The following is a 144,179-nucleotide window of genomic DNA, read 5'->3' as shown; positions in this document are numbered from 1 at the left end:
AAGTATGATATGAAGCAGAAGTGTGACATGAAGTAGTTAGGTTAAGAAGCAGAGGTGAGCTATTTGATACAATTCCGATTTTTAAAAGGACTGCTGTTGTATTTGAAAGTTTGGTATGTTTTAGGTACTTTGAATTGGTACACAAATGGATAAGAATATTAGTATTAAACCACTATTGTTTTAATGAATATTTTCCTGCTTTTTAAACAGCGAGAGTAGTGTTGGAAAAATACTAATGGCTGTCATGTCATGTTCTCCTTTAACTCAGTAGCCCATATTATGTTACATTACTGTATTCATATATGGTACACCTATATCTGTTTCTTAGTTATACAATGTTTGGTTTTGAGTATTCTCCAGTTTTATTTTTTAAAGCTTTTTGTTAGCTACTGGTTTTGTTATCCCTGCAGCATTAGTATGCTCAGATCTCAGAATGCTTTTCCTGATGGAGTTTGACTTTCAGCTGAAATGTCACCAAATTAAGGTACAGGACTTAGTTTGTGTGTATGCAATAGTTTAAAATGCCTTTGGAACAACCTGGGTTTATCATGCAGGTAAGATGGCATTTTCCTCTGGTTTCATGCATTTTGAGGTTTTTCCTCAAACCAAAAGTAGTTCAGTTTTGTAAACCTCAGCTTGCTTTTTCTCCTGCTTTGTGGAGCTATCACATGACTGATTAAAGTCTCTAAAAATTATCCAGGCAGAGATGGTTCTGTTCAAAGCACAGTAGGCCAGATGCTGTTTGTGGTGACTTTCTAACTTGTTTTATGTTTGTGTGTGGGGTTGTCCAGATACAGACACACAGAACAGTGAGCTGGCTTTCCCAAGGCTTGAGGAGATTTGTTGTGCTAGTTAGTGACTGTTGTTGGATTGTTAAGTTTTGATTTTTGATTCTTCCACACTCCTTAAATTGTCATCTTACATACATTTCTTCATTTGATCAAAGGCTGAATTTCAGACATCATCAGCAGCAATATCTCTCCTGACTGCTGTTTCCATAGCATTCTGCCACCAGTACTGAGGGTGACAAGTGTTCATTGACTGGAATTGCTTTTACAGTGGTTTCTAAGGTAACTAGCACACCTAGCCATAGAAATTAATTTTGTAGAACAAAAGTAGCGCATAGAAAAAAAAGCTGGCACTACCACAATTCCTTGATTTTCCTGTAAGAGTTAAAAAAGAACAGAAAGCCTACAATGCCACAACTGTGCAACACTGTGGCATGATTACATGGTAATGTTCACTCAAAGGCCCAGCAGCAGTAGTGGCTGGTGTATAGAAGTATTGGACATGAAGTCCTTGTGGTGTGTGATCACTTAAGATTTGAACCTGCTTCTGGGTGCTCAGAATTTCTGACTTCAGAACAGCTTCTTCCATTGGTCTCTGTTAAGATCGTTTTATCCAATTGATAAGGCTCTGAAAATCCTCAGTGTCACAAATGTGAAAAGATAGAGATGTGCAGCCACAAACTTTGAAAATTCCATCTTTGGGGCATGTTTTTTTTCAGGGAGCAACCTGAAGTAGCCTTACTCATGAGAACTACCTGGTCATTTTTAATTTATGTATCTCTAAGTTTTTAATACTGTTTCTCTTGTCATTTTGTTTCTGTTAAATTGTTTATGTTAAATTTGCATCTGAATCTTTATTTAGCTTGTAGTTATAACACCTATATGCCCATTGCAAAGGCAGGAGGCTTAGTGTTTATAGTTAGAGGAGGTGTTTGCTATCTGTTTTGACCTCATGAAGTGATGTGCTTAATGTCATGTGCAGGTATGAGATTATACGTGATAATGCTTGTAGATTTTGAACTTCACATGGTAGGATTACTTTTACTTGCTGACAATTTTATCTTTATTAAGGTTGGTGGGGGAAACCTATGAAATGCTTTTCTTATGCTTTTGAATTAAAGTAGTTGTGTAGTTTATCTTTGTGTGTAGTCCAGGAAAGGACTGAAAAAACCCAGTAGCAAGGTACTAAGCATGAGGTTATTGAGCATAGTGCAGTTGTCCTGTTTGAGGCATTAAGTTTATTATAGGTTCTGCTTCCCTTAGATTAAATGCAGATTTCAAATGTGGTTATAAGCCACCATCTGCTTTGGAACTCTGATCAAATTATGACTAAATATTGAATTTAATCTTGGCTTTTTCCTCCAGTCAGGACAGACATTTCTTTTCCTTTGGGGATAATATGAAAGCCAGACTGCAATGGCTGCTGGAGGTTGTGCACATTGTAAGGAGTGCTCCCTGCAGTAATGAATTTATGCACTGCAAACCTTGTTCTGCAAGAATGATATTTGTTAATGGCAGGGTATAGCGTTGCAGGAGATGGAAGGCAAGTTACTTGTGTACACTGATGAACTGTTTCTATTCCAGCTCTGTCTCTGAAGATCTGGGTTGCAGACGTGGAGAGTTTAGCAGAAAGCATTATGGATCTGTGGAGCTTGTAAGTTTATACAGCTTGTCCTTTGATTTTAGCAGCTTATAATGCAGAGCTCAAATCCTTTTCATTTCCAGGTAAAAAATTGGATCTAGTTCAGAAAAATGTGCTTTCTAAGCTGGACTTGAAAGTTAGAGGGTAATAAAAGGAAGCTTCAGTATAGATATATTGACCTGTGCTAGGAAATCTTTTTACTACCTTGTTCATGAATATTTCATCATAATGGGACAGGAAGCATTATATAAATATTATGCTTACCTCCAGATTGAGCTTTTTTCCTCTTATGAGCTGAAGATGGCAAAATATTAGGCTAGTATTTTATGAAGTACTTGCAATTACATGGGTTAAAAACTGTGTGCATGCTTGTGTGTGTACTTATGTATGTAGGTGATTTTATGTGTATGTGCCTTAGAACAGTGGGAGAAGGTTTAAAATTAAAAGGAAGTAGTCAGAATAAGGATATGGAAAGCTGTTCCCTAGAATCTATATCACTTATTCTGCATTTTCTTCAAATTTAGAGATTAAGTTGGCCCTTCATTTTATTAATATCTGAATTTCTCCTCTACTGTGAAAGTATCAGTATATCAGCGGTTAAAATAATGTCACTCTAATGAAGTTAGACAAGGCTCTAATGAAATTACATAAACTTACTGTAGGGAAACAGAATTGGGGAGGGGTAAAGAAGCTAAACTCCAGCTGTCTTACCTGATTAGAGTTATAATTGAGTCATGCCAAATCTGTAGTCAAATTGGTAATAGCAGTGCAGATCCCTTCTGTGGGTAGTCATCTGGTGCTTGGAAGAAGAAGAAACTGTGGTAAGCTTTGACTGCTGATCATATGGCTATTTTTGGAACTAGAACCTCTATCTTAAACTCTCTTATAGCTTATATCTAGCGATGCTGATGGAGCCATTCAAAGAGCTGGACGGTTCCGTGTGGAAAATGGCTCCTCTGGTGAGGTAAGTGGTTAAAGATACTTAGAGAAAGCTGAAAAAATGGTTCAGCTTCAGCATTTGATCTAACATTCTCCCAATTCTATTTCAGAATATAGACTACACTCCTGGCACATGGCACAGAACGGATGTGCATTTGGAAAACCCAGAATATCATACAAGATGGTATTTCAAATATTTTTTAGGGAAAGGTAATTATTTTTTCGTGAATGGATTGAAGTTTTGAGCAATGAAAATGCAATGTAGCTTTGAATTGCTATTACTTAAATATGGGGAAAAAAAGTGTATTATTAAATTGGTATCCATTTTCCATGCTGTACAGAAAACAATTTCTTGTTTCATGTATTTTTAACATGAAGACAGGGGGTTTCTGGAAGTGGCAGAATCCCTGTTACCAAAAAAGGATATTTTGAAACCCTTGGCCTTTAAAGCTGTACATATCTCTTGGGGTTTTTATACATTTCTATATAAATACATAGTTATTTAGGTAGAAGAGTATATATTTTTACATCTGAATACATATATTTACACATCTATGCACGTCTGTGTGTGCGAGCGGGTGCGTGTCTTCTTTATGGTTGATAATGCTTCTTGGTTTTCCCTAACAGTTCATCAAAATTACATAGGTACAGATGCAGAGAAGAACCCTTTCTTTCTGTCTGTTGTACTGTCTGACCAAAATAATCAGCGTGTTCCTCAATACCATGCAATACTTTGGAGAAAAACTGTGAGAAACCAATATTTAACTGTTGCTCTGGCTTTATATTGGTTTGCTTGTTTGTTTTGGATACGTTTATCATGCATTCTCTGCTTTCTTCATAATTTCAGTATTTATTACATATTTTTCATTTATATGAAAAATTCTACCATAGTAGATTAAACTAGTTTTGTAGATAGCATTATACTAAAATTTCTGGCAGAAATCTGTAATGTCAGATATTTTTTAATTGTTCTTACCTTCAACTCTGTTATTTTTAAAAATGTTGCCTAACTTGTTCTTGATTATGTCCTGTGATCAATTTAGTCAATAACTTTCTACTGCTTTTAGGATTTTCTTATGCAATGTTAAGAAAGTAGGCAGGTGTGATACTGGATTCACTAATATTGTTTAATTAAATATGTTTCCATAAGAGCCTTTTATCCAAGCAATTGCAATTGATTTTAAAATTATGCTGTATGCATGCATGGTTCATAGTTTGTAATGTTTTCTAGTTTCAGCAGTCCTTATACTTAGTTTTGACTACCTTGGCATGCGGTAAAAAATAATTTTGCAGTCCATGGCTTTTTACGTCAGTTTGTGGCTTTTTGTTTGCTTGTTTTTCCAAACTAATAAGTAAAATTAGCACAGTTTTGGTGTTTTTTTTTTTTTTTACTTAACTGTTTTATTAATATTCCTACTTAAATATACAGAACAAATCAGTATGTCTTGTAGTAGCTCCTAGTTGTTTTTTTTTCTTTATAGGGTACTCAGAAAATATGCCTCCCTTATAGTCCCACAAAAACATTATCAGTGAAATCTATATTAAGGTATGTATTTACAAATAAGTTACCAGTTAAGATATTTGTCTGTATGCCTTTTCCTGTAATTCAGAGCTTGTGTTGTATGGTTTTCATGACAGATTTATAAAATCAGTAAAAAAACAGGCTTACAAATCTTAGTCATTAAGGCAGCAAAAAGTGGTTTTAAAGCCTGTTTTGGAATAGACAAAGTGACAACTTAGAACAGAAAAATTCTTAGCACTATTTTCAATGGACTGTTTTCAAGTTAACTGGAAATCAGGTATTAAGTGGAACTGCAGTGGTTGTGAGGATATGCCTTTTTAAATTAAATAGGCAATTAACAGACCTAAGGAACCACAGATTTTGACTAGAGAGGTGGTAGTTATGTGACCCTAGCAGGAGGAAGCAAACAGGGAAAAAAAGAATAAATATTTCTTCAGTTGATTTTTCTCCATGTAAGTCTTGCTGTGGGTGTTATACACAGTGAAACCAAGAAAATTCCTTCTTATGGTCAGTGTGTATGGGCATGCTTGTAGTCTGTCCTGCCTCTTTTGTGGCAGAAGAGAATACAAAGTAAGCAAGCCTGACACCAGTACGTAAGAGGCTCTTTGAATAATTCCTTTTGTAACCAGTTCTCACTGCAACCAGTGAGTGGTTTAATCTTGAAATGCATACTTGCCCTTCTCTAAAGCAGTATTTCATTTGCATTTCAGTGCTATGAGTCTTGACAAATTTGAAAAGAGCCCAAGGGAAATCTTTCATCCTGAGATACAAAAGGTAGGAGGTAACTACTTTTTTTTTTGTTGTTGTTGGTTCTTCTTCTTAATTATTTTCTGGAAAAATAAGTCATTAACTATAAATGCTACTGGTTTGTTTCAGTAGCAGGATAAGAATGATAAGTAAGGTTACATGATACTATAAAGTAAACTGTATCATCTGAACTAGTCACTTCAAAACAAAAAAAGTATACAAGGATGTTACTTTTTAATTTGTGTTATCTTTAATACCAATGTGCTAAAGGTTCTGTTTTGTTTACAGGACTTACTGGTTCTTGAAGAGCAAGAGGTAAATGTAAACTTCAACTCGTGGCTCATGACCTATTCAACAAAAACAGCTTTCTATTTAAACTACATGCACTGACATGCTTGTGACAACTTAGAAATCAATTCTTATTGCAGTAAAAAAATATAATATTTCTTTGCAACATAAAAGCAAAAATAATTTTAAGCTCCAACTTAATAGATCATAACTAGAACACCAACTTGGTACATCATAAAATTCATAATCTGTGATCAAAGATAAATTACTTGATTTCTGCTACTTCAGCATGGAGTTAGAATGAATTGTATGTTCACATGTATACAAAGGTATGTATATAAAAGTCCTTAGAGAAAACATGATTTTATATCTTTTGGCTTCCTATTTATCATACAATATTTGGTTTTATTTCTCAGGGATCTGTAAATTTTAAATTTGGAATCCTTTATGCTAAGGATGGGCAGCTTACAGATGATGAAATGTTCAGCAACGGTGAGCTTTCTTCTTTCACTTTTTTAGTAACTGTTCTATTAATCTCAATATTCCTGTATCTTGATTATTTTTTACAGCTGTTCTATTATGATGTGTGCTTTTCTGTTGTAACATTTCTCCCTTCCACATCTAGAAATGGGAAGTGAAAGCTTTCAAAGATTTTTGCATCTCTTGGGTGACACAGTTACTTTGAAAGGCTGGACAGGCTACAGAGGAGGACTGGACACTAAAAGTAAGAACTCATATGAAGCAAAAAGTCAGGGGCGGCTGCAGTATAAATGCTTTTGTTTATTGCATGTACATATTGTATATATTACAGAAATATGTAGATGCTAAATGCTTTGCTTCACCAGGAAAAAGTCAGGTTAGCTTAAATCACTGGTATGGAATGCAGTTGAAGAAAAGTGTTTATACAACCTGTATTTTCAAGGTGAATGGTTTCATTTTATATTGGAATGGGGTGAAGAATACCTGACATGTTACTCGTTCCATGATAGTAGGGCATCATAGGTTAGGTGAAGGACATCATAGGTTTTAAGTGTGTGTGTGAATGTGCAGATCAAGTTGCAGACCTGGGTTTAGACCCCTGTAGAACATGCAGTGTGACCATTTTCTAGAATGGATCAGAAAAAAAGATGACTAAAGAAGGTTTGGTAGAAGGACCTGAAATATCTTTTGATCTTTAGAAAACTTAAAGTTCATATCCCTGCTGAGAATGTTGTTTTCCCTTGCAGATGATACAACAGGAATCTTTTCCATCTATACGGTTTTTCAAGGGCATGAAATCATGTTCCATGTTTCAACCATGCTACCATATTCTAGAGAGAACAAACAGCAGGTATGTGGTTCTCTCTTTATTTATTTTTTCATTTTTAATTTTTTTTTTTTTTTTATCACAAATTCCAGAACTTTAGAAGAAAATAAGGGAATTCTTGCCTATTAATACTTCAGAAATTTAAGCCTTAAGGCTTCTGCTATATTTTTTTCTTCAGTATTATAATAATAATTATAATTCTGAAAATGTAATGATGTTTGTTGGAAGATAATGCATCATATCAACTCTATTAAGATACAAAAGACAGTTGTGAAGAAGGTCAAAATTGACTGTGTGAGAAGTGATTGAGTAATCTGTTATTCAGATGACCTGTAGAGCTTCACTGCTGCAATTATCATTACCTCAAAGAATTCAGGAAGGCTGGAAATTAGAGTTGTGTGTGAGTTGTCAGATTACATAGGTAACACACAACTCATACTCAGGTAGCAGTTCCTGTAGCTTGAAAGAAATTCCACGTGTGGCCATATTAATGGTAAGCTTTGTGCGTTTACTCTAAAGCACTGCTGCTGCTCTTTCATAGGTTGATTAGGTGAGGTTTTGGGTGCTTTTTCAAATGTGCCATTGTCCACTGCTTGAACCTTTCTATGTATTATATGATGGCAAAAAATACTTCATAAGCACATGCATTTACCTCTGCATCACACATCCATAATGATTTACCTAAAATTACTCATAATTAATTGCTTTACTATTTTCTTACTTAAGCTATAGTTATGTATTATAAGAATATAATTAGATTATATAATTATATTGTTGGTTTTTTATTTCCATGCCAGTTTTCTCATGCTTTTGCCTTGGATTGATGACAGATAGGATCACAGCAAAAACCAGAAGCCAATCAGGACATTAATTATTTTTAAACAATAACTCAGCATCAGGGTGTTTTCCTTCTATTTCAAGTGATGGATTTGCTTTTTTGAAGTATGGGGTGTTCCGTGCCCGATTTGTGAATATTAAATATGGAAATTATGGAAAGTATGAGTGCTTTGCTAACTTAATATGCAATAGATGCTGGTTTAGCAGCTGGCACTGCTGTAATTTATATTGGCTTCAGACATAATTTTCATATCACAATTATTGTGTTTGCAGTTTAGGAACATTGTTTTACCATTCTCTCACAGAACTGTTAAGGTATTTAGATATGTTTTAAAATTCATTATGTCTGTTTCTCCTCCCTACCCCCTTTATTTTTTCTTTTTCCTTTTTTTTTCTTTTCCTTTTTTTTTTTTTTTTTTTTTCTCCAGGTAGAAAGGAAGCGACACATTGGGAATGACATTGTCACTATCGTGTTTCAGGAAGGCGAAGACTCTTCTCCAGCATTCAAGCCATCCATGATTCGCTCTCATTTTACACGTATCTTTTTCCTTATGTTTTCTAGTGACTTACTTACTTACTTATTTATTTATGAGATTTGTATTACTTTTAATTCTACCCGAAGTCCCTCCTGCATGCTGCTTATGGAAGTGAAAGCTATTTTAGAAAGACAGTTGTATTCTTGCATTCTTTATTGTCAACTGCTTGACTAGGGGTCTCTGAGTCTGCCTCAGGACTATATGTTATTGTTAGGTAATTTTAAGTAATCCACAGCTGGTCAGTGGAGTCGTGAGTTACCCAGGTAAAGGCATCCAGCACCAATTTAGATATCCCAGCATATCTGACATGCCTGTACATGTCTGGCGGAGATGACACAGGGCCTACAAGAGATCTGTGTCCCTTTTGGAATAGCAACTGAAGACTAGGCAAAATACTCTTAAGCATCCTAAATTGCACTGGATGCTTACATTGAAATAACTGATTCCCCTTATAAGTCTGTTTTATTGTGCAGTTCCTCGTAGTGCTGATCACAGCTGCTGGCAAAGGTCTCTTCATTCTGTCTGGAACAAACCCATACAGCCAGTGAAGTTATTCAGACTTATGTTTTCTTTGACATGGATTATGAGGGCTGATTACTTACAGGCTGTGTTATAATTTTGTATGGGACCTCCTTTATAAACAGTAGAATGTGTATAGTCTAGAATATTTTATATCTTTACATTGATTAATATAATTTACCTTTATTAAATCTGTAATCTGCTGCAGGAAAAATTAGCTGTATTAAAATACATGTGAGTCATTAGTACTGGATTAACTTCCTTAACTGCATGGCAGATATTTTTGCCTTAGTGAGATACAATAAGCAGAATGATAGTTACAGGTAGGTGCTGATTGTAAACCGCAACAGTAACAAATAACTTCACACTGAATTTCTAACGGTTTAGAGATAAAGGAAAAACATTTTGTATTGTCTTTATGCCAAAGGAAGCTAAGTGAACTTAAGAAATTAAAGGGCAATATGGACCTGGATGCAGGTGGCTGTAAACTGGCTCTGAATAGCTGCTTGTTTCCATCAGAAAAATGAAAATCTGAAACGAGCATAAGCTAAGGGTCAAAACAAAACTGCTTTTTAGATGAAACGTAACAAAATGATGGAAGATATGCCTGGAATATTCTGACCTGGTGAGATCAATGACATGGTGAACTATATGTGTGATGTGATAATTAGATAATTAGATGTGATGTGATAGCCATGGACTGCAGATCCTTTTACAGGTCTGGGTTTGGTTGTAGCTAAGCAAACCAGTTAATTTTTAGGATCATCACAGAGTACTAGTACAGTTGGACATCACATACTTAAAACCTACTGGAATTTTGCTGGTAAACAATGTGGTGTTCATCTGTTTTTCAGTTAGCTTTGGGACCCTCACTCTTGGAGGCACATGCTGTCCAGGTCTGATTCTGTTAGGTCTCATCAGAATCTGAAAAGCAAGTATTTCTGCAGCCTTGTGCCTAGGCTTTAATGAGCAAAGTGGCTTTAACCAGATAAGCTCATAGTCAGTAGATGGGCTGTCCATGGTAAACACTTACATTTACATTTTACACTGCTGTTTAGTTGGGAAGAAAAGGAGTAGCAGTAAATAAGATTAATTTACCTTTTTTGCTGTGAATAACTGACTGCTTTTACTAGAGGAGTCCATCTTACTCCTTAGTTGCTTCATTCTGCCAGTCTTGACACATCTTCCCATAGTGCGTACCACGCAAGATCCATGCTGGATTCCTCATGGATCAAAAGAACTCGGCAGGTCCAGCTGGCATGGAAGTCATTCTGACGCTGTTCCTCAGTGAAAATGAATCTGCTATTCCCAAGATACATATTCAGCTGTAGTAAGGCATTATTATTCATAAAGAAACAAATAGTTCATGTACTTGCTGAGTGCACAGGTGAAGTAGAAATCTATTAGGACAACATGTTTTGTAGGTGAAGAACTGTTTTACAGCTTTTTTTGGAAAAGACTAGATTTTGTTAGTGCCATTAAAAGCACTGTTCTATGGGTAGAACTGCAAAGTTCTGCTTTACTTTTTAGTAACAAACTCCATACGAGTTTGTGTAAAGGAAGCAGAATTTTGCTCTACTGAATAATTCCAAGTGAATGGTTTTTGTTAGACCCATGGGAGTTGTTATCTAAGACATATCCAGATGACAGTTTGCAGTTCTTCTATTTTGAACAGTGTCTATAAAAAAAGGTGCATTTTGATTGTGACTTTCAATATAGATAAAGATTTGTTCTTTCAATAGGCTGAAAATATTTTCAGAAGAAAGTGTTCCTCTTTTTGGGCCTCCCCTTCCATCCCCACCTGTGTTTACAAATCACCAGGAATTCAGGGATTTTTTGTTAGTGAAATGTAAGTCAGTTTTTCTTTTGCTAAAAAAAAAAATGTTTTAAATGAATGATGCTTAAAATGTAAATACATTTTCCTTGTATGCTCTTGTTCTGTATACAGTTGTTTTCAAGTCTGTAGCATAGGTGGGATGTCAGTTCCACCAAACAGTTCCAGCCAGATTAACAAAAAAAATTTATTTCTATGCAATTATGCTTCTCGGGCTGCTAGACAGAATCTGACTTTCTCATCTGCAGAATGTGCAGCCATATTAGCTTTGCATTTTCTTAAAGGACTTGTAGATCTGAAGGCATTTGTAATGCTGTTTGATATTTAGGAATAGAAGCTGTTAGGTTGGCAGCCTTGGAAACCTGAAAGTATAAACTTTCCTGAATGCATGCTGCATAGGTGCCTTTCAGCACCTTTGAAAACTTTTCAGTACTGTTACGATTCAGGTCCCATTTTCATTGACCCTGACTTGCCTTGCTAAATCAGTGAGAACGAAATCTTTCGGGATCGTGATGATTACAGTTAATGCTTAGCTGACAAGAACTTGACTAATAACTGATTTCAGAGATTGAAATTGGTTTAGTACTTAAATTGATCAGAAATTTGTCTTTTTTTTTTTTTTCTTTGTTTTTTCTATTATTAGTTAGGTGGTTATTGTAGAATTCTCCTAGTGCTATTTTTCCCTTTTAAACTTAAGGGGTCATTATTCACTAAAAAAAAGGCAACTCTAAATTACTAAGGGTAGAACAGGTATTTTTATGCAAACTAGAGTCAGTGGGAGTTGTCACCCTTCATTTAGGTAATGTATATTCTTTTCCATAATATTTTAGTAATAAACGGGGAAAAAGCCACCTTGGAAACCCCAACATTTTCTCAGAAACGTCAGCGCACTCTGGACATGCTGATCCGCTCTTTATACCAAGACATGATGCCTGATCTACATAAGGTAAATGTAAGTCGTTTCATCCCTCATATGTGCTTTCCTGTTCTCACTAGTAAATGCAATGTTCTGTTGCTTTAAAAGACTGTAATCCTAATGAGCACTGAATTGCATACACTGAACCAAATGCCAGTTGTCATATAACTTGTTTTACAGTTACATGGAAGTTGTCAGGCAGTCATTTCAAGACAGGACTTTTCATGCATTTTTTTATCCAGATGTGAGGAGAAGCATAACAACGTCATACTTTGTGTAAGCTTGCCTGCAGCAGGCAGGAAATTTAGGCTCTGCAAATACAGGCATCAGTCTCATTACCATAAAAACTGCATTTACTCATCCTGTTGTGTGTAAACTTGAATCATTTTTACCCTTGGGTAACAATAAGATAACTTCATTTTAGATGATGAAGACATTATTAAAGTGATTCTTAAATAACTTAAAAGAAGTTTAGTACTTCTAAAATTAGCAAGGTGCTATCTTTTTTTCCCTCACTGTTTATTTCTCCTACCTAAATAGATCTGCTTGAACTTTTTTGTCCATATATTCATGTCCGAGGTCTTTCTTACAATTATATAGAATGTGACAGTGACAAACTATGACAAGTTAGAAAGTAAAGCAGTCAAGGACTGAAAGAATTGCGCTATCTGTTCTCTGAAAAGCTCTACAGCTAGATTCATCATTACAGGAAAATATCCAGAAAAAGAAAATTTAAGTGATACCACACTAACTCAAACTAAAAGATTATGAAAACTTGTGGTTCAGTTAAAAATGTTTTCTGGTTTAGAACATGCTCAACAGAAGATCCTTCAGTGATGTGCTACCAGAATCACCAAAATCAACACGGAAGAAAGAGGAAGCCCGGCAAGCAGAGTTTGTCCGACTTGGTCAGGTAGGATCAGTTTAGGAGGTATGCACCTATGTTTACAAAGGCTGCATCACTGCTTTTGTTAGAATTTGGTTAGCTTGCAGGGTTATGTCAGAATTTAATGCAGTTCTCTGTGGTCAGAAATAGTTTTGTAGTATTGTGTTATTTGTTTAAGCTACATTCAGGTAAATACGAATAGAAGTATTTATCTGTAACACCTGAGGTACACAACATGATTACAAATACTTACAAAATACATAAACTAAAGAAAATTTGAAAAATCGTACCTTAGGATCAAACCTAAAAGGTCTTTCTGTATTTTGTGCAGCAGATACTTTCTGCCTCCAAGCAGCTCTGTCTTTTCTGTGCTTTGGAGAAGGATAATGTTTCATGGATTTCCTCTATGTGTTTTATTAAGGTTGAATTTCTTAGACATTATTTGCTCTACTTCAGCCAGGAAGAAGTTTCAACAGTCTTTTTGCTAAGTCAGAGGTTACCACACAGCTCAGTGAGGAGTAAAACTTCATGATGATTTAGTCTGGTTTAATCTGATGGTTCATTGCAGCAGAAAGAAAGACACTGTCTACTCTCATCAGTTCCCCTGTCCTTTCCCACTTGTCTCTTCTTGATCCTGGACTGATGACGTGATTCTGCTGCTTATCTTAAGAATACTCAGCAGGAGTTAACAGAGCAGGAAACCAAAACAGAATAAATGAAACAAAACAAACAGAAAAACCCCACACCATCACCAAAACACAAGCTTCCTCCTTTCCCTCCCAGTTTTTGTAATCTGAGTTAGTAAGCTAAAGAGTGGAAGAATCTGACAGGTTCCAGATCCGGGTAATGGCGCCACATGGTTGAGAGCTGGTACAAAAGAAATCTCAGTCTGCTCTGTGCTTTGCTCACCCTTTCCCCAACTGGTCACTCTTGGCAGGTGTAGCAAAAAACATTGAGTAATTGTAATGTTCAGATAAAAGTAACCAATAATTTATTCCCCAAGTTTACTAATTACTTCACAGAAGTTAAAGACAAAAAAACCCCCAAACCAAAACCCAACCAATGTGCATTTTGGCTGAGAAGATTATCTAGCAGCCCTCTAGTATTTCATGTAGACTTTGTTCAGGATATACAGAATTCTGTTTCTTCCCCAATTACTTGAAATGTGACAAGAATTTCAAACTGAAGCTACTCTGTGGTCCCAAACTGTCCTTTCTTTATAGTATTTAGCTTGGGTATCGCTGACAGAAACTCAATTTGAATAAAACATCTGTTTGCATTAGGCACTGAAATTGAAAACCACTGTGAAAGGGGATGCTACAGCTAACTTGGCAACCACAAGCTTTTGTAAAAAGGAGGTGAGTGAACCTGTCTGTCTGAAGAGAGTTATGAAAAGATTAAACACTGTCAAGTATGGCACTGCATGTCTGCATCTGTATATTTACTTTTGTAATTAGTGCTGTAGCAGCAAAGATGATATGTGTAGTGTCAAAGTGATTCTGCAGCCAATACCAAATTAATAAAGGATGAGCCTAGAGGCAGAAGCACTTCCCAAGTTAAAGCAAGTGTGGATATTGTTATATGTGAGAATATTTGATGAAAGTACCATTTTCCATATGCAGTCATCTTTTAGTTCAACTTCTGCATCAAGTTTAAAACAAAATTCAGTTGTGTTTTTATTTCCTGTAGTCCCAGATTTTGTTCAAGGGCATTAGGGAGTCAGAAGTGCAAACCACACTCTTCTGCATGCATCCTATATACAGAAGCTTCAGAAGCGCTTCTAGAATCTCAAGAGACTTCAGCTAATATTTAAATTGGGGGAGGAGGGGCTCTGTACTGGGACGTAAGAACAGAGAACATGGTGAAAGAACAGTCTGGCAGAAAATTTTAACTGTACCATGTGCTAGTGACTAAACATCACAAACTGAGCCATAAAATGTAAGCAAATTGCATATGCATGGTGGTACCTACTTTTTAAGTATATAGTTTTTTGCTGAAGTAAAATATATACTGGGTATTTCCAGGGTTGCACTGAGTAACAGCTGCATGTGTTGTAATTCCAGTGTTTCAGGAATGTGTCTTACTAGTCTCCAGACGCGATAAGTACAGAAATTATTTCCTCTGCAAGAAAATTAAGTTTGATATTTCAAATTCAGAAAAACAGACTGTGGTAAATGCTTTTGGCAGGATACATTTCTATGTTACTACTTGCCATTGTCCATCACATTCTATGTCTGTATGATCTGTATCTCCTAGTGTACTTAATATGTATCCCTTGTGTTACTTCATAGCCTTGGGAATCCCAATCTTTCTGCAGTAATTTTCCTCATGAGGTTATCTGTGCAGATTCTTGGGGCCAGTCCTTGCTGGTTTCTACAGATGCTGGCATCTTGTTAATAGATGGTTAGTAAATGATCCAGTGTTTTTGTGTCAATTTTTATGTATCTATCTGACCACTTTCTTGAAAATGTATGTTCATCAGCAGTGTTCAGGTATTGGTAGGTCTTCACCTACGGGGATAGTCCCAGTCCAAGTAAATTTATTGCATTTGAGTAACCTAGTTGCAAAAATTCTCGCTGCACCAGAATCAAACCATATTGAGCAGTTAGTGTTAATGCAGATTGCTGAATGCTTTGTTATTTCAGGTGGTGTTTTCTTGACCATCTGAAAAGACTCATGAAGTCACATCCAAGCTCAAGGAGTATTTAAATGGCTTGTCTAGATTTCTTAGCCCTTGATAATAGTAAGCATGAAACCAAAGGCTTATGTGGCGAAGAAAACCTGCTTTTTCCATAGTGATGATATTTCTAGTTTGACCCCTTGAATTCTGTGTGTCACATAAGGCCAGCAGTACCAAAAGAATTATGTTAGTTCTTGATTTCTCAAGCCTTCCAAAGGAAGGTCCCTTTTGGGCTTCAGGTGCATAATCTGATCCGTATGATGATAAAACTCTCCCATGAGCAAGTGCTGGCTATGATGCTATGGTATATGTAGCAGCTTTTTCATAAAGAAAAAAACCCTGAGGCTTGTATTACAAGAAATAAATAAGTCAGAACCAGTGACTAGCAAATTTTACCAGGTTTTTGAATACATTTTTGTTTCATTTTTAGACAGTCAACCATCAGTGCAAGTATTTGATAAAACTCTCCAAGTAAAGCAGATGCATGTGCTGGAAACTCTGGATCTTTTGGTTGCTCGAACAGACAAAGGTAGGAGAGGTGCCTGTTCTTTGATTCTGTTCTCATTTGAATGTGGCTAGTGCTGGCTATGTATGTCTCATGAGGCAATTGTGTTAGATGCCTCATTTCGAATAGGGGAGCATATACAGCAACTGCTGTTGTTTTCTAACAGGCTGGCAGGGAGAATCCCTGAATGCTCATTCATGCTTCCTTCAAGGCAAACCTGAAACAGGTCATGTGGTCTTTTGGTCTTCCTTCAGTCATTGTTGGAACTCAACACTCTTTGGAAATCTCTTTGACTGAATTATGTTTATTCAGTTGTGCAAACGTGTAGGGGAAATGACTTCATGCTGTTGAAGAAGGCACCAATGCAGCAGGTATCAAAGATGCCACAAATTTGTTAGGGACTTTAGATTGACAAAAACTACCAATTGCTAGTCAGCAACACAGCCATCCATTATAATCTGCACTTTCCAAGAGCTGGCAAAAAGCTGCGAGACTTTCTAAGCAGGTATCTCATAATCCCAAGTAATTGTTATAAAGGTTGACAGGACTAGGACTCAGTTAACAGAAAACTCTCTTGATATTCTCTTATAAACTCTGTTTGGGAGGTGCTGCTTCTCTTTGGAAGTATTAATTTCAAACTACCGTCATGTTTTTTTAACTTGCTGTGTCCTGTCTGTCTTCATCCTTCAGGCAAAGACTCTCGTCTCCTTGTCTTCAGACTCAGTGCTGTCCAAAAGGATATAGAAACAAAGCAAATCATAAGAAGCAAATATGACTGCAGAGAAAATAAACTGGAGAGAACAAAAGGTATTATTTTCTCTTGTGTTAAAAACATCCACTGTGGTATGATGCTTGTAGTTGGCAGGGACTTACTAGCTCCTTTGAGGCAGTTGTAGGTGTTCACCTTTATATTTTTCTCTGGACAGTCAGTTCAAACTTCATTAAGCTTAGATGTGAAAGTAAGTCTGGTGTAGTCCAACACGACATTTTAGAACTGTATGAAAATACCATGGTACTTGGCAATCACTGCTGATGAAAAACTCTAGAGAAAAACAGATACGTTGCTTTCAGGATTGGGGGCTAGGAGAAGAATTGTGAGACTGAATATTTTAAGGTGGAAGAACACTGGCAAATCTCCATTAAATAGTAGCGCTTAGATTACTTGGAAGTCACCTATTGTATTAGTAGACATAGCCATTTCCTAGTCTTCAGAAGCAAGTTGCTTTGGAAACCTGAAGCCTGCAGAATTTGCCTTTTGTCTTTTTCTAGAAGTTAATGTTATCCTCTTGGGAGGTTTTTAATTGTGTTGCTAAGTCATATATCAGAGCCCTGTTGTACTAATCATTATACAGATAAACAGACCCTACCCCAAAGACTTCTGATCTAGCGCTTTATTTCCTCAGGCTGCCATTTGTATGCCATTAATACTCACCATGGCAGTGAACTGAGGATTGTCGTGGCTATTCGGAACAAACTACTTCTCGTCACAAAGAAATACAATCCATGCAACAGTTTAACTAGCAGCTCTCTGCTGTTCTCATCTGAATCTCCAGTAGAGGAGTTCCAGTACATCCGGGTATGTGTGATCTAATCACTAATTACCTTAACAGACTAGGCAGCCCTTGGCGGGAGGGAAGCCAAAGAACACGGGGTTTATCTTCTGAACCTCCAGACAAATAAAAGTGAGAAGCCGACTGATGGGAGTTCCATCACGTGTATGCCAAAGAGATCTTTCACATTTTTTTTAATGAAGTTTCTGCTTCATGTTTCTTTTCTTAGAGCACATCCCTTTAAATTCACGGAGTACTTGCAGCACCAATAGTAGGAGCCTGAAAAAGAGAATAATTCTATTATTTACATTATAGGAAATATGCCTTTCTGACCCTCCAGTGGTTATGACGCTGGTGGATGGGCCTACTGGAGACAGTGACAATATGATCTGTGTAGCGTATCGGCATCAGTTTGATTTAGTTAATGAGAGCACTGGGGAGTCCTATAGACTGCATCATGTTGAAACAAATAAGGTAAGTTTTCAACATTGAGACTATTTTCTTGCAGAACCACACTGAAGGTAATTTCTTGCAGACTCAGTGCATCCTGTGCTGACCTCCTGGAAGGGTAATTTATGGACATCCTCATGTCTCTTCACTTTGTCACCTCTGCTTTAGGGCACTCTGAGATATTTGTTCCTTTTGGAATGCATGATAATAATCACTCCCAAGTGAGGCAGTTAGAGTCTCTCTTTTCATTTTATGGTTCTTGTGAATACATTATTTTCAGTTAGGTTATCTCAGTATCCTCTGCCTGTTCATTAACCTTTCCCATTATCTTTGCAGGTAAATTTTGTTGCAGCTATTGATGTATACGAAGATGGTGAAGCTGGTTTACTGCTGTGTTACAACTGTAAGTATTTAGGGAAGGTTGAAAATGATAATTCCTTCATCTGTATATGTAAATATTTTTTCATTGGGGTCTAGATCTGTCTTTCTAAGTAAGTTCCAGTGTTTCATGGGAAGTTTTTCAAAATACATGCTTTTGAATTTAGATGTGTATTAGAGAGACTAGCAATTGAAGTAGTATTTTATTTCAGGGTATGTTGAATGTAGACATACTAGCTATTAGGTTTTAATTTCAGGTATATGGATGGATATGTATATATTTATGTATGTTACCGCCTCAATAGCAAAAGTCCTATTTCTTCACATCTAGCTCATTTGTTAAGTAGTTCCTAGGGTAGTTCCACTTCCTAGGGTTTTGCCAGACATATACAATTTAGCATTCCACCCCTTTTCTCTCTATGTGCTACCCCATTCTGTCTTTGTGCTTTTCCTTCAGCCTGCCTCTTTGCACTGATGGTATTATTTCATTATAATTCTCTGAATCTCCTTTTATAAAATGGGACACAGAATTTGGCAGTGGCTTAAGTTTGTATTTAGAAAAAGAACTGTAATACATTTCTGGACATAAACTTTGATTTAGTCTAAGAACAGCAGTTACAGGAAAAAAATCCAGTTTTGCCTAAAAATAGAAAAGAGCTGGAAACAGCATGTATTTGAGAGGGTCATAGATGTTTACTTGGAGCCCCCAGTACACTCGTACAATCACAGACTGATTTGAGTTGGAAAGAACCTTAAGATCATCTAGTTCCAACCCCCTGCCATAGGCAGGGACACCTCACGCCAGACTGTGTTGCCCAAGGCTCCATTCAGCCTTGCCTTGAACACTGGCAGGGGTGGAGCATTTACCACTTCTTCGGGTAGCCTGTGCCAGTGCCTCACCACCCTCACAGAATATGAGTAAAGAAGAATGTGACAACTTACTAAAATGTAGGCCTTTCTTTTTGATCTTTCAGATGTTTTGTTCACAAAGAAAGCACACTTCCGTTATTTGTTTAGATAAAGGGACTTCTACATAAATGCTTGATTACGCATATAATGCCTGCACTTACGGAAAATATGCCTATAAGATTGGTGTTTGTCATGTGCAGTGTAAGGTGATGGATGCTCCTTTTCTCTTTTTATGTTACAGATGTTTGCCAGTACAGAAAGGTACATCCTTTCAATGGAGGTTCTCCACTGATCCAGCCATCAGCTTATGACTTCCATTTCAGCTGGAATCAAGTTCCTTATGCTGTTGGTAAGGAAAGATCTCTTTTTACTTGTTGTTTAGATTTGCACTTGGCTTTTAGTGGAATTACAGTATGTGTGCTAAGAATAAGCATGTTGCATTCATGATGCCACTTTAGCTAATTTCCGCATACGGTAATTTTGAAAAGTGGAGTCTTGGTGCCAAGTTCTTTCTTTGCTGAACTTTTTTTCCTTTCTCTTTTTTTCTGTTTTTCATTTTCCACTCAGTCTGCGTTCTGCCAGGCATGGAGAGTGACGTTTTCTTCAGGCTTGATGTAGCTCAATGTCCATCAGTATGTTAGACAACCCTTTTCATAGGAAAGGGAGATGCCCGAAGAGGTCAGATACTCAAGAACAGTTTTGATGGAGCATCCAACAAACATTTCCATTAACCATTTTTCCTTGCCAAATAATTTTTGTTTCATTGCAGTCTGTGCTTTCCCTTATATCCTTGCCTTCACTACTGATTCCATTGAGATCCGATTAGTGGTGAATGGGAACTTAGTCCACACAGCAGTTGTGCCTGAGCTTCAACTTGTAGCATCAAAGGTAAGACACACGAAAATCATGTTTGTCTATTTCTGTGATATGTTGGGATCTAATTCACATGTAAAGTTGCTGCAGCCAAAAACCAACCAACCAAAAACTGTAACATGAGCTACTTGATCTGTGATAACCATTCATCTTCGTGCTCTTAGTTTATATCAAGTACAAAGAGAACCAAAATTGATCGCACTGTCCTTTAATGCTCCCAGTAATGCAGACCTGAGATATCTGACCATTTATGGGGCAAATGCTATCCTCAACATCACAGATGTTTCTCACACTTACAGTGGGGTAATGTTTCATGACCAACCCTAGCTAACTTGGCAGCATTACAGCAATAGAACACAGTGGACAAGCATTTGAGCTCTTACTCAGAAGGTAAAGTCTCGCTGTACTAATGATGAGTTATTTGTCATTTCAGTCAGATATTTATTTTAAAGCTACTGCTGCAGTAAGTGGATCATGTGACAGCAGCTCTAAGGAAATGAGTTCAAGGAGCTCTCCTCAAACACCGACAGCTTATGAAATGCCAGAAAGCCCTCTTTCTTCTCTAGAAGGTAACATGGTTTCTAAGCAGCTTGCGTAACCGTCTCTGATCATTCCAACAGCTATCACATCTGATCTTTAGTAAGATGAAATCAATCAGGTGAAAGATTTTGACTTCCTGGTTGAGAGTCTGGAAGAGAGAGATTTTTCAGTTTCGCCACAGACATAAAAGCACCTGGCTGAGCTTTTGCTCCATAGTATCTCAGTTCGGACTGTGTGGTAGCACTGTTGCTAAACTACCACTGGATGGTTATAGCTCCTCTGAGAACCTAAAGAAAAAAGTTAAGAAGTTCTAGCCTTGAAAGAGTTTACACAGTCAATGTAGTGTAACGTGATCTGTGAACAATCACTCTGTAGGGGAACAATAACAGAGAAACAAGGGCTCATCAAGTAGGTAATGCAAGAAAGATCTTTGTTATTTGGGTTAAAAAGCACCCAGCACAATGAGTGTAGTAACTTTTTGTTTGGAAGTACTAAGAATTGATTCTGTTGTGAAAATATAAAATTCTTTTTTCCTTTCGTGTTGCAGGTGAAGCTCCGTGCAAAAACCTGTACAAAATTCCTCTCAGTAACCTGGTTGGGCGAAGCATTGAACGACCTCTGAAGTCACCTTTGGCTCCCAAGGTCATCACTACTACAACCTCCAGTGGCGCTCCTTCTATGCCAGTTACTCACTCACTGTCCTTATCTCGTATGGAAATTAAAGAAATTGCAAGCAGAACACGTAAAGAATTGCTGGGTAAAGGCTCCTCATTTTTCAGTGCACATAGCAATTGCTAAGTACAGAATTTCTAATCTTTGGGCCATCACAGTCAGATTTGTAACATGCAACCAGTATTTGTAACTAAGTAGTATGAATAAACAAATGAAACTCTGAGAAAACATTATTTGCAAGTAGTCTAGCCAGCATCTGAGCACAGATTATATTCTAAGCCAGGCAGAAACTCTTTAGTTAATAGAAACCAGCAACAGATACTTTAACGTTTTCCTGGATGCTTTCTTTTCTGTTAAGAGTATCTTTTATTCCCTTATGAAGGCCTCCTGGATGAGCCTATACCCAAGACAGAAACTGCACAGAAGCAAAAAAAGGCTCCTCGAAGACAGTCAGACCCCAAGCAGGGAGCAGTAAGATCAACCAGTAGTGACAGGTAAATACCGTCTTTAGAAAAGAACCTAAGTTGGACTGTAAATGCTTTCAGAATTGATTGTTCAGGCTTGCCTTGGTGTGGTGCTGAGACCTTTGTGCACTGATGTGAGTTTCATGCTAATATGTTTGAGAGTATCTGAATACTCTTAAGTATTGAAACAACTCCACTGATTGCTAAAGACATGTTAATGACCAAAGCAGCACTAAATGGGATTTTGCGGGGACCTGCTGCAGTTGAGCCTGTAATGTGATTTTGACTGCTAGATCTGCAATGTGCAGGTCACTTGCTGTCTTCTTTGTATGCTCTTGTGTTGCTATTTCCAGAATGTATTTTCCAAAGAAATACCACAGCATTGGTGGGTCTGGCTCTGCTTACCCAACCCCACTGCCATTCTCTTATTTCCACTGGCTTGTAACCTACATTTGTGTAGAGCAGTGACAAGAATTTAGCCAAGATACAATAAACTGAGATTAATAAAACAAAATCTGCTGCAATGTAAAATCATGTTTGATTGATTGTGCTATTTGGAAATTATTTGGGCAGGCACTTCATTAACAATTGCCTTTTGGTGATATTGAGCAGAGTAAACCAGAGAAACTCAGTTTTAGTGGTCTGCCTCTGTCTTTAAGGTAACTTAAATCTAGAAATAGCCAGTGATCCTACTTGTGCTGATCTGTGTATTTTAGTGACTTCTGTCTTCCTTTCTGCAGGATAATCTCAAGCTCTTTTGAAAGCTGTTCTGAAGGACGTCATCCTTCCACTAGTTCGGATCCAGATACCTTAGCCAACAGGGAGGAGAGCTCACCATCTAGCTGTCCCTTTCAGCCAATTTCTTTATATGATGAAGACATCATTGACTTAAAGTGAAGACAGTCTTAAAACCTTTCCTCCTTACTTCACGTTTTCTTACAACTGTGAGCTCTGTGGGAATGTCACAAACACTGCTTCTAGTGGTAAAATGTGGCTGGAAGTATTGGTATCTTTATAGAACCCATGTTGTTCTGGATAGTTCAGCCTGATTTGGTGATGCTTATATCTTTGACATAGGTATGTTTTGTTTTCTCAGTTAATGAACCATTACTTTTTGTGGAATTCTAACAGTAGGTAATCAATGAGAGATTTAGGCTGAAAATGAATAAGAAGTGTTACTTGTTCTGCGCTTCCTGTAATTTGAAGTACCTGAGTGACAAGAGCTAAGTTAATACTGTTATTACTATCTTGAGTTGTTTTACAACAGTGTGTGTCATAAGGGAAGAGGAATTTTATGACATAAATCACTCCTTTTGGTTTTCAAGCCTTTAAAAAACCAAACAAACCAAACCAAAGGCTTGTGCAGGCAAGGTCTTTCCAACCAGTCTGTCCTCCAAATGATGGAGCTGTGGTATGTTCAGTGAAGAATCAAGGGTGTTCTATAAAGATCAGGTAAGATAAGAAGATGCTGCTTCCTTTGCTGTGGCCTGTCCATGCATATTTTTTAGAGAAACTTGAAAACTGTTTTGGTGTCAAGAATCCTTGAACTGAGTCTTTTTATAGAAAACACAAACTCTCAAAATATTAAGAATTGGAAGTTAAAAAAAAAACAAAACGGCAAAAAAATACCCAACACCAAGCAAAAAAAACCCCAAAGCAAGTGCATTTCTCCATTTCCTGGAACACTGCATTAGCTGTTGTTTGCTCTTGCACCAACAGTGTGAGTCATTATTCCAGATAACTGCATTTTTCTAACTGGATCCAGATGGAAATTGCACTGCTAAGAAGCTAGTTTTCTGTGATGGAACAGTCTTAAAGATTTTGTTATGTTAAAGGACAGGGTTTCATTTTTATAGCTTATTATTTTTCAACCCTTTATGCCAATAATTTTATTTTAAACCATATTTTGAAAGGGTTTGGGTTTGTTTGGGGCGGGTTTTGTTTTGCTTGTTTTGTTTTTCCATGAAAGAGTGATGCTTCCAGGCTTTTAATATACATATAGAAAGATTTTAGCTTTACTAGCAGGTATTTCTTCTTCTATATGTAGAAATACTTCTGTATCCTTGACTTTAATTTATAATACCATTCCTGTGTCATGATTTTGCTTTCTTTCCAAGCATGACCATCTGGAGATGTGTGCCTTTTGCTTCAGTCTGTCTGAATGTAAAACTGTTTTTGCAAAGTATTTTTTTGCCCAGATTATTGTGTATAATGGTTTAATTGCTCCACCTAAGAAAATACACAATGCCTTATCTGAAAGGATCATTTCTTACTCTCAGCTGGAGTGGCTGATAAGGAAAGAAGCAATATTTTAAGCAGTAACTAGTCTAGGAGCAGGAACAGTACTAACCAGTGGCTACTATGATTTTAGTATTTTTGCACCCATAGATGTATGGGGTGAACCTTAATAAGCATCTAAAAGGAAGCGCCAGCTCCAAGTCTTTAGAAGAGCTTGTAACTCTATGAGAATGTTATTTCCAGAGACTGTGCCTCATCAGACGCTCATGAGTTCTGTGCCTCTTGATGTGATGAATTGGCATCCTCTGAACTAGCTTCTAACCATTGTTTCTCTCAAAACAGTCTTAAATACATACCATTGACTGCTAATTCCTATTAAAAAAAAACCTGGTGGTATTGATACATAAGTTCTTGTGCACCATTTATAAAGGGCAAGGTTTTTATGCATCTATGCAACCTCTCCTGCTTCAGACTGGTGTTAGATGACAAGGCTTTCTGGAAGGCTGCTGGTGTGCACAGCTATACTGTTGTTCACTCCAGCCTTAGAGCCATGTTGTTTCCCTTCTGCTTTTCCAGCATGTGCATGCATCTGCTCATTAGAACTTAGGAAATAGTTGTGGGCACAAATTGTAGCCATGTCCACCCTAAGCACAACCCTTCCTACTTTTTCATGTCTGTTAAAGCTGCCTTTAGCCTGCATTCTTGACGCTGGCTGACCAGCTCATGGATGGGAGGACAGATAACCTTTAATTTACAGCTGTGTAAGATGGGTGTTGTTCTAATAGAGAGTAATACTGAAAAATCTTGCTACAGATGGATGGAAGAAATCCTTTCCATAAAGGAAGAATTGTTACCAAGTTGGACACTTGCTGTCAGGCTCATCTGAAGGCCTGTTCTGGACTCTTATAACAGATAAGTTTCTGCAAGAAATGTTTACTATCCCAACATGCTGGATTTGTTGGAGGAGGCAGGGCTCTTAACCTCTTCTGGCTAATGGGATTGTCACCACTTCAGCACTGTGCCTTAGTCTGACTAAACTATAGGAATGTCATTTACTTTGGTGCAAGCATTAGACTGTACAGGCAATTTATAGAGTGTACTCGTGCCTCCTTACCAGCATGGGTAGTGACTCATGGAATCACAGAACAGTTGAGGTTAGAAGGGATCCCTGCAGATCATCTAGTCCAGAACCCACACCTGTGCCCCTAGGCTGAATGGATGAATGGGTACCTTCAGTTTCCCAGTTTGCAAGGAACAAGTAGAGCCTGTTTGGATTACAGATCTTCCCTGCTTTGGGGCTGGGGTTGCTGTTTTCAGTTTGGTTTCTTGGGCTGTTGGGGGATGGCTTTGTTTGATGTTTGGGTTTTACTAGGCCAGTCAACTGAATCAATACTTAAACGGTTCTTAATAGAGCAGGACAGTAGCACCCATGGGAAGTGTAGCACTGCTACGTAACCAGTTGCATAGGGTCCAGGGTGCTGCTCCTGCCCTTTACGTTCTGTTGTTCTGTGTCTCTCTGACCAAGCCACGGATACAAACTCCTGCATGTTCTCCTAAAGGTGTGGGTCTCTAATTTGAGCAGCAGCTTTCCCAGAGCTGTTGGCTTAGTCTGCATTTGAGATACAGTAAAAACCAAATCCAAAGGATTATATATATATACTTGTGTGTATATTTGTAATTTTTACCACAAGTTTTAAGGGATTAAAAGTCCTAAGCATATATAGGAATATAAAGTAATGTGATCTTATCACATCTGCAAGTGATAAGGTATTTGAGAATGATTTTTGTTGCCTTCTGTGTATGAAAATGAGTACCACACTATTGTCATTACTACCAGTTTGATGGCACGGTTCATAACACACAATGCTTGCTAATTCGGTCGAAGCAGTGTTATCTCAGATAGGCTTAGCCTGATTTTGTGGAGGGATAAACTGTACTGACCGTACAGGAAAGCCCACATGACAGAATGTAGCAAACATCTGTACTTGCATGCGGGTTAGAAAGTATTTGTACTAGTTGAGCACAGCAGCTTCACCAGCCTGTACACTGCCTATCCGCTTCACTTGCTGCTGACCTGCAGCTGATTCCTGTTTGCTACTGGAAATCATGACATCAGCACATGAGTTAACGAGCAAATTTAAGAGATTATTTTCTGCATATTGATTTCTAGCTCTATTAGGTAGTCATCTGGTTGAATGGAAAATGTTGTGTCTCTAAAGGTTTATGCAAACAGTGTTAGCAACCTGGAATGTCAGTTTTAACTAAGCCTTTGAATGTCAGCAGACTGCTTTGTAATTTAGTAATTGCCTACTGTTAAGACTGTTGCTACATTTGTGACACAATCTCTTTACCTACCACTTGTCTTAACTGCTGCTGTATTACCATTGGTTTTAATGTCTTGTGACAGCGTGTACAGTTCGTGTTTCCAAATAGAAACAGTCCTATCACAGCTGGAACGGTTTTATGTGCCATTTATCACCTTTATGAAGGAGTAGCAGATTTATTCTTTCATATATAATGAATCATAAATTTGACCTCCCTTTTTTTCACACATGCAGAACTAATGACTATTCTGAATTTGGTTTATCAGACAAGACATTAAACAGGTAGGAGGTAGAACTATTGCAGACACTCTGCATTACTGTTTCCATTTGAGTTCTCTAGAAATTCTTTCAGAGATGCCATTCATTGAAGTGCTTTATCATACCTGTGGGATTGGTGTTTGTGTCTTAAGCATTACCCATCCTTGACAAGAACTGTAATCAAGAACTGGTTTGTGTTTCCAGGCGTCTTTTAGACTTCCAGAGACCTCCTCCAGTTGGAGATCTTTACCCCTTAAATTACAAATTATAAGTTTTACTCCTTTTCTGGCTAAGAGTATATTCTCACTGGCTCCAATATATTGTAAAAGCAGTGCTCACTCTTTAATTCTGTAATACGTTATTCCTAAGAGCTACACTCCTTCTTGTGATTTTGATGAATTCCTGGCCAACTTGACAGCAATATGAAAAAATAAGGTCAGCTTAACACTTAACACTCATGAAATCCAAGTATTTGTCTCCTAGTGGGACCAGGCTTATTCCACGGTCAGGCATCCCAGAAACAGTAGCAGCACCACAAATGTAAAGTACTGCAGTCTGAACTTAACATGAGCCAGGCTATATAATTCATTTCTTCACTGTAAGCTGTGCCATAAGGGAAAGGTAAAGTGCAGCAAGGAAACTAAATCTATTTACTTACAAAATTAGATTTTTAATTTACATCTTAGAATCAAATAAAAAGAACATACAAACACAGAGACTTAGGCAGAGCCTATGCAGAAGTGTATGCACATCCCCAGAGATAGTGTTTAAAAAACCAGAATTCATATTTATCAGAATTCATTAAAATGATTTGCTAGCAAGTTCAGTAACTGAGATGTCTGCCATGTGATGCAGGTACCTTCAACGGAAGCACCATAACTCATGATATAAAGGTTTCGTATCAATATTAAAAGCCTTACACTCAAGATCTTCTGAAGTAGGCCTCAATTTGCTCCAGGGTCTGTCCTTTTGTTTCAGGAACATAAAAGGCTGTAAAAGCTATGTTGAGGCAGCAGAAGGCAGAGAAGAGCCAGAACGTGCCATAGGATCTTAAGAAACCCTGAAGGAGAGAAAACAAAACCCATGTTATTAAGAGCTCGCTGCTGTACAACTGCAGTTCTGTACTGCCAGAAAAGACTGGGTCAAGGCTCTCTCAGGAGCATCTTTAAAGAATGATTTCCAATGCTTACTATTAAATCATTGAATTCTTTGGTTACCAGGAAGGCCATAGCCCAGTTTGTTAACACACAAGCACCACTTGATATGCCTCTAGCTTTAAGTGGGAAGATTTCAGATGTCACCAGCCATGGAATAGGACCCCAGCCAAGGGCAAAACCTGCAATTACAAACAGAAGAGAATTAATGCATATTAAATATCTATTAAAGGCATGACTGAGTGATGCCCAAGTTAGTGAAGCAAGGGGAATGCAATTTTCACTCTAGGTTCTTGGATGATTCCAATAACACAGTACCTCTGCCAAAAGGAAAGAGAGCAGATTATTTTAGGGCAGCATGATAAATCCTAGTGCATTTTACAGCAAATTAATGACAAATATTCTTAACAAGAGAGGCTTCTTGCCATGAAGTCACTGATAAGCTTAAAATCCAACCTTGTTTCTTACTGTTGCTGCTTTGTGCCATCACAGAATTCAGTGTGGCTCAGACACTTAACAAAGTCTGTTTTTCCATTAACAGTAAAGCAATTTAACCTGAGCAATCACTACTCATTGTTAGCACAAGGAGGTATAAATTCCTTTTTCGGGGAACTGGCTTAACTAAGCTCCTAGCTCTTACCACCATGGTTCTGAATGCTCAGCCCAACTTTGCATTATGCCCTGAAAAAGTTCTGTCAAAGACACAACTCATTCCCATTAATCAGCAATGTGACAAAAAGGAACAAAACTCACATTCAGCAGAAAGTTTGGGTTTGGGGTAATGGCTATTTAGATGCCTGTTCCACTTACCAGCAACAAAGCAGCCCAGGCTCACCACTGCAAGCCAGGATATGCTGCTTTCTGTTCCTGGCGATGCTGAATTTAGAGTGGCCCATACATCAGGATCTGATGAGTTGTTTGGATTTGGAAGGATCATTTTAAAGTAAAGCCCAAACAATGCAGTACTGAGAGCCATGATTATCCCTGAAAAGTAAACAATAACCGAGTTGTCACTAGTTACCACTTGGGTATTCTCTGAGAGACAGAACACAGTTCGTCAGCCAAATACAAGATGTGCTGCTCGTCACAAAGTGTTTCTTAAAAGATACAGTTAGCAGAAATAAACACTGGCCTTGACAGCACTGAAAGATGCCAGGCAAGCATTCTAAACACCAGCCACACAATACAGTTGTCATGGTTTAACCCCAGCCAGCAGCTAAGTACCACACAGCCATCCCCCCTCAATGGGATGGGGAAGAGAATCACAAAAAGGTAAAATCCATGGGCTGAGGTAAGAACAGATTAACAATTGACATAAAATATACTACTACTACTGCTACTACTACTAATAATAGTAATGAAAAGGGAAACAAAAGGAGAAGGAATAAATCCCAAGAAACACAAGTGATGCACAACACAGTTGCTCACCACCTGCTGACCGATGCTCAGCCAGTCCCCGAGCAGCGATCAGTCCCTTCTTCCCCCCAGTTTCTACACCGGGCATGTGCTGTGGTATGGGGTATCCTTTTGGTTAGTTCAGGTAAGATGTCCTGTCTCTGTTGCCTCTCAGCTTCTCATGCCCCTCCTCACTGGCACAGCATGAGAGACTGAAAGTCCTTCACTTAGGGAAAACTCTGCTTAGCACCAACTGAAACATCCATGGTAAGAAGACAAAAAGTTGTATGTAATTTCCAGGGGTTCCACCTACAATGTATATATAATATGATAGTTTCCTCGTATGAGTTCAAATCCATTGTTATACCAAGTTATATACAGAAAAGCAAACCACTTAATAATGCATAAATTGCACAACTTAATTCCCCCAACAGTTAAGACATTTTTTGATACTCTACGTAGTAATTTTTCTTGCTGAACAAAATGCAGTAACACGTTTTACCAGATATGTAGAGCAGCACTTTTCGTCCAGTTTTATCTATGATAAGTGCAGCCGCAGCAGTGAAACACACTTGTATGGAACCCACAACAACAGAAGCCAGTCTGCTGTCCTGAAAGAAAGTAAGAGGGAAGGAGAATTTACTCTTTCAGGCTGGCAAGAGGATCACTTATCAAGCATTACAAATGCATTTGTTACTTGAATCTGAAAGAAGACAAACTATGCCAAAGAAGTTAATGGTGGGAGGAGAAAACAGGGAACAGGGGAAAAAAACCTAAACAAAACCCCATCCCCAGTTAATACAACATACAATCCTCTTAATAAAGTTTAAAATAAGCCACAACTTCTTCCTATAGTTTCAATTTCTCTGAAACATCGCATTTGCAACTCCAATTAAAAAAATATGTGTAGGAAGATGACTATAATATGGATTTCCATCAGTACCAAAGTACCAGACTAGCAAAACACAAATACTTCCCTAACCCCCCATCCCTGGCAGCAGGATCATTATCAAGTCATTTGTTGTGTGTTTTAGACTCCTTACAGCACTGACTAAGCTGAAACTATTACAGACATTTGTCAGTTTAGAAGCAGACCCCAATTACCTTGAAGTTTGCATCTTCAAAGATAGTTTCTGCATAAAACATGACTGCATTAATGCCTGTGAGTTGCTGGAAGAACATTAGAGCCACACCAATAAGAAGTGGCCTGTAGATTGAGGGGTTCTTAAATTCAGACACATTCAGCCCCTGTTAGAAAGATAAAGCAATGATTTGGTGAAAAACTTCATCTTTTCAAAGAACAAAAAACCTCCTCATAACATTTCTATCTGTTCAAACTCAGTGTTTTACACCCCCTCTTTAGCAAAACCAAGTGCCTTAGTAGCAAAAACGTTTACATCTGGAGTATGAGAACTCCAGAAAGGCATTTTTACCCCTTTTCTCAGGTTCTAGGGACAGAAATTAATAGTACTTTGCAGAGAAAGTTAACACGAATCCACAGCTTGCAGAAACTGAACTTCAATGCCTATTTAAGCATTCATCTTGCAACAGGGTCAGTGATGCAATCAGAGATGCAAGAGAAAATGCATTCATACAACACAAATAACAAACAGGACGTTAGTGTCAGAGGTGTGCAGCAAGCCTACAAATCGCTAAATAAAGCAAAAAAGTAAATAGCTGTCATACCAAGATCATGAGCCTGACTGCTACTCATGTGCACTGATGGCAGCCAACAGTGACAGCTGAAAGGTAGAGGAAAAAGATTCAAAGAATCTTACTTGCTTCTTGAGTATCATTTGTCTGAGAGAAGAGGTTTGGCCACCGCTTACAGAAAAGCCTATTAACTAAGCTTTGATAACCCCAGGTGTCACACCCATACAGAAAGGTGTTTTCAAGAGTAAATGAGATTCTCGTCACCTCTTCCTGAACACCAGCTTCAATCTGCTCACACTCCCACTCATGGTCCGCATGTGGCCCCCGCAGAAAGCGCAGAGCAGCTACAGCCTCTGAGCGCCTGCTCCGGCTCAGCAGGAACCTTGGTGTTTCAGGCATGAAGGACATGAACAAGAGCATTATGCAGGACGGGAAGGAGCACAGCACTGCCAGCCAGCGCCATGGTAGTGCTATTCCTTGGTCATAAGAAGGAAAGAAAGAGGACTGTGAGCACCAGTGAGTTGTACAAGCAAGTTATTTACTTTCTTCAGTGCAGTGCTTTCATTGCATGCACTAATTCTTGTTTGTAACCTAGAGCCCTAAGCTCCGTACCTGCAATGTAGGCTCCCAGTATCCCGGTCACTACCATCAGCTGCACACAGGAGCCAAGCATACCACGGACTTTAGGATGAGATATTTCGGATATATACACCTAAAGCAGAGAGAAAAACATCAAACAACAACTTGTAGCCAAGTCGGGACCAAGGGCTTGAGAAGTAATTTCTGGAACACCCCTCCCCCCCACAAAGCAAAAACAAACAAACAAAAAAAATCCACCCAAAAAAACCCCACCCCGGGGGGAGGGGCGGGAAGTCTTAAAAAAAAAAAAAAAATCCAAAATAAAACCGGGGGGAAAAAAAGGGGGGGGGGAGGGGCAGGAACACCCCCCACAAAATAACCCCCCCCCCAATCCCGGGGGGGGGGGGGGCGGGGGAAACAGGGGGCGCAAAAACAAAACAAAAAAAAAAACAACGGGGGGGGAAGAGGGGGCGCAAAAAAAAAACAAAAACACAAAAAAAAAACCGAGCGGGGGGGAAAAACTAAAACCCAAAACCCGGGAGAAAGAAAAAGGCGGGGGGGGGAGGGGTGGAGAAAAAACCAGAACCCACCCACCAAAACACAAACCTCCCCAAAACCTCACAGCTGCTTTCCCCTCCCTCTTTAAAAGAAGCCTCAGTAAAAGGGCGCAGGCAGAAAGGTGCCACCTCACTAATGGGTAACAGCTACAGAAAGTGCTGTAAAAAAGGGAGGAACTAAGCCAGGAGCTCCTGATGCAGCGCCGCTTCCAAGAGGTGAATGAACTGGTGTTAGTAAGAGCTGCTTCACATCACGAAGCAGCGCTTAGAGCAATCCCTGCATGAACACGCAGCCCAGCTGCTTGCAGGGAAAGTTTTACATTTATAACTCAGCACTAAGAGTACAAATCATTTCATTCTCTGTGCAGCTCATCTTAGCACAGACCATGAACAGCATCCAACATTTGGGATCAACCTGTACTTTTCAGCTATCGTTTAATGTATTGACCCCAAGTCAACAGCTACAGTTTAGCTGCATGCATAAAAAAAGGAAATTCTTCATATTTTTTATGCATATTTATTTTATACAACTCTTTCTAAAGTCACAGTTCTTACTTCTTCTGGACAGGCAGTAAGTAATCCTTATTGCAAGAATAGAGCTACAAATACTTGGTGTTACAGATGACACTCTGCCCCCTCATCACTGCAGTCACACTGAAGGAAGCTGCAGAGATATTACTACAGTAGAACATAAATAGAAGCAATCAAATAAAGCACTATTAACAGATCACACCACTGTGCCAGGAATGCACAGTACAGAAGCGCCACCAGAAGAAACTAAATTTGTTTTATTTTGGATTTCTTCATGATTAAAACCAAGCAAAATCTGATGCCATAGAAATCAAGTTTCCTCTAAACCCACAACCTCCCTTGGGCACAGTTGCTCAGTTCCTTCACCTAAACCACCTATAATGCTGCTATGGAAAAAGAAACAAAAACCCCACAAACACACACAAAAGCAGCCACAGATGCACAGAGCCCAGCAAAACTTCTTACCGGCACAACAAGTGAGGTAACTCCACTGGCTAAGCCTGTCAGCATTCGCCCAAGATAAAACATCCAAACATTCTGAGCAGATATAATAACTGTAAATCCAAAAACGTATGGCACCGCGCACAGCATTAGACTCAGCTTTCTCCCCACTTTATCCACCAGATAGCCTCCTAGTATTCCTCCAGCAGCAGCTCCTAATGTTACTATTGACTTCAAAAACAAGTGAAAAAGAAATATTGTTATGCATACGTACAAATAAACATAAAAATAACAGTAATTGCTTTTAACATGCTGAAAAGTACCAACAAGCTTCTAAAAACTGTGCAAGAATATGCAGGCGCTTTGGAAATCAAAATTAACTTCCGAATCAAGACCTAGCCAAGCAGCACCTCTCACCACAGTGAACAGCGACTGCATTTCACATCACACACAAAGCTCTTTCAATAAGGAAAAAAACCCAGAAGCAGCAGAAATTGATTCTTAATCTGTCCACAAAGCTGTCCGTTCCCAAACAGGCCTTTCAAACTGATTTAAAGTCCTGAAGAATTCATTATCTTGACTAACCTGAAGTCCGCAAATATTCCCCATGTTAATGGATTGCACTAATTTATTAACAAGTTTATTTCCTGTGGTCTCTTAACAGGAGAAACATGAGAATAGTTAGAGGGCATTCAAGTCCAAATAACAAGGATATTTATTAACAGAATCAACTACATTGGAAAAGACCCTTAAGATCATCAAGTCCAAGTGTTTCCCAGCACTGACAAGGCTATCACTGGGTCACTGAGTACACGGTGTGTGAACACGTACAGGGACGGTGACTGCGGCCCTGCCCTGGGCAGCCTGTTCCAATGCCTGAGCACCCTCTGGGGAAGGAATTGTTCCTAATATCCAATCTAAACCTCCCCTGGTGCAGCTTGAGGCCGTTTCCTCTTCTCCCATTCCTTGTTCCTTCCGAGCAGAGACCAGCCCTCTCCTGGCTCCATTCTCTTTCCAGATAACTATAGAGAGCGATAAAATCCCCCTGAGCCCTCTCTTCTCCAGACCAAACCCCCTAGCTCCCTTAGGCTCCTGTCATCAGTCCTGTGCTCTAACACACATGCTAACAGAGCGTAACTGTTCCTCTGGGAAAATTCCAACCAGTCACCGCGATTAGAAAAAACAAGCTAGATTTCATCACGATCCGCATTTACCCTCACTCTTAAGAGGAGTAAGACCCCACCGTATAAGCAGCATCTTCCTCACCCATGCCTTCAAGTGAACTCCCATCGTCATACAGAGACTTACCCCGAACCACGAGGCCTGATCGCTGTCCAACCTTAACTTAGGATCGTCGATTTTCCTCAGCTCTGGGATAACCGGTGAGCTATAGCCTAGCACGAAGCCAAAACTAAGCGGTCCCAGGGCAGCAGCGAAGGCGGCCAGGTACAGCTTCTTGTTCCGCACTCTGAGGCAGGAGAGGCCCACAAGGATCACGCCGCTCCCACCTCCCGCTTCGGCCCCAGCCCCGGCCCCTCAGGAGGGCCCGGCGCCACTCGCCCCATGGCCGCCAGCGCTGTCCCTCAGCCCGCCCGCGCTCACCTCGGGTCAGGGTCCGGAGCGGGGTGACCCAGCAGGGAGCGGGACTCCTCCGCAGCCATGGCCGGCGCCGGCCGCTGCTGCAGGGGCAGCCGGTACGAGCCAGGGGCCCGGCGCGGCGCTGCAGGCCTCCAGCCCGGCCGGAAACGGATGGAGAGCGGTCAGCGGCGAGCGATGACGACGCCGAGGTGCGCCGGAAGCTGCAGCGCACGGAGCGCCGCGGGTCCCGGGCAGCGCCGTCCGTCAGGTACCGGCCGGTTCCCCCGAAGCGGGCCCGGCCCGTCCCGTCCCGCCCCTCCCGCGGCCGAGGCGCCAGCGCCGTCCGGGAGCGACCCCTCACCCCGCAGCGAGCGGTGCGGGCCCCGTCCGGCTGAGGGAGCGATGGCCGCGGGGAAGCCCCAGCCCATACCGGGCTCGGGGGGGCCGTGGTGGCTGCCGCCTGCTGAAGGACGCCCCGCTCCTGGCCGGTACCTGAGGTGAGCGCCGCGGCCCGCGGGGCTGGGGCGAGCGGCGGGGCAGCTGCCGGCACCCGCCTCGGCCGAGGTTTTTGCGTGCGGAGGTACCTGGGAGCGGGCGGGGGAAGCGGAGCCGGGCACCGAGGAACGAGCCTTGTGCACGGAGCTCAGCCCCGGGGGTCACGGCAGCGCTTGAGCTCAGTATTGCCTTCCCGTGTTGAGCACAGCAGACCCTTAGAGCTCACCTGTGTTTTGTCCGTAGGGAGCCCGACAGAAATTTGTGTGTGTTTTAAAGCGAGCCCATGGCCCTTAGCACAGCCGGTCTGTTCTCTGCCCTATGTGCTGAGCACAGCCGGTAAGTGCTGTCGGCTGTAGGAGCTACTGTAAGAACTTGCGACCTGATGGGAGCGGCTGTTTCAGTGCGTTTGACCCCCAGCACCTTCTTGTGCGTTTACCAGCCGTGCATAGAAAAGGCTGCACTTTCTGTTGTACTGTGCCATGTTAAGAGGTGCACTCTAAGATCTCACTCTGTGAAGGTAAAAAGTCTGTATAGAAATAGACACAACACAGACTCCCATTCAGATTCCTCAGTTCTTTGGGTTTGGGAGCCTCTATGAATTAAATTCAGCCAGTCTAATGAACAGAATTAGATCTCCCAGGGAAAAGAAATAACTATGGCTTTGTAACTTGCCTCATGTTTGTCTTGTCCAAGCTTATTGTAGGAACTCCAATAGTGCAAATGCATACAGATTGTGTAGCTCAGGAGGTGGTATTTCAGACCTTCAATTTCAAAGTTAATTCTTTTCATTAAAAATAACCTGGTAAAATAGGAGAAAAACCCCAACCAAACAGGAATTAAAAGAAATAAAGTGTTTAAGTCAAAGCAGTGCAAACATGTCAAAAGTGATCTTAGACCAGCATAATCTATAGTCCTTACACAAGCCAACTAGAAAGATGGCAAACATATTCTTCAACACAGTCTTTCAGACATCTCTCTGTATCTATTCTGCAACTTCATTTTAAACACAAAGTTACCTGCTTTGTGTTTAAAATAGTTCAGGGCAGAGGTATGAATAAGTTCTGTCAGCAGCTAGTTCATCACTCTGCTTATAATGCTTTGGTTTCTTCCATTTACCAGTATTATCCATCAGGATATCCACTGGATTCTGGATTTGAAAGTGTTAACCTAGAACAAGAAAGCTGTTACCGTTCATAACAAACACCAGCATTCACTAGCTCTATACAGTTCACTTCCAAGTTTGATGTGGGACAAATGATAGTTGAGAGTGCACGCAAATGGTTAGTCCTAGTGTAATGTATATCTTAAAATGTGTTTGGTTACCTCTGCCTGTGTGTTAATATGCCATTTGGAATACTGATGTACCAGTAATAAAGATGTGATGCTTACCTTGTTTTCTGAACAGAACTAATACAGTATTTTGATGTATCACAGGTAAATTTTTCCATAACCTTATGGAGAAAAAGGACTTTGAAGCATGGCTTGATAACATTTCTATTACATTTCTTTCTCTGACGGACTTGCAGAAAAATGAAACTCTGGATCACCTGATTAGCTTGAGTGGAGCAGTCCAGCTCAGGCACCTCTCCAATAATCTAGAGATTCTCCTCAAGAGGGACTTCCTCAAACTTCTTCCATTGGAGCTTAGTTTTTATCTGTTAAAATGGCTTGATCCTCAGACTTTACTCACATGTTGCCTCGTCTCTAAGCAGTGGAACAAGGTTATAAGTGCCTGTACAGAGGTGTGGCAGACTGCATGTAAGAATTTGGGTTGGCAAATAGATGACTCTGTTCAGGATCCTCTACATTGGAAGAAGGTTTACCTAAAGGCTATTTTAAGGATGAAGCAACTGAAGGACCACGAAGCCTTTGAGACATCCTCTTTAATTGGACACAGTGCCAGAGTGTATGCACTTTACTATAAGGATGGACTTCTGTGTACAGGTAGGAAGGACAGAAAACTTGGAGTCTTACATTTGTCACCTCCTCATATGATTAATGACAATTTACTTTTCCTTTACCAGATTATTTCCATAGGGCCAACACAGGTTAAGATGATGCAACGTTACTTCTTTTTTTTTCCTGGTCTCTATAACCCCTGGCACACCAACAGACCTAGTAGTTAACTTTAATAGAAAAAAAAAATGAAACCAATTTCTTTGTTGGCTCAAAAACCAGTAACAGCAGGTTTTGTGCTTCAGATTTGAGAAGTACAGATACGTTAGTTCTCTTAGAGGGTAACTTCCAGTGAAAGGAACCTTGTTTGGGCTATGTGATCGCTGCAGTCTCCTAAGGTGTGGCAGGAAAAGGCTGTTTTCTTCCTTGAAACAAGACAGTTTCTCTGATACAGTCTGTAAGCACTTGCAGTTTTTAACACAAGAGTTTGTATGAAGAAGACCTGTAATATCTAAACTTGCTACTAGACTGACTTGTAATGATAATTTCAGCTTCCACCCTGAAGATTGCAGACTTCAAGATTTCAGTTTGAACTTAAAAATACAGCCAGAACAAATTCAGAACCTTCAGTATGGAAGAACAGTCACTAAGTTATGCTGCCAGAGCATATTCAAAAAAGAAAATAAACTTTGGGGACAGGAAACCCCATGGCACCAGTATGGGGGCCACCCAGCTGCAAAGCAGCTTGGCAGAAAAGGACTGGGGGTCCTGATGGATACGAAGTTGAGCCACCAATGTGCCCTTGCTGCAAAGGCTAACAGTATCCTGGGCTGCTTTAGGAGGAGTGTTGGCAGCAGGTTGAAGTGGGTGCTCCTTCCCCTCCACTCAGGTTAGTAAGGCTACACCTGGAGTACTGTGTCCAGTTCTGGGCTAGAAAAGAGACATGGACACACTGGAGAGTCCAACAAAGAGCCATGAAGGCAAAGAAGGGACTGGAGCATCTTTCATACGAAGAAAGGCTGAGGAAGCTGGGACTTTTTATCCTAAAGAGAGGGCTCAGAGAGGATCTTATCCATGTACATTAATACATGAAGTGAGGGTGCAGAGAAGGAGGAGGCAGGCTCTTTCCAGTCGTGCCCAGTGAGGGGACAAGAAGCAGTGGACACAAACTGAAACACAGGAGGTTCCCTCTAAAACGCTTTTTTTACTCTGATAGTGATTGATCACAGGTTACCCAGAGAGATGGTGGAGCATCCATCCTTAGACATATTCAAAAGCCATCTAGTTATGGTCCTGGGCAACCAGTTTGGGTAGGGGGGTTGGAAGAGTTGACCTCCAGGGGTCCCTTCCAGTCATAACCATTCTGTGATTCCATGAAAATTTGAGACAAATGTAGAAGATGAGTAAGGAATTGGAAATACTGTTTACTCTTTGCTTCCAGTTACCCTGTTCTTTTATATTCTAGGATCAGATGACTTGTCTGCAAAACTGTGGGATGTAAGCACAGGACAGTGCATATATGGTATCCAGACGCACACTTGTGCTGCAGTGAAGTTTGATGAACAAAAGCTTGTAACAGGATCTTTTGATAACACAGTAGCCTGTTGGGAATGGAGCTCTGGGGCAAAGACACAGCATTTTAGAGGACATACTGGCGCAGGTATGTTGAGCTTTCCAAGTTGTAATTTCACCAGTCAAGTAACATACATCATCATCAAACAAATTATAATGTAAGTTAGCTCTTTGCACAATACCTTTTTCTTTTAGGTTCTGTCCCAAGTCTGTTACTTGCATTTCCCTCATAATTAACTTCTCTGTCCTCTACTGCAAATTATCTTCAACTCAGCTGTAGGTCTGTTCCCCTGTGAGTAATGAGGTATATCAAATGTACTAATCCCGCTGGAATTGATTTACTAGAACTCTTAAAATAGGAACTATCTTAAATTATGCTTTGCCATAATCCAACCATAAAGGAACCACTGATGTACACACTCTTAATTTGGACAAAAATCAGTCATTTTGTGATGTAAACTTAGGAATCCAGAGCAACCATTCATGTCTACAGTTCAAGAACAATAGTTAAAGCTGCAGTAGCATATGAATTTAGAGGCTACTAAATTCATATAGAGGCTACTAGTTAATGTCTCACAGAAAACCATGGGCACAGAGACTGGTCTTCCTCATCAGTACCCTCTTTGCTTGTAGTTTTTAGTGTGGATTACAATGATGAACTTGATATTCTGGTCAGTGGCTCTGCAGACTTCACTGTGAAAGTATGGGCCTTATCAACAGGAACGTGCCTGAACACCCTCACTGGACACACAGAATGGGTCACTAAGGTGGGAATAATGATTTTCAATTCATCTTGCAAAACACTTGCAATAAGCTTGTAACATGTTCCAAGTTTCTGTTTCCTAATCCTAACCCTGCACGTAGGTGTAGAATCTCTAGAACTTCAGGACATACTGCAAAATACAGCAGAAAAACCACTGAAAGAAGCTGTAATTAAACCTTTCAGACCATTGAAGATATTTCTAGTCCAAAGCAGGTGGAATAACATTAGGAATCAGTTCTTGGTTCAAAGACTGAATGAGAACAATGGTTCTGAAATAAATCTACTTTAAAAATAATGTAGAAAAACTAAATTATCATGATAACCAAAATCTGAGCATGAAAAGTGTTGTGAAGAAACAGCATTTTAGTTCAGAGTATTTCAGAGCTGGAAGATGGGGGGGTCATTCTAGAGGTGAAGTACATACATTTGCTCATTAATAAAGTTGTCACTAGTAGGAACAAGAAGAGTGTAAACTGTAGGTTCCCTTCAGTAGCTAAAAGTATTATAATTGCCTTTATACAAGAATACAGAATTGTCAATTAAATGAAAAATGCAAATGAAAGTTTGGTTATTTAACAGCATCAACATAAATCATTACATCCTTCAATTACAGGTAGTTTTGCAGAAGTGCAAAGTCAAATCTCTTATGCATAGTCCTGGGGATTATATTCTTCTAAGTGCAGATAAGTATGAAATCAAGGTGTGTACCGTATCTCATACATACATAATTTCAGTACCAAGAGAAATGCTTGAGTGCTTTGCTGAAGTTTACAAATAATATAAAGCTTTATTTTCTCCTACATTCCCTGCTTGTAAAGTTGTGTACAAGACATGCAGCTCTTTGGAAGCTAACTTTTCAATGCTTTCCTTCACATTTAGATTTAAATCATAGCTCTACATGAATGGTAATGCAAAAAAACATGTGCTTTCAGTGCATGCTTAATGTGCTAACTTGACAGCAAAGCACTTAACTGCAAGTACTGTTATGGCTGGGGACTTTTGAGTGGGAGAGTGCTGTAGTTTGTGGCTATGGATGTGCTTCACAACTGAAACACGTTTTTCTCCAATTGGATGGTTGATTTGTTCTTTAAAGTGCCCATTTTCACTGGGGTTTTTTTAGGCTAGAAATATCACATATTGCAACAACACTGTAAGATGAGTCACAGAACTGATGTTCCTCCCTAAAGGAAATAAGTATTTCTGAGGAAACATGCACACATTTACTGATGCTTAAAGAGAGACTGTGAGGTTTGCTCTGTGTAACTGTTTATAACAGGAAAGTTTTATGGCCTTAAACTCTGTTTTAATTGTAGATTTGGCCTATTGGAAGGGAAATAAACTGCAAATGCTTAAAAACACTGTCTGTTTCTGAGGATCGCAGCATCTCCCTACAGCCCAGACTGCACTTCGATGGCAAATACATAGTGTGCAGTTCAGCCCTAGGATTATACCAGTGGGACTTTGCCAGCTATGATATTCTCAGGTAAATCTTTGTTTAAGACTTAGTCGTCTTCAAATAAGTAGAATATATATTTATTTAGTATCTCTAGTTAAATAAATGAGAAGTGGAACATACTACTTTTAATTATTTTAGATATAGGCTGAATCTTGATGAAAATTCTGTAAACATCTTTCTCTACACATATTGCCAGCTTTAATTCTAATTTACCATCTGTTAATATGATGTTGTCTTGTCTTCTAGGGTTATCAAGCCTCCTGACTTCTCAAATGTTTCCTTGCTGGGCTTTGGAGAGATATTTGCTCTACTGTTTGATCACAGATACCTGTATATAATGGACTTGAGGACAGAAAAACTGATAAGCCGCTGGCCTCTACCAGAGTACAGAAAATCTAAGAGAGGCTCAAGTTTTTTGGCTGGTGAAATGTCTTGGTTAAATGGACTTAATGGACAAAATGACATGGGCTTGGTTTTTGCCACCAGTATGCCAGACCATAGTATCCATTTGGTGTTATGGAAAGAACATGGCTGAGACACTCACATGTGCAGCATCTTCAGGAATCTATGGACTGTCAGCAGCGTGTCCATAAAACAAGACTTTGCATGAACCAAAGTTGCACACCTAATGGTATCATCATGCAATGCACAATCATTTACTTTTATTTGGGCATTTGGGAATGGGTTGTTTTGGACATAATGCAATACAGCATGCCAACAGTATTCACCACAAAATTCTGTCTGTACTCATGTTTAAACATACCTATTTGGGCTCTGGAGCATAGCTTGTAACATTTAAACCATTCAAATCCACCATCGAGATTGAAATGAAGTAGTGCTTGACTTCTGATCTATTTTTTGATGTTGAAACAGGAGGTGAAGCTACTATTTTAGAACAATAGGCTTGTGTACATGTAACAGCAAATACTGGTTACAGTGCATGGCTGCTCACTGCAAATGGGAAGACAGCAAACCCTTTCTCTTTCCAACATCCTTCTCTTCAAAATGTTTTTTCCTAATCATAGCTTTAAACACTTAGCCTTTGAAATGAAGGAATCAAGTGAGTCCTTTAACTAGGATCAGATGCTAACTATAATAATTTACATTTGGGAACATGTCAATATGAACTGTCCTCAGTGAGAATGAGCCACCTTTTCATATGTCTTATAAAGCTTGCCATCGCAATTAACCTTAGAGAACCTCTTGAGTGATATTTGCTGATGGTAACTCAGAATGGCTTGACCAGTATTTTATAGGCCAAATTTCCCATAGTGGGAGGTAGAAATCTGATGAATGGGAAGATGATGTTCAATCTCTACAGCATCACTGTCTTACACTAAATGATGTCTAGCAGCCATTCATACGTTCCAGACATTACATTTAAGATAATCCTGCACTTCAAGTAGTTGCTACATCTAGATTTGGAAAATGGGGGCAAATAACAGTGAGAATGCCACATCTCTGGGGGAAAATAAGAAGTAAAAGTCTGAAGAAAAGCACAGAAGTAGGAAAAGGTCTTTTGCTTTGATCATCACATGTACACACCAGTTAACCACTTTGATGTACACACCAGTTAACTTTGAGTAGCAAATGCCTGTCCACATACTTTTGTGGTATTTGACGTGTACTTAAAAGCTGTATCTATGACAACATCTGGTTTAGAAATGCTTTAGGTTGGTTTCCCCTCCTCCCTTACAATAAAATGTCCCCTTAATGTCTTTCTTTGTTTTCACAACTTGAAAACATGAGTTTTCATGAAGATTGGCTCAAATCCTTGAAAAGCTGAAACTGCCTGAACTGCCTGGCATTACTGTTGTGTGAAGTTTTTTTCTTCCCACTATCCAAGGAAACCTAATTCCATACTTAGCACTGAACAAAGGCCAGTGTTCCCAAATGTATACAATATAAATTACACCAATGAAAGGGAAATTCTTACATCCAAGAGTAAGCATTTGGGTGATGTGGTTGGAATTGTATGAAGTCGCAGTGGAGCAGTGTCTCTTGAATACAGTGCTAGTCTCAAGTGACTCTTTTCCACCTTTATTCACATGAACTTACTTTTCAAATGTGTTTGTAGTCAAGGATCTTACCAACTGGAAGCCAAATTCACAGCCTTCACTGACTGGGGCACAAATGAGCTTTTGTTTTCTCAGTCAAAAGTGAAAGCTTACATGAAACAGGTTCAATAACTCTCCTTGAAACTCAGTTCTCAGTGTGGGTGTAACTATACCGTGTATGATGGGTGTTGTAACTCAGTTAACTCTAAAGGAGCCATGTGATGGCGGACCGCCTGTAAAACATTGCAAACCACTTCCTGGAAGTGTTCTTTAGGGGCTAGAACTGATTAATTAATTTAATAGTGACCTTTATGATGCAGTCTTTCAGCAAGTTTCCAAAAATACTGATTTATTTGGAGGGGAAGGGGAAACCATGGGAAGGGCAAGCAATCAATATGCAAGAGAACAGGGAATCCTAATCCTGAGCATCTCAACAAACTGGACAAATAGGCTGACAGACGTCTCATGAAGTTTAGCCAAAGCAACTCCTTCACCCAAGACACAGCCATCCCACACAACAGGCAGGTTGGAGCCAACTAGATGGAAACCAGCTTTACAGGAAAGGACCTGGGAATGCTATTGTGCAACAAATTTAGCAATATGCCCTTGTGACAAAGGTGGCCAACTACAGTGAGCTGTACTAACATGTACACAGCTAGACGCCAAAGAGAAGGCATTCTTCACCTCTGTTCTGTGCTCAAAGCCACATCCAAGTCCAACGTTGAGTTCCGCAGTACAAAACACTGATACACACAAGCAAGTCCCATGAGAGGCACAGCACAAAGCATCTGAGAGCTGAATTCAGCTTTCAGAGAAAATGGTGGGAAGGGAAAGTGGTGGTAGGCATAGGGTGGGGAAGTGTTATCCAGAGAATGCAAGCAGAAAACCATGATGAGAAGCATCTTCTACCCTTTTAGCTTTACAAATGAAGTTGTAGCCTGTTACATAGCAGCTGATGATTGTTAGAAACACAATTAGCAAACAGTTATTTACAGATTGTCTCTTGAAGACTTCCAAGTGAAAGTTCCACTGGACATTTGCAAGCTAATGACACTAACCCACTAATGACAGCTCAAAACAAATGAAAACATGACATTGGTGTAGAAATTAAACCAAGCATAGCTGCTCTCACACCCATTTGTCACATACCAGTATCAGACTACAACTGCCTCAGATGTTTCCTGATAAGGAGGTTCTAATACATCATGCCATCAGTACAATGCACATAGCATTTAAAAAGCAGGAACTGAAACTGTGAAACTACAGTGAACAAATGGGGTTTGTTTGCTTTTCTTTCCTTTTGACCCTTTGGCAGAAGTTAGTAACTACTTGGCACTGTTTTTAGATAGGGGTTGGAAAAGATGCAGCTTCCGTACCCTTATATCTACATAAGGAAGCAATATAATTTAACTTACCCATCACGTGAAGGTCTAAAATCCACCTGGTGTCTAATTTTCATGAAGCAACAGTTTGTTAGGAGGCTTCAAGGCCACAGAAAAAGAAAACAACTGTTATATACCATAAGTAGTTGTTCATCCATCCATCTTTCCACCTGGAAACAGCCACCTTTTCAGTTCCCAGTTTCTTCAACATCAATCTGTAGCCCTTGGCTCTCTTTTAAAGCTTTCCAACACAACTCAGCACATATCACTTAAGCAATTTGCAACAGCTGTGAGTAACAAGAGGGATCACCATGCTTCTTAAAATCACATGTATCAAAGCCCCAGCTGAGCAGCCATTCAGATCAGCAAAACTGCAACAGCTATGCTTAGTGTTACAATGCATCACCACTGGAACAAACACTAGTTTCAAGAATATAAAAGGTTCTTTTTTTACAATTGAAACTGGTAGATTGTGCTCACTTATTTTCACAATTTATTAGTTTGCCTTTTACCCAACTTGGCACATAGAAATTCTGTACCCAAACAGTGACATACAAACTGCAAGAATTAAACAACGTTAATACTAAAGACCATAGCTGTATTTTTTGTACATTGGTTGAAAACTCTGTACAGCCTTTTGCATTATTTGAATCAGTTGAGAAATACTGATTTTTATTTTTTCTTAGTTGAAAATAACCTCATTTTACATTTTCCAGAAGGAATACCATCTGTATTGAGGCTTGGTGTCATTAAATGACTCATGGCTCTGCTATGAATTCTCATTTCCCTTAAGAAGAAATACCTCTAACAAGTGACAGCTCCAGAGCTATAGGTGGTGGGTTTGCTTACCCTGCCTTTCTGATTATAATGGGTTAGAGTGTTAATGCTCTTCATGTGGGAGATGCTGTCCCAAGCCATCTTTTAAAAGGCACCATTAAACACAGCTGTATGTTGTTAACCACCAAGTCCTTCAGAGACAAATAACCAAAACTCAATTAATTCCCTCTTCAGGAAGTCTACAGGTTCATTGTACAAGCTAAAATGTATGAGGATGGGAACAGGAAAAGAGAGAAAGCTGGAAACTGGTAAATTAAATTTCAAATTTCTGCATGGACACTTCCTATGGCTTGAATAATGCCATTTCACAGTTACAGCCATGTAAAAGAGCTATCCTCTCACTATGCCTCATCTCTCACATTTTATAAAGTTGCAGTAGAGACTTTACATGAGGAACTCAATCATTAGTCAGCATTTGATCACTGTGGACTCTTACAAGGTACCATGCCTCAGTACACAAATCAAATGCATTTACTGTTCTACAACACATTAAAAGGCAGTTAGTCTAAATCTCTGTAAGATTTAAAATTCACACGGAAATGATTTCTATTTTATGATCTTAATATCCTCTGCCTCTCCACAACACAGGCAGCTCTTCATGTTCCCTCCTTATGACTGAGGTTTCACTTTTGAGCTTACAGTACAGTTTGATATAGAACCTTGTTAACATTCATAATCAATGATGAGTTGTATCTCCACAGTGTCGTATCCCTGATGAGGGACTCCCTGGGAAGGTTTGCTTGAAGGGGCATCCGACAGTGATAAATGAGGGCAACATCCATGGGAACATTCACACTGTTCCCATAAGCATGTAGGACAGAGTGGACTGAAGTCTGAATCACTTTTCGTGGATCAACTATCATTTTCTTGGGATTTATTACATCTTTCCTGTCAGGCTCCCTGTGAACATGGTTTAATATGTTAACACCGGGCACAGTATTCCAGGATGAGATGTTGAACATGGGAGTGGATACGGATTCTGGGAAGATATGGTTCTCAAAGAGGAAAACAGCAGTCCCTGGGTTCTGTTCCTGCAGGCTGCTCATCATGGTTTTCCAGTCAGGGTGCTTAAGGGGAAGAATTATTTCATCAGCATCAGTAAGAACCACAAACTTGCTCCTCTGCATATTACGGTATATACAGTCATTTAGAGCTGTGATTTGTCCATAGTAGCCAATGTCTTTTCCATCATGCATGAAGTGCCATTTAGAAGAAACCTTGAGGTGTGAGTTTATTGGCCAGGGAATTATCTCTACAGTTCCTTCATCCATATATAACCTCAAGACTTTCTCCATCAGGTGGCTGCAGTTGTTCTTATAGATCACCACTTTCTGTACTCCAAGAATCTTGTACATCTCCATGCTCTGTATAAACTGCAAGACATTGTTGTAGTGGCCAAACATGGCAGAGATGCACACAGTGAAGTCAACAGGGAAGGGCTCAGCCTTGCGGTTTTTGATCTCAAAGCTCGGCAGCTGGTCAATATTTCCAAGTGGAGACTGGTGAATGGATACATGCGTTGGGTCGCAGTTTTCAGGTTCCAAACAAACTATATCTGCTGCACCGTAAGGGAACCCAAATCTATCTGAGTGAACATCGACTGTTGCTTTTGATACATAGATCTTTCCATCGGGCTGACAGCAGAACCAGCAGAACAGTTCTTTTACCTCTTCATGGTGAACAATCCCGATCACACGAGTGACTTTGCCTTCTCTGTTGTCAAAGTATGGGGATATAATAAAAGTTCTGTTATCTATTAATGGTGTTATTGTGCTATTGGTAATTTCCCCTCTACATTTGCTAACTTCATAAATTATTTTTGGGAGGTGAGAAAGTCTCTGTAACCTAAGATAAGAAAGCGTGATCATTGAAGTTAGAGTAACAATGCACACAGTAGCAGCAAAGTAAGATTTTTTCCCACCACACAACATTCTGAATGTATCTAAACGTGGACACACATTTCTTTGTCCTTGCACTTTATGCTGCCGCATCTGTAGAAAAGAAAATAGGTAGTATGAGATCATATGGACTCGTAATCATCAGTCAAGAACTTCACAAACAAGATGTGGGGCAAATCTCTAGCGTTGTCCCCTGACTTCATCAGAGACCTAGCTACTGGGCTTTCATGAAAATCAATCACAGAACACACCTTCAGTGGGTTGCACAACAGTGTACGTAACACTGAATGCCTCTGTATGTCGATGTGTGGAATGGTTTCTGTACGTGGAGGATTCTGTGAAAGAGTATGATTCAGGTCTGTATACAGGAGAACAAGGAGGCATTATTCATTATTTCCTATAATCCACATTTTAGAATATCCAGTTAAACAATTAGGCAGTAATGTTTAAACAGTACAAAAGCTTTTCTCCCTCCCGCTCCCTCCCCATGGTGTAAATGTAAATTATACAGGAAAAAAAACCCTCAACCAGACTTCGCACAGACAAGTTAGGGGCAGACACAAAAATTAAATGTATACAGAATTAGTTGAGTTCCTTAAAGCAACTGGGGATTGCACATGATGGTCCAGATACAATTGCTAATGCATTAATTCCTTAACTTGCAGTTCACCACAGATGAGACAATACATACAGAGAAAGGTCAATTCATACAATTCAGCAGGAGACAGGTGAAACCTATGCAGGTATAAGACTTCTCAGTTATTAGCTCTACTTTACTCCGCACTGTACAAGGCAGGGAAATGTCACCTCATATTGTGCTTGCTAGAAATCTGGGCCTCCTCACACTGCATTAGTGCTGGCTCAGATCCTGGCATGGCTTGAGGGTCAGGTTTTAAACTCTTGCTGTTGCTGCAGGAACAGACATCCCCAAGTACTGGATGTCTCCCAGAAACTGGCCAAAGCCTTTAGGAGCACTCGTGCTAGCAAGCGCTGATGCCTGACAGGGAGCTCATGGCAATTTCAAGCAGTCACTTGTGTAAATGCAGCCCGAATTGAAGTTGCCCCTACAAATTAATCTTTTGGCATCCAGATATGATCCATGAGGTGACAGCAAGTCTCTTCAAAGGCCTGCTTGTACCACAGAGATTCTTGGAAGAAGAATGCCCCAGATTAATCAGATGCATGTTAGATCAGAAAACTAGACTGGTAGAAAAGAGTAGCCCAGACAGCCAGCAAGAAATGTAGGGTAAAATGCCAAGATGCAATAAACTGATTCGACTGCACAAGATGAAGGAAGTGTTTCTAATAGACATATCATTACTGCATAACGTCAGCTCCTGAGAAAAAAAATAAATCATACCATTAAAAGGCCCAGATTTCTAGGTTTATATTTTATAGCTAGAACAGGTAGTAACGTCATAGGTGCAGCAGATATAGGAAGTTTCACGTATTTCTTGTCCTTTCACTTCTCGAGACTTAATAAAATCACTTGCTTAAGTACTTATTAATCTAAGTATCTTCAGGGAGCAGGCACATGATAAATATCTAACAATGTTTTTTCCAAAGCATATTACTCAGTCTATTCTAAAATAATCATCAAATCTGATTCCCCCCCATTTCATACACTGTGTAAAGCTCATTTAAGAGCCTCTGTCTCAATACAGTTTTGTGATGGAACAGGAAACTAGCATTTTCAAAGACAGGTACAAAACTAGAAATAACCTCAATCCATAGTTATGATCCAGATATCATACTTTGCAGCTTCATAACTTCGGAGGTACCTGAATTCCTTGGCAACTTCACTACTTGGGTGGAGAAATTCCCCTGGAGTCTGGTGTTCTGCTTAAACACAGTGTTTTCCAACCAGTAAAACCTTGCTTCTGAAGACAGCAATCTAGCTTCTGAATCTCAACTGAATTTAGGCAAAAAATAACAGTTCATGCCTTCAGAAAAATGTGCAGTATTTTCACAACTGCTCTTCCCTGAAAAAGTAAGAACTATTGTCACAACGTACTTGCTAAAATGCCCCATTTGCCAAAGCTGATGTGATTTATAGCAGCCTTTCCCAGCCACCAAGCTACTGCTTTACACCAGAAATCTCACGACATCACAACAGACACAAAGCAGAACTGCCAGCACTGACTCTTCTAAGTATCCCCCCCAATAAGTCCTTACAATTTAGAGCAGAACTGCAGACACAGGGTAAGAGCCTGACATTGTCACGCAACTTTCTGCTTGAGATTTGTAACTGAGAACAACTTTAATTTTCTAAGTCCTTTCATTAAACATGAACGGTTTCATTAAACAAAATATTTCCCCTGAACATTCTCATTCCCACCATTCTTACAACACAGAGTAGGTCATATTCAACATTTTTATCTCGGTCTTATCTGTTTATGATTTAAAATATTGTTCTGTCTTGTAAACAGTTTTTACTAGAGAATTATCATCCATTATCAACATTAAATAGTACAATTTCATTTATTACCTGTTGTTTCTTCTGCCTTTGCTAGCTATAAGTAATAAGCAATTAAAATTATATCTTTTCAACAGTGCTTTGAGCAGTGAACATCAGAATGGAAAAAGTACCTTTTAAAGCAGATAGACGAGTGAAGCTTTGTTCAGTCCTCCATTTATTTTTTGCTCAGGTATGATCTACAGATTGTTTGTTGTAACCAGGCAAAAACTTCAATGTTTTTAAGAGAAATTGCAAGAGTTATTCAATTCAGAACAACACTGAAGCAAAAACTGCTGGTAAGATACTTTGCCGATACATTTCATTTCCATGCTTGGTGTTCTTTAATATCAGTAACAGCTGCCACACCTACCGGAAAAACAAGTTTTCCTTCTCTTGGGTAAAGCACAGTTGCCTCCCATTAACTTATAAATTACAAATTTGAGTGTGGGGTTGTTGAAGCAAATCAAACCTAAGCACTCGGGGGACTTTCTTTCAGGCTACTTAATTTCCTTCTGGAATTGAATGCTGCGTGTTGACATAGCCACAGTTCACATACATACTCCAACAGAACTAGAAAAATGTACTATATATCAGTGCTTCTTGGGCAATCATTTCTTTAGTAACATACTATAGGCCTAATTAAAATAGGTAGATACAGATGAGTAAGTATGATATCTGAAACAACAGAAGATTCTAGAAGCAGAAAGAGCAAAATACAGAACTCAAGACACACCAGAACACAGAATCTTAAAGAAGTATGTAATTATTTGAGTGAAATTAATGGTTTTCCCAACATGTGACCCATGAATTTTGTCCCTTGAAATCAACAGCACAGATGTGTAGTCAGATATAAAGTCAGATTCATTAGGAACATTACATTTGTGTTTCCTCACTACAGAGAGTACTTGGCAAGTTTTAACTTCAAAAATATGTTTTCAGCATATTTAGAAGGGTTTATTTTATAATGAGAATAAAAACAATAATTCATTCTGGTTTTGTGTCTTTTCATTCCAATTACTATTCAGATAGAACATGATCTAAATTACAGAGCTTTGCTTTAATACTGAATTTAGCTAATGGCATCAATGGCTACCTGGCACCAGTTTGTTCTTTTTCAGTATTCCTTTTAATAGTAAAGAGCCCTTCTTCCTCCCTAGTGCATTTATGGACTGCAGTCAGATCACCTCCTACTTTTCCATTAAACGAGACAGGCAGTTCTAATACCATTTCCTAAGAAACACTCTTTCAACAGCTGCTTCTGCGCTGTTGGCCCAGTTTCAATTAACCTCTATCACAGGAGACCAGAAATCTCTGTTCCTTGTCCATTTGTACGTGACAGCAACAAGCCCTTATCATTGCCAGAAACATTATTTCTCAACACATGGTAGGATTATATTTTTTGCAGATGCATCACACTGCACAGATAGATGTAATCTTGTCATCAGCCAAGGATTAACACATCTAGCCAGTCTTTCAGCCGACTGCAGTTACACAATGTGTTTTCTTCATTGGCAAGGTCATACTAATAAAGATCTCTTGCCCCAGTTAGAATCACAGCATCGCAGAATGGTTCGGGTTGGACAGGACCTTTAAAGATCACCTAGTTCCAGCCCCTGCTGTGGGCAGGGACACCTTTCAGCAGATCAGGTTGCTCAGATTAATCACATTTCTCATTTCTTTTGCCATCGTCCTTCTAAAACCCACTCCAAAACCTTGTGTGTGACCAAGACTGTACTTACAAACTTGCATATATTTAAATCATGGGGTTTTCCCCTCCCTAAACCAAGGAACCACTCATTTCTTTTGCCACATTGTACCATTATGCTCATGAACGTTTATTAAACGCTCATTATAGGTTCTTCAATAGCTTGTCTATCTTAGATTTTTGGAATGGAAATTATTCAGTGTCACCTTCCAATTGAAATATTGCTTTTACCTCTGCTGTACAACTTCTCTTTTCAAACTTTTGTTTCCATCATCTTTCCTTAACCATCCACAATTAGAATTGTCCTTAAGAAAAGGTGGAACAAAGTGCTAATTCAGCTCAAGAGCCACTCCAAGGTCTAATCTCCCTCACATGTTCTCTGCATTGTGGCCTTCCTTTGCCATTTGCTTTCTTTGCACTGACACAGCTGAAGACCTTCTATGCTGCCGATTTCAGTATCTTTGCAATGCCTACATTGAGTTTGATTTTTGGTAACTCTCAGCTTACTACATTATCTCCTGCCTAGGGTGAGGATGGAGGACAACTGAGAGGATGTGACTGCAAAGTTTCAGTCCCTAATATCTAGTATTAGATTCAAGAGTATACAAAGAATAAACATCCGAATCCTTGGTTTATCCAGGGCCTAACTAAAAAGTCACCATTAACAAATAGCCTTATTAATTTCTTATTTTTGGAAACAAGTTATTCTCTATCCTCTGGTTTATGTTTTTTCACCAAAAGTAACAGACTGGTACCTAAATAAGAAATTCCAAACACTAACAATCATTCACCATCTTTATCTAGATTGTCTGTTGCTAATCTTGAAAGCTAATCTTTTTTCAGGAACACTCTTTGGAACACCAGTGTCCTTCCTCTCTCATACAACCCAAAGTCAGATGCTATTAAGCTGAGTGCAGTATTATCCCACTATTCCTAAAATATTGCTCCAGAAAAGTTTAAGCTGCCCCTTTCTAAACACAAGAAGGGAAGCCAGACACTGTTGCCATCTACTTAGTTTGTGCCATTGGAACTCAAAAACCACAGGTTTGCCTGTACAGTCATAAACTTCTCCACTATAATCCGCTGTACATCCCTAAGGCAAGTTTCTGCTATTGTAAACAATCAGACATTGTGTCCTTTGAGGCCGAACTGCTCAAGCATGAGGTTTAAGATTGTTCTTTCAGCTGTGTGTCTTTCACACTGCATTTGTTTTAGCTGGGACACAGTTAATTTTCTTATCAGGTTGTAAGGGGCTGTGTTTTAGATTTGTGACCAAATTTTGAACACACTGATGTTTGAGCTGAGGCTGAACAGTGCTTGCAGTGTCAAGGCCACCTCTGTTTCTCATGCTGCTCCCTCCTCCCTTTCCCAGGCATAAGGCAGCAAAAGTCTGCAGGGGACACAGCCGGGACTGCTGAACCAGCCTAAATAAAGGCCTGTTCCAGATGCTGTGGCAGCTGTTAAAGCTGGGGGAAGAAGGAGGAAAGGAGAGATATGCAGCATTATGGGATTTGTCTTCCCAAATCAGTGTGCTGTGATGGAGCCCTGCTTTCCTGGAAATGACTAAAACCCTACCGATGTGAAGCAGTAAATTCCTTATCTTGCTTTGCCTGTGCATGCAGCTTCGCTTTACCTCTTAAATTATGTCAATCCACAGCTTGTCTCACTTTTGCCCTTCCGACGTTCTTCCCCATCCTGCTGGGGGAGGAGGATGGAGGTAGTGAGTGAGCAGCTGTGTGGTGCTTCGCTGCCTACAACACAGGCTGAAACGGCTCTTGGGAGGAAGTACACATTCTTTAAAATTAAACTCCAGGTTTGGAGGGTGAGACTTCAAACACTTGTGTTTTGCAATTAACGTACACCTTTAACTTACCGTTAAGCACCAGTACCCCAAAACAATGCTACAGCTGAGCACCATCGGATTTGTTACTTGTTGAAATAAGGTTCCGAGCCCGCCGAGCCTCTTTTGCAAGCGATGCCGGTCACGGGATCCTGAGCAGGAGTCGCAGCAAGACACCCTCCGCGGTGCGACCAGACGGACGTGCCTCATGTCCCGCTGCTCCCCGCGTCCTCCATCCTGCGGGATCAGCGCGGGGCTGGGGGGACACGGGGGCAGCACCGCACACCATCAGCAGCCCCTGACCTCTCACCCCATGCCGTGCCAGCCCCGCTGACCCCGCGGCGCGCCTGCGCGCGGGCGCAGAGACCCTGCCGAGGCGGGACTGCCGCTTGCGCACCGAGGCACGGCGCGTACCGTGCGGGTCACCGGGCAGGGCAGCCCCGGGGCCGGTCGCTCTGGCCGCAGTTGAGGTTTCTCCGATGCGTTTATGGGGGAGGCCCCGAGCAAAACCGGGCGCTGGAGCAACGCGGCGGCCGGTGTCGGGAGGGCCGTGGACCGCCCCGCATAGGATGAACAGCACAGGGAGCGCGAGTGCGCAGGGAGAGGCTGTGCCTGGGAGGAGGAGGAGGGCTCCGGTCACTTCGCCTGGTTAAGTTATGTGAAATGGAAAAGCAGAAGCGACCTCCAGCTGGAAATCACTTTTGAAAAAGCAAAGGAAAATGTGATAGTTGAAGATGATAAAGCCAGGCGTTCACACCGGTACTTTTACTTTTTAGAGACAGCAACTGGTAGTTGAATCATTCCTACAACAAAATACATTCGTATGAGACCCTGTATGAGGATGGGATCTTTTCTGGTGGTGGCCATGTGTTACAGACCTTTCTTCCTGTGAGTAATCGATCATCTTAAATACACAGTGCATTTATTGTTGGGGAGAACATGGCATTAAATGCCTGTTGCAACACATCTGAATTTCATTGCTGCACTTAAAGTAGCAGCAACCCAACACAGTTAAGTTTCAGAGCCAAAGATGTGTATCTCCAGACGGATGTATCCCTGCTAAGACATATGTCACACTGATGGAACAACAATGTTATCAGGCCCTTCCCAACCATGTGCAAACATCCCCACAAAACTGGACTGAAAAGTAGTGGGCTGAGGCCTCAACCATCCTTGGATCAAATGATTTTTTCAATTTTGAAAATCTCTTCCCTGGATACCTTGATTCAGTTCACAAATCAAATGAATTAACCTTTGTATAGTATGCAGCAGGGATGTTCTCCTAAACCTCTGTATGATCTAAACTTCACGTGGAAGTGAATTTCATTTTGTGATTTTCAAATGATCTCCTCTGCCTCCCCACAACACAGGCAGCTCTTCATGTTCCCTCCTTATGACTGAGGTTTCACTTTTGAGCTTACAGTACAGTTTGATATAGAACCTTGTTAACATTCATAATCAATGATGAGTTGTATCTCCACAGTGTCGTATCCCTGATGAGGGACTCCCTGGGAAGGTTTGCTTGAAGGGGCATCCGACAGTGATAAATGAGGGCAACATCCATGGGAACATTCACACTGTTCCCATAAGCATGTAGGACAGAGTGGACTGAAGTCTGAATCACTTTTCGTGGATCAACTATCATTTTCTTGGGATTGAAAACTTCTTTCCTGTCAGGCTCCCTGTGAACATGGTTTAATATGTTAACACCAGGCACAGTATTCCAGGATGAGATGTTGAACATGGGAGTGGATACGGATTCTGGGAAAATATGGTTCTCAAAGAGGAAAACAGCAGTCCCTGGGTTCTGTTCCTGCAGGCTGCTCATCATGGTTTTCCAGTCAGGGTGCTTAAGGGGAAGAATTATTTCATCAGCATCAGTAAGAACCACAAACTTGCTCCTCTGCATATTACGGTATATACAGTCATTTAGAGCTGTGATTTGTCCATAGTAGCCAATGTCTTTTCCATCCATAGAAAAGTGCCATTTAGAAGAAACCTTGAGGTGTGAGTTTATTGGCCAGGGAATTATCTCTACAGTTCCTTCATCCATATATAACCTCAAGACTTTCTCCATCAGGTGGCTGCAGTTGTTCTTATAGATCACCACTTTCTGTACTCCAAGAATCTTGTACATCTCCATGCTCTGTATAAACTGCAAGACATTGTTGTAGTGGCCAAACATGGCAGAGATGCACACAGTGAAGTCAACAGGGAAGGGCTCAGCCTTGCGGTTTTTGATCTCAAAGCTCGGCAGCTGGTCAATATTTCCAAGTGGAGACTGGTGAATGGATACATGCGTTGGGTCGCAGTTTTCAGGTTCCAAACAAACTATATCTGCTGCACCGTAAGGGAACCCAAATCTATCTGAGTGAACATCGATTGTTGCTTTTGATACATAGATCTTTCCATCGGGCTGACAGCAGAACCAGCAGAACAGTTCTTTTACCTCTTCATGGTGAACAATCCCGATCACACGAGTGACTTTGCCTTCTCTGTTGTCAAAGTACGGGGATATAATAAAAGTTCTGTTATCTATTAATGGTGTTATAACATCTTGAGCAGGTTTACCCCTACAAAGCCGGCCTGCTGGACGGGCTGTTGTTGTCTGGGGGAAGATTTTTCTGGCGATGTTATTCTGTAGCTGAGGATCTTTCCAGTAGGAGATTAAAGCAGTTGCAAAAATAAGAATACACGTGGCAACAGCACAAATACGTTTCTTTCCACAGTGTATCATTGCTGAATTTCACGTTTTGGAACTTCACAGGTCTTTACACTCAGTTTTCTGTTCACTTTCTCTAAAACAGAACAAACACACAACCCCCCCGCATTTTCAGTATTTCGCCAAAAAGAATAAATATTTTGTATTCAACTGTATCTTCTTAAACACAATAGTTACTATTTTGATACTTCAGACTTTAGTATGAAAGCTTGGTTTTTCATACAGGTTTGGAATGCACTCCAAACTTTATTATATTTTACTCTACATTTGAGCCCAGTGCAACAGTTTCAGCTGGTTTAGTATATAGTAATGGTAATACAGTGTAATTTGAATCACTTTAAGGCCTGGAAGAAATTTTATGTTAGTGAAAACCCACAATCTCTATCTTTTGGTATTCCAATAAGCTTGTGAAACTGCAGTTACCCTTTCCCCCTCTTCCTCCTAAGTAAAGGTGCCGTGAACAGAAATTCAAATTGCCTTTTCTTGTACTGTCACAATCTCTCAGTTTCCTGATTGTCAAGTCACAAAGAAAATGTTTTCAGAGCCTAGTAGGATCTTATGGTAGTCAATGTTACCTAGGAAAAGAGGTTTGAATTGAACCTTTTTGCTTGTTCAGGGGGCTGAGATTACCTTAAATGTAAACTGCTTTTGCCACTAAAGATGCTCAGATCACAGTTCTAAATCTACCAGTGTTTTCAGTGGGACTCAAAGTGACTGAGGAAGGTAGAGATAATCACAGAATCCTGACAGAAACTTTTCTGGGGAGGATAATTTACTGCAAATGCCCTGTGGGGGTGGTTGTGGAGGGGGGGAAGTAGACTGCGTGGTTCTAATTTATGGCCTGGGCTTAAACCACGACAATAAGAGATGGGACAAATTTATGAAAGGGTGAGATGAAACAAAGCGCTAATAAAGTTCCTCATCATTAATGCCTGTCACTTTTATTTACAGAAATACAGCGTTCAGTTGTTTGGGGTTTTTTGGTACAGATGCTAACTGCAAAAACCATTACATTGTTTTGGTGAAAAATGTTTTCAACTGACAGTCTTACACCAGGCAGAAATATACCTCAAAAACTTCCTGTTAAATCAGGCTTGGGAAATTTACATAAAATTGCATGCATTTTTAAGATTTAAGGAATGTTAGAAAACCAGTATTCTCTTCCTGCAATAAAGACCTAATGTCAAAATCCACCCATGGCAAGTACTACTTTCTAGCCGATATAAAAAGAGAGCAATTCCTGTATATCCATCTGCACAGAAGTCTCCATCTTAGTTTTACATGTAAGTTACGTAAGGCAGGAAGTTCACTCAAATGTTCCCTTGTATCTCATGTCTTGTACATTAAACAATTTGTTTCAACTATGTGCAAGCAACCTTTTGATATTGTTTCTCTTCGTGAATTTTGTATGCATGTGTTTCCCAATTTGGACAATGCAAATTCATCCTAATAGCTTATTTTTAGACTAACAACGAGTAGTTTTAGCATGCCAAAAGCATTATGAAGCATTTGATCTGGAAAAAAGTAAACTAGCATTCCTATTGGAAACCAGAGGCCTTCTAGGGCATGAATGATGACTGTGAGTAAAACTTTACAGACAGGGACTATAAAGAAACAAGTAAGTCCCTTTTACATAAAGTAGCCTACAAAAAGGACAGAAGCACAGAGAGATCTATGTACTCTCTTTAAATAATCTAGTGTTTTCTCCCCAAAGAGAGGCATGTCTGGAAACCTCCAGTGGTTGCTAACTTTCATCCATTGCTGTTTTTCACCTTGACCAGCTCAAAGGGAAGTACGCTGATTTTCCAAGAAAGGGCATCATTTCCCAAATATAAAATATGATTTTGGGTTCAGGCTTGTGCCACCTCTTTTGGAATCCACAGGCTGCAGCCATTACCTGATGTCTACTGAACTAGGGGACTAAAAATGCCTGGAATCCACAGGCTGCAACCATTACCTGATGTCCACTGAACTAGGGGACTAAAAATGCTGTTTCTATTGTTCAGGTTCATTAAAAAAAATGCAGCATTTCAACTATTTTCAAAGCAATAATTTCTAAGCAGAATTATCCACTGTCATTCTGATAAAGGATTATATTTGTGAAGTTTTTAAGAGGTACTCATTGTACCGCTTTGTACTGTTCTCTGTTCAAATGAACATACGTTGGCAAAGCCTCACTTCATATACGATAATATTCCAAAGCTGAGCAAACAACCAGTTTCACTGTGTCTGATATCACTGTGGTCTCAGTTACTAAATGAAATATTTGTCTGCTCTCAAACAGAAAAATATATCTCCTCTTTAAAAGAAGAGTTTGAAAATACTTCAGCGACTCTGGACTTTCTCTGCCTGTTCAGGTTAATACCACTTGCAGGACAGAGAAGAAACTGGAAGACAACTTTTTACTGCAAGGTATGTTATATCAACACAGTTCAAGAAACTTATTCACACAAAAAAAATAAAAGTCTTGTTTTTAATACCTTGCTCTTACTGAAACTTTATAAATCTGACACCCATTTTGCCTGGAATAATTAAATAACACCTCAACATTTTTCAGTTGTTATGTAAACAGAAAACAATGGAGTTCATGTTTGCTATGTGCAATTTTGGTATTTCAAACACATAAAATCATGCCCTCCTTAACCTAAGAGGAATCAAACGATAGTGCATTTACTCACAGTTTTAAGCCTCTTCATCTAGCACTTCATCCTTTGCCGTGGTCCAATTCCGCTTTATGCTTCCATTGAAATGAGAGACCTTGGAACTTTGCTCATTCCCCAGCATCTGCTTCCTCTACAATTCTATTAGTACTTTTGTCAGCCTGTGGGGAAATCCCACAACTTTGTTAGCTTCCTGTATACAGCAAATCAATTTGCTTTTTGTTCTGTTATTTTCTCACATAAGTAACTTTAATTAATACAAACTTCAGCTGATGTTTATGCTATCTCAGCCTCTCAACAGTTATGTGTATTAACTCAGACAATGAGAGATGACAATTTTTGGGCGTTTTCGGGTAAGCTTCCTCTGTTAAAATTCTCTCTTTCACTTTCTAGTGACACCAAATCAACAGAGCAATTGTGTGCACAGTTGTGAAACCAAAAAAACCCCAACCTAGTATTTCATCACATCAACCTTAAATCTACCACAGAAGGTGTCTGAAATAATAGGTGGATGTAGAATTATAGAATGGTTTGGGTTGGAAAGCACCTTAAAGCTCACCCAGTTCCAACCCTCTGCCACGGGCAGGGACACCTTCCACTAGAGCAGCTTGCTCCAAGCCCCTGTGTCCAACCTGGCCTTGAACACTGCCAGGGATGGGGCAGCCACAGCTTCTCTGGGCACCCTGTGCCAGCGCCTCAGCACCCTCACAGGGAAGAACTTCTTCATTATAGCCAAACTAAATCTCCCCTCTGTCACTTTAGAGCCATTCTGCCTTGTCCTGTCACTCCATGCCCGTGTAAAAAGTTCCTCTCAGATGTCACTTGATTGGCTGGTGGGGCTGCATTAATAACTAACATAAACAGTAACTTAAATGGAAGTAGACGTGAAGAAGAATGGAACGATTTATTCTGGGGAAAAACCTGGATTTGCCTACTTTACTAGCTGTTTAGAGAGAAAGAAAAACCTTTCTTCTTTTAATAGGAGTGCTTGCAATTTTATTTTAAATTTTATTACTGTGCAAACTTTTCTATGCAAATAACTTTTTATTGCTATGCAAAGACACACATCTTCAGCTGTCTTAGATACGAAAAGGGAAATTGCAGCAGTAGCTTGATTACAGCTGAAGTATTTTAAAGGGGAAATTCAAACTGTAGCCATTACTCAGCAGTGGTAATTCATGACTGAGGAATGATCTGGCATGGAGGGCAAGAAGGCCTAACTGTCAATTGAATAATCTGTGTGGGAGCAGGGACCAGAAACAGAAACTCCCTTGCCAATAAGAAATGCTGCAGTAACTGCCACATCATGTGTGTGCCAGCACTCACAAGATCAGTGCTCATGCAAATGCACATCCAAACATAGCTCACATTGTACCTCTGCAGACTCCTCATAGAACTGCTTAATTCAGAATGCTTAATTAAGCATAGAATGCTTAATTCACCTCAAGGGGCACAATAAACATTCCCCAGCATTTTTTACTGTTATTTATGTTTACTTGTTTATCTACCATTCTGTGTCAGCACAGTTATGGCAAAATAAATAGATAAATATAAATCAACAGAATAAAGATGCAGTTTTCAACAACCTTAGAAGTTCTTCAACATTGCCTGGGAATAAGACAACCAGAAAGAAGTGTCCACCCCAGCTCCTGTCTGAAGCATAGCTGCTTGTGTAATGTCATTGTGCCATTTAGGTAACATTGCCATGCAATTGCAATGGCAATGTTAACAAGTCTTTATACACATGGTCTTTTTTTTCAAGTAAAACAAGGTAACAACAACTAAGCTAGCCTCAGGAATCCATCAGTAACTTTGATACTAAGCAAAACTGTTTATTACATGACTAATAGCCGTTTCCCTTTGCCACAGTTCAGTATTAGAAATTTTGATCCCTTTTGGGCCTATTTTGTCAGCAGAACCACTAGGACAACATTTTCAAACATGTATGTTGTTAAACTTCCTTGAATTCTAAACCATATTATTATTATTTATCAAGTCCTTACAGGAACTATTTGCAAAAGGAGTCTGAATTTCTGCTTGACTTCCACTTCAGAAGAAGTCAGCTGGGGGGCAAGGGAGGGGAAGAAGTAACCAGCATGTCACTTTGCTGACTTGCTTCTCTCTTCTCGTAACACTTGTTGTACTGATGTGAGCTGTCACACGGAGGAACAACTGCTGATTCACTCTTCTCAGAAAGCAGACAGAGAGCTCTGATTGGATCATACCTTTCATTACAAAAGTTTTTCGAAGGCTGAAGAAGGTTGCCAGTAACTTATGCTATTATTATAACTGCAGGGAGTGTTATAAAAGTGGCATTTCATGATTTGCCTAGTTAGTGCTTCCGAGAGAGAAGCCTGTACACACTACTCAGTGCACATTACTCGAAGTGCAGTACACACTACTCAATACTCAGTGGGGCTGAGGCTGTCATTCTGGTTCCAGAGATTGTTCAGGTGCTAGATACACAGACTGGAATAGGGCAGTTTTAAGTGGCCTATGTATGTGAGTTCATGGAACCAATTTGCTAATTCCTGGGAAAAGTGGTGGACTTACAGTGTGTAGTTAGCAGTGCAGTCAAATCTCCCCTGTATTCAGCCTGTTAATGCTCAGCAGCGTAAGCAACAAATGTCAGTATGAAACGATCATGATCTGTGAAATTCTCATTTACAGAAAGCAAAGGTTTCGAAAACACACTAATAACTCCCCCCATCACTAAATGCAAAGGTTTTAAGAGCTTTAGGTAAGGTTTTGAATTTCTGTATGTTTGTTTTAAAAAGTTTAGAGTGAACAGTTCTACAGCTACCTAATATTAAGTATACTCTTCGGTCGACTAACATCAAAAAGGAACCTGCCCTAAAAGCACTACAGTCTTGTTTTGTTTTTCTCAAGTAGGTTCAGGTTGTGAAGCCCTTGAGCACCAACAGCTGCAGTGCACACCCAGTCACTTCTGGAGAACTTTCAGGTAAACACTTTAGCCATCTGACTGGAAATCTTAAAATCTCATTTCTTGGTTTTACTGTGAGAAGTAGGAAAGTCTGTACTAAGACAATTTTAACTAGTTGTCTGCAGCTTTTCTATGTGCAACAGAGATTCATACCAGACAGAATTTTGTCCGTTTTGGCTGTCAACTGTGTTTTCCTAATACTCAAGTTTTATTTAAATACACTTCTCTATGCTAATAATTCGCATTTCCATTACTGAAAAGGAAATCAAATACTTGGCACTATCTTATCCACTCTGTTGTGTTTTATACCATCTTGCACTTATGTTTTGTTTAATTGTAGTGTAAGTTCTTTAGGTAATAATGACAATGCAATTTGTAACACTAGTGGCACATTCTTCTATGGTGACTGCAACCAATAAGCATAAACTAAAGAGAGAAACTTGGCAGAAACAAAAGTGAAGTTAGTTTACACTTGTACTGTACAAAATTACCAAGAGGAATGAAGTTACACAGCCACGCAGCAGCTTCATTTTCATATTTTCCTATGGCATTCTTTTTGCCTTTTATTCAAACAACTTTTCTTGCTAAATAACCCGTTTCAGATAGTTAAGCAACCGTTCTGTCATAGTTTTCTCTTCCTGACCGTAACAACAACCTACTCTTTCCTCATCCTATCTTCTCTACACATCTGTTCTTGCAAAATCCACCTATGCCTCTGTCCAATTTCAGGTATGTTTCATATTTTTGCTACAAACACACATTTCTGCTTCCCTCCTCCTCATTTTGTTTTTTTTACCCTCTACAGAAAAGACATAAACTAGGCCTAGAATCCAGCTCAGCTGTGGATGTCTCCATGTCTCAGCATTCAGCCCATCACACAGAATGTGTCAGAGCAGCAAGGGCTGGTGGCTCTGACAGCAACAAGCATTTGGGAACACCAGTTACTTAAAAAAACTGACCAAAAACTAATACAAACCCCCTCCAACACCATGATAAAACAAGTCATTATTAGGAAAAAGAAAAAAGTCCTTCACCTTTAAGACTTCACATTTACTTTCATAGAGCTGTAGTACAACACCAGAGCTGCAGCAGTTTGTGCTGGGCACTTTCGATTTTCCAAAGGGCTTGTGCTCATGCCTAGAGTCCTTTTCTAAAGAACTGTGTCCCTTTGTAGATGGAGGTGACTCCAAACGTCTAAACTGACCTTTGACTTCCAGTTTCTTCAGTGAAATCTCCATTCTAGGTCTCCTCTCATGGTCCCTATCATGATGTCAGGAGATTATTAAGCTGAAGGAAGAGTGGGGGTCAGCAAGAGGCGTCTCTCAGTCTGATTCGCTGTGACTTTATGCAAGCCACCAACAGAAGGAAGCAGGCCACTGTCAGTTGGACTTCGTACTGATGTGTTCCTCTTTCCTGGCAGAGCTTTTCTTGGTGGCTACATTAATTGTTAATTAACTAGAGAGAGAGGAGAATGTTTGAACATGTTAAAAACCATCCTGAAATACACTGACAGGTTTCTGTGTTTCTGTGGAAACAGAAAGTTCACTGAGCATTTCTGTGTATTCTGCCTGGTGAAAGGTAAGAGAGAACAGTGAACTTCAGAGACAGGTAAGAAGGGAGACTAAAGGGTTCACTCAGACAGAAAGGACTCACCTGGCCCATTTACCTTAAAGCAAAAGTGAAGTAGCTCATGAAAAAGGAAGAATAAAAACCCAACCACCTCCCCCTTCTGGCCCTTTCTTCTCTTCCCCTTTACTCAGTTCAGCAAATTTAGAAAACCTTTAGACTCACCACTTGGTGATCTCTTTAGGTCTGATGGAGCCTTGTCCTCCTCGTAGTACATTCCAAGGTTAGCAGTGTGGGGTAAGCCCAAGTGTGAATTTTGCTCCCTGGGTGAGCCCCATATCACCTCTCCCTTTCTGAAAATACACACAGGGGAATAAACCTTTTCAGCTCTTTATAAATTAGTTACCTCTGAACTGTCATGCAAACATCCTTATTTTTGCTGCTGTAAAACCTAGGAAGCCCTCTCTGGTTGCGGAGGGGTTCAGCACATGTGATGCTTCTGTAGAAAACAATTTATACAAAACAATAGGTTATATTAACTGTCATATACAACATACAAGGTGCTCAGCTTCATAGAGTGATCCAAAAACATGGCTGCAAAAATGGTGTTTTTAATGACTAAGTAACTTTCATAACTCAACAGCTGTGCAAACACACGCTTTTACTCTGCCACCTGCATTCACACTTACTATCTGAAGATCCAAGTCTCCTCAGCAACCCTCTTTGAGGCTGATAAGCGAAATAGAAACTATTCCCTCCCCACTCTCAACTGTCGAAAGAATTAAAACAATTGTGCTACTAAACAATGCAGGCAGGACTAGTTGGAATTCCGAATATGCTGTACCTGAAAGCAGCAAAGAACATCTTGTAATTGAAAGTAAGGGGTTTGTTATTGTTTGTTTTTCTTTAATCTTCACCTACTCATTCCTGCACCAGCTGGCTGCACCTTACCTTGCTTTCCATTTCCTTGCTTTTGCTCCATGACGTTACCCTCTAAAAGACAACGCATACATTCATTGTGTTCGTGTCAATCAGGTTCACATAACCAGTTTTGTATTATCACAAGCAACGGTAACCACTTTGCTACAAGTACTTTCCAGTGTTTTCAGAGTTCTGCAGTGTTCCTATGTGTTCAAAAAGTTATCATTTTATTTAGTGGTATCAATTAACAAATCGGATGTAAAATAATATATCTAGCTGCTTACTTACTTTTTTATTCTGCAGAATTGGACAGACTTTTCTCTATATGTACACTACAACAAATGGATTTGCTTCCTGACCTTGCTTACTTTTTACTTGGTCACAACATGCTTGCAAACCCAAAGCAGGGACCATCGGAAGCAAGTAATCACTTGGAACACAATCTGTTCTTCCTTAAATCTGAAAAGCTGATTTCTGGCAGTAAGAGCATGGCTACAGACAAAGGCCCGAAATAAAAAGGATACTTCCTCCAATTCATTACTATCCTAATTTTCTTATGCACAACTGTGTTTTAGATGACGCAAAATGGGTGTTTTCATCCTTCCTAACATGCTTATCTGAGTTACTTTCACATCTGAAGTCTGCTGAGACATGAACTTTGACTTTTTTCTTTACACTCCCCCTAAACAAAGAGAATTTCAGAATCTGGTAAATAAATGTTCACAGTAGTACATCACAGCTATGAAAATACAACCACCATCACTGATCTCAGAACAAAAATCAATGCAATTTACCAGTGCCCTCACTCACATACCCAGGACAGCCTGGCATCTAAAGTAGGAACAAACTTATTAAAGATTTCATTTTGGTTTTTCTTCCCCAGGTTACAAATAAAAGGCTTGGACATCAGGAGCATTTAATGAGCTCTTCAGTACTCATCTTTGGGTGTTTCATCACAAAAGCATGTTCCCTTATAGTGAAATACTGAAATGCAGAAAGCAGTCCTTTTTTTCCCTGTAATTTGCCATTATTATTGTTACAGAGACAATCTGGCATATGGTGATTGTTGCCTTTCCTTCCTAATGCCTCACTTTGTTTATTTTCTATCCTGTTGGCTATGGAGAGGAAAGGAATTCCAAAGAATTTTAGCATTTAAACTGATGCTGTCAGTGCAAAGAACCGTTTGGTAGATCTAAGAGACACTTTACTGATGCTTCCCTTATAAAATATTTACAGTGAAACACTGAACATGACCCTGGAAAAAAACTGTACAGATCCAAGTGATTTCCAGGACTACAAAGCAATTACCCCCCCCCCGCCCGAACCAGTCTTCCTGTTTCTGGAGGATAACAGGAAAAGGAGTCCATTTCAGGAAGGGGATATGTGCTTTCTTTTTCAGTTCTAAAAGTAGCTATTTTATATGAGCTGGTTTTGGTCATAGTAGGTAAGAATTTATCTCTCAAGCAACTGCTCATGAAATTATGTTTCTGCAAAAATTAAAGCACCTTCTTTGTCAGTCATAACATGGACCTTATTTGCCTTGAATGGGGAATTACAGCATGGTTTGGGTTGAAGGGACCTTAAAGCCCATCTAGTTCTAACCCCCTGCCAATGGGCAGGGACACATTCTACTAGGGCAGGTTGCTCCGAGCCCCATCCAACCTGGCCCTGAACACTGCCAGGGATGGAGCAACCTGCTCCAGTGTTTCATCAAACAAAAATACATTTCTTAGGAAAAGAGCAGCATAGGTTTGTCTCCACTTCTTTGGACTTTCCAAATCCCACTTAAAAAAAAAGGCAAATTTGGAAGGTTTTTCAATTTTCTGTTACAAATTTGGATTCTGTTGTATTTATACTATTAAATGGCTACACATTGTGCACTATAAAGTCTCTTCAACTCTATTACCACTGATTCACAAATAAAGCATGCTTACTGCCTTTAAGCTCACATGTTCCTTCTATACCTTTACTAGTCTTTTTCAGAATATTTTATTGTTAACAGCATACACAGTCTGCACAATTTTCAACTTACAACCAAATGCAATTTGCTGCTGAAGTAAACAAACTTTTTCTTCTTTTTTTTTACATTATTTAATTAGTGAAACAATCATTATCAATGTAACAAACTGAAAAATACAGCAACTCGATACAAGACTGAGGTAACAAAATACTTCGCCAAAACCTAGATTCCAACGCCAGGGTTATTATGGGTGAGACAGTTCACAAGGGTTAAAGAAAGAGGCCTCACACAAATGGCATGCAGTGGACTGCTGGAAAATACCGCCAAATATAGTGCAACGGTTTTCACACAAAACAAACCCAATGTTGAAATCGGTTTACACTGTAATGTGACAAATAAGTCGCCATTTGAAAACTACTTTATTTGCCTCGTTTTAGTGCTATTTAGAAAAACATACATTTTGGCACTGACATCAAAATTGCACATTAATAAATTAATAATATTGCCTACATACATTTTCTATCTTCACAATTCTGACAGAATGTTTATTTGTATCCAACTATTGCAGTTACTCTCTTTGATGGATGAAAACTTGTATGGTCTGTAATATTTTTGTGAAAACGCTGTATTAATCAGGACTAATATGTAATAATTTGTATTTCAATAGCAGCTTTTAATTCACATTAGAAGTACCAGATGACAGCAAATAGTACCAAATGACAGCAAAAAAACTCAAATCAGCAGCTACAAACTGTTTAATACTTAAAAAACCACTTAAAATTTTTTTGAGATATTTAAGTAATATCCTTATACTGCCATAATGCTGATTTTTTGTCATATGGGGCAGCAATTTCACAATTGTGCTATACTGAAAAGATGTTTACCTGACTGTTGTGTAAAAGTATTAAGTGCTGTGTTCATCTTTATTCTATACAACATTTTTACATTCTAATAATAGTGTGATGGAGTTAAAGGGGTTTTTTGGGACATACTTGCAAATTCCAAGGTTTTGAGTAGGATTTGAGTTTGAGGCTTGAGCAGAATTGAAGGTTTTAATTTCTCCACAGGTCCAGCTTCTGTCAGTGACAGATGACTGGGTATAAGAATCATTCATAAATACTGCCTTTCATTCATGCCACACACTTCTGTGGCCCATGGTAGTTTCTGGCAAAGATGCCTCATTTCTAGTTGGGAATTTGTTTTACAACCAAGTGCAAATGGACCCTTTTGTAACTTCTCCAACAGGCTCTATGTATGGCTCATGATTCTGAGTAAAAGTGTATTTTTGAATGCTAGCACACTCTACCTCTTGTACACAGAATAACATGTAACACTTTAGAGACCCTTAAATTCTAGAAGCAATTAAATTCTGAGTGTGTACAGGCTCATTTATTGCTACTGAATCAGTCAGCAGCTATTCTTCTTTCCAAGAAAAACTTGTTAAACATAACTGAAAGTTGTTACAACATCCATTAGTTTATCTCATTTGCAATATGCCAGAAAACATGTCACAAGTCCTCACTGGTGTTCACTTCCACTACATCACATTAGAAATTAGTATTTACATGCTTCCTTTAAACTTAGCTTATATCTAAGACAGATCGGGTGCTTATCTTTTAAGAGGAAAGGGCTACTGATAAAGGAACTTTAAAAAAACCCCTCTTACCTTACCCAGCTGTATTTTAGGCAGTGTGTCATCATTTTGGTCATTGTTCTGCACATGGTTCAAGCCCTAATGCTAGTAACACACAATACACATGGTCATAGGAGGCACAATCACTAAAATGACAGTTCACTTAATACTTGCATCCTCATGAATAACCTCACTGATAACTACTCACGAAAGTCCACAGGTGCAGAATAATATTATATCATAGTCTAAAAGTATGAAGTAATTTACTGGTGACAGGATTTTACCACATTCAAAAGCTTCTACACTGTCTCTAAAGGCATTAGACCCTCTGTGCTTGCAGATATCGATGTTTTTCCTAGTTCAAAGTTGTCTTAATCTAGCAAAAAAAGAAGAAAAAAGCATGAATATATTTTGCATTACCACTCTTCACACAAATCCTGAGCTGTCAAAGAAACTCTGTCAACTTTAACATACACTTTGACATGTCCCAGGATCTAAATGCAGTTGTCAGGAACTCATTTCCTTGAAAAGCTGGTATGTATTAGGCTTCATTCTCTGGATTGCAACATGGACATTTAAGATAACACAAAACTTAAAGCTGACCTACATTTAAAAATACAGTTTGTTTTGTTGTTGTTAGAGGTGTTTCAAAACCAAAATTTAGAAAATCATGCAAGTCCACAGAATAAATACCCCCAGTGCCAGGGAGCTTGTTCTAACAGAGGCTCTGCTCAATTAAACTGACTTCCATTTTTTTATGGTTTGTAAGCTAGAGTTGGCTTGCAAATTTCTCTTCTGTGCAATCTTAGGAAACTCAGAAGAGGTTTTCTGATGACTGATGAAGTCTGGATACTGATGCCTTATGGCCCAAGAATTTCAAACTGAAAAAGTGCTCAACTTAGCATGGGAACAGAGAAAAACTCTGACCATAGGAGTGCTAGGGCACAGCAGAGATACAACTACGGATGCAGAAAGTTCTTTCAGAGAAGGCGGCTCAGGTACATTCTTTTTTGGTGGGTTTGGGGTTTTTTTTTTTGGTATATTTTTTTTTGTTTTGTTCTCTGGACACTGGTTTGGACACTTCTGTTAGTTTTCCCTACCTTTCATTGCCATTCTGATTCTGTAATAGCAGTACCATGTGCCACTACTGTATGTCATAAAGGTGCATCATGTACTGGAATTGAGTGGAGCTGAGTCATCCACAGAAAGACAGAACAGAAACGATGATAGGGAATCATTCTGAGAAGCCATGGCCATGGGATACATAACATCTCATTATCTGCTTCCCTGCACCAAGGGACTTAAGATGAACAACATTCAGACTGAAGAAAAAACCCCAAACTCGTAAGCAGCTATGCCACTAGGAAGAGAATGAAAGACAACCTGTAGCATAACAAATTTAAACTGCCTTAAATCCACTGTCAGGGCATTCCTGAGTAACATAACTGAATGGAAAGAAAACCAACTGTCCTGTGCCAAAATACATGTTTTCCCAAATAGCTCAAATGTGAACAGCAGAATTGTCCAGAGATTTGATACAAAATCTGAGGCAGCCACATTGCCAAGCAGCTCAGTGCACTTAGATTATAAAAATGTTGTTCCACCATTTTCTATTCTAATTGACACTTTACAGCAAGTTAACACTGTCAATCATTCTGTGCATTAGAAAGAACTGAAACCCAACATGGGCCAAATATTTTTCAGTCACACAAAGCAGCTTAACAATAAAAAGAACTGTTTAAAAAAGAATAGGCAGAAGATATATGTTCAGTTTGTGGACAGACATCAGTTCATGGCAGTCTCTGACCACAGGAAGTTGAGGGCTCTAGAATCCTGCAGGAGTCAGGATTAATCTTCTGTCCATCTAATTTGTCAGCTTTCACTCAGTGCATGAGACTGTATCAGGTCCTAAGGACAACATTCACTTTCTGCTTTTAAAAGCTGTGTCAGAATCACTTTCAAGTTACATAGGAAAGTGCTGTAATATTTGTGGCTGGCTCATGTCAGGAAAATCATTCTCCTCTTCCTCCTCAGAGAACAACAGCCCGTTTCTTCAGTTTGGCACTTGAAGTCGCACCAGGTAGGAGAGCAAATTATTCAAATGACATTAGATTAGCAGGTACCTGGAAAAGAATGCAAATTATTCAGCAGTATAATGCTCCTGAGGCTTGGGAAACCTCAGGGTTACAAAATAAAGTTGGCCAATCATTTCTTATCCAATGTGAAAAGTGTAATCAGTCCACAGCAGGCCCAAAAGAGGGCTAACCCCATAACTGAAAGATAAAGACTCAAATGATTTTTCTATTCATGGACCAAATCCAACAGAAGTATGCTAAGAAATCATCAGTATGTGTGTGAGGGATATGTGTGTGTGTTTTCTCGAGCAGCATCCTGCTTTAGGTCCTATATGGATCAGCATCCTATTAATATAACATTTGGAAATCCTTTTAAGAATGAACATTTTCCTCAAGAGAAGAATGAGGCTGCTATATAAAGAACAAACATGGTGTTTTATAGGGCACTCTCTTCAATGGCACTTACAGACCCAGGCACTGTAGTGAATGCTACCATGCTTTCTTTGTCCATGAGAAAGTCCCTTCTGAAGTGGAGCTTCAACCTGCTGTTTAGGTTATCAAACCTATAGCTAGACCTGCACAATTCCTGATTTGGTGAGAATTACATAGTTTTAGATATTTTTAATTCCTCCTACTGAAAAACTGGACCAATGTGCAAAACGAGGAATTCTGTCCCCACAGGACAGTGTATGCACACAGACTGAAAAGAGGCATCTTTTCTAGTTAAGGATTTTCTGAAAAATATGACAGAGGTGGTAGAAATAAGTTTTAAAACATTACCTGAGGCTTGTGGCTTTTACATGCATCATCCAAATGCTTATGCCATAATATTGCATGAAACCTTGAACCAGTCTGGAACTTGTAAACATTGCCTACAAAAAAAACAGAAAATCAAAGGCTCTACATTTGCAGAGACATGGAATTTTGAAGGGATTCTAATTTCTGTGCAGGAGCCAAAGTCCTGAAGTAAACTGATAAGCTAATTTGCTCATATATTACAGCCAATGTGAGGCATATTATCCAAAAGCGAAGGGAGTATGAGAACATGTGTGGCCTGCAAAGCTAAGAGGCAGAGGCCAAATACAGCCACAGAAAAGATCACTTAGGTCACATCTAATTTACTCCTGGGTTTCTTCTCATTGACTGTTGTGGTTACTGCCAAACTTGTTTTGAATGTTCCCGGTATTTGTGAACTTACTTTTCGTCAAAGTCCGACTGTGCGTTTCCTCTATGCCTGGTTATTTTGTAAATACTTTACAATCAAACACTTTGTGCATTTTAGTCAACACCCAAAAGATGCACTTTGTACAGTAGATACAAATCCATGGCCAGCACCAAAGCTGAAAATGTGAAAAGTGAAGGCACCCTCAAAATAACTCCAAGAGCTTTCAGGTAGAGTTATGGTACTTCAAAACTAATTATTAAAAAGTAATTAATAATACTTCAAAGGCTTTTTTAAAAATAAATGGTTTAATGTTTGGAGAATTTTCATGGTATTTTAATTGGCCTCACTGTAAGTCAAATTTTGGTATTGACCAATTTTAAGAAAGCTATGCAGAAACAGACAACAGCATAAGTGGGCACATGGACATGCAGCAATCTCATATTGGTGGGGCAATTTCTCTAAAACTGTAACTGTCAAGATACAGCAACACCTCTGTAGGCACCACAGAAGCGCAACAGCATAGTGTAGAAATATGTTCAATTTCATTTGTACCCTCCCTTGAAAATTCTGTATTGAAAATCTCCCTCCTCAGTCTTTTTAACTTGCCACTGCAAGTTCTGTAACCTGCAAACTCATTAACAGATCAGTCTACTTTCTTGTCACAGAAATATAATGTAGACAACATCCATCCTGCAACACCTACCTTTGTCAGGATTATTTAGCTGGAAAATATCAGGATGCTCAGGGTCATCGGGAAGTGCCACCATCCAGCCCACTATGGAGACTTTTTTACCAGGTGTAGACTTATACTGGAAGAGAAGACAAATCAATCACAGCTGAGGCAGCAGTGATTAACTTTTGACTGTAAAAGTTGTGCAGACATATGGCTTAGCCTGGAACAGCAAGTACCCTTTAACCACCCATCCAGCTCAGCTTATGAATATGCAATTTTGGGGTTTAGAATAAATTTAAAGCTTACATGTTTTCTTTCAGTGCCTCTTAAAGATTTTGCTCCAAAATACAGAAGAGTTGATCCTGAAAGCATAACCCAGTATCTCGTCCATGAGGAGAGCTGAATCAGAAAGGAAAAAAATGAGGAAAAACTCTGCATATCTCTAACATTTCAAAAGTCTATTCACAAGCAAGTCCAAGTGCCACCAAAATTAATTTCAAAAGCAAGGAATGGAGAGCTAGATAAAAAGTGTCTCCTGGTGTAAATCAGCCCAGCTACCCACATTTGGATGGCTGGCTGTGAATACAATCCATTTTACTCAGGTATCTCCTAAAAATAACAGGACTGATGGCTTCACAGCAAAATAGTGTGCTGCCTTCTACTGGCCAGATCTTAAGACTTCTGCATTTGAGCGTTAAAAATTACTGAGATAACATCTCTGCAATTCTCCAAACCTTTTGGAACTAAGCAGTAGGGCTGCAGATAGAAAATATCAATGAACTCTACAGAAAAGAAAGAATTTTCCAAATGAACAGTACTAGAACCACGTGAAACCTGTGAATTTAGGTTAAGTGTGAATTACCATGCCTTTGGTGCTATGGGTAGGTGCCCTGCAGCCCTTCCATTTCACCACCATACTAAATTTCAGCCCTCACAGGAATGCATACTGATTTATAAAGTGGCTTTACTCTTGCTCTGCTGTCACAACTCAAGACATTACTTGCAAATGCAGAGAGACGGAAAGCTGCTGTAGAACAAATGACATACAAACGTTCCAACATTGTTTTAACCTAGCTAAAACTTCGAACAGAAAATGATTTTATAATTGATAATAACAAAGAGCATCATTTTGTGTGGTGTCAAACTGCAGGTTTAATCTGAAAATTAAAACAACCACTACTGAATTAGAATCACAGAAAAAGTTAGAATTACTTACAGTAGGTTTCTTGCCTTCTTTGAGCAATGTTTTTCTTCTTAATGGCCCTTCCATGGTAATGACTCCCAGGGAACTACCTAATGTGCAGCTGCAGGCCCCTGTTGGGCTGGAGAGACAAAACACTGCCATATGTATTTGATCAGACAAGTAAGGACAAGAAGCAGGCAATATAATTTAGCTCTAAATACATTTTTCCTGCATTGCCTTACCTATAGTGTATCATCTGATGCTTGACTCTATATATTTTCCAGACCCAGATACCAAGTAGGAACAAGGATCTTTGAAAAACAGCAAATCATCAAAGAGAAAACAGGAAATTTTCTTTTTTATTCTGGCAAATTACAGAAATTATCTGGATTTCTGGAAATATATTGCTTACAATTTTTCAATAAGAGTGCTCAAAACAGTAATTTTATCTTAAAATAGACTTTACCTACCAAAAAAGAATGTAGAAAACTACCTTGGCTAACTGGACGAAGGCTGGGAAAACTATGTAAAACTGCCAAATAATTTATTGTGATTAAAATATTTTTTGCTTTTCCAGGATAAACACAGAGCTTCCCCACACACCACAGTGAGGAAGTGCTACAGCTGAAAGAACCCAAGCACAGGCTATGTTAGAGATGTAAACAGCCATTGAGAACATTAACAACCAAAGATTGACTGGCAGGTGTTGATCTGCTAGAATTAGCTGCTGCTAGTCTCTTTTCATTGCCAAGTGATCACAGCCCTGATATTCTTATGAAGGCCAGTGAAGTTTACCAGAGCCACCTAATTCTAATTATTCTAATGTCTAATAACAAATACAAGAAAAAGGACATGTACAATCTACCATTCAGTTGTGAAAGGAACACTATTCTGTCTGTGAGCAACTATGATCGTCTCATATAAACACACACTGGTGAAAGTGATACACACAGCAACACCCCTGGCAAGTGCATCTCCTTGGATTAAATGGAATTGCCTTGTCTGTGCTGATGTGTATCTTGCCAATTCTAGTCTTTTGATAAAAGCAGTAGAAGATTCCAGAAAAGGAAGAATGAATGCAAGCATGTGAATTACCTGATGGTGGATAAACATCAGAAATGTATTTTAGGGAGTAATTCTTCTTTGTGGATATTAAAGGCTTTTCACATTTTTGTCCTCCTACATTTTATATTTCTAGCTTGTATACCTTTATGAAACAAATCTACCATGGGCACAGTGAGTGTTTTCTAGAAGCAGGTGTAACAGAAGAAATACTGTTCCAAAACGTATTTATTCCTTTACTTACTTATAATGTATGCACTTTTATTACTAACTTCTAACTTGTGCTGCTATCAGATGTTACTAAGTCAAGCAAAATGACTGTATTTACATTTACACATTATATCAACAATTCTACAATAGCTGAAGCAAACCATTTATACAAAATAAAAACTGGCTGGATTTAAATTCCCAACTAAATCTCACTATTTCCACAATACTGTTTAAGGGGCCTGTTTTCTTTACTGTTCATACATACTTCCTCACTTCCCACTACCACAGGATTTATGAAGTCCAGGTCAGGTATGGATACAATGAATGATTCTTATCCCTCTACCTATATAGAGTTTTCCATGTCACCTCTCTTTGGCCTGTAAATGGATTATCTGTTTCTGAAAAGTCCATGTCTCAGTGACAAGCAAGGCTAGGAGTGCCTGCTACATATGGCATTGCATATGCACTCTCTTACTTGGAGTCCAACCTCTTTACTGTACAAAATCAACACACCATACTATAGCTGTCTGACACAAACAAATGTTATGGGTAGCTGTCCTGCAAAGCAGGAAATAAATTGTGAGAAAGGATCAGGAAGGTATGCTTCTAACATCATTATTTGTCACAGGAAGTAAAGACAGCCTTTATGACAAACCTACTCCTGTAATGTCACAAACCCTGAAGTAAACATGAGTTTTCTGAGCTACAGAAGCCAAATATAACTGGCTAAATCAACAGCTAAACTCGATTTCATCTGAATGGGCCATTCCCTTGCTTCAGCATTAATAGTAATTTTTACAAGCAGGAGATGAGGACTCCCATGAGTTAATATGGTCATACAAGGATACTTTTGGACACAAAATACATTACGCTAGAAAAGCGTAGAGATCCAAGTGGAAGTTTAGCACCATACACTAAGCAAGGTAGACCCTGAACTGTACCTGTAGACACAGCTTCGACTCCTAGGAGAATTCCGCATCGGTACCCTCCAGTTAGGCCCCAGCGTGGCATATAAACGACCCCTGTTTGTGAATGCAAATATCTGATGAGGAAAATTCTAGTCTGAGACTTCAACAGTTCAGGGGTTTGGTAAATGTGACAAGGAGAATTCCCAATCTTTTCAGGTCCATGGGAAGGAAAATACAGTAACTTTACAGCGCTTTAAATCAAAAAATTTGTTGTTTTTTTTTTTCCCCCTAACTAATCAATGATTTAGTCATAGTAACTATTGATTTAGGGCTTACCTATGTTAGGGATCATTTATGAATTTCTTAGCTAATTTTGTAGAGTGCTGAGTGTACATGAAGACTGACTCACCTTTCAAGCCCTGATGGCAGCTCCTCACTAAATTCTGAGCTTTCACTGCTATCTAGAAAAAGAGTAGTACAGAGAAGGAGTAAGAAAATTACTCAAGGGAAAATACAAAGCCAATGTATGTGTATCACCAGAATAATCTTTGTATCTAGTACTGTGGAAACTGCTTACTCAAATCACATTTCAAAGTTGATGTCTTTGGAGTTCGTGGTAAAATCTAAAATTGGAAGAGGCTTACATGAGCCTTCCCATCTATAATGAGAATATAGTATCTCACTGATGAACAAAGTAATTGTTACTGCTGTGTTTAAACATCAGACATCTACATGTTACTTTAATTTTCATTTTGCTGCTTCTCCTTCAACAGCTGAGCACTTCAGGAACACAAAATCCACTTACTTTATAAGACAATATTTCTACCACATCTGTTAAGGAAATTAAAGTTATTAGACATGATATCATTGTTCAACAAGCAAGCACACCTGTAACAGATGAGTTGCCAGCTGTAGGCTGCTGCTAGAAGCCATAACAATCAGTATGATGGTACTCACAACAACAGTTCCTATTTCTCCTCCAAGCACATGACCAATTTGTCCCTCCTTCCCTGGCACAGCTATTCAGCTCACAGTTTTAATTTGCCCAGGACTGATCTTCTAATGCTCAGTGTAACAGTGAGCTGTGCATGTGTTTTCAGAAGTTCGAAGATCATCTGTGCCAAACTCTTCTTCATCAAGTTACCTGCTATCCTTCAGAGTCTATCTCCTATTTTAGAAAGAGCCCAAGCCACTTAAAAGGTGCCTTTCTCTTTACAACTTAAGATTCTTGATCACTTTGATTTTTATTATGATTATTTTATTAATCATAATACCATAATTGTCATCATCCTCTTTCACAAGTTCCTTTTCTGTTTCTTTTGAAGTCTCAGCACAGCTGAACTGTTCTCCAGTATTCTAAAACCTACTGTTAAAATTACATTTTCCTTTGTAAAAAGGGAGCACTCAAAATCTAAATCCATTTTTCAGTAGCCCTTTTTTTTTCCCCTGCTGAAAGCTGACAAACACTGTGTCAGATAGAGAGCATACACAAAGAAAATCTTCCTTCATGTCTCTTTGAATAGGCGCCCTGATCTACTTTCTCTCACGAAAGGGATCAGCCTTTGCACAGGAACTAATGATATTCTTAATTTCCTACTTCTGGGTATCTCTCTGAGTTTCCAGAGCTCTGGGACAGAAAAGCAGGAATGTCAGCCCCCCCACCAGACTTTACCTATGGACAGGCCGTTGGTGAAATGCGAGTTGGGTGCGTGGCCACGGGCTGGGCTGTGGGACTCCAGGACGCTGTCATCCAGGAGGTGCCGCGGCTTCTCTGTCGGGAAGGTGGCGCTTTTGCTCTCCACTACACTGAACTGACACATCATGCTGGAAAATTGGAAAGAGAAAAATTCAAAACCCCTCTTATGTCATCTAATAGCAGCTCTTGGATACTGATATTTCCACTCAGACTGTGCCTTATCAACAAGCTATGAAGTAGCAGGCAATTAAACGTACCGCTCACACTTCTCTGCTGTACATCTGCTCCCTGACCACCAAAACAAGTTTCAGATTTTAGTGGTCTTTGTAAGTAACTATGAAGTAATTATGAAATCTGTGCAGATGGGGAAGTTTTTAAGTTTTTTGACTCCTCTCCATACAAACCCTGAACACCCTGGGTGAAGGCAAAGGTAGAAAACCAGGAAAAAGCAGACCCCAGATAAGCCACTGTTTAGTGGTCTTTCACACTAAGCTGAGCTAACACATCAACAGTCTGTGACCTTGGACAAGTCACAGGAACTTCTTTTTCCTAACCCATTAATTATGAAATTTGGTAGATGCAGAAACCTTAACTGGGAGGCAGTGCTCTTGCTGAGCTGGGTACATGGTAGAGAAAAATGTTTCTAATCCAGATTACCCAGGTAAAACAGTACAAAAGGTCACAACTTTCCTGAATAAGTGGGCAAAGGAGCTAGTAGGATTCCCTAGATGTATTAGCCAGATGTTTGAACAAAAGAAAAAAACCAAGCAGTTATACACACCAGGGATCCACAGACAAAGTGGATACACAGCTTTCAAGTAGTGCCGATGTCTGGCACTAGCAGAGAATAGTCAGTAAAAATAACAGTGTCAAGAGAAAACCTAGAGAATACACAGTAAAGCCTGAAGCACTCTTGAAATACACAAAATGGAAGAGACAAATACCAGAGTGTTCTCAAACACTGCTGCTAGCTTAGACCCTTGTGATGCATGCAATGGCCTGAGCATGATCCAGCCCAGACTACCCACTTGTTTCCCAGGCTGTGGCTCTTCCTGTGCCTTGGTACAGGAGGTGTAGGTAGACTTGCTGACACTGAAGCATCAGGACACGTGGGTCTCCTGCCAAATTTCATAATTGCTGACACATCAGATGGACCTAGAAGACACCATTTAACACTGAGCAGATGCAAACCCCAGAAATCTCACGGGCTGGTGTGTTCAGCTACTGATTAAAATGAATTGTTACAGATAACCAGAAGGCACCATTTCTGAACTGGTTGTTGCACATTAGGGTTACACCACCCATTTCTCGTATGAATTCATCTCTATAATCTTGAACTCTCTGGAAGTAATTTTTAAAACAGCTTTGCACATACTTTTAACAATGAACTCCTACAAAAAAGTCCTGGCACCCTTACAACAGCTGGATGTGCCAAAATGTAATATGCAGAGCCATAAAGTCAGTTTGTACTTCGGGTGTGAGCAGGAATGCTCACACATGTTTTGAATTTTGTTCACAACTCCATGTTGTGAATAAACTGTAAACAATCTGCTCATACTGACTCACAGCTTGAGCATGTAAGAGAAAGCAGGGGCTTTTCATGTATCTAATGGCCAGACAGATGTATTACTTCTCAATCATCTCTGAGCTCTAGAGATGTTTCACTGCAATTATTCTTCCTCTCATTTTACAGACTTTATGAGGCCTCACGGAAAACACGGACAAGCTGTTCCCAGTTCCAGTTCCTTGACGCTGTTCACAAAAGGCTGGCAGTGAATGTTGCAGTACAGTGAAGAACAACATGGCCTATCATCCTCAGTGAATGCAAGGCTATTCTTGGCTTCACAACAAACAGCTGAGACTTCACTTTTAAACATTTAGTTGTGGCATTGGCACTTGTGACAGAAGTGGGAATAACAGTCATGAACTGGCCATTTGCCCCATATCTGTCTCCAGACTTGGTACAGCTCAGGTAGCAGCAAAACAGATTTCCCCCTGTGTTACAGGAACCGCGTCTTGGAGGCTCCAGTGACCTCAGCTTAGTCAGCTTCTGGCCTCTAACCTAAAACCACCCATTAAGAGGTCAACACAGACAGGAACTTTGTGATCTGAAAAACCACATACAACTATCATCAAAATCCTTACAAAATGTCTGGCCTCAAATCAGGCCACCTGGTTTTGAGACGGTGGTTGGTCACTGGAACAGGCTCCCCAGGGAAGTGGTCACGGCACAAAGTATGTCAGAGTATAAGGAGCATCTGGACAACACTCTTAGTAATAGAATTTAGTTTTAGGTAGTCCTGCAAGAAGCAGGGAGTTGGATTCAATGATCCTTATGGGTTCCTTCCAACTGGAGATACTCTCTACCTGTTATATAGGCCATGCCATCTCTCCCCAAGTACAGAAGTTATTAATCTATTTCTTCTGCCTTGAACTGAGGATTCATGAGACACAAAAAGAAATGGAAGAACCAGTAATGAGTTTGCCCTAATAAGAGGCAAAAAATAATACAAACTTAGATCAAGTTGCATGAAACACTGGACTTAATTCCACATCACTTCTATTTTTACTTCCCCCCAGCCTAGACTCAGGAATTCCACTATGAACTGGGTCATTACTATGAAGAATTGCAAAGGTTTTTCCCTAGCAGGAAGGAGAAATATCTCATCCACACAGTGTTCTGCAGATTTGAGCAAATCATTCATTGTGCTGTTTAATTAACAATGAAAGGAGCCTCAAGACAAGCAGAAAGAGTAAAACGCTTCTAGCAACAGAGAGGGAAAATGGGTTCATTAGAGGAACCTGCAGTAATATACATAAGATCATCAATTTAGTGGGAGAAAAATAGTTTGTAATCCTGTTTTCTACCTTATTCCTATATCCCATCTTATACAGGACAGCATTTTTGCCTGCCTGTCTTTGCTTCCATCACACAGTTGAGAATTTGTGAAACATGACAGCAGTAGCATGAGTCACTGGCATATGTGGCTGCGGAGAAGGTCTTATGCTTAAAGGCCAAATGCAGTTTAAAATCATTATTTGGTCCAGAGACTCAACCAGAACCATACGCCTGGCAGTTTGGAAGACGGCTGAGTATAGTTCTCTGCTTCATTTTCAAACCCTAAAATTTTGTTGGATTTGGGCTGTAAGACAATACTGGAAGGTTTTTCTCAAGAGAAAATAGGGTTCACCTTCCTCTTCTGCTGTGGAGGCGAAGCACAAGTTAGAATATAAAAAGTAGTGCCTTTCCATCAGATATTTTTCAACTTGTGAACAGTAAAATACTTAGGACTACTGAGGTGTTTACTACCTGCTAAGAAGCTTGAAATATATTGGAACTGAGACCCAGTATGAAGATAGTGGCAGCTGAAACAGAGTTTTCCTGAAAATTACGAGCATGTATCAGCAAGAGTTTAGTCTGAAACTCAGCATAAACTTCAGTGTTAATGTGGCCACTTTAAAGTTACCATCACACCTTGCAACACATTAAATCACTGCTTGTCCCTTAATTTGGCTGCAAGATTTGTCCAGTTTTCTATTGCTTCCTGTTGTGTCATTCAGCCCTGTCTCTCTGGTGCCAGTATTAAATCCTGATTTATATTAAGTTCTTCTAAGTGGATGACATAGTTCACAGAGAGCTACTGAAACATTATGTTTAACAAACTGTTGAAAGTACAGTCTGCGAAAGAGTAGCAATCTCAAGGCACAGCCCTAAATGAGTACCAGTATGGTGCAGTGCTTTTTCACACAGACATGCCACATGTAAAAATAACTTAAATTTTCTAATACATAATAGTTTAAAGGTTTGTCACCGTGGAGAGTCACAGAGCTGAAAGCAGTAGGACTGTTCGATTAATTTGATGTCTACCAAAAAAAGCATATCTGTGTATCTCGGAAAGTAAGATTACAGATTCAGACTTCAGTTCAAGTTAAAATTCTGCCTGGCTAAGGTGACATGTGTCAAGGCTGACAGAATTTGTGTAAATAGGTATTGGAGCCTTACAACTTAAGCCAACAGTTCCAGCCTGGCTTCCTTGTGATACATCGTGATTATGATTGCTTGCATCAGTCCTGTGAAAGAAGGTAATGGACTTATTCTAATTCCTAGTTACGTTTCTTTAATGAAGATAATGACGGCAGGAAACAGAATGCTTTGTGGGATAAGATAAAGACAGAAATATCAGCGATGCTGGTATTACCCTGTCTGAAGTGGCCATTTTGTATGTAGTTCAGTATCTTCCACATCTCCAAGGCAAGAGAACGGAATATGTATAGTTTGGCTGTGTCAACCCTGTGCTAGTTTGGCTCTGTTAAGCCTGTACTAAGGGAAAAGGAATCTGAGCTTAGAACCTTTACAAAGTCTTTGCATCTGCACTGCTGTCAGATGTCCATGAAGAACTGTGAAGTTCAGAGTTCTCCTTAGACAGGACCTGTGCTGCAGGGTACACTCAGTGCAGCAAGAATCCCGGGGTGCAGAGGGTGTCAGCATGAGTTATGGGGCTCAGGGGAGATGACCTAATTTCTGTAAAGGGGTAAGAGATAAGAGAGCCTGTGCCAAGAAGGATGCCAAAGAGGGTAAGTGGTGAGATACTTATGGACATACCAGACTGCTGAGCAATTAGCTGGGGAAGCTATGCTTGATACCGCTGATAACAGAATTCCAATATTTAAATTCATTTGAGATTGAGTTATTTTGCCCCTTTTTTTCCAATAAGTGAAGTCATCTGCTACTGCTAACTCTCCTCTTTACTCTCCTGGCTCCACTCCTAGTGCATACTGTTACCATGATTGCTATTCTGTTATTTTGCCTTTCATGGAGACAAAGCACTCTTAGCAGGATTTTCCAGTCAGCTGGCATGAACAAGGGTTAGTTTGGTTTTCATTATTTCTCAGCATCATTTTCAAGACTATGCTGACATGCACAAAAATAATGTATAAAAATATTAAAACATTATTAAAGGTTTGTTTGAGTTAGGGAACGTGAGACAACTTCATCAGAGCGAGCTGAGTGCTGTTCAGAGATCTGTGGCAGGAACATTTGGAAAAGTTTACACATATCCCAAAGGATCTCACTGTTTTTTCCTTTGCATAATTTTTCCATGAATAATCCTTCAAATGTTATAAATGAATGTTACTTTTGCAATCCTCCAGTAGAACATGTGAACATTTACAGTCTCCAGAGCTTTTATAAAAAGCAACAGGGTGAAGGAGTTACAGTTCACAATTTTTCTCCACTAAAACCTATCAATAAACCAATACAAGGCACCCAAAGAAAAAAATGAACACGAGATGCATATTATACGCTGAAAAACAGAGTGATTTTTCAGGAAGGTAAAACAGTCTCAAGTTTTTACTATTTTTTGGTGAGCAGCTAAGAAGTAAGACTGATACTTACCAGCTCTGTTTCTAAAACTTCATAAAGGCATTCCAAGCCACAGACTCTCTAGTTAAATCTTCGCTGTAAAGTTTTACTGTTCTGTTGCCATTGTAACCAAAGTCAGTGGGTGATAATTAAAACTTTCAAACAGAAAGACCTACTTACAAAACACACAATAAAGAACTTACCAAGAATTTTGTGCACAGAATCAAGAATGATGCAAAACAAATAAATCTGGAATGATGGCTATTGTAAAAGCATAGTTTAATGTTTAGAGTACTGCTTTACAATTCAACTAAAACCTATGAATGCATACAAAATGCAAGCACATATTTGTTCTGGATGCTTCTCAGACAAGGGCAGACTAAGAACAAGAATCAGAGTCTTTGGCTTCACCTCCCCATGCTCCCCCAAGTCCTCCAGAAGTCAACCCCCTACTCCCCTCAAGAAAAGAAAAGAAAGGTGTGTTTTGCTCAGCAAAATTGGAGCCTGCCTGCTCTCTTTGGAAGCAGCATGCAAAAGCCTTTTGCTTCAGAGGTCAGGACCATGATTTTGGTTATTCAGTGAAAGTACTCCTTTTTTTATTATTTTATTTTGTTTTTGTTTGTTTCAAAAGGACCATGAACTATTTCTCATACCCTGCCCCAGGGAGGAAAGGGAACATAAATAGGGTTTTGTGTTTCTGCCACATGACCCCTGTTGCTGTAATTAAGTGTCCTATTCTAATCTCCACCTCTACGCTACGTAACAGCAAGAGGTACAGATACATTCATAAAAAGCAATTTGGAAACCTTATTTTGCAGTGCATTATTGTTTTTTACCCTAAGGACAATCCCTGGTATAGAATACTACTGTCTGTCTACTTTGGCAATCAAGAATTTCTAATTCTAGAAATACCATAAGAAGACAAAGTTTAATTCACTGTTTCATTTCAGACTTTGTATTTTCAACCTTCCACAAATCCTCATTCTCTTTTCAATTCTGCATCTAAGAAGAGTACATTAGATCTAGGAAAACATTCAGTAGATTTCAGAATCTGTCTGGCTTTGCTGCACTGTCCTTTCCTGCTCTGTTTTTCTTTCACTGACAGTACAGATGAACTACAATTTTTCCAAGTGCCTTCTACTTGTGTGTAAAGAACATCCTGCTGTTTACATTCTTCTTCAAATCATTCTCCATTTAATTTCTATCTTCCACTTAACCAGCTACAGCTTGTTCTGTTTCCTCAATTCCCTTCTACTTCTCAATGGTCTTTCCTTTATTAAAGCCTTTAGTAGATTATCAGGTGAAATGTGCAGGTTTGCTTTTTTAAACAAGCAGCTTAAAGAAGCCTAATAACAAACTTCTTTATTTAATAATCCAAAAAAGTCATAGCATGGACATTTCTTTCCTTCCTCAAACTTAATTGATATTTCTTGTGCAAGTGACCTCCCATCCCAAAGTTCTTAAGTGAACAAAAAATGAGAGATTGAGCGAGCTGCAGTACGCTGTATTCTCTTGCTTCACTTTACTGCCAAATTCTAATTTTTAGAACCTATTTTATATTTACAAGACTCCAGAATACACTTATTAGGCAATTTTTTAGAAGATATTCCTTTATAGACCTTACTGTCTCTGTATATATCCTCAAATCTGTAACAAGAACAGTTTGGCCGAGGCCACAGTGTGATCCTCCTTTGATGTAGTCTTTGCTGTACGCTCAAATTTGGATTAACAAAATATACTAATTTAAAGGTTAATTCCAAAAGCCTGGTTTGCAGTGAGGGAATAAACAGTGACGTGTGTCAGCCGTTGTTATTGACAGACATTACACATTACAAGAAAGAGACCTATCAATTACATGCACATACGAACTTATATTTTTTCTTCCCTTTTATGGATTTATGGAATTTCTAATTGCCAGCATTTGTGTTACTGATATTACACCAGTGGAATGTGCAAAACCCTGACTTACACTTCAGCTAAAATTGAATTTCTTGCAGCTGGATCTGCAGGGTAGTGCATGAGCTTGGATGACATCCACATTGGCAGTGAAGACATACCCATTGGGAGAGCATAGCTGCAAAGAAAATGCTCAAGTTTGGCTTCAACAAAACACATTACCCAACCATCAAAAAAATAGGTTTTTGCAAAAATTATTTCAAGTGACTGCTCTGAAGAAAGAGACAATTCCTCCCACTCCCCAAAAAGAAACCCAACAAACCACAGAGCAGGAAAGCCTCTTGTCCTCAGGCAGTTTTATACATTTTTAACATTGAGGGAGTTAATAGCCTCATAGTTAAAATAAGCATCAGTAAACTAGGACATTAGAGAGACTTGGTAAGGAAGTCACAGAAAGTAACAGAGTGAGAAAGTGAAAACCTGAGTGTGATCATTCTCTTCCTGAAAACTTTGTATTTGCTTTGACGAAATGTTCTACAGTTTTTGTGAGGCTTTGGCCTGTTAATCAAAAAAACCCCACAGCGCACTAATTCTGGCTGGATTTAGTGGTTGATAACAACATGTGAATCCCACACGTTTGTCTGGTATTAATTTCTTTCAAAAATACTCAATGGAGTTGTAAAAATTCGTAGGGAAAGTATCACACAGGAAGAGATTGGGAAAGAGTGCAAGTTTGAAACTAAAGAGCAAGGTTTTCTGGATGGGCTGTAAACTTTTGTGAAGAAAACTCATGTTCTTCCATTTCTACCTTAAGTGCAGTGTACGAAAAGCAGACACTGTGCACACGAAGCAATAAGCAAGCACTTGCAGGAGGATTAGACAATTCTCATTTCCACAGACTGATTGGCTGCTAAAGCACTTAGCACAAACTATTTATTAGTTGCCAAAGCAACCACTAAAACAAATGGCAAAACTAAATGTCAGACTTGGTGTTTACATGGAAAATGACGGTGTAGGGCTTTTTTTTTTTATTCTGAAATGCTGGGACTGCTGTACAGATGTCACTGGTGTACGATACCTGCTTTCACGGGTTACAGATGTGCAAACACCTTCCTTTTGCTTCCACATCTTCTCCATTTTTAACTCCTACATATCACATACTTTACATCTGATATATTTTCATTACTTAGAAGCAGTCGACACATGTTGAAAGCTCTTTAGCAGCTCTCAAAGCTGAACAGATTCAGCACAATGGGCTGGATTTTACCCCAACAACAAAACAGAGAATACACCTGTTTCAGATTAATTACTCCAGACTCCTGGTAAGGTGGTAACATAAAACCACTGGGCTCATTATTCTCCTCTCAAGAATTACACCAGGACCTACATGGGGGAAAAAAAGAAAAAACCAAGAGGGGGTGAAGGTCCGTCCCTGACTATTGCAGAACAACCCCCACAAAATAAGGGCTGCCCACAGCTGAGGCCTGGCTGCTAGAAATGACTGCTAAATGCTAACTGTAATGAAGGAGTTCATTAAAAATCACAGAATCATAAAGACCAGTCTTTGAGTCACTTAGTATTGGATGCAATTTTCAGGATATGGTAATGATTTTAACATTATTGAATCTTATTATACTGCTTTCCAAGGCAGGATAAACATGGTATATTTCAAAGAACAAGTAACTGTTTTCTATACTCTGATCACCCTTGAACTTTGCTAAACAACATTAAGATGGTAAAGAACATGCATAAATTTTTCTGTACTGAGCTAGACTTAGCTAGTTGCTTAGAAGGTTAACTTATTTACCATATAGAACATTAAATCTTTTCCTTTGTTCTGGGAAAACGTATTGAGTTATACCTTCCAAAACAATCTGCTTAATAGCTGTACCATAAATGCTGGGCACCTTCTAGCCAACACTGCAGAAACACAGATGTCTTTTACAGCTAATTCAACTGGAAACTGTGAACAGTTAGCATACTATAAGCTCTCCAGCTACATTCTCCCTCTCTCTCTCAAACCATAGCAAGGCAGAATGAACAGACTTAAGCTGCTGCCAAGGAAGTTGTGTGAATCACACAGTTCCTGAAAGCATTCAATGAAACTGCTTAAAGCTCCATTTTAAAGGCTGCTTGCAAGAGACAAGAATCTCTGCAGCGTTATGGAAGGCATGAAATCTCCCTTTGAAAGCACTATTCACAATTATATATGCAATCGGTAATTAAAGGAGACCATCTTAGCCACTAATATACAAAACATAGCTTGTTGTGAGACATTCATTTTAATCAGATGTCTGCCTCCTATTTGAATTTACTGGAAAACCAGTTGGCAACCAAAGTGGAAAATGGACACATGGTTTTCTCCAGTACTTTGCAAATAGACATATTGAAGGATTTAGCTGTTCTTATTGAGCCTCACACTCATAAAGATACTTTAAGGGGAAAAAAAAAGAAACCTATGATGTCCCTGGATAAAGTAAACTGTTAATCATCTTTTGAAAGAGAGAAAACTGAAGCTCGATAGAAAATAAAGTCACAAAGCTGGGAAGAAAAAATCATTTCCATCATCAACATAAGTAGTTATACTTTAGGACATGAAAAAGACACTATTCCCTGCACTCAAGTCCATTATGGCTTTTGGAATTATTACCAGTGATATCAAGCTTTTTCTCCATATTTGGAAACACATGACTACCTATAGAAGGTAGTACGTCACACGCTGAACTCAACTAGACACTACACTGACATTAGTAACCTAGTAACTTTTTGACTGTTGGGAGAACTGAACTGGTGACAGCCCTTCTGAGCCAAGAACCTTTATTTTACCTTAAGATCATTATATTGAGACTCATATGCCTTAAACTATTGAGTGGAACATTAAACTACGGCCTAAATTATTTTGAGATCATGTCTTACCATTATAGTTTGCTGACTGCGAAGGATTTACTGCTGGTACACAATAGCTAAACTGGAAATAATCTCAAACTCTAACCTGAATCCGAATAAAGTTGACTCACTCACTTTCAAATGTGCTGGTTTTAATTCTGCACGGTCAAGTATCTCATTACTGATAGTTGGGCATTTTAGCTCACAATTACTCAAGACTAACATATGTCTGTATTTCTTTTTATTAATGCTGTGAAATAAACAATAAATTATTGCCCTCATGCTTAGTTAAACTTCAATCTGAATTTATGTTAATTTACTTTAACTGAACTTCCCCAGGAATTAATTGGGTTTTTCAGTGAAGTACACTGGATTCCCTTTAGTTGCATTTTTGCAACCACATAGGTGCAGGTTACTGAAACATTCCCGTGGGTATTACAGAATGCTGGTAGCATTCACTGCCCAACTGGCAGTACGTGAGAACTCCCTAGCTGAGCAAAAAGTACATCAGTCCAGAAGCATGTCAAGCTTTCAAAGGAAATACTAATAGATGGATGAAGCAAGAAGGATGACTCAAGACTTGGTTTCTAGTCATCATATTAATTCTCACTCTGAATACAGCAGCCTTAGGGAGCATACAGGGGCAATGCGGACTCAGAGGGGAAAGTTCATCCTCTCCTAATACTGCCAGATACCATATGACCACATAAGTCAATTGAGTTGGCACCACAGAACATTGGGCTGATCAATATTTGTGTACACCAGCTGAGCTCACTGCAGTATAAAGCCAGGAGAGTTTCACAGTTCTTGCTTCCAACTTTGGAACTGTATTTCTAGTTGCCTTCCATTACAGCTCTAATAATGTCTGAGCCCTTGATTAAGAATTACAGAGTACTGGTGATTATCACATACTATGCTGCTACAACCAATATTAGAATTTCCACCATCATCCTAATGAAATGTTAACATCAAAACCGTAGTGTAAAGCATTTAAACATGAGCAATACAAAGCGAAAGCCGGAAAACAGAAAAGTCCACTCGTATGCTTTACGTATGGAAAATACAATCACATGAGAGGCAATGGCTTAGTTTTAAGTTTCAAGTATGAAAAAGCAAATCCTCACAAGAGCAAAATCAAACATTACATTGATGTGGTGGGTTGACCTTACTGGCTTCCACATGCCCACCAAGCTGCTCCATCACTTCCCCTCCTCTGCATGATGGGGGGTGAAAACAAGATTAAAAAACCCCTCGTGGATTGACATAAAGGCAGTTTAATAAAGAAAAGCAAAAGCTGCACATAGAAACAAAGGAAAACAAAAAGAATTTATCCTCCTCTTCCCATCAGCAGATAATGTCCAGCCACTAGCTGGAATGAAGGACCTCAGCACTCGCAGTGGTTCATGTGGAAGACAAATGCCTTAATATTGAATGCCCCCCCTGCAACCCTCAATTCTCTTAGCTTTTATTGCTGTGCACATCGTATAATATGGAACATCTCTTTGGCCAGCCTGGGTCAGCTGTCCTGACTGTCCCCTCTTAACCTCTTGCCCACCCCCAGCCTTCTGGCCTTTTGCAGGGGGTTGGTTTTGGAGAGACAGCCTTGATGCTGCAAGCACTGCTCAGCAGTAGCCAAAACACTGGTGCCTTGTCAACACCTTTCTAGCCACAAATACAACTTCATCCCAGCCGGACCCAACACACATGCCTGTACAAAGAAAGTGTTAATTAAGACCTCCTTTTGAACTTAACTAGTTAAAAAACGTTTCCTCCTGTGAACGACTTCCTTGTATTTTACACAGCAATTAATAACATCGAGCATTGAGGGGGAAGGGAAGAGTGCCTTCCTGAAGAAATGTTTTCTTCCAAATTCTTATTTCTATAGATTTTATTCCTTTTTCCTTAGAACTTGATTCCTTTCTTCTTATTCCTTTTCCCTAGGTTTCTAATCTCAGCAGAGGTAAGTCCAATAGATTTTTATGCTACCTATTAAAAATGTGAAAGCTAATAATAAATCATCTTAAAAACACTCTTCTTTGCCATCCAGGTAAACCCGTTCTCCAGAAAGGCAAATAACAACATATCCCTCCTCTACAAACTCTGCAAACTACTTGTAACTGATTCATTCCTCCAAAATCCCTCTGACATAAAATGGGTTTACCCATATACTTCAGTGGAGGATTTCTGTAATGAAAAATCAAAGTTTCAAATGAAGTTCCATACCTGCAAGATCTTCTTTGGAGGAAACAAGTCGAGGAGAGCTGTTACCTGGCTCAATTCTTAATGACAATCTGGAAAAGAAGATAATTGAAAGAAAGTTGTAATATTATAAGCTACCCTGCTTCACTGTGTTTTTTATGATGCACTCGTTGTTGCCTTCTCACCACTCCAACACATCTTAATCTTCCAGTGCATATGACTTCTGCCACCTCTCAAGTTTACACGCTCTTAACTTGACATTTATAGGTTCTTTGTTCTGTACCAGTTTGACAAAAAAAACTGTGGAGAGCCACAATGTTAAGTAAACTTTAACGGAATAGGCTTAAACCCAAAGGAAATAACTGCTGTCATTGCACAGCATTACACACACAGAGTTGTGAAGGTTTCAAGCTACAGACTGCAGTACTCTGCTGGATAAAAACACCAGTGAAAGGCTTTTGTACTAAAGACATGCACAGGAATGGGATGGGATGAATGACAACAGATGACAACAACTTGAGACAGCATTTCAAAACCAAAGTCCTTATGCAAAACCGAACACTCACTTCAACTTGTTTCATGTAACAGTTGCTCTCCAACCAGAAGCAAACAACCCTTCTCCTGCGAACCTGTCACTGTTCCACAAATGCTTAGTTCTTTCTTCTGTTTCTGTCTGTACAAGGGAGCTGTTACTTATCCTTCCCCACATGTGATAACTGCATGTTTCTGTTTCTGCCAGCTTTGAGGAACTCATCTCTGATGTTCTTTCCTTATGTTGTTATCAAAGACATTACTCAGTTTTACTAGTCCCCTGTGGCAACAGCCACAATTTATTTGGTCACTGTGGAAACATTTGTCTAATAAGCCCATTGCAAAAAGATACAACTGCAATTCAGTCAGTGTAAGCAAACAGCTTCTCCCTTTTACAGTGATGTGGTTTGTAATGCACTCCTCTGAAAATGCAATCTAGCTATTCAACATAAGAAAACACAGGATGTGTTAAAAAAATAAGAAATAAATACGAGCCTAAATTTGAATGCTGTTAAATATAAAATACTCATGGTGACACATTTAACAAAATACTGACAATAAACTGAGAGAAAAGGGAATATATTCTGACAAGGAGCTGTCACCCCTCGACCACCTTCTCTCCTCTTCACTCTCACACCCAGAAGGCTGGAAACAATAGAAAACATTTTTATTTCAAAGAGATACTGATAGTCAGCGCAGCCTCAACCAGCCTTGGCTTGTTTGCCACCACCCAAATTCATTTTTGCAATTCCTCTGACACTGCATTTTCCACTGAGCAGCACAGGTTCCATGCATGTACATGCATGTACACGCATGCTCTGCTCTCACCTCACCCCATATGCAGAAAATGAAACATGCAGCCAGCCTTGAACACAGTTCGATTTCATGGAAGGATTCTCTTCAGTACAGGATGGAACTACTTCTAGGACAGTAAAGCTACTTCTACATAATTCTCCTAATATTAGGCAAGTAAAAGAAGACAAGGAATAGCCTTACATGAAGAACAAATATAGCTGCTCCATGAGGAGGCTGAACAAAACTTATTCATCTTTCTTAAGTCAATATTTAAGTTGCAGTAAAGCAGTTCAAGCCTCAAAGCTGTCACTCAGAGCATTTCTGACCAGCACTTGTGTATGAAGTAGAATGGGTCTGATGTATCTGGAACATTTTGAGCTGCCTATGTAGCACTTAAACATTACGTTCAACAGCTTCTGGAAGCTTCATTGTCCCCAAGAATGCCTTGTGGAAGAACAGCCAAGTCACAACTATAGCTATTGATCAATATCTCTAGTGTGAGGTGTCCCTGCCCATGGCAGGGGGGTTGGAACTTGACTATCTTAAGGTCCTTTCCAACCCAAACCATTCCATGAATCTGTGATCCATATGGCTGCTGGAACACTAGAAATCTCAGGCTAACACAGTGCTGTCTAGCTAAGGGGAAAACTGCACACCTGGGGACAAGCACTGTCTTACACCCCCCTAAAGGAGGAAGATCCTGCAGCAGCTGCATCTGGTATCTCTGAAGGCTACCTCTGCATCTGGTACCAGTAATGCCTTCAGATTAACAAAGATTAGCAATGCATTTTGGGTATAGCTGGAAGGAATCTTAATGCTTTAGGTCCTGTTTTTGCCCCCTTAGTCTTGTAACTAGCAAAAGTTGTAATTTCTCAGCTAGCAGCATATAGGCTGAGCAAGAAAGACCTATTATTTTTAGGTTATGACATCATTGTCAGGGGTTTTTTGGAGTGTTCCTACTTGCTGACAAGCACAAACCTAAAGCAAGCAATTGGACTGGCACAAAAATTGCGGAGAAGAGCTTTGTTTATATAAAGGGGCTGCCAAATTTCCCTTTTCAGTGCAATTGAGGTACTCATTTGGCAAAACGTGTGTTGGGATCCTGCCAATACATTTTAGGGCAACTATCTAAGCTTCTCTCCCTGACAGCCTGGTACTGAGATAGTTCTGTTCTCTCTGCCAGAGGTCAAGCACACATCTCTTCAGAGTACACTAATGCTGTCCCTGACTCAAAAAGAGTGGTCACTGGAAGAAAAGAAAGAGGAGATTCTTTTCCACTATAAGAACTTACAAGTCTTTGCCTTTTTAAGGCTTCCAGTTTCTTCTGGCATGGGACCAGAAAACGCTATGAAACTGAAGATCCATTAGGGAAAACTGAGAGGAAAATGTGAAATCAAATATTCAAAACAAAATTCAAAAACTTCTTCACAAATACAAAGATGGAAGAGGCATCAGATTCTCCTTCAGGGTAGTTGGGTGCAGTTTTGATGAAGACTTTAATTTAAAGCTTTATTCAGATGAAACAAAGATGGCAGAAAAAGGTCAAACTTCTCCAATGTACATAAACTGCAGCAACTTCAATATGCTAAGAATCAAATATTTCCCTCTTTTTAATATCTCTCGAGAGTTCAGTCCAGATTTTCCTTGCCATAGTAAAGCCTAGAAAAGAAAACTCCTAAATTTTACTGAAATAGTCTCAGAAATAACTAAAGCAAAAGAAGTTATACTAGATCTTTAAGATACACCAAATACCTTCCAGCATCATCAGCAAGGCTGCAGTTAAAGTTAAAATGATTTTCAGATTTAAGCTGGAATTACTCATGACTTGTAGTTTTTCAAAGTATTCTGTTACAGTATCATATACTTACAGAAACCACTTGCTTAATCTGTTTTTCTTGAGATATTACAGTTCATGAAAGCTGTTGTATATAAAGTGTTAACATTGATGCATCATCAGGAAACTCCATCTAAAAACCACATTAAGCAACATGACCAGTTTCTTGAACCCAATCCAAGGGCTGTAAAGCCTGTACTAACCACAGTTCTTCACCATCACTACTATAGTTTTTCTGTATGTTCATGATTTTAATGAAGCATAGAATTTTGTGGGAAATTAGTAAATAATGACCGTTTGTTAAATATTAATACTGATATTTAAATCTCAGACTACTCTTAACGAAGTCATGGACTGCCTGAGCTTTTCAAAAAGCTGTGCATGATGCTAATGTTCAATACGCATCTGTTGCACAATGCATCTCTATTTGTGAACACATACAATGTCTGGAGGCTGAAAAAAGGAAGAACATACGTATTCTATCATTGTTACTCTGGCAGGAATTCCAATTCCATGAAGCAGATTAAATTTTGCTATGAAAAAAAATCAAATACATTCTTTTTTCCAAATAATTTTCCTGCAGAAACATCACTACGCTCATTATCTGTGATCAACCAGCCACAAAAGCACAAACCATAGTCAAGCATGATCTTTCACAGTGAACTACCTTCAGCCAATGACTTTCTGTTCCACTTTAAATCAAACTAATAGCCAAGTGACCTTTCCATTAAATTCCACAAAATCTGAAAAGAACAGTACTTACTTATAATTGTCATCTTCTACAAACTTCTGAAGTTCTTCAATGTAACGAACAGACTTCAAATACTTTTGCACATGGGGCAGTGTTGTAAGATGATCTGTGGAGTGTTCAAACAGAAGATGAACATTAATGTTACCCAAAATTCCTCATTCTTTCACGTTGGGGTTTTTTTTTTGTTTTGGGGTTTGTTTGGGGTTTTTTTCCTAGTTCTTATGGTTATCTTAATGGAAACTGAGATTTTAAACATTCCCAAACAATAAATCAGGCAGAAACATGAAGACACTTAAAAATTAGAATGCTGAATACCAAGAAACAAAGACACTAAGTTCAGAATGACAGGAAAATCCCTTGACATCTAGTCAGGAACTAGGACAGAAACACGCCTTGTAGGATCTAACATCGTCTCTGAAAGACAACCCTTTTAAAGGTTTAAAATATTATTTCTTCAAGGCCATGCTTTAATTTTCATTCTCATTTCAACAAAAGCACTAAAAATTAACGCACAGCAATACAGAAAGCCACCAAAACTGTAAAAAGGAAGGATTAGTGACATAATGAGGTTTCTTTGTCCAAGTATTCAAAGACAAAATGAAACTCATAGTAAGAATATGATAGCTGAATAATCAAGCTATTCAGAATCATACACTATTATGGCTAGTCCCTTTGAATACTCTGTAACACCCAAGCTGACAACAAAGGACAAGAACTGAATACTTAAGCATACACAAGCGATTTCTCACCTCCTTTTTTCACAATCTAAATTCTTTTTTTCCTATTCAAAACTCTCCAAAACTGTAGCATTTAAATGTTCTGAACGTACTCAATTCTGCAGCTGCTCTCAATGTTTTCCAACTGATTTATGTTTAAGCTAAGGAAAGTCATGCTAAGTCACCAACAGCACTCTGAGTATCCATCAACAGCTCCAAACCAGCACATTTCTTGACATAAGGCTTCACTAACAGGCTAGAATCACGGAAACAAATTTGAGAGTAAAATGCTGTTAACAAAAATGAACAGCCCCTCAAGTTCCTCACTTCATCAAGAAGTAGGTAAGGAAGTGAGGTATGTGAAAAAGCTTAACACACAATTTTACAACTGTTGTGTAGATCGCAGTATTTGTATTTCATTTTGTAAACCTATCAGTCTGCTAACAATAAAACAATGAAATTAAGACATTCTATGCTCCAAAGACATCGTATCTACTGCAAAGGAAAGATATTAAGGTATTCCTGACTGCCTCTGATGGAAACAGAATATAACCCAAATGCAACAGCTGTACTTGAAAATATGTCATTTGTAGTCCACATGCTGCGGTCAACTCTGCACAACTTCTGTTATAGCTCTTACAATTAAGAGTAAATGCATATTTGCATCATTTACTGGTAAGACTGAAACTGCACAGAAGTGGAAGCTACATTACATACTAGTGTTCAACTCTACCAATGGTAGCCTCTTGTGTTGCCTTTACACAGGCTGAAACCACACAATATTGTACTACAGAATTTTTAGTTAAGCCTTAACAGATACAACAAAATTTACCAACCATAGTTACAGGAGACTTGCAGATCAGCTATTATTCGGAGAATATTGTTCATTTGATTGGATCTTTGTTCATTCTCCATAATGCTGCCTGAAGCGGGATATGCAGAATCAATGTAGATTAAATCCAGGAGATAAATTCCTGAAACAAACAAACCAATCAACCAATTGGTCTATGTTTCAACCACAAATAACTGCATCATTTTTCATGAATAGAACAGCCAGCAACTATTCATCCCCACTGTGGTCTGGACCCATCACACAAAGGAGAGCTGGGGATTTGCATGGTGAAAAAAACTTCAGAATCAGTGCTTGAGTTCTATGACACCTCTTGAAAAGATTTTGCAGTTCTATAGGCTAATGTCTGCTATGAGTACTTTGCAGGATCATATCAAGGACACTAAGAAAAAAAAGAGTAACAGCTGCTATGAACTGCTAATGACAGTACAGGGAGCATTCATGAAGCTGACAGTGAGCACAACAGCCTCTGGCCACACTGACTAGAGTTTAGCGCTTCACTGCCACTATTTACCACATGAAAATACTAGTGCATGTTTTGGCTGAGGCTCTAGGCTGCATTTGCTGGAGCAACTGCTTGAGGAGATGATATTTACCTTTTGATTATGTGATGATTTAAAAAAGCAGAAAGAAAAGGAGTTTATTTATTAATTTCTTAATTGAAAGAATGGCAGTTATTTGCCTAGGCCCAGATTTCTCAGTAATACAGAAAGACACAAAGATGCTGATTGTTCTTACTTGTGCTGCACTTTTCCAAAGCACTAGTTGACGAGACAAAATGTCATGTCTGGTTGGTAAGGAAGCCTATTATAGACACAGAAGTCATGTGTAGCAAGATGTCAGGTATCTTCATCACCATAAATACACCTACATCCAATGTCTGTATGTTGTATGGTACTTCTACCTTTACACATTATGAGAAAAAGGCAGACTTAAGGCTGAAATGAATCCATGATAAAGTATAACATCTTTTACATAGTACCCATCTGCTTTTTATCAATACATGCCATTCAGTTTCACACAAACTATTTTGATTTTTAGTGGGCTTCTTTTACAGCCCGAGAACAGTCAAGACAGCAATCACAAACGAAGGGGAAAATACTAACTGGGAAGTATATACAATACACAGTCATCGAGTTTGAGAAAACTGGATCTTCACTATGATTACATAAAAAGTTTTCGGTTTCAGCTCTGGAAAACTGAAAGATAATTCTGCATGAAAGAAACTATGAAAGCATAATGCAAGGCTCATCTATTTACTTCAGCAACTAATGGAATGCTTTTAAATGAAGATGAGGAAGAGTACCACTCTTGCCTTTTGTGAGGATACTTTCATCAGTTCCAGTATTTCAATTGTATGAGCGCAGCAAAGGAGTACAGAGGCTTTGAGTGTGTGTGTAGAATCAATTTGGTTTAGGACTTCCAGCTATGCTCTCTGTTGATCAGGCCTTGGGTGCAATCATACGAAGGAACAAAGTTGTAATGCACAGTACTTTGTGGCTCAAGGAAGTGAAATAGTCTGCTAAGGTAGAGTTATAACAATACACTTCATCATCTTCAGTGTGTCCTTGGCCACATGGGCACTTTGTGCCAAAGATGCCCTGCAGTAAGTGAGGGCAATCACTGTATAAAGGAGACTTGCTGCTCTTTTGGCTCTTCATGGACCATGCAACAGCCAGACATACTCAAACTAGACAATACAAGAAAGAAATTGTGGCTTCAGCCATTCTTAACGTAGGTTTTGCTTATCCAAATTTTAAAAAAATCCCATAACTGCACAATCTGCAGGAAATACAAAGTACTTAGATTTATAATCACATAACTTTGAACACAAGTTTGCAAACAGTTCATGCAAAACTTACACAAACACAAAGCCATTGCCAACAGTGATAAAGAATAATGAAGTGGATGCAACCCGAATACTGTAATACCATTTACAGTAGAAATCTTTTATATACAGTCTTTGATATTTTGACTTCTACCGATAAAATGAGGTGCAGATCAGATTCTGCTGGATGTGCAATTCTAAGCGGAAATCACAGTTTACACAGTGAACTTACGGCAAAATATAAGTTCTAGCACGACTAAAACAGTCTTTTTGCATCTCTAAACTTAATGATTCTGTATAAATTAAACAACCCAAAATAACCTGTGCATGATGATTTGTGTCACTCTGCACTCCATACAGCATGAAAGCTCAACCAATGGAGGCAGCTCAAAGTAGATGAAAGAAACCAAACTGATGGATGCCAATAAAAAATTAGACTTAACATAATATGCTGGAATGTAGCAAAACATATTTTCTGTAAATTCACATCAAGCTCACACCTTTTCAGGAGTGTTCCTCTCCTGCCTCCTTTCAAAGCAAGAAGGATGATTAGTTTTTACTGATCTTTTTCTTAGCATTACCAGCCTTCACCTGAGCAGTGGCATTCTGAACTCTTCCATATACATGATGCAATAATAGGAATAGATGTGAATACATTTATTTTGCTCAGAGAAATACAAATTCTTCCCTTCAGCAAGACTTTAAGACCTGCTTCTCAAAGGAAAGGCTTGGGGTTGCCATATGCCAAAGAAAACATACAGTACTAGTTTTTCAAACCTTGGCTTACATTTATGCTACTGTGCACTGAAAAAGCTCTCTAAGATGTGAAGCCATCAGGATATTTTCCAGAGGGTGAGCTCATGGGCAGCTGCTTCCACAGACAAAACATTTTCCAGTGATACTGACTTTTCTCCATTGTTACTAGAACTAATTTTGCAGCTGGATATTGTGTGCAGACAGCACAGTATTCCTTACCTTATGGCATCATGGAAATAACAACAAAGATGTAGGAAAAGCATGGCCAAATAATCCAAAACTAAATTTATCAATGAATTCTCACTGTGTGAAGGCAACTGATTATTTTTAAATTGGCAAAAAGAACTCTAATACCCAGATCTTAATTTTGTATTTCAGAGCTCAAAGTAAGCAGTACTGACAAGACAGGGAAACTGAAGTACAGCAACAAAGTGACTCTGAAATGTCAGTCAACACCACCCAGATGATACAGTTTGAGGGCTCCATCCTCCAGACAACAACTTCCAAGGCTAAATTTTTACTGAAAAAGTATTTATGGAGAAGTGCAGTGTTCAGCAGGATGAAAATCTAAGTCTCTATATTTGTGCCTTCATTCATAGCTAAGCTGCTTTTATTACTTTTTTATTCAATACTCATGGTTTCAGAAAATGAATATAGTATTGAGGCAGATATTAAATAAGCACACTTTGGAGTTGATGGGTACTAACAACATATTGTTAAGAAAAATAATCTCAAGCCTTCACTCAATTCTGATGAACTTCAGTGCAAGCATGTAAAATTTTCATGAACAGCTATGGAGTGCGATTTCTTCCTCATTGAGACAGACTGACATAACGTGCTATGAAAGACACAATATTTTCAGTCAAGTAAATCACATGTACAGAGTTAGACCAGAGGGAAAAGCCAGATAGTATTACTTTAAACCACAGTGGCATTTGCCTTAAATTTAGGTTCAGATTTTCTGTTCTGTCACAGATTTCTTTGACCTGGGCAAGTTATTGTTATCCTCTATTTCCCACAAGTTCAGGGAGATAGACAGCATTGCTCTGTCAGAAAGACCTCAGGAAAATGAACATTATGACCATGAAAACTTAACAAAAGTGGATTAAATTATAGAAAATACATAATTATGTGCAGCTATGAAGGCAGCACCATGTATTCTTAACAATTCAGAAGTTCAAATATCTCTGGGGGGGCTGTGACAATTTGCAAGCAGAAGGTTTAATCCAAAACTTACAGGACCTAAAACTGTCTCACAAGCACACACTGTTGCAAAACTGATCATAAAAAACGCTGCAGATACAGAGTGACAACTCTCATCATTCTCAGTTGTGTCCTTCTCTTTTTTTTTTTTTTGTCTTTTATTTTTTTATAATGGATCTAAAACTATCCTGTGAAATAGTAGGGCTAACAACCCCAAAATTAAGGGGTTAAAGCACACCCCTACTGTATACTTGACATATACTTTAGTGCATAGCAATCTGCAGTGCAATTCTGCAAATGCAAGTTAGGAAACACTGCTCTATGGTATTTTTGTTAGTCAGACATTCACTGCTTTGCAACACAGAATTAGCTGATGTGGAAGTATTTCAGATTAGCCTCAGGACTTCCAATCTGTTATTCTTACTTAACATTTATAACAGTCTTCTACACTTGTTTGGTAGATTGTACTGTTACTGTGACAACCACAAACACATTCTGTAAGAGGAGGAAAAAAAAAAAGAAGTTAAATGCTTTAATGAACAAATTTAGTTCCCTACTGATCAGCACGTACACTTTCTGAAAATATTCACAACCAAGAAGCCCCTGAATGCACAGATGCTGCAGTCTAACATGGATGTCTGGGTATTATAGAGCATTATTTCAGTACAGGAAGCACTGTCTACAAGACACGCAGTAACTGCCATGCATAACAGAAAGAAACCTATGGAAAGTAATTATTTTCCCTTCTTTCTCCCCAAAGTTAAATAATGATACTGGTTTGATAGGAAAACCAGAAGAAACAAAAATATGTTTCAAATTTGTAGTCAGCTATATTTATGAAAGCCTTTTCCCACATACAGTAGAGTATTTGTATCGCACTAAATAAAGCAAAGGGCAGCAAGAAAGCAACTTATCAATTAACTAAGTGGTAAAAAGTCCAAATCACTGCAGTCAGCAGTCTGTAAAACCAAAGACACCATTCTTAGGAGATTAGCTCATAGTCAGCAACGCCAGCAGTTTTGTGGTATCACTGGTTTCAAGAAGACTGGATATTTTCCATGGACTAAGGGCTGGAAATTTTTTCTACAAACCCAAATGTATATACTGGTTAACCCTGGTAGGACTCGGCGTACTCTGGAAACAACTGAAGACAAATCTTTGCCAAGGCAACAACATGTGATTTGTAAAATATATTGCTGACGCAGTGGCCAAGTGAATGGGATCACTCACAGGGAAGTAAAGGTGGGATTACAACCAGGTTTATCACTTCTATGGGATGTCAGGTAGCCAGAGCATGGCCTCAGTATCACATAACATGCACAAATGGTGAGCTATAATGAGGCTGAGTAAAAAAGAGAAAAAACTTTCTCAATTAAAGAGGTCTGTATAATTTTTACTTATACAATTCCAAATTCCCCAACAGGCATTCTTGCCATCCTCTGGCATCTTCCCCCTGCATATCATCAGCTCATGAGAGTGCGAATACTTACACCACCATAAAAGTCGTCTTCTTAAAACACAGGTAAAAGCAATGCCTGTAACGATGTTGCTAGTAAGTTACTAAGAGGGGAAATAGCTACTATGACTGCTTTCTCAACATTATTTCTTCAACACCAGGATGAAATCAAAGATAAGTTTTCTGTATTTCTGTATTCTGGTTTCAGAACCAGAAAACAGTACTTGAGGGCCACGTTACCACTCTGGGCTTGTCTATACCTGGAAAGCATAGACAAACTATTTTGGAATATTTACTCTGGAACAGTCTATTACAGGCCCAGCATTCCTCAAGTATGATCACACACAAATTGAGACATTCACTGGAAGAGCTACTTCAGTAAGTTTTCAGTGTAAACACCATTCACCAAATAAAACTTAGAGATTGTTCACGCAAATTCAGGGTTCAAAAGCTGTGTCAGTGCATAGTTACCTATGCATAGTGTAACTAATGCGCAGTAACTCCACCTCCACTAATCAAACACAAACCCCATATTATTCACAAATTGGAGTGAACCTTCTGAAAATTATTTTACTTCAGAGACATCAACTAAATGTCATTTCAAGCAACAAATGGTATCCTGTACAATTAGTTAAAATAGTTATAATCTGTTACCTCTGTCAGAACACAAGCAAAGATCAGTATATGTTTTTAGAGAGACAATACTACTTATAGTATTGAAAGACTGACAATTACACTAATGGCAAATACCGTTTTTTTTTTAAAGGGGTAACATTATTAATGGAAACTACACTGCCATTATTATAGTATGTGCATGAGTACAAAAGTAGCTCCACTCACAAGCAACAGCTTCAAAGGGATATAAAGAGCAACTACATTATTCCTAAACAAGTATACTGAAATGCATGAGAATCTTTAAACTCAAGCATTCATTCAACAAAAATCAAAGCAAAACTCCAGCCCTGATGCAACTTTTAATTCCACCCTCTGCCAAGAGCATCTCCTATGTTGCCCTATAGTGCCCTTTGTCTTTCGGCTCCTTCTTTCCTAAAACAGAAATAATCATCACCAGAAAAAGGGAAAGGGTTCAGATCCCACTGTCTTCTCAGAAGCTGCAGCACTTACTTAAGCCTTAGCTGGTAGCTTGAATACATGAACTGTTTAAATACCCCTGCTCTGACCTACAAGGAGTAAAGTAACTCCCCAACCATCTGTGACTTTTAAGAAAGCAACAATACAAATTTAACTTTATTGTTAAGGTAGATTATAACACGCAGTTTGCAGGAAATGTTGCCTGCAACAGAATGCAATGTTACTACATGCACAGAGGTGGCAACCACACAGAACACAGTTCATTTTCAAAAAGGGATTAAAGACAAGTGTTTTAAATCTCCTTGGCAGCAGTGAAACAACATCTGGAATAGCGCAGCACAGTCCTGATACACCTCTGTACAGGACAGACGTCAGACTGGAGAGAGGCTGGCACTTGCCTGAGAGCAAGAGCACTTAACAGTTGAGGACAGGCTTAAAGCACTGGACTTGTGCAGACTTGTTCACTCCATCCTAAAACCCTGCATACATCTGTACACCCTGAAATGCAGACCTTTAATTATTTTGAGGCATTCAAAAGCATATTACACAAAATGCTATACTGTAGTGTTATATGTTAATGAAAAAATAAGTATAATTTTATAAGGCAGGTTACTCAAGATTCACTGGACATATAAACCAAAAAATAAATTACGTAATTTCACTGGGAAATTTGGCAAATGGGAAGCTGTGAGCATTTGAGTGAGTTTAGAAAAAATCAGTCTTCTCCCTGGTCCCAGTGTATGACAACTGCTTTGTATATAGCTATATTATAGCTATATACCCTATTATAGCTCTACCCACAAACATTATTGTATAAGGCTTATGTTTTTCTTTCTCAGTCGTATCTATTTTGTGTCCTGAGTCCTAAGAACAAAGATTAAGAACAAAGCCAAAACAGCTTCATTTGCTAATCAGAAGAAGAATTGTAATTTCCTTCTTTAATCAAAAGCTCAGCACTGAAACATTTACCTCAGGCAGAGCACTCAAAAAACATTAAACTGCATTTCATTTTTCATATTTAACATTGTTCTGTACAGTTGGCTTTTTTTCCTAGAAATAAAGGAAAATAATTAGTTTTTCTGTGAAAGAAAATACATCACAAACAAAAGTGCCAATGCTTTTAACTGCAGTGCTAATGCTTCTGTAAGAGTTACACATGCAGACCAGCCCCTCCAAACTTCACTAACCTTTTCTCAGGTCTACCATAGCACCTTTATTAGCAGAGACTTTAAACTGAACTAATGGGTAACATCAGCCCTGTTAGGAATACAAAGAATATAACAGTGAGTCAGTATGTTAAGCATTTTCTACTAATGCTTGGCAGAGACAGATGGAAATACTAGTGCTTCTACAGAAACGTTTCAACATGCTTAAAAATTCTCAAGTTTTCAAGGAAATGAAAGTAACACCATTTCAGTGAACTGATTTTTCAGTTTGACAGCTGATTTCAAGTGCTTCAGAGAAAACAAAACATTCCTAACAGACACTCCGTCTTCCCTTTTGATGTATTAAATCCTCAACTGAGCAGCTTACGATCCTGTTGGGCCTCATGCAAACTAAGACTGTTGCTGATCTATATAAAGTTTTGCTCTTCTTTACTCAAGCACAGTGGTGACCTCAAAAGAAAATTTTCCAGAAGCAAGGATTCTAATCCAAAAGGTCATTCCAGAGAGTCTGAACATCTAAGACTTCTCAGAAAGTCACTGGAACACCAAACAAACCTGCTTAACTCAACTAACTCACTTCAGCCATTCCTGTCGTCTATGTTTAATGAATGAGAGAAAGTATTATCATTGCTTCATCCTTAGCCATGCCAAAACTAAAAGAAGAAAACAATCCCATGGTGTTTCCTGAATACCCTCACTCTAACAGATCACTGGAATTAATAATTCCACCTTTGTCACTGTAGCAATAAAGCCTAACACAGAAAACCAGACAAATAAGTGAAGCATAAAACAAGTAACTGTCAAAGTAAGATACTAGTGTGTGAAAGCAAAAGTTACCACTAATTCAGCTGGAATTATTTTCAGGAATTTATGCCCAAAATCACCTCCAAGTGGTGCAAATCAATCTCTTATCCACTGAAACAGTCTAAAAAATTCTGAAGCTACCTGGAGCTTCCTGTAAAAGCATTTTCTCTGAACACATCACATTTTCTCAGAAGTACCATTTTTTTTTCTCCTAATACTTTTCTTATCAATCAAGAAAAAAATCCAGAAGACTAAATATTGTAATAATGATTCATGCGAACATTCCCAAACATAACCAGTGTCAGAAAGAAGACAGTGCCTAGAAAATGAATATAGGAAAAAGGCAAAGGTACAATAGTTGTTTTCCAGATGTAGCTTCCTGTCAGTGGTGAGCTGTGGTTTAGGGACTTCCTGAGATAGATCTTGGATAAACACTTTTGTGTTTAAGTCTGGGTGGTATTTTTTTTCTTTACGTTTCTTCTTTGAATCTGTCTGTTCACTCTTTCTTTTTCCTGCTATTCCTACACACACAGGTTTTGTTTTTAACTTTTGGTTTCAAGTGATCTTCTGGCAAATGAATTCAGCAACTGAACTACACTGCCTGAAAAAAACTAATCAGTTTGACTGCTCAAAGTTTGCCTTTTTAAGATTGGCACATTCTTATCTGTTTTGTTCGCTCTGAGCTTCCGATCACTGACTCAAAGTTAACTTCTATGACCATCTGTTTTACAGTATTTTCACTAGTTCTCAAAGCCAAGTCTAACATTGGACCACTCCTTGGTGACTGAATTACTCTGGTGAAGACAACTGTCAGCTTTCACAGCCAGAAATAACTGGCTATTAGTACATACTATTAGCAGGATCTGTTATGCCCCAATCATGGATTTAAATACAAGCTGATGTCTGAGATTCTCAGTATGAAAAGCAAATGGAATAACTATGAAATGTTTTGAAAATCACATAATTCAGACTAAAGCCTTTAACAAAAACAATGAACTCCACAGCATTACAGATTTAAGGAAAAGGCATTCCCATTTGGTCCCAGTAGAACGCCAATTCCATTTTTCTCTTGTCTTTTCCAAAGGGCAAACACCTCATGTTACCCAAACAATTCTGATATCTGACACTGGCACATCCACTGAAGCTCCCCGTCACCTATCAAGCTGGCACAACTTTATTTTTCCCAATAGAGACAAAATTGCAACAGGCTGAAGAAATCACGCAGCTTTGTCATACACAATTTGTCATGTCCTATATATAAAAGTCTCCAGGAACAGGCCATTCAGCCAGCTTTAAAAAAGACAGGTACTCAGCACCTCATCAGGAGGTTGATCTGTGTAATAATACATTGTTTCCTATTCAGAAAAGAGGACTATAAAAGACATAGGGTTTGGCTACTTTTGATCTTCTACATACTTTTATTTATAACACAATTATCTGTAAGAGAACATTAATGGCTAAAAACCTCACGACAAGGGAAGCCTCTATTTAGCCTCTTTCAATGGGTAAAGTTTTTAGGCATTTAACTGCACTTAAATAAGTGCCCTAAAATCAATGGCGCTTAAGTATGTATTAAAGAGCTCAAAAGTGGTTATGGGCAATTTATATATATGGTCCTAAATAACCAACTTTATCCTTGGGAAATCCTGTATTTCCAAGAACCTCGGTGCTCCAGAGCATTACAGCAAGTTAAAAAACCTGTATTTTTCCACAAAAGCAAAGAACTTGAAAATGTTCATTCTTAAATACTATTTAAATACTCAAGTAGTAATCTAGGTACGGAATTGCCTTCCTAGCCTGGAAATAGTCAGGAATTTGGGAAAACCAGCCACACTCATGACAACCTGCTCCCTTGGAAGAAAATATAATGGGCCTATTGCTAAGTCTGCCAAAAATTAATGGTTTATCACTTTCTGGTTCAGTAAAACCAGCCTTTTCAGTATAGAACTAGTGCATTGGAAAAGCTTTCGGTTATGTTAAGAGCTTAAATGAATTTAATAACTTTATTTCTGGGAACATGCCATTTCTTGATAATAGCTACCTATGAAGGGAAAAAACATGAGGAATATTGGCGTTTCTCTGCACAAAGCTGCCTTGCCTTCCTCCTCTGAGCATCACAGAGGACCAGTCAGTAAAACCGAGCAGTGACCTCTGTGTCTACACCTCACCTCTCCACACCACCGAGCACACCGTGAGAAGATGACCGAGCAGGATGCAGCCCTCCCTGCCCCCGACACGTTGGGGCCGAACCCTCCTCAGTTACACATTCTACCACCTTGTTCGAGCTAAGAAACCAAACGCCCGCTCCTCAGCCGCGGCCTGCGGAACGTGAAGCGCTGTAACGCTGACCGTTCCCCCCGTGACAGACGGAGGCGTTTCGCTTTGGAGCACCGGCGGCCACCGAGCACACAGCCGCGCACCCGGCCCGCGGCCCGGCCCCTCAGCCCCCTCAGCCCAGCTCCCGCCCCGCGCTGAGGTCATGCCTACGGCGGGGCCCGGGGCCGACTGTCGCGGGTGGGTCCCGGCGCTGGTGGGAGGAGGGAGGCCGCGCGCCCAACCGGAGCCGGGCGGCTCGCCGCAGGATCGCCTTTCCCCCTCTTTTTTTTCCTCCTCTTTTTCCCGGCCCGGACGCAATCCTGCCACAAAGGAGCTCAAGTTCACCTCGGGCTGCCTCAGCCTCTCGCCTGACGCCACGGACCGCGGACTCCAGAGCCCGGCCGTGCCCCACAGTAGCGCGGATGGGCAGCTGAGCCTGGGGTGCAACGGAGTGAAATACCCTCAGGGAGAAAGAAGAACAAGAGAAGAAAGGATGGTGAGAGCCGCCGGTTACTGCCTCGTCTAACTGCAGGCAGCGCACGGAGCCGTGCAGCTGCCTCAGCTCCCTGACACAGCCGAGTGAGATGTCACAGCCCCTGCGGACGAGCTGCGCTGAAACCCTCGGGTGAGGCACGCCAGGGCTGAGGAGAGCAGCCGAAAGAGACGGGTAAGCGCGGGCATGAGGCGGGTGGATGCGAGGTGTGCGGCCGGGGCCCAGGGACTGGGCTGCAGCGGGACCGTGGCACCAGCGAGGGTTACCTTGTCAAAGACAGCACTGCTCCAGCGTAAAGCACAAGCCTCTTTTTGCCTTAAAACAAAAAGAAACCCCCAAACAAGACTAAAAGATAGTTGAGACATTTTATGATGCTAGGCAGGGAAAAGCCTTCTTGCCACTATTATCAGAAATACAGAACCTTTTTATAATCTTACTTAATGCTGCATGTAACTTTGAGCTTCCTCAGACTTACTCTAAATGGATGCACCTTCCAACAAACCTTCCAGGATATAGTAATTCCTATGATAACTTTTCTAAAGGATTACCTGTATTAAAACCGATGAAAGCTCCATTCAATCGTACGCTCCTGTCTGATTAAAGAGATACACAAGTTCCTGTAATAGAGTCTTTAAAAAGTATGAGAGATTTTGCAAAAGTTTCAATTAAAAAAGAACCTAACATTTATGAATACCTTTGTGTAAGCATTAAATATTTACTGTATGATTTAACTACTATTTTTATGGGCAAAAGGAGTCACATTTATTAAATTGTGAATGTGTTTAAGGGCTATTACAGACAATGTGTGTGCACACACAGGAGCACACACAGTATGAGCACTTTTTGGTAGTGATTGGATTAAGTGAAAATAAGGTGAGGCCGCTGTTAAGGGAAGCAACAACAAAAGCAGTGCTCTTTCAATAATTACATTCCACATCTATGACAGAACTTCACTAAAGCACAAAGAACAATCCACAATCAACCTGACTAAAATTCCTGGTAATCCAGAAAGAAAACTTGTACTTGGTGTAACTAAAAACCAGCTCGTTTTTTTCCAAAACTTGGTAAAAAGTTCCACAGCAGTAAAAGATACATCAGCTTTTGAAGTTCCTTGCAGCACTTGATAGTATTTCAAAACAAAAGTTCTCCAGGAGCCAATTAAGATACACTCATTCTGCAGTGTTGCTTCAGTCATCCATTCCGCCCAGTGGAAAAAGGTATTGCTTTTTAAGAACTAGTGCTTGGACCAAAATTTCACCCCAATTTTAAGTGGACATAAAAACTCAGTATCGAATGCATTATAATGAAAGCAATGAATTGGTTTCTGTCTGTGTGGCACTGCTTACAATGGAATCCAGCACCTAGTGGCAAAAAAAACCCCAAACAACCCCCAAAATCATTCCCCCCATAAGTTTGGAGGTTTTTTTTTTTCAACTTAGTTTTACATCATGCTTGTGTAACTGAAACTGCGTGCTCTTACGTGTCAGCTCTTTCCTATCCCCTATTATATTTACTTTAAAACTTCACGCAAAACTTTAAAGCTTTTCCTAATACATGTGGCACGCACACTACCGTGCTGTATTTCCACTGTGCATTGCTGTTTCATTTTACAAAACTGAAAAAATAATCAGTGTTGAGGTTTGCCACAGCAGCACCCCTTCATCTGAAAACCAAAGTACATGATGTTAATTCTAAAAAGACCCAAACTGTACCAGTGGAAGTCACTCTCCTTATAAAAGAGCAAAAATTAATAAATCACATTAAAAATTAAGGCTACCTGGAAGATTGACAGGATGGATTAACATCATTCCTTGCAAGAGGATGTTTGGGAGAAGGAGTAGGAACAGAGCATGAACTCTGCGAAAAGGGGTAGGGAGTAAGAAAGAAAGCAGCTTCAGAAAATTCATGCTTATCTATCTTATCACAATGGTGTTGTGAAATCCAGATCATATTACTGGCCTGGTGCCTGGAACATGCCAGCTAACTTAAATCCACAAACACTGACTATCAAAGGACTCTGCAGAAGCAAAAACTAATGTTTGTTACCAAAACCCAAACCCTCTCATCTTTTTATAGTAGGATTTTACATTTTCAACACCCTTGCTCCATTTGCTTTTATCAATTAAAATGTAAAACTGCACTAACCTATAAACCCCTTTTGATACCAAAGACACCAGTATTAACGAAACAGTGAAAATTTGTTACTAGTTTTTGTTTCTTTAGACTGAACAGGTATCAAACTAAGTGTGAATTCACAATCAAATAGAACAGTTTATCTATTCAAGAAGAAATGCTATAACAGCTAACACTAGTCCTTTGATGAACATGCCTCCATTTATGCCTAATGCTTGAGGAATCAGCACAAAAGGTACCACAGCATGGGAGATACGTAAAAAAAAGCCCCTCAGATGAGTGCTACTATCCTTGTTATATTAAATATGACCAGCACACAAGGACTGAATTTTGTAACAGAGCAATTTAGCATAGCAAAATGAACTCATCTGTATGGAGAATCTCACTGCTTTTTTTTTTTTGTTTCATGTCAAAACAACCATATCGGGAGATGTCAGAAAAAAATCTGTTGTGCAAAAAGTGCGTATCTCATCCTTCATTATATACTTGGGTTGGTTTTTTTTTCCATCTATCCGGATATTCCTAAAAGCCTCTGTATTACCAGTTTTATTATGGTGCATTCAATTTTGGCATGTTAGGACTGCACATACTCTGAACAGTCCAGCCTCCATACTTCAAGTGCTTGAGTCAGAGCAATTTACAAGGACAGGAACAAACTGTGAGCCTGTCCATTCTTTAATGAAATTAAAGTCACCTATTAGCAATAAAAAGAAAATGACACATAAATAGAACCATATACAGAAAAGAGAGTTAAATAATAAAAAATACCCCCCCAAATTCTGGAAGTAATTAGAGATTTAACATTCTGGGAGCCTCCTGCTTAAGCATATGAAGTCCCATAGGAAACCCACCTTGTTTAAAATAGTTACTATAACTGAAGCCCAATAAACTAAAAAATGTCTCCTTAGTTCCTGAGCTTTGACATGCAAGCCCACCAGAATTCCACTCTTAACTTTTTGAAGTGAGAATTGCTGCTGTCTTCATCACCAGACTCTGATGCATTAGCTCCTCAAAACATACTGGTAAAGGGTTTTCTTAGATTATCTTTGCAGTAAGTTCAATGATAGTGCAATTCAACTAGTTACTGAAGTAAGATGTTACTCATGTATCATCTTAGTTTTAGCACAGAAAATTGCCTTCTCTGTACGGCAGTCTCCAAGGGTAAACACAGTGTCACATATCACTTGTACAAAAGCTGCATTTATATAGCCTAGTGCATCACTTTCTTAGCTACAGTCCTCTGGCTTATTAACAGTTTACTATATATAGAAAAACAAGAGCAGCAGCAAGAAGCAATTCTGCTGCTTTTAACTACTGGGTTCTTTAGTGTTCCATATCTGTAAGAGTAACCCATACCAATGCAAATTAAGATACAAAATTTATATGCTGGTATGAAATCCAAACAGTTATTTTCCATATTTGTCTTAGTTAAGGTTTTCCACACAAGATTGACACAGGTCATTATTTTGCCTTTGTATTTCTCCAAACTGCTGTAGTACAGGTGATATCTTCCTTACATGTCAAAACATTTCCTCCTTGAAATGACTTGTAATCCACAGTAAAGCACAATAAAATTCAGTGCCCAGCCACCATCCAGTGGCCTTCCTCCTGTTTCAGCTCTTTTTGGTTTTTTGCAGAACACTGAAAAGTGTAGGCATAAAAAGAACATAACTTCCAGAGACAAGATACCAATCTCTCAGTGGTTAAAAGACTCAGCATTGCAAACCACTTTAGATCTAGATGCAGCTGTGTTGACAATATATACTCAGGCTTTTATAAACACCTTTCTTTCCAGAGTAGTACTGCAAATGTCTAGTTTATGAACAAAATTTCATCCAGCAAAAATCAGCCATAACACTGAAAGGCTACTGGCAGCATTTTCAAATAAGCTTAATGATTCTTTGTTACATTATTACAAGTCATATTTTTATCTGACAGATGCATACCTTTGTTCTCCTGGGCACAAAAATCCCAGGGAGAACTCTCAGGATGTATAAAATACTTTAACTAGTCTATTTTGTAAAAATTAGATCCTCTGAAACATGTCATCATAAAGTACAGATTATGAAAAAGATACACATGTTGGAACATCCACAATGAAATGTGTATTTTGTTATAAGCAGGTTAGAAAAAAGGCCACAGTGTTGACATTGCTACCTTTGATGCTACTGCTTGAGGCAAGCTGGTTAAAACAAAGTGAACACTTGCCAAACAGTAATACTTCGCATGTTGAAATATTTTTACCTTTATCATTTCAGGATCATGACACTGACTAAACTATAGGATGTGAAGCACCTGTGTAATTTCACATGGTAAAATACACAAATCTTGTTGAAATACCACATATAAGTTTCAAGATATTGGTAACAATCAAAAGGCAATGTATTTTAAGGAACTGAAAGTCCCATATAATCATGACAGCATAGGACACAAATGTTTCAAAGCAAAGCCAGAGAAAGACTGTATTTACTTTTTCCTTTTAAGCGACAGGAAAAAACAACTAAATGCTGAAACATCTGATAGCCCTTTCAGAAAGTTTATTTCCTCTTTTTTCACCAGATCATGGGAACATCCTCAGTTGGACAAACAATGAAGGAGCAAACAAACCAACTTATAATTACCTACTTCCAGTTATATGGAGAGATAGGCCAACATTTGTTCTACAGAGTGAAATGTTAACCAAAATACTTATGCTGGTTAGGAGCATGAAAAATATTATTCTTCTAACCCACGCAACAATACTGCCAGAAGCTTTCATACAGATGCAGTTAAACTGGCAAAAGACAGTATTTTGCCTGAATAAAGTACTACATACTGCCGAGTAGGGTAAACACGCACAAAACTCGGTTTAGGTGCATCTGCACTAGGGCAAGTTCCCAGCTTAACTCCTATGAAAAGTGCTTTTATAAGCACACAAGTACTTGAGCAGCAGAATCTAGAAATGAAATTGCTTCAAACTTCCATATTTTTTCTAGTTAGAAGTTCTATTTTTCTTATTAAAATGATACATCTTTTTCTTTTTAAGTGTGCTTCTTTCACCTCTCTTTTATGTTTGCTTGCTGAAGTTTTGTCAGTGTGCATGAGGACAGATGACAGACCTGATGTATTTTCAATAATTAAGGAAAGCTGCACCAAGCATGCTGTTAGAGAACGCAGCGTTGTGCAATGGCAAGGTTGAAAAGTCTACAGCTACCTGAGTGGAATTCTGCACTGGGGACAAATGTGGTCCCAGTAATGCAGTTCCCTCCTAGTTGACTGCAGAAGAGCTACTGGGAGAGAAGACAGGGCTGAGCCAGACAACCAGTAAAAGCCAAGTGATCAACAAGCAACAGCACTAATGAAGTACAAAGAGTATGAGCAATTACTTGGCATAAGTGCAACAGAAGAAAACTGAAAGCTAGTGTGCTGGACATCAAATAAATTAGATCTTTCTTTCCCATGGGAAAGAATTCTGATATCCTAAAATCTGATGTTCTACTCAAAAAGAAGAGGAAGATATTAAAAAGCATTGAATACTTTAAAATTGATTCCCCGGCTTCCCTCTCCACTTCCTCTGGAATCATTTTCCTCTGTGAAAGATTAATCACTGAGAGTTGTTTGAACAAGCATGTTGGTTGTGAACTTCATTGGAATCCAACTGCAGAAAGGAAGAAATACCATTTATGTTATGTAGTTCCCCACAATATGCAACAAATAGGCCTCATGCTGAATGTTTTTTTAACTGAACAAGTAGATAATAAAAGACTGAAGAGATCACTTCATAAACAGGAAGACAAACATCTGAAGATAATATGGTTCTTGTTGCTGTTTGTACAGGAGCATTCTCTTACCAATGTACTTTTCCTTCCAGTGTTTTTTCTTGTAGGAAGGACACCTTAGAAAAGGTGACATAAAGGCAAGATCATGAGAATGAAGTATTTCAGCATCGTTTAATTATGCTCATGTTATTCACTGATGGCAAACAGCGGTCGAACACTGAACAGGCTTCCTTGAGAGGTGGTCAATGCCCCAAGCCTGTCACTGTTTAAGAGGCATTTGGACAATGCCCTTAATAAATAACATGCTTTAACTTGGTCAGCCCTGAATTGGTCAGGCAGTTGGACTAGATGATCACTGTAGGTCCCTTCTAACTGAAACAGTCTATTCTAGTTTGAAAGATGTTTGAACTGACATGTGAAGAGGAAGCTGAAGAACTCTGTTCAGTGTTTTTCTTAAAGTTAATTCATAAAAAAACCTGAAGAATAAAAATAAATTTTTTATATGTTGCTCTTTCTTCAGCCTGGAAAAGAATGTGTGCCCTAAATCCTGTCCTCAATTAAAGACATGAGTTGCTGTAACAAAGACACGAGTGAAGCCTGAGAAAATCTCAGTTTCTTTTCAGTGGTTACAATAATTACAGGTTTGGAGTGGGCAGGGAAAGATACTTCAACTCAAACTGTGAAATAAAATCCATTTTATACCTATACATGAGACACATTGCAAAACACTCCATCTGTGCAGAAATATGAGGCCTGGAAAACTGCCAGGGTTTCCAAGAGTGACCTGCTGTGCAAATGCTGATTATGCAAGTTAAAGCTGTCTGGGGTAAATTTATGTTCCCTGTTTTCCAGGGCTCCAGATAACATTCCACTACTTACAGAATCCATGTCAAACTCCAAACTTTTATCTGACAAGTTTTCAAGATTCTTGGCAGGTGCTGTAAAGCACAATCCCTTGCCATTTGCAAAATTAGTTTATTCCAAATAAAAAACGGAGGCAAAAGTGTATATCCAGAACCTTTAAGAGAGATCAAGTCCTGGTCACTTTTTCTGAATCATTTACAGACACATTTATGGTTTATTTCAAAACAACAGAAAAATGAATGACTGACAGCATCTCTCTTCTCAGTATAATTATTTAAGCATGCATGTCCATCGTTATATTGAAACCCTAATAAAACAAATCTCTTGTAAGTCAGCAGCTGCCTAGCTTCCCAGATTCAATCCCAGAACAATTCAGATCAGATGGGACCTCACCTTCATCTTACAAAGCAAAGCTAATTTCAGTACTAGACCACGTTGCTCAAAGCCTCGCCTGAAATCAGATCAGAACTTTACCTAGTTCCAGGAATAGGGTTTCCACCACCTCTTTCAGGACTGTCCTTGAACAGACTCACTGGGAAATTCTTTTACCCAAAATGAATTTTTCCTGGGACAATTTGTATGCATTGACCATTATACTTTCACTGTGCACTTGAAAAGAAAATCCATCTTCTCTACAAACACCCCTTAAGTAGTTGAAGACAGCAGTAAGATGTCTCCTTCACCTTCTCTTCTGGAGGCTAAACAAGCCCAGCTCTTTCTGCTGCTCCTCATACATAATGTCTGCCAGCCTCTCGCTATGCACATTGGTCGCACTCAGCTGGATGCATTCCAGTTTCTCACAGCTGCTACCATCATCATTTCATGTAATTTAAAAAAGACTGCTGTACTAAAGATGACCAAGCAGTAAGGTGACAGTTATTGAAACACTGAATGGTTATTCCATGTGAAATGTTTTACAAGCAAAGAAAAATGTGATGGGAAACACCACCCTGCTTTTAAAAAGTATGAAGCAGGCCTTATACACTGAAAAAGCTCCATACAGCACTTCTGCCCCATTTTATTTATTTTAAGAAAACTAGGTTATATACACATGCCTATTAAAGCTGCTAGAAATACATGATACCCAAGTGCTGTTCAAGCAGCTGATAAAAGAATGATCTGTAACAAGGCATTCCTGGCAACAGTGACAGTGCCAAGGCCATGTTTTCAAGAAGACTGCTGCCTATAAAGTTCTGGTATTGACTTATTTTTGAAGAGATAGCAACGGCCTCAAATTTCCACCTTGAATATGAATCTGCTCCAAGAACTAAGTATAATTTCACCAAAATGGTACTGTTTCATATGTCAGTAAACACTATTAGCTAATTTTAACAGCTGGGGGGGGGTCATCCTTGTCCACCACACACATATGCGCATGGCTTTCCCTTCCAAGAAAGGACTATGAAGTGAAATGAGCAGGCTGAGTGTAGAGACGTCTCCATAACAATAAATATTTTAGTTGCAAATTCTACCAGTCAGATTTTACTGCCTGCAATTTTTGGGCAGTAGAGATTTTAATTATAATGAGTTATTTGATATTTTTAGAACTTTTAACAGCAGGTATTAACTTAAGTTGTGCATATCTTTACCATTTATATTTTTAACTAAAAAATGAAAATGTAAATCGTATTTAAATGAAAACACCGATCTTGGAAACTTCTGTGGTACTTGCCTGGGAAAAGGACTCTTCAAATCCTGGTATTTATTACTTAGTTTCTTGTGGTTGCTGGTAGGCTTTAGATAAGCTTATAACTAGTAACTACAGTTCCGGCCACAGAATGATACAACCATTTCCCATGATGTCCCCCTTAGCCAACCTAAGTTTATGCTGGACAAGGAAAGTCTCTCATTTGTACACAGCCATACTAGTTACTATGTAATATTTTGCAACTTTTAGCAGGGATTATCACTTGTTCTGTAAATCTACACCTATTTCCTATTTGTTACTTACTGCTAAATTTATTTTAAAACAGATTAAGAAGTTCATTGCAGCAGAATATTTGACCAGAACAGGAGGATCATGATGACAACTAGATTCACCTGCTTAATGCTAATAGCTGTTGTGGGAGCTACTGCGAGCGAGACACAGGAACTGGAAGGCAATGACGAGGAAACAGAACAGGAATTCATTTATATGAACAGATATAAGCGTTCCAGTGACACACAGGACAAATGCACTTACACCTTTATTGTACCTCAACAGAGAGTGACGGGTGCTATTTGTGTCAACTCTAAGGAGCCTGAAGTTCTACTTGAAAACAGGGTAAATAAACAAGAATTACAGTTACTTAACAATGAACTTATTAAACAAAAGAGACAAATAGAAACTCTCCAGCAACTGGTAGAGGTGGATGGTGGGATTGTTAATGAGGTCAAACTCTTAAGAAAAGAGAGCAGAAACATGAATTCTCGTGTCACACAACTCTACATGCAGTTACTACATGAAATTATACGAAAACGCGACAATGCCTTAGAACTTTCTCAACTTGAGAATAAGATTTTGAACCAAACTGCAGATATGCTACAACTTGCAAACAAATACAAAGACTTAGAGCACAAGTACCAACATTTGATGTCGATTGCCAATAATCAGTCAGTAATAATTGCCCAACTGGAAGAACACTGTCAGAAAATGCCGTCCGTGAAGCCACTGCCACAAACTCCACAGCCACCAAACAAAGTGTACCAGCCTCCTACTTACAATCGCATTATCAACCAGATATCTACTAATGAGATTCAGAGTGATCAGAACTTAAAGGTCCTGCCACCTACCTTACCAACTATGCCTGCAGTTACTAGTATTCCAACTTCAACTGATAAACCATCTGGTAAGTAATACTATCAATATGTCTACATTAGTTTATGCTAATATTCAGTGGGTAACATTTTAATTGTAATATCAAAAATGTAGACAATTTATTTAGCAAAATAAATGCAAAAGAATTATTTTGAACTGAACTAATTTCTTAGATCTAACCTTGTCTGTGTATCTACCTGGTGTATTTTTAATACATGTTGTAGTACAAGCACAGAATGAAAGCAAAAAAAGAAATCTGACTATCAGATACAGACACACTAACCCCACAGATCTTTCTCCTGTTAATTTGCCAGGGCAAATCCACCATCTATACTGCATGTATGAGATAAAAAAGAGCTGCAGAAAAATCTCAGTCACCAACAGTCAATGATCTGAATTTTCTTTACCTGTGCCTGTAATTCATGACATGTGAAGGGGCTTGACAGTTTCTGTGTAAACATTTATGAAGTTATTTATTACAAGTCTGTTGATATAGCATGTGGTAATTTTTTTGCTTATGTAACTCAAAAAGTAATACGTTAACTGTTCCACACCTCACACAGGCCACTTGTGCTCCAAAGCAGGAGCAAAGGGAAGCAAGTGGTAGAATACTAAGGGATATTATACAGCCCTCATTAAGAGTCTTAAGAGTTCTGCCATAAGCAAGATTAGAGGCATCTGAACTCACATTAGAGATGAGCTGATCTACATGATCAAGAAGTAAAGTATCCAGTTTCACCTATGGTTCCACATATTTCAAAATAAAACAGTTCAAGGATTACGTGTCTCACACAAGAGAATTCTATTCTGCAGTGTGGCAACATGTACTTCAGAAAAAAGATAGAGAACCCATAGCCAACTGAAAGACTTGAAACACAGTAATGCACATGAACTGCACTCAGTATATTTCAAGGCTATGTGCAACACATTCCAAATGACATCAGCAAACTCTTTAGAATTATCGAACAATGCAACTGCCACATTAAATCAAAACAAAACAAACAACCAAGAAAACCCCAAACAACTTACTTCTCCAGGGAAATATCCACAACGAGAGAAACTTGAGCAGGCATTTCAGTCTAAAGCCTATAGGATTGCCTCTTAAATAATTACACTGTGACTCTGATCTCAAGCTAGGTTCAAGCTTAGTACAGTGTTTTCCTACCTTTCTGTAAGTGAAGTATCTTTCAAGCATTCCTTTAAGACCTTTTTCCTTCCTGTTACACTCTTTTGAAAACTTATTAATCAGTGCACATCCTCCTCATGCTTTTGAAGTACCCAAATTGGAGCCAAGGCTGCACTATCACACACCAGAACAGAAAAGTTACTTCACATGCACAGTAGTTTCGTTGATCTGTCCTTATACAGCATTTTCCTTTCTTGCAAAACAAACCCTTGATTCCTGACTAACTTGCAATCCTGTAGAATCCCTAGATTCTCACCTGAGGAAGTGCTGCTTATCCAGCTACTTTTCATGTCCATCTCCAGAGGTCCCTTCCAAAGTCCATGATGCTAAGATAAGATTTGACATCTCCTACTTCAGAACAAATCGTTATTATGACAATGATCTAAACCAAGACAGTAATTTAGAAGTCTTTCTCTATCCATATTCACAAAGGTAAGCCAGAACAACTAGCCAAGTAACCCAAAATAATGTGCCTGATTTGAGAGGCAAGGTTTAGAACAGTGTCTTGTTAAAAATGCATTAGAAATGTTTGAAGTGTCGCATATTTCAGAGGCATTACAGACTAAGATGACTGCACAATAACACATTGGCAGTAAATAATAAAAACATGACGTAAATTAATTAAAGAACCCCAGTCTCATAGCAAAATGCTCTAGAGAAAAGAAACTGAAAGAATGCATTATAAAATGTGGGCATCATCATTGGATATGAAGTAACTTCAGAGATACATACTTTCGAATAGGAAAATTAATTTCTCTGCAAGGACCAGTGTCATGCTTTCAGCCACACATTTCTCAAAGTCTCATTTTATGAGGCATAAAACCAACCCAGTGTTTCTGTTGCTGGTTCTTTGCAAAAATAAAGGAAAGGGTACAAAAAATCCACTTGGTTTTTATTCTGGTAGAAGAATCTGCAATTTTATCCATAAGTCATTTATTTCAAGTTCTTATTTGTGAATTTTTGTTTCCCACTCATGCCCAAAAGAACAAGTTGCGTAAGTTTAATTCTGTCTGAAAAATACATGTACACAACACTGAAATGCTACAGAAAAATAATCAGTCAATAGCCAGTAAGTCACCTAATGTCAACACCAGAGATTCTTCAAAATAACTACAGTTGTATTTCATTCCCTTATAACTAAGCAAAATATGAATTCCAAGTGAAATTTCTATAGTTCTTTTTAGGAAGACTGCCCCTTAGACTTGCTTGAAAGGGCTAAAAACCTAATAAAAGACTTCAGAATGAAATGGTTTAGCTGTTACACTAACCACTCCTCTTTTCTGGGAGTTATTACCCCGGGGGTTTGGGGTGGGATGACACACCAAACCCCAACAACTTTGCATGTGCTAATGCCCAACAATTACAAGATTTATTATGCCAATGCAAACAGCAGACGTGGTTTATCTACAGTGGGTTTTAAGTTTATAACATCACAAAGGCCCCCAGGGTCAATAATTCAAGTAAATGTGAAGCAGCAGTTTACCAGAGTGTAGAATTCTACACACAACAGGACAAATACTATTATGTGAAGCACTGCTATATTTTCTGTATAAAACAGACTTACACAAATAGCTTACCAAAATACTGCTTTGTATAAATTTGCCAGTGCAACCTTGGAAGATGACGAGACCCAAAATAAATGAAAGCTGAACTGGAAAACTAAATTAATTTGATTCATCATCCTCATCCAACAAATCAACAAACCTTTTTCTGGGAACAAAACATTTAGCCATCAGTTGTATCACTTATGAAATGCATGTTTCCTTGTGCAACTGCTACACAACACATTATTCCTAGAAAAACATGCACACAAACCAGTTGATTATACTCTGCCAGATAAAACTTGCAGGTAAACATTTTAAGCCCATGATGCATTATAAAAAAATAAAGTTAAACACTTAAATAATAAACAGCGAACATAAATGCTAAGGTTAATGCAATATTAACATATGGTTTATGTTAATGTTATATGGTCACACACTATTTCAAAAGAGGCATTAGCATACAAAAATAAACATACGAAATAAGAGATTCATTATAAATTCATACCTATAATTATGGCTTAATGAAGCAGATGTTTTAAACCGATATATCCTTCAGGATAAAAAGATATACTCAGAGAAATTAAGGCAAGAGCTGAAAATCTAAATTAATTTTGGTATGAGTATTCACTGAGGGGATACTTTGTGTTCCTGTGCTAAGTTAGTGGCAAGGAGGATATTCTGCAGGATTTACCTCAAAAAGGAAATGTTGATAGGACAGGTTATAAAACCAACGAAAGAAATGAATACTAACAAACTGCAAGGAGTAAAGCACATCCACAAGAGTTCTAAAGGAAACTGAATACAAAACAATTAACTCAGTGCCTATGCCGACGGAGTCCTAGCTAACATACAGTTTATATGAATTTCCAGACAGCACTGAACAGGTTTCCTACTCAATGTGTTTAAATTAAGCTGCTACAAAGTACAAAGAAAGAACTTCACATAAACAATAAAAATCCCTTAATTAAGTTTTGTTGTTTTTTTTCTTCCATGAGGCAGAGCTAATTGTGGTGCCTGACAGAGATCTGTGCTGGGGCCCACTGTCATCAGTGAGCTCCCCTTTCACTTCCGATTTCAGATGATAAATATCAGACTACACACCTCAGTCGAAGTTCTGGAAAGTTAGTATCTGACAAGAACACACCTATCATGGAAAAGTAGCAGCAAACTCTGCTTTGAAGTATTTATAATAGTTCATCTTAAAGCACGTTCAGAGAAAAGATTCATGTGCAGTAGAGCACTGTTGCCATGTGGCCTAGAAAGAAACTGCAAGATTAGAAAGCTGTAAATGCCACATTGTACACTGCTATATATTTATTTTAATGAACATGATCAAAGATCTGTGGTTAACTATTTCAGGAGTTTCTTTAACAATGACTTTGAACTGACATGTTCTTTTATTTGTTTTTATCATTTCTTAAGGTGATAACAGCAACCTTACATTGTCAGTGTTGCCAGTTCCATTGTTAATGTCTGCGTCAATGACAGTTTGAGGGATCCAAAAGCTAAATTTCTCCAGGACTAAAAGAAAGTCAAACTTGCTATTTTGTTTTCTAAACAAAATTACTAGTACTTATATATGGGGTCCTTCACATTGAGTTTCTTCGAAGATATAATCAAACCTTATAAGTGCAGCTGCTTTAAAAAAAAACCAAAACAACATCTACCTTTATCCGTAATTCATTGTGAAATGCTCTAGAAATAAAGTTACAACAAATCAACCTGTCTGAAAACATTTAGTGGACACTGTACCTTCAATAAGAGGAAAAGCAAATGCACTATTCAGAAGAAGAAAACATACTGTAAAAAGCTCCCAATTCAAATACCGCCCTGATATAAAAATATGCTCAACAGCATTTTCATGCATAGTCCTTCTGTTTTGACACAGGGCCCTGGAGAGACTGTCTACAAGCATTAGAAGATGGCCACGACACAAGCTCCATCTATCTTGTAAAGCCAGAAAACACAAACCAGCTTATGCAGGTCTGGTGTGATCAACGGCATGACCCTGGTGGCTGGACAGTCATTCAGAGACGGCTGGATGGGTCTGTCAACTTTTTCAGGAACTGGGAGACATACAAGGTTAGGACAAGTGAGCAGTTTAATATTTTCTACCCTCTAAAAAAATTGGTAAAGTTAATTTAAAGAGGGATTTTACAGTCTGGCCAACAGCTTACTTGAAAAGGAACTTGTGTGTTTACCTTTCCAGAAGAGGAAGTCTCCATAAAATAAGTTACTGTGGTTTTCTACTTAAGAATAAACTTAGATTTACCATTAAACCAGATGCACATTATTAACATGCTTCTCCTGCTTCCTTTGCAGCAAGGATTTGGTAATATAGATGGAGAATACTGGCTTGGACTAGAAAATATTTATTGGTTAACAAATCAAGGCAATTACAAACTGCTCATAACAATGGAAGACTGGTCAGGTCGAAAAGTATTTGCTGAGTATGCCAGCTTCAGACTGGAGCCAGAAAGTGAATACTACAAGTTGAGACTGGGACGCTACAACGGCAATGCAGGAGATTCCTTTACTTGGCACAACGGCAAACAGTTCACCACGCTGGATAGAGATCACGATGTATACACAGGTACAAGGTCCCTTTCCACTGCCCTGGGTGTTTTTTTTGCTCTAAGTTTTTTCATTTACTCACAAGACTGAACTGGAGCTTTCTTTTACAGGTAATTGTGCTCACTACCAGAAGGGAGGATGGTGGTACAACGCATGTGCTCATTCAAACCTCAACGGAGTCTGGTATCGTGGAGGACACTACCGCAGTCGGTATCAGGATGGTGTTTACTGGGCTGAATTCCGGGGGGGATCATATTCACTAAAGAAAGTTGTCATGATGATAAGGCCTAACCCTAACACATTCCACTGAAATAATTCTTCTCTTGGTTTGCTTTCTTGTTCTAAAAATCACATGAAGCTATGATGTTATTACCTGAAATTATCTTTTCAGAAGTGAGGAATGTAAGATATTGTACATTTATTGCTAAGATATGAGGGTTTGTATATTGTATTTTCAAGAATCACTCCAGGAAAAAAACAGCTGAAGAAAAAAAAGGAACTGAAATGATGTAACATTCTGAACACCTCTCGGTACTAAATGTAGTTACATTCAGCCTTTTAGAACTGGCAGTTTAGGTGGACTGTAGATAAACTGTCTGGTGTTTATTCCCTGTAAATTAAGTTTGGATGGTAAAAATACTGCCACAACGTTTAAATATTTTTGTATGTTATGTATAAATATTCTCAAATACAGAACTGTACAGCAAGAGTTTTATTATTATTATGAGAAATCATTTGACACAGGAAATCATATCCTTTGAACTGTGTAGCTGGTATATGTACATTAGTGTGATTATTCTGATTTAATCTGTGTTAACTGCCATGAATAAAGTTAGTACTACATAATTTGATTTGGAGAGCAGATTGTAACAAATCTAGTCTTTCCCTTCAATTTGAGCATTTTAATAATATGCTCCTATAAATCAGAATTCACATTTGAAACAGATATTTTAGATTAAATACACTAATGGTGTGTCTTACCAAAATGAAGTTGCTACTTGCATATGGAAATAAATCCAGATTTACAACAGATAGAAGGTGCTATATAGCCAACATGTTATACTACACAACAACTGTCACAGGATTTTGTACCTGACTTCAGTCATTACCTGCTGTGTAGCCTCTGTAATCAGAAATGGCTGGATATAAATTAAAGGGACTATCCAACTTTGCAGGCAAATGATGGATACCGATATATAAGCTATTTAATATCCTTAGCCAGTAGCTGAAAATTATATAAAGAAGTTACCTGTAGCCAGGAGAAGTTATATTTATCATATTTCACAATTATATTACTGTCAAATTATTAGAGATTTACTCATCTATGTAGTAGTCAGTCACAACTATGAAATATGGACAGGGATGATTCTAATACTGTTCTGAGGTAGGTTTCTAGAGCAGATTGCTGTAACACACTACTACAAAAAACAGAAGTTAAAGACTGCATATGAGAGGGACAGCAAAAGCCCCTGGAAGTTCAATGTATTTTCCAGTAAGCCTGTCAGATACTGTACATTTGTGTGTATGTGCTTGCACACTTTTTCCCCTTATTACCTCACCACTTCTTTCCAACAGTATGATGTACATTAAACTGATGTGTGATGTAGCATGTGTTGTATATAACTGAAGGTAGGGTTTTTAATATATGACCCCTGTAATACTGTAATCCTTTAATAAAGCAACGAATGTTATTTTGACATGTTCAGATTTCATCCTGTTTTAGTTCAGATTATTAATTGGAAAAGAACAGATAATTGCTTAATTCCACACCACTTTGCCTCATGGCTCAAATCAGTTGCGTATCAACTCTTATATGCAACTACTGTTACCATGTAAGAAGTGTGCAAATATGGCAACATATTTCAGCTGAGAAAAATACTAAATTTCCACAAATCCCAAAGAGGAAGAACATTTTGTAGGTCATATGAAAACCCTGAATTTTCAAACAGTATTGAAGCTTTATCTGTCACTGGTTTATCTAGTGGACTCTGGGAAACAAGTTTCAGGTAAGAAATATTTAACGCAAGTGTGGAAAACTTTACTTTAAAAGAGCACTAACATCACTTAGTCCTTGCAATCACAAGGGAGAGGCTCTCTGATGTATGAAACCTGAGGTGCAATATATGCAGGGTTCATACAGCTAAAGCACAAGGCAGAATGATGTTAGATGAAGAAAAAGGTTGCATTTAGAAGTGGAGTTTAGGGTTCATACCAATACTTTAAAATGTTTAAGACAAATCTTTATGGTGTATTCTGTTGGTTATAACTTTGTCAAATATTAGTGACTTGTGCTGAATATGATGGGAATTCCAGATTTAGTTTGACTTTTTTTAAAATACATTCTTTCTGGAAGTCATATTTACACAATGTTCAACACAATTACTTCAACAGGACCATGCTCTGCATACGTGGACTGATACAGAAAAAGCACCGCATATGTCTCTTCTTGGTCACTGAAAGTAACTGCAATAAATTATCTTTAAGTTTACAATATTGCTTCCAGAACACATGGTTGAATACTTCTTAGATTAACTCTTCCTTTTAGAAACCTCATCACTAGGAAGACATTCCAGTGTCTGAATGGCCTTGTTTTAACGGGAACCTGGGTTTTGCAGTGTTACTCAGGGATGCTAGCACAGTTCAGCAATGGGCAGGAACTGCAAGTTAGAGCCACTGGGGAAATAATGACACAGTGTGCCTACATGAATAATACAAGGGAATACTGAAAAGATAAGTCAATGGATTGAACTGACTGTTCAGTTTGTATCTCTTTTCAAAGTATTTACAAGAAACTGACACAAACCAACAACTACAGGTTAGAGATGCCAAGTTACGAGGAATCTGAAAAAACAGTACAGCAAAAATGACAGCTACAGGAACAAGGTCTTAAATCATGCTGCAACCAAAGACACTTCTGAAATGCAATGCTCTTGTAAATGCTGTCCTCTTGATGTCTTCAGAAAAGACACTTATATTTTCAGATGTCAGTAATGCACGAAACTTCTGCAAGTCAGAGATCCTAGACAGTGTACAGCTTAAAAACCTTCATCAGATCCATGTTTTTAAAATATGAAATTAAGTGAACCATACCTTCTCGCTACAGCCTTCTGCAGGTGCCCAACATGCTACATTAGTGCTTGGCAGTCAGAAGGAGCTCCAGATAAAGAAAGCAATTGTTCACACTCACCTAAATATGGAATAGTAGGAACCATTTTTAAGCTTCTGATGTACTCTCGTGTCCTTTTATAATTATCTTCCTTAGAGAGTAGATAGTCTAACTTCTCAAAGGTGGTCTTGTCTTTACGATTCAGAAGCTACAGAGAAAAAATGAAAGAGAGCATAAAATTTTAAGATGAATCCACACAAAAGAAAAAACAAATAATAAAATTTGTTGACTCACACGCAGTAAATGAAAGCACAGTTGAGTTAGGATTAAATTCATCATCATTAATGCTTCTGTATTTGTAATAGGTCTTTATTCTTCCTTTCTGGCAATGTATTAATTTTTATTAATAGACACACAATGATTTGGACAATGGGATACTGATACACACTCTGTAAGAGGGTCTTTTAAGATTACTTATCAAGGGAAGTTCTCTCAAGTATATGAACAGTGGCTTCTAGACCAGATAGGAAATATTAATGTATTTTGGTGCTGCAAAACCAGGACTTATAAAGAATCTTCCAGAAATGCAATGTGACAGTTCAGAAGAACTCAGAAAACTTCAGAACTCAAACAGGACCAAAAAGACAATGGTCAAGAAATAACTTACGGCCCAGGTTTTGGTCAGTCTGAAGATGGGTGCACTTTGCAGTGCTGACACCACAGACATAAGAGAATGAAGGTTATTCAGTTCCAGAAGCTTCTGAAAAAAGGGAATACTAGCTTTTAGCACGTAAAAAATCAAAGCAGAATTGATTAATCTCAAAGTTGCATTAATAAAATACAAAGTTTCACTCAATGACTGCAGACAACACTACGCAAAGGTACAAGATTAATTACATTGAACTGGGCAGTTTTATTTAACGCAGTAAAACCAATAGATGTCATACCCATCTTATTCATGTGGTACAACATAGCAAATATGCTAAAAAAAGAATGTTAGCTTTTGTAATCCAACAACAGCCCACAGGAGCAGTCAGAAACAAAAAGGAAGTAAGATTTTGAATGATAGTACAAGAAATTTGCACTTACTTTAGCTATTTTCACAAAGTGGCTCAGTATTTCTGCCCTTATTTTTAAGGTCTGTGCTGTTAGTATTTCTCGTACAACCCAAAAGCTGACCTATAAAGTAAACACATATAACAAAAATATTCTTAAGTTTTAATTCATAGGAGTTGTTCTACTTAACTTTATACTCGAAGTCAACTGTCAAACAGTACCTGTTCATCACAGTAATTAAGTCATTTACCTGGTTAAACCTCCTAGTAAAGGCAACAATATTTGGAGCGAGGATATGTTTTTCTTTCTTATTCCATCCACAGCTTGCTAGTTCCTAGGAAACACATTTAAAAATTGCCTTACAAATCCATAATGTTTAAAAACATTTTAAAGTGTAAAAACTGATACATGACAGAAACAGCTATCAGAGGATTAGTAAAACCGATTTCATGACTAGTCTAAGCAAACACGTCTGTGTTTTCCTGATGTATATAAATGATGTGATTTGTGTGTTCCCTGATACTAGAAAAAATAGGCATTAATATTCACATACAGAAAGCCCCAGCAATCAGCCACAACTGATGGCTCTGAAGTTTTATTCTGTATTGATTATTTCAGTCCAGGGTTCCCTCATATGAGCAACTCTGCAGACACAGGAGTAAAGACTTTGTTAGTTTCTGAACCTTACCTGGTTCAGAACTGAAGCTTGAAGTTAAACATATCAATAAGCAAAACTAGTAGTAGTTAAAGAGTACAAAATTCAGCAGTGCAACTACAGGTAGTAACCTAGCTGTTGTTCCCGAATGTCATACTCGTTATTACAATTAGTAAAACTTCCATGCATACACTACAGCCAGAAAGAAAATGTCGATTTTCCAACAGTTATTTCAGGCAGTTGCAAACATATTTAGACAGCCTGGCTCTTTTTAACTACAGATTCAAGGTACCACCTATCTATACAGTCTTTATATTCAGATGTGACAAGAGGGAGATACATACGTACTGGAAATGAGTTCTCCATAACACCAGTTCTAAGTCACTCTTCTGTTTTTAGAACCACGAATTTTAGTTTCAATCAAAATGTTCAACTTTCCAAATGTATGCTATTAACTTTAGATGCCTTCACATGAAAAGGCAGAGAGAGCCAAAGAGAATTCTGCCTCTGTAAAGGACTTTGTACATTCTGATAAACAGAGCACACTCTCGAGATGTGGAGGTCTGCATGTTCCCATGTGAGCACCAGGAAAAGCATTTCCTGTTCCAAACGTATTTTGTATCCCAATGTTCCAAGCATTTAAGCCTTCTGCAGATAAAAATGCCAATTCACATCTGTCAAGACGCAGATCCTCCACGTGATCTCATCTTAAGAGTCTGGAAATCACATGCTGATGTGGAAAAATCTCAGTCACTCTCATAGGGACAGCAGAATTTACATTTATCACAAAAATGGAAAAGGTCAGTAACCTAACGATATTCAGCAGTTGCTAAAGGGCTAGTGAGCAACAATGGAAAATCCTGTGCATGGTAAAATCATTCGACTAGGTTTAAGATTTGGACTGAACAGGAAGATTGATAAGAGTAAGTGATCCAACACGCCCCTGCTGAATTTTTTCTAATACTGCTAAAATGTACTGTGTTCTAGAATTACACTTCATCTTTTTGTATGGAAGGATGCAGGCAATTTCCCCAATGCACACAGCCGTAAGAAGCTTTCTAATCAAGCATGCAAGAAAACCCTGAAATCTGTGGAGTTTGCAACTTCCAGAACTTTGAAATAACAAAAACAGAACAAACCCTAAAAGTTACCTTGAAATGTAAGCATAGTTATTTCTGCTGGAGAACAAAGAGTTGTTAATCTTATCAAACTCTTGGAAAGGAACATGCAGATGCGTTTTTTAGTAACAGCTCAATCAAGAAGCCGAAAAGCACCTCAGTAACCACTAGATTTAAAGGATGTTTGTGTGAGATAAGTCTTGGCAAGCAGAACTCCAAAATCTTAAGTCCTTCCATCCATGCATAAGCTTACATTAAAGACTAAAACCTGAAGAAAAATCAATATAATGCTCTTCCCCCAGACACAAAATTCAACAACAGGTTAAAGCAGACAGCCCAATGGTTGCTGACTAATGAGCTTACTCCATGCAATACAGGAAGGAAGACTAAAAAGGTAGAGTTCTGGCGTAAAATGGTAGACAACCATCTGCCCATGAACAATGCAAGAGACAGCAGTTATCTACATGAAACCCCGCAGGCCTCCGTGGGGTAGTTTATTAAAGGGTATCCACACTTATGGACACAGAAGAATGAGTACATTAACTGGATTTAAAAGGCTACAAGGCCTCAAACAAATGCAGACAGTTACAGACTATAAATAAATATTTGATCTGAAGAGAAAATTTTAGCCTTCTTAGTTTAATGGCTTACCTAATAACAAGAGGCAGGGAGATGACAAATACACAGACTGTATCTTGCTTTAAAACCTAGTCTTACAGTTGGCAGAACTTCACAATAGAAACAGATGTTTATTTTTGGCAATCAAACAATTAAGTTACATTGGTAACTGCAGTAACACAAAAGGCAGAAAATACAACTAAAAACTAATAGTTAATAGCAACTGCTACTTAGTCACAGACCTGTATTCTAGCAGAAGCTGAAAATACGACGTTGGGGTTTTTCTGACTATTTCTCACTAAATTACATCTACCTGCCAACCAGAGTAGCACTTCAGGAAATTTCAGTCCCAGAAAGCAAATTGAAGCAATGACAAATGGAAAGAAGAACAGCAAATCAGTATTTTGTTTCGCTATGAAATTTTATGGCACAGATATTTCATAGCAGTTAAAGCAAATGCAAAACCTACCTCAGGTTGTATAGCTTTAAATACTGGCATATCCATCAATGTAATCTGGCTCTGCAATAAAGATAAGTAATGTAATATGAAGAGCTAATAATCATGTATTTACATCTGTCTTTTAGTAACTACAACCTATACAGTCTCATTTTCTCCATAGACCAGAACTGACCAGACCTGAATGTGGCTTCCCCTGTCCAGGCTAACACATGACATGAAACTCCACCAGCCTGAGTGGCTACATGTTATTATATTCTCTTACATTTACCAGCTGTAACTAAGTGAAGGTTTTCAGTACCTGCAGCAGTCTAAGAGGGAAAACTTTGTTTGAAAGTCTTTCTGTTATGTAATAAAGGGCCCAAACACTAACAGCAGGAAGAATTATTTCCTTTCACACAGAAAGCATCATACGTTTTACATTCACTAGACTGGAAGACAATAAAGCATTATGATGTGTTAATTAGTTATGACTGGAATATGCTTTAAAGAGGTCATACACACATTTTCAGTCACTGATGAGCATGTTCGGATGAGACAATGGAATGCTTTTTCAAAGCAAATGATTTTGAAAAAACAGCATTTATAGAGCATTTTTAGCATCTGAGTGATAAAATATTTGAATTGCTCCAGTGACAGAATGACATTATGTATTTGGAAGTTAAGTTTATGTTTAACCAATAGGTTACACTGTGAGTGTATAAACCTACACAGCTTTTACCTTTGTAATTTACATGATTTAATATGTAAAAGAAACTGGCAAAAAACACTTCTTTGGATCTTTCCTCAGCAAAGCTTCTCTGATGACGATTTTGTTAGGCTAAGCCCAAAATAGCAAAAATTTGCTAATTCCCTCTCAAACTGCACCTTTGATCTAATTAAGAATTATAACTATTTATTTAAATGTAATTTAGTAAGATTCAATCAGAATCACCAAAAATGCAAAAGCAAAATTCAGTAGCAGTGACAAGCCAATGGTCTTTCTGTTGTATATTTGATCACCACCAGGGAACTTCTCCTCTGCTCCTTCTAAATTTTATAAAGGAACACAACACACTAAATTTGGAAATGACCCTAACTTGGCGCCATTCCCTTCCCTAAATATTTATATTCAATACAGAGATCCCATCTTCGATAGCTCTCTGTCCTGATGTCCAGTGACCAAACTGTAGTAGCTACAGTAAACCCAGACCAGTGGCTATTTTCCTTCTCCTCAGCTGAACTGCTTCAAGTTACCTGAAGCATTCAGACTACTACAGTCTTGAGTAACAAGAAATGATATGTGGAATTCACTGGCTGCTATTATTTATTGAAAACAGAAATGATCTGTTGCTCTGTGTGGAACAGAAGCAGAAAACATCACTTGAGCTGTCAACAGAAAACAGAATCACGGTAAACCAAGTATATGGTTTTAATGTGACACAGAGAAAACAGCTACTCTGGCTAAGAAAGCCTTGGTGTTAAAAGTTTGTGTGCTCATGTTAAAGTCAATATCACTTTTTTTGTGAACAGGTATTATACAAACTTACACCAAATGAAAGAAACATCACTTTGATGCCCAGAATACTAAAAAAAACATTCAACAAATTTCAGTAGCTTTCATCCTCACTCCTCCATGCTGCTAAGCAAGTTAACCTATAACTTAAAAACAAAGGGGCAAGCACAAGAAGTGTCCTGGACTTCTGCCATAAGTGCAGTTCTGCTTTCGGTTTAGTGCTGAAACCTTGTTATTAAGGAATACAAATTGTTTCCTCTCTACGAGCTTCTTTCCTGCTTTTAAGAAACTAAGTTTTCTGAGAAACTGATGTTCCAGAACAAAAGATGAGTATTTGTGGTTCCAATTTTATAGATACATATATTTGTAAATACACATATATATGTAAAAAAGGAATCAGGCTGTGGATAACTAACATCTTTAAACCTACGCTAAGGTCTTCAAAAACACCAGAAAAAAAATTAAATGGCTTTATACAGAAAAACAAATACGTCTGGTCAGGCCAGCGCTGAATTATTAAATCCCAATACATGTTATTTTGTTCAAGTTCATAGAAACAGAAATTGGTTTTCAAGAACAGTGGAAGATCATTTAAAAGATTTTTATTTTAAGAAAAAAGTTTTATGTATTTTTTAATATCCTGCAAGCCCTGAATATTATACAAGCTTAAATGCAAAACCCATTTCTACTTACTGCAAACTCCTCAGGAGTTACTTTCAACACATCAAATACAACTGCATCATAGCTTTTATTGGCATAGTCTGAACTCCGCCCTTCCAGAGAATCTGAGCTGCTACTACCCTACAAAGAGAAAGTATTTGGCTTATCTGCAGAACAATAAATTTCATGTCAAATTCAGCAAATAAATACATGTAAAAATATTAAGAAATGACAAGAAAATAAGAACTTCAAAAAGCTTCAGGCACTGAGTTATAAAATTCAGTTTACATGGTTCATCAGTGTTTCCAACTCACTTTCCTCTGCAAAAACTACAGTGGCATTCAATTTTAGTAAGTTTTCAGTTTTAGAAAGCCATTTTTAAAATCATGAACTAGATAGAAAGCACTGTCACACAAAAGGAAACCTGTTGGAATCTTGAAGACTCATATTGAATAGAAATTGTAAAATTAAATATGCAAGGTAGAGTGGCTAGATACCAATCATGCTGCTCTATCCATAACATAATAAAAAAAGAAAAACCTGTCATATCCTGAAATTTAACCCAGTGTAAGCTGCAGGGTACTTCAGAATAGTACTCTGTGCGTCTTGCCTTAAAAGTTAGTGCCTTGCATTCCTTTTGAAGCTTCTCTCCTTGGGCTCCAATGCAGGCACTTGAGGCTCATTTTCCTTTCTTCAAAGATAATGTGATTTAATAATAATAGCATTATTTTTCTCTTTTTTACCTTAAAACTACATACTGAATAAAAGCTTAGGCATGTAAAATCTTAAGCCCTTACACCTCACTGAGGTTATTTGTTCGCTAGATGAACATTGTTTCCAAAACAAGATGTTTTGGAATCCTAACCAATTGTGACTTGTAATTCTCACTTAAAACTGACTTGGTAGCAAAGAAATATAAGGTGATAAATGAGATCTGATTATTTTTCTTTCTGTACAAAGTATCTGGGGAACTACTGATTAGGAAGCCTGACATTTGTACTTGGCAAAACCAAGAAGAGAATAAAGAAGAGCTAGATTCAAAATGTCATCTTGAGAGAATGAAAACCTGTTTCTGTTAGCCTGAGGGCATTTATACTATGCTTGAGAAAATAATCCTCTGCAAAGCACAGCTGTATTATGTACTTTTTATTTTCCTGTAAGACTTTTAAAGATCAGCTCACTACTGAAGCAGCTGACTTGTTTCATGAAAATCAGGACAACTGCTTTGACAGGATTAAGTTCTGTGTGCAAAAGGCATAACTACGATGGAAAAACTTGCTTCACACAGCTCTTCAGCTGTCTGAAGAGATGAAAGGTTTCAAACGGGGAAGAATTTCAACAAAATGTTACCTTTTTTAAAAAGCAAAAGGTACCTTCAATCATATATGTGCTTTACTGGGCAAGTTTTACTGTAGCTGATTAATGATATTTCATCATAATATTACATGAAAGAAAGAAACCAGAAAAACTTGGTAGGGAAACTAATTTTGAACAGTCTTCAACTGGCTGTCAGCTGTGCACAGCAGCTCAACATCAAATTAGATAACTTTTGGAAGCAGCACAACAGAGCTGCCTGGTCTTCAAAAAACAAACCAACTGGAATATTTCTGACTGGCTCTGTTTAGATGGTATGTTACATTGTTCCTAACATATTAATAATAAAAGGCTGCTGTAAATTACAGAGTAACAGGTCAAAAATGCTATTTCAGACTAATCTAAATGAGTAACCATCATCAACAACAATAAAACAAATTAGTTGTGAACACTGAGAACCATGAAGTGTGTCAAAAACTACACCCGTTGTAAGAAAGAGGACTGACATGACTAGTAGTGGAAGGGACTTCTGTGAAAGCTGAAACAAGTCAAGATATTCATTTTGATACAGGAGCTGACAAGACTAAGTAAGGAACTGTACCTCTGGAGTGGCGGAGGTGACCATCACATTGGCCATGAGCTCATTCCTTTTATACATGCTCTCCCCAAGATGCAGGAAGTTTCAGCTCAGCCCGCACTGGTGAGACAACATGATGAAGACAGAATTCCTGCAAAACAAATGCATTTATGAAGATGAATAAATAAAATTTAAGAACACCTAACAATACAAGAGATTTCATTGTCCTTTCTCAGAGAAAAGGACGTCAGACATAAGATGATCTTAGGAGCTAGAATCCCTTTTATCTTTCAGGTACTAACTGTGAAAGAGTGGAACTATTAACTTACTGAAAATACAGGTGCTTCCTCACTTTTTCCTGCTGATCACCTGAATTAGTCTCAAAACTAGGGATTTGAGTCCCAGTATACCTTCCTAATGTGCAAATCCTATTTGCAGCTGCTCAGACCTCAACTAGTATCTACACAGACAGATGCACCTGAAAAAGCATTTTACGTCAGGCCTCAAGGAACAGTTTTACAGGGAAGAGAACTGGCCAACATCATCCTTCTTAGCTGGAAGGATGAATCTCAAAGATCTCTGCTAATCCAGCAACAGCACTGATCGAAGCGAAACTTTTTCCAAACTGGATTAAGCAGACAGAGGCAGTTCCAAATTGGCTTCAAGTATGTGATGTACCTTAAGCTTCCTCCAGAAACCAAGACTGGACTGCAAAAAATTTGAGTATGTGGCACCATGAAAAAGCTGCCTCTATCCACTTGGATCAAATAACCTGTTCCAGAATCTCCAAGTATTTAGTGAACACACAGAAATACAAAGTGTTTAATGAAAACTACTGTTGATTGCAACAGTAATACTCGTATCTGAAAGAACCATTCAATCTTGAAATAAAGCACAAGTAATTCTGAGACAGTGTATTCCTGACTACTAAACAAAGGGAAGCATTAAGTATTTCTAAATACTTATCTCCTTGCTATCAGGAAATCAGTTTTCACCTTCTTGGATACATGTCATTATACACTAAATGATATACACTGTATGGACATAGGTGGATATATATTCGCAAACCTATGTTGCATCTCATTCAGAAAAAATAGAATTTGTATACAAATAGGGACAACTAACATGAGAACAACTAGGATTATAGACTTAATGCAGATAGCAATGGTACTCATGAAAGAATTACACATTTTTAAATAAAATCACTTAACTAGTGACAACAGATACTTCCAGAACACTGCCACCCAATGACAACTGAAACACTCCTTTTGGTCAAAATTTTATGTAAGGGGAAGTGAAGGAACCCTGAACAATTTTATTTTCAAATATACACAGCAAAGAAAAATTTGACCATAAGACTGGTGAAAATTTACAGCTAATAGATCATAATGATATAGTAGAAATTTTTCAGATACAGCATGTGCATTTCTGCACGTGTATAAGCATGTACACGCAAAACCTAACCACTGCTTATAGAACTATCAAGTCAGCTCAAGCTCTAATTCATTTTAAATTGAGAAAATAAACAGCATATACGGTGGCTGCATCACTCCCCACAGCACACATGGATGGACCCCAAGGCAACCACTGCCACAGACTCCTAGGTACCCTTCCAGCAAAATCTGCAGGTCCTCAAATAAGCAACTTAGGATTCTGCCACATCTCCCTTTGCATCCTCACCCTTTCCCACAACCCTCTGATCACACAAACAGGAAAATGCTAGGAAAGCAAGCAGCTGAGAATAAAAATAACCTCTTATTTTACTCCCTCGATAAAGATGAGGTCTTCACCCTACCTGTCACCTCCACAAGGCCTTACATGACAAAACAACTCCCCTCGCAATCTCATGGGCATACATGAAACAGATCAGTAACTCTATTTCAAATACTGCCAGAATCTCCTCAGTTAAACTTTTCAAGAAGTAATTCCCTTTATCTTGTGTCTTGATAAGATTAACTCGTATTTTGAGTACTAACAGACTGCAAAGTATTTCTAAGGTCTGGAGTTGCTCCCGTTAATAGTCCTTAGAGATACTGAAGTGGAAAGTAATTTTCATGATGTAATTTCTTTAAAACGTGGCATTTACATCAAGGCCACAAAAATATACTCGTCTCCTCCTTCTCCGCCTTTCTGACTCGGCTTTCCAGAGTGCGGGGGCTCAAAAATGCTCTGAAAGGGGAAAGAAAAATCCCATATGTGATCTTGTATCCTGACCAAGCTCAGTTTTACTCCAAGTTTTAACATTCAATAAACCAGAGAGACAGAAGTGCTTTAATCTCTGAAACAAAAAGCACTATCATACTTTTACCTTTCAACACCCAGTATATACAAAAACCTGCAACACGCTTTTCATTCTAAAATGGACCAAAATAGACATTTTTTTTCCAAAAAAAGTGTTTCAAATATAACACAAGCATTAAAAACGTACTGCTTTATCCTGAGTGCATGGCTTCTCCAAGATTCACAACTCCTATGGAAAAAACTTCCTTGTTTTCCTACCTTGAGGAAAGTCATAGGGAGCAATTATGCTTTTAATTTAAGTCCAAGTGGGTTTTATTCCACTGAAATCACCCAGTCATTTGAAGTATTTCCGCACTTGCTATCACAGGAGGTATTATTCTGCAAATGAAGTACCAGTGAAGCCACTACTAAGCATGTTGTAACAAAAGGCCGTCAGATTTTATGAAGAAAGATATTAAAAATAAAACCAAAGCTGCTCCCCCATACTTACATGTTGGCAATTAAAGGTAAAAAGTCACAAAAATGACATTTCTTTTCACTGCTTTTGCAACTTGTTCTTTCAAGTCGATCAGGTTAATCATTAAAATCATGCCTTATACAAACACTGCTAAAAAAAATACGAAAACAAAGAAAACTCTTATCTGTTTGTAGGGAGGGTTCACAGGTACACTGCAGTAGATCTCATTCACAGATTGCTAGAAGCAAAGTGGATAAATCAGGATGCAAACATACATACCACCAGAGGTTGTCTGTTCTTCCTTGCCAGTTTAACAAACCCATTTAGATGTGTAGCTGTCACTGAAGCAAGAGTGAAGACAGTGCAAGAACAACTGAAAAGAAAAACAAAACAGAAACCACCACCATCAAAACTGAGCACAAAAGTAATTCCTGTAGCCATTATTTTACCAGCATTTGTCAAATTTTGGCATTTATGGCACATAAGTGACATTCTTTGAAAGCAGAAATGCAATTTTACATTTCTGTTAGTAACACGCATGTAATCCAGTTACAATGACCGTAAGTTCATTCTCATTTCTAGTTACCCAACTCACAAGAAAGTCACTAAAAGGCTCTTAAGCACAGACATCACCTCTGGCCAAGGAAGTCCCTGTGCCCTAACACCTGAAAGCTAGCAGAGCCACCTGAGGAAGTCACTAACTGTTCACACTGCTCTCAGCAAACATCAGAATAACCATGTAAGCACCCACCGATAACTAGTGTTCTTACTGATTTTCTTGCAGGAGGAAATAATACTGAGCTAGACAGGCTTTCGATCAGACCTGGTACTGCTCTTCAGAGGACATGCTTTCCAGAATGTGGTATCTAACATCAGAATGATTGTCAGCAACTGAGATAAGAGAATAAAGAATACTGGAAGAATGTTGCTTTCTACCTCCAGCAAGATCAACAATACACTATCCCACTTCACTGACAATTGCCATAACCTAACAACACATTTATAATAGACCATATACAGCTCCATATCAATTCTGAATTGTTCTTCACTGTTACACTTATTTTCCTCTTTCTTCATTCCAAAACTATTTCTCCAGATGTTTACCATTAAAACATTTCTTTCCTTAATGAACCATGGACAAAGTCCATATTCAGATGCTGTGGGCGTAGAGTACAGATGAGAATGTTAGCACAGTTAACATATTGGAAGAGGAAAATGGGGTTGTATTATGAAAACAGGATGAAAGAATAATGGGGCTACACTTATGCCCCCCTCTGCTTGCATTCAGCCACTGATGTGAAACTTGTATCTACATCACATCCAGCTTCAGCCCAGAGGCTTGTAAGGGGGAACAAGTCTCACTTTTTTGTGTTAATGCTAAATAAAAAGGCAATTAGCATCAAGGTATCCAAAACTGTTCCATATTCCACTAAGTTTATTTGGTTTAATAACATCATTTTAATATTTAAAACAGAAGAAAAAGTAAGTTTTCAAAATCCTTCTGAGTCTGAGACATTACAGCTGTTTCGTCATTGCAGTGACAGAGCAAGTCACTCTGGAAGGATTTCTAGAAGATAATTTCTTTAAATCTTTCAAAGCAGCAGCTAGTACATGCTATGTGGACACTTGATAACCTAGAGAAAAGTTAATGCACAAACGTCAAAAGCTCTGAGCAACACTAGTATAAAACCATTTTATTCCTGACAGCATCCTTTCACAAAAGCTTAGTACATTCAAACATTACATCATACCTTCACTTTCCTCAGTGCCCCTGCCCAGTCAAGTATCACCTCTCAAACCCCATTTGTCATCCCTCACATGTGATTTCTGCAAAGTGAAGGAAAAAGACCACATCTCCTAAAGCAAAGGCAGAAACTATCCGTATGAACCCCACTTCCTTCAGAAAATAGTAATGTTCATCTGCCATTCTGAGTCCTTTCATGACATACACTGCATGCACAAAGGCATATGTGAGACTGGACAGTCAAGTTGCCTAAATAGTCACAATGCTTGCTATGAAAAGGCTCTTTTCATTTCAAAAGTCCTTTTGAAGTAGCTCAACATTAGACCTTGGTGGCCATTTTGTACAACAGGAAAATGTTGAAATCTTCAAAAGCCTGGATTTAAATAGTAATTGCCAACAGTTTAGTAAGAAAAAAGCAATTAGGCTGTAGAAGATTAAAAAGCCATTACATTTATACAACTAAAGATCCTTCTGAACAAAAACTGTCTTGCATATTTTCAGTATCCATTTCACCAGAAATTGCCTAATACCTTTCATTATGCTTTAGGCAACAGTACCACCTATAGATAAAATAGGCCATGAACAGTTTAATAGTTTCACACACACATTCCTTTCTGAGAAACTTCTTACTATACTGAATGAATAATAATGAAAATGTAACGGAATAATTATTTTCTAATAATTAAATATTATTTTAAATTATTTAAAAATTATTTAAAATATTATTTTCTATATAAAGCCCTATAAAGGGGCGTGACAAGATTCAATGACAATACACCTTTCGAAGGGAAACAGAACTCCAAAGTTCAGTGCAGCACCTTGTATCATTCTCTGTTATACTACCAGCACAAAGACAGAAGTTGAGCAGAACTAACAAAGTTAGTGTGTCCCGGACTTAGCATCACTAGACCTGTCAATCTTCAGTGGACTGAAACAGGATTTTAACCAAAACCATAATAAGTATTATTAAGGGGCTGTGGATTAACTACATGTTAACCCCACTGATTTAACTACCCACAAAATGAAATCACCAAAATAAATATTCTTCAATAATATGCATCCCTCCTGAGCAAACAGGCTGAAAGCTGATTCTTGCAGCAATAAGCTGCCAATCAATCAAGTCTTACTCATGAAAAAGCAAACTCAAGGTCTTACAGGCCTGTGTGCACAATCCGTAATGAAAAGGCTCTTCATAGTCCTCCTAAACTGTCAAAATCTATTTCAAAATTATTAAATATCTCACAGGATCCTTAGTTGCTAAAACCACGGAAGAGCAGGAGGCTGACAATGCAGGTTTGAATGTGATCGACTTTTATCCCAATTATGTCCCATACCTTTACTATATCCACTAACAATTGAGTTCACATCAATGACCGTTAATTGTATTTACAAGTTAACTAGTAAGTGTTCTCTCCTCATCTCCCTATTCTGCTACTTCTACCATAATGTACTGTATTAACAAGTTATGATACAATCAACACTACTTGCGTAAGGAAAACAAACATAGTAAAGTGCTATTTACATAGTTTTACAACACTGTTTCAGCGTTCCACTAGGTGGCAGCGACTCTTAACTTACAACAGGCCTGTTCTCAAAATGTCTTAAATCCTTTGTTTTAATATGTATTCATTTCTCAGAAAAGAACAGGTATTCATCTTTGGTAGATTAAGAAATTAAAATGGAAAAAAAGTGCTTTCTGGGTCATAGGGGTTTACACAATTACTCTGAGAGCCTATTTTACAGCATCTCTTAGAAAAAGAATGTTGCTTTTTTTCCTCCAGTAAGGAAGAAAAAAATAAAAAGGCAAGACAAAAATAAAGAATTCCTTAATTGAAGACAAATGGATGAAAAAAACCTCCCTTTTCCTCCCCTTCCCATTTTTTCATTGAACTAATGCTGAGTACTGTACTGGCAGAAGTTGTTTTACAATAGTCCAGAAATTGGGAAACCAAAGCAAAAGCTTTGATGATTATTCATTTCATCCAACAAAATAATGGTTGCTATCCAGAATCAACCAGTTCTTCAGGTCTGAATCCTTTAGGTCAGTAGCTAGAAAATTGATGAGTGATGGGACTTTTGAGCACTTGATGAAGCCTATTTTGAATATCCTTGATGAAGGAGGCAAATTCTAAGAAACTGAAAGATTAATATATAAAATGAGGGAAAAAGGGAGAAAGCACTGCTGCAAAACACCAGAAGGAACAAAGTGAAAAATATTTCTAGGTTCACAACAGTAACAAAGCAATAACTGTCCTTAAGAAAGAACAAATAATAAAAGGACCTCAAAGAAACAAAACAAATCCACAAGTTAAGAACCTCCTCTCCAGCATATATCCTAGCTCATAAACCATTACCCTTCTAACCTATGCTGATTGCATAGGTTAGAAGGACAAGATGCATGCTTAGCAGAGTTATACTTTAGGAGAACCTCAATAAAACAGTCACAGGAAAAGAAACGTCTATCTGCTGTACCACAGTATAATACTATCATGACTCTAATGAGTCTCTAGATTCTCTGAAGAGAACTGACAGACACTTCTGTAATCTGTGGTATCACACAAGTGAAAATAGGAGAATACCTGCGACTTTAATTACAGTTACATACTTACAGTGGAATAAGGTGGCTCTGCACTCACTCAACCCATTTCGCTGCACACCTCCATTAGCTGGTTGTTGGGTCTAGTTCTGGCTATTCAGTAGGTTTCTCTCCTGTTTAAAAGCATGACATTCCTGTAAATTAATAGGAAACAGGATTGTGGTGACCTTTATTATATAACTTGGTTGTTCTCAAACTGTGCATTCTTTACCTGAAATATGCACCCTGCTATTTTTGTTCAGTTTGTCCCAGGTTTGATGGATAGCTCCCCATTATAGTTCCACTGGTACATGATAAATTCCAAAACTCAAAACTAAATACATCACAGAGGGAAAAGCAACATACTAAGAATTTCATAATTAAGTATTCTCCAAATATGTACCTGTAACTCTTCCTCACTCTGCCACTCAACACAAATTCCAAGCTAATATGGGTTTGCTTACTAGTTTTAGTAACTTCTTTCAAGGTGCTTTATGAATGGTAAATGCTACTCATTCTCACTTCATTTTCCTCAAGACTTAACTAAACAAAGCAAAATGGACACAAAACCAAATACAATCATTCCTCTTTTTCTGTATCAGCAAATTAAGCCACAGCTCTTCACCAAACATGGTCAGCCACAAACCTGAGAAAATACTGTTTAGATAACTTGAGTGGTGATATTTAGACAGAGCCCTTCCCTTTTCTCCTCTTTTGCTTATACCAACTTTTACAACAGCTAATGTTTAAGAAAAGTATACATCAAATGAGAAGAATCTCAAAGACAGATACTTTCATGTGGAAGCTGACATGAAAATCCCATTAAAGCCCATGTTCCTTTGATAAAGTTAAAAATCACTGAGGATCACATGGTGTTACTACTATGCCTTTTCTGCAGTCTCTGTTCTCCTTCTACTGTTAAGGAGCCTTCACTTACAAAAATGTGTATCTTCTAGTCTTTAAATACGTATAATTCTTACTGGCATCAGAGAAAGCTATCTTTTGCTAGAAAAATAGCATCTACACACTCAAAACTTATCCAAACTCTGAGTATGCATACAGCTGGCACTCTCTGCATAAGAAGAAAGGATCCTAGTTCATAAAAGAATCCAAATAACAAGTTACACGTGTTAGCATCCACTTCAGTATTTCAAGCAAAATTACCCACACCATGTACATTCACATCCCATCTCAGCTTTGTCAGTCAGACTTGTGCCCTGGCAATACAGTTTTTGCTTTGTTTATGTCTGTGAGCATGCTCCATTCTGTCTACTTCTTTCACTCTCAGTGGCTTTAAAAACTAACTTTTCAAGTAAAAATCTGATACATCTGGAAAAAAATTGCCTTTGCAAACTCTGTGCTGGCAATGTCCAAACTTTTCAATTAGGCAGCATTAATTCTTCTTGTTTCTCCACCTCCTCCCGTGCTGTTGATAAGTCAAAGGTCATTTGGTATTGAAGACAGACATCAATGAGGCAGACAGAAAGCATTTATCAGAAACAGATACACACTCCCCCCTCCTGATGTCAGCAAATAGAAGCTCATGAAAACATTAACAAGCAGTGAAGAAAACAGCCTCTTGTTGGGAAAAAAAAGATTCATCAGTATTTGGAATCCTGCATTAAACACAACCGCTGCACCTTGCCACAAAGTAACTGAGCAACTTTTAAAGAGACAACATTCATTCAAGTTGAAGCATGTGTTTCACAAAACAAACCCAGTAAAAAATATTTTTTATAATAACACGGTTATCTGCTATAGCTGATGAAAAGCTTTGCGCTAGAGAAAACACTTAGGACAACATACAGGCAACACAGTGTGAAGTGTCCCTGCCATGGGCAGGGAGTTGAACTAGATGAGCTTAAGGTCCTTTCCAACCCAACCCATTCTATGATTCCGATTCTATATATAAAGGAATGACAGGAATCAGGAAAAAAACCACTATAAAAATGAGGTAATTCCAAACCATATCTTAGGTAACTGTAAAATAGTATAAAATCCCTATGTTTCATATTACTTGCTAAAGGAACTACTATAGCTTCCATTAACCTTCCATTTTCTTCAACTTCTTTGGTGCAACATGTTCTATAAACATTTATTTTGGAGAAATTTATGCAAAATAGGTAACTGTCTTCAGATCCAAACATAAGGAAACACATACCTTCAGTCTCCTTTCTTAAAAATTCTTGTACTTAAGAGATGTGATACTTCCGAATACCTATTTCTGACTGCTTATGAAATCAACAGATGTAGTCAAAACAAAGTAAGTTAAAGCAGCATAATTTAACTATGTCAAACAGTTTTTTTCTTTGGCAAAGGACAAAAGTGGAATCTACATTCACATACCAGCTGCAGAATTAAACATTTTAAATGTGAACACACTAATTGGCATAAACCCCACACCTAAACCTTATTCACCTTCTGTCACTTGAAGATGACATGAGATAAACTCGGAACTTTTACCTTCCTTTTTAAAATGAGGATATGAAAAATGTGCATTATAATCAAGTATCATTTTCACCAAACGCTTTAGAACTTAAAATCTTCCCCATTCTGTCCACTATTTCCTTGTCTATTTATAGAATCAATCCTTTTTTTTCCTGTAACATTGCACTGAGAGTTCATAATATAAACAAAGTTCACATGGAACAAAAAGCAAAGCTCATAACTATGGCCCCTCTTGATTCCTAGATGTCACCCTTTTACTAAAATAAGGTAAATGAACAAAAAAAAAAATAATAAAAGAACGTGGTTATAATAGGAGCTTTCTGTTTGTTGGGTTTTTTGGGGTTATTTTGTTGTTGTTTTGTTTTTCTCTTCAAACTGCTGCCACACTATGTGGGACAGGCAACACAGAAAACTAGTAAACAAGTGCACATAGTTCTATCCTTATTACACACACTTCCTGTCCTTCTCACACATGAAGAATGACTACTAGGCACAGCATGAAGGTTCAGTGTGAAAACAAATCTGACTTTAAAAGCACCCGTTGGCCATAAAGGACAGATTGCTACATTCAACTACAATGTCTTTAAGGCAAGGAATATCTTTCCACATCGTAAAAGGGGCCAACCCAGGTTTTAAATTTTAAATTTAATTTTAAAAAGGAGGCCTACCAGAAATCTGGAGAGGGACTTTTTGCAAGGGCATGCAGGGACAGGACAAGGGGGAATGGCTTTAAACTGACAGAGGGGACACTGAGATGAGACCTTAGGCAGAAGTTCTTCCCTGTGATGGTGGTGAAGTGCTGGCACAGGGTGCCCAAGAAAGCTGTGGCTGCCCCATCCCTGGCAGTGTTCAAGGCCAGGTTGGATGGGGCTTGAGAGCAGCCTGGTCTAGTGGAAGGTGTCCCTGCGGCAGGGTGAGCTTTAAGGTCTCCTCTGATGCAAACCATTTTGTGATTCTATAAACTTTTTTCAGTAATAAGCCAGCTAAGAGATTATGTTCAATATTTTTAGGTACAGAACAACAGACAAAAGGCATGCTGCGGTTCTACAGCTGAAAAGTTCAGCAACAGTTCCTTCTCCAGTGCATGCCAAAACCTTTGACATGCTGAAGCCAGCCCAAAAATTATCTGAAGCGCTTTGAAAACAGATCGCAGCCAAAGTTCTTTAACAGGACTTGCACAGTATCACTCACGTGATATGCATATGGTTTTCAGATTTATTCTGAAATCCCAGTGGAGGATGTGGGTAAACCCATTAGGTTTCCACCTGCTCCCCCCACTACCCTGCTCAACAAATACATCCTCTAGAAAGGCTTTTCCCACTGCCCACCAAGCCTCAGGCAGCACAACACCGTGTGTCCCAGAACGAAACGCCGCAGCCCCTTGGGGAAATACCTGTGCGGGGCCGCAACAGCTCGCGGCAGAAGCACGCAGCCGGGACATGCAGCGCGGGCAGGGACCGCACCTTGGGCCCAGCGGCCATTCCCAAGGAGCCGCCGCTCCGCAAGGCCGCGCGGGCACCCGCCGACGCCCCTCAGTCAGAACCCGGTGGGGCCCGGCCCAGAGCGGCGCTCACAAGGCGGGGCCTCGCGCCGGAGGCCGCGGCGAGCGGCGTTGATCCTCCTCCAGCGCACCTGCCCGCGGGCCGCGCCACCGCCGCCCGCAGAGACGGGCTGCGCCCCGCACCGCGTTCACCGCCCCTCCACAGGGCCGGGAGCCCCAAGAGCTGCTCGTCCTTGGAGGACGGGCTTCTGCCGGGCCCGTCGCCGCAGAGCTCCGGCCACAGCACACGCCCGAAGCGGAGACGGCGACGGACAAGCAGCCGAGGGGCTGCGGCGAACGAGCCTATAGCGGGGCGGGGCTGGGCGAGCGCAACCGCCCCGCGCTGAGGTGAAGAGGGGAGCCGGATCCCACCTGTCCCCGCTGGGCTTGTCCGCGTCTCACCTGCCTGGCTGCACCCAGCGTCGCCTACGAACCGTCTCGACGCGGGGACCCCGCCGGCAGAGGGCCGAGGGTGGGCCGCCTCAGACCACCCTCCAAACCAAGCCCCCCACCCGCCGCTGCCGCGGCGGACGAGGCCCAAGCCGGCTGAGGGGGGGCGAAGGGCGGGAACGGGGAGCACTGGAGTGACGAGCCGGACAGCCAATCGCTGCTGCGCACGGGAGCGCTGGCCAATCGGCTGCGGGGCTGGCACTGCGCAGGAGCCGCCACCGCCGCCTGCAGGTGCGCGGCGCGTGCTGGGCTGCGTCCCTGGCTGTGCTCCCGCCCTCCCGCCGGTGGGCCCGGTCCGGTCCCTCACAGGACGAGCTGTCAGAGAATAGGCCCTCAGCGGTACAGGGCGGGCCCGCCGGGCCGCAACCCGGGCTCTGGGCCGCCGGTGTTGTCCCCGCAGGACGATGTGCCCGTGGTCGGTCGCGCCCGCAGCCTGGCACCGGGCGGCGGGTTCAGGCGCTCCCTGAGGGAACGCGGCCCGTCTTAGGCGCAAAAGAGGCAAATGGGTTGTCTCCAGCCACTCACCCTTGCCGCGGTGCGGATAGGAATTCCTCTTCTGCGGTACATGGAAGAGCATCTCGACCCCCAAACCGAGCCCGGGTTCGGGTTCACAGCCTAGCGACGGTGCGGGAGACGCCCGGCAATGAGGCAACGCGTTCTCCCACAGCAACAGGCAGGGCTTTGCAGCGTCCTGAGCATACTTGGAAGAGAAGACAGTCCCACCCGTGCATGATTTACCACATGCTAAACGCTTCAACTCTCGGCAGTGGTGCAGGACAGTGCTCGAAGCTACATGGCAAAAGCAAGGTGCATCTTCCTTACATTACAGCTTCTCCACAAGCAGTGGTCAGCGGGTAGGTGGTCTGCAAGCAGCACTGAAGGGAAAACATTTGCCCTGTGTGATATTAGCTACATGCAGTATTACTTTCCAGTCCATCAAACTGAACTGCGGTGTTACACATAACAGAACAAAACCCCAGTGAGGGTACTCAGAGGCTGTTTGAGAGATAGTATGATGTTCAGAACACATAACTTGTCTCTCTTGTGGTTGAAGCCCAGCCAGTAACTCAGCACCATGCAGCTGCTCACTCACATTCCCCTTTCCTCCTCTCTGGGTGGGATGGGGAGGAGAATCAAAAGAACGTAAACAACATGGGTTGAGAGAAGAACAGTCTAATAACTGAAGTATAATACAGAACTACTACTACTAATAATAATGATGGTAAGGGAAGTAACAAGGGGAGAGGCTATAAAACTAAAAGGGGAAAAGGAAACAACAATAAACACAAGTGATGCACACTGCAATTGCTCACCATCCACTGACCATTACCCAGCCCAACCCAAACAGCGATGGGTCCGTTCCAGGTGACTTCCCTCAGTTTCTATACTGGGCATGATGTGCCGTGGTATGGAAAACCCCTTTGGCTAGTCTGGCTCAGGTGTCCTGTCTCTGCTTCCTCCCAGCTTCCCGTGCCCCTCCTCACTTGCAGAGCATGAGACTGAAAAGCCCTTGATCAGAGTAAGCATTACTGAGCAGCAACTAAACCATGCTGCGTTATCAGCACTGTTCTCAGACTAAAGCCAAAACAGCACTGCACCAGCAAATAGGAAGGAGAAAAAAATAACTGTTACAGCTGAAACCAGGTCTCTCT

General features: G+C 39.1%; 7 protein-coding genes across 15 annotated transcripts in view; 3 read left to right on the top strand and 4 right to left on the bottom strand.

Annotated features, from left to right (window-relative positions):
* GARNL3 (GTPase activating Rap/RanGAP domain like 3) overlaps positions 1-26,493 on the top strand; it is a 27,958-nt gene extending 1,465 nt beyond the window's left edge. The window contains exons 2-29 of one of the 4 annotated variants that reach the window (XM_080630922.1): positions 2,373-2,442; positions 3,320-3,394; positions 3,480-3,579; positions 4,015-4,115; positions 4,851-4,915; positions 5,602-5,665; positions 5,927-5,953; positions 6,343-6,418; positions 6,552-6,650; positions 7,153-7,256; positions 8,498-8,606; positions 9,402-9,447; positions 10,867-10,973; positions 11,789-11,910; positions 12,683-12,787; positions 14,044-14,118; positions 15,052-15,163; positions 15,871-15,969; positions 16,636-16,752; positions 17,349-17,521; positions 17,811-17,969; positions 18,282-18,348; positions 19,474-19,581; positions 20,002-20,120; positions 20,539-20,674; positions 21,193-21,402; positions 21,700-21,811; positions 22,522-26,493. In XM_080630922.1, the coding sequence (XP_080487048.1) occupies positions 2,373-2,442; positions 3,320-3,394; positions 3,480-3,579; positions 4,015-4,115; positions 4,851-4,915; positions 5,602-5,665; positions 5,927-5,953; positions 6,343-6,418; positions 6,552-6,650; positions 7,153-7,256; positions 8,498-8,606; positions 9,402-9,447; positions 10,867-10,973; positions 11,789-11,910; positions 12,683-12,787; positions 14,044-14,118; positions 15,052-15,163; positions 15,871-15,969; positions 16,636-16,752; positions 17,349-17,521; positions 17,811-17,969; positions 18,282-18,348; positions 19,474-19,581; positions 20,002-20,120; positions 20,539-20,674; positions 21,193-21,402; positions 21,700-21,811; positions 22,522-22,678 (2,914 nt within the window). In that variant the 3' untranslated portion in view covers positions 22,679-26,493. Of the gene's footprint in view, positions 1-2,372; positions 2,443-3,319; positions 3,395-3,479; positions 3,580-3,996; positions 4,116-4,850; positions 4,916-5,601; positions 5,666-5,926; positions 5,954-6,342; positions 6,419-6,551; positions 6,651-7,152; positions 7,257-8,497; positions 8,607-9,401; positions 9,448-10,866; positions 10,974-11,788; positions 11,911-12,682; positions 12,788-14,043; positions 14,119-15,051; positions 15,164-15,870; positions 15,970-16,635; positions 16,753-17,348; positions 17,522-17,810; positions 17,970-18,281; positions 18,349-19,473; positions 19,582-20,001; positions 20,121-20,538; positions 20,675-21,192; positions 21,403-21,699; positions 21,812-22,521 lie in introns of those variants that run through there. The other 3 variants (XM_080630921.1, XM_080630920.1, XM_080630923.1) reach the window with 3 other exon arrangements.
* SLC2A8 (solute carrier family 2 member 8) lies at positions 16,017-34,710 on the bottom strand. 4 transcript variants are annotated; one of them, XR_013958162.1, is made up of 13 exons: positions 34,514-34,710; positions 34,220-34,379; positions 32,936-33,142; positions 31,416-31,515; positions 31,068-31,279; positions 30,255-30,398; positions 29,653-29,761; positions 28,566-28,739; positions 27,792-27,937; positions 27,522-27,661; positions 17,548-17,774; positions 16,819-16,987; positions 16,017-16,671 (listed from the first exon to the last, which is right to left on the bottom strand). XR_013958162.1 is itself a non-coding variant. In XM_080630926.1 (11 exons), the coding sequence occupies exons 1-10, from the start codon at positions 34,570-34,572 to the stop codon at positions 27,524-27,526; spliced, it is 1,449 nt and encodes a 482-aa protein (XP_080487052.1). In that variant the 5' UTR covers positions 34,573-34,710; the 3' UTR covers positions 20,726-20,793; positions 27,522-27,523. The 4 variants fall into 4 exon arrangements, 3 of the variants coding, with proteins under 3 accessions (XP_080487052.1, XP_080487051.1, XP_080487050.1); XM_080630926.1 differs by lacking the exons at positions 16,017-16,671; positions 16,819-16,987; positions 17,548-17,774 and adding an exon at positions 20,726-20,793; XM_080630925.1 differs by lacking the exons at positions 16,017-16,671; positions 16,819-16,987; positions 17,548-17,774 and adding an exon at positions 26,747-26,853.
* Positions 34,711-34,873: 163 nt separating this feature from the next.
* On the top strand, positions 34,874-42,350 carry FBXW2 (F-box and WD repeat domain containing 2). 2 transcript variants are annotated; one of them, XM_080630928.1, is made up of 7 exons: positions 34,874-34,986; positions 36,419-36,928; positions 38,346-38,540; positions 39,086-39,219; positions 39,829-39,915; positions 40,589-40,698; positions 40,918-42,350. In XM_080630928.1, the coding sequence occupies exons 2-7, from the start codon at positions 36,439-36,441 to the stop codon at positions 41,204-41,206; spliced, it is 1,305 nt and encodes a 434-aa protein (XP_080487054.1). In that variant the 5' UTR covers positions 34,874-34,986; positions 36,419-36,438; the 3' UTR covers positions 41,207-42,350. The 2 variants fall into 2 exon arrangements, with proteins under 2 accessions (XP_080487054.1, XP_080487053.1); XM_080630927.1 differs by having other exon boundaries at positions 40,529-40,698.
* Positions 42,351-45,582: 3,232 nt separating this feature from the next.
* On the bottom strand, positions 45,583-46,934 carry LOC308227683 (uncharacterized protein; the record flags this gene model as incomplete). Its single annotated transcript, XM_080630469.1, has 1 exon — positions 45,583-46,934. The coding sequence occupies exon 1, from the start codon at positions 46,876-46,878 to the stop codon at positions 45,583-45,585; it is 1,296 nt and encodes a 431-aa protein (XP_080486595.1). The 5' UTR covers positions 46,879-46,934.
* Positions 46,935-54,265: 7,331 nt separating this feature from the next.
* Positions 54,266-58,386, bottom strand: LOC308227846 (uncharacterized protein; the record flags this gene model as incomplete). The annotated part of the gene is made up of 2 exons (XM_080630736.1): positions 58,249-58,386; positions 54,266-55,646 (listed from the first exon to the last, which is right to left on the bottom strand). Exon 2 carries the CDS (start codon positions 55,583-55,585, stop codon positions 54,266-54,268), a length of 1,320 nt encoding a protein of 439 aa, XP_080486862.1. The 5' UTR covers positions 55,586-55,646; positions 58,249-58,386.
* Positions 58,387-68,915: 10,529 nt separating this feature from the next.
* Positions 68,916-133,955, bottom strand: RALGPS1 (Ral GEF with PH domain and SH3 binding motif 1). Of its 2 annotated transcripts, XM_080630691.1 has the most exons (20): positions 133,804-133,955; positions 131,097-131,223; positions 129,215-129,322; positions 127,039-127,089; positions 124,429-124,512; positions 124,212-124,301; positions 123,790-123,882; positions 123,204-123,330; positions 94,033-94,170; positions 92,493-92,586; positions 88,594-88,661; positions 77,255-77,381; positions 76,203-76,354; positions 74,940-74,991; positions 74,564-74,644; positions 72,384-72,489; positions 71,474-71,566; positions 71,198-71,303; positions 70,110-70,201; positions 68,916-69,377 (listed from the first exon to the last, which is right to left on the bottom strand). In XM_080630691.1, exons 2-20 carry the CDS (start codon positions 131,151-131,153, stop codon positions 69,348-69,350), a joined length of 1,749 nt encoding a protein of 582 aa, XP_080486817.1. In that variant the 5' UTR covers positions 131,154-131,223; positions 133,804-133,955; the 3' UTR covers positions 68,916-69,347. The 2 variants fall into 2 exon arrangements, with proteins under 2 accessions (XP_080486817.1, XP_080486818.1); XM_080630692.1 differs by lacking the exon at positions 133,804-133,955 and having other exon boundaries at positions 74,552-74,644; positions 131,097-131,159.
* Positions 113,936-120,326, top strand: ANGPTL2 (angiopoietin like 2; the record flags this gene model as incomplete). The annotated part of the gene is made up of 4 exons (XM_080630625.1): positions 113,936-114,743; positions 119,331-119,524; positions 119,765-120,035; positions 120,127-120,326. 4 exons carry the CDS (start codon positions 113,936-113,938, stop codon positions 120,324-120,326), a joined length of 1,473 nt encoding a protein of 490 aa, XP_080486751.1.
* Positions 133,956-144,179: the final 10,224 nt, after the last annotated feature.

The sequence above is a fragment of the Psittacula echo genome (genome assembly GCF_963264785.1).
Source record: "Psittacula echo genome assembly, chromosome: 16".
Lineage (NCBI taxonomy): Eukaryota > Metazoa > Chordata > Aves > Psittaciformes > Psittacidae > Psittacula > Psittacula echo.
This window is presented reverse-complemented; position numbering and strand designations above follow the sequence as displayed.

Bases quoted from the DNA above. Each gene is read 5' to 3' on its own strand.
- SLC2A8 (XM_080630926.1), bottom strand. From the start codon at position 34,572: ATGGCTGCGGAGGAGTCCCGCTCCCTGCTGGGTCACCCCGCTCCGGAC. The intron at 31,516-32,935 runs GTAAGAAGTTTT...TCTCTGCTTTAG, and splicing joins TTACCTCACTTGTTGTGCCG to GTGTATATATCCGAAATATC. The intron at 30,399-31,067 runs GTGACGAGAATC...TCTTTCTAACAG, and splicing joins AAGCTGGTGTTCAGGAAGAG to GGGCTGAATGTGTCTGAATT.
- FBXW2 (XM_080630927.1), top strand. From the start codon at position 36,439: ATGGAGAAAAAGGACTTTGAAGCATGGCTTGATAACATTTCTATTACA. The intron at 36,929-38,345 runs GTAGGAAGGACA...TTTATATTCTAG, and splicing joins GGATGGACTTCTGTGTACAG to GATCAGATGACTTGTCTGCA. The intron at 38,541-39,085 runs GTATGTTGAGCT...CTTTGCTTGTAG, and splicing joins TAGAGGACATACTGGCGCAG to TTTTTAGTGTGGATTACAAT.
- RALGPS1 (XM_080630692.1), bottom strand. From the start codon at position 131,153: ATGTATAAAAGGAATGAGCTCATGGCCAATGTGATGGTCACCTCCGCC. The intron at 77,382-88,593 runs GTATGGAACTTC...GGTGTCTTCTAG, and splicing joins CTCCAAAGAAGATCTTGCAG to GTCCATCTGATGTGTCAGCA. The intron at 70,202-71,197 runs GTAGGTGTTGCA...TTTTTTTTGTAG, and splicing joins GCTAAATAATCCTGACAAAG to GCAATGTTTACAAGTTCCAG.